This window comes from Buteo buteo, chromosome 3 (assembly GCF_964188355.1).
Source record: "Buteo buteo chromosome 3, bButBut1.hap1.1, whole genome shotgun sequence".
Classification (NCBI taxonomy): Eukaryota; Metazoa; Chordata; class Aves; order Accipitriformes; family Accipitridae; genus Buteo; species Buteo buteo.
The window spans coordinates 37,982,739-38,126,917 of record NC_134173.1 but is presented as its reverse complement, the minus strand read 5'-3'; the positions used below and the strand labels follow the sequence as shown (position 1 = coordinate 38,126,917).

At 40.2% G+C, this 144,179-nt stretch overlaps 1 protein-coding gene across 1 annotated transcript; it reads left to right on the top strand.

The window, feature by feature from the left end:
• Positions 1 to 29,286: 29,286 nt before the first annotated feature.
• CA8 (carbonic anhydrase 8) lies at positions 29,287 to 81,783 on the top strand. Its single transcript, XM_075023337.1, has 9 exons — positions 29,287 to 29,653; positions 30,068 to 30,259; positions 34,191 to 34,315; positions 53,689 to 53,784; positions 56,223 to 56,285; positions 57,656 to 57,704; positions 60,328 to 60,440; positions 66,879 to 67,051; positions 79,523 to 81,783. Exons 1-8 carry the CDS (start codon positions 29,575 to 29,577, stop codon positions 67,011 to 67,013), a joined length of 852 nt encoding a protein of 283 aa, XP_074879438.1. The 5' UTR covers positions 29,287 to 29,574; the 3' UTR covers positions 67,014 to 67,051; positions 79,523 to 81,783.
• The last annotated feature ends 62,396 nt before the right edge of the window (positions 81,784 to 144,179 follow it).

The window sequence follows — 144,179 nt, the reverse complement described above, 5'->3', positions numbered from 1 at the left end:
TGCACTTTTGGTTAGACTCATTTATGGGTCTCCATCCCAAGCACTCTGCGAGAATAAACACTGATAAGATGCACTTTGGAGAATTTTTGTAGGCACTGAGAGTGATGATATTGCTTTCTGCAGAAACATCTTGATGAGGCCTCTGTCAGAGAGTAGATGAAATACACTGGGGCTAAGTTCCAGCATGACAAATCCAGTGCTCTAAGCTTGCATCCTTTTTACTGTCAGTAGGTAGTTTTTTCTGTTTATAATAGCACTGTTTGTCATATAGGTTCTGAGGGTATGTAGCAAAGATGGAGCAGTTCAAGTTAAGAGGACAAAGACTTGTTCCTTTACTTCTATTCAGGCAAAACCTGGATGAGCCAGAGGGATTTTGCTTGCATGGATACTATTGGAAAAGTACTTTTTTGCATTAAGCTGTAGTTATAAAAACAACAAACAGCAATAGAGTACAAATAAATAATGCAAGTAAAAAATATTAAGGTTATAATATCTCTTCCTTTAGAGTTAGCATGTTTCTTAGCCTGGTGAGGAATAAAAGTAGCAGAGAACCCCAATTATTCAGATGACCTGGACAATCTAACCAAACACCACCCCTAAAGGAACATTTGGCCTGAAGAAATAAGCATTTTTTGCTTACTCAGCACTCAGAGCACTGTACCTCAGTGCCCATCTGTGGAAGAATTGAAATTGCAGCTATACCTATCCAAATTCTGGGATTGGAGGAAAATGATTTTTCATGTGCCCACCTCAACTTTAGAAATGGCTCCTGATCTTAATCCTGGATTATATTCTCCCTCAGGGCATGCTGGAAAGCCTCTCTTCTCCTTTACTCCTTTTCAGGAGTTGAAGGAAGGGATGGAAAGCAGGAACGAATGAGTTGGTCTTTGTGTGATGATTACTGGGCATGGGATGAAGAGAATATTGAAGAATATATTGCTTTGGATATCCAAAGTGATTGACTGGGTTTGTATTAATTTCTATAAACCAGAATAAAAGATATACACTGAAATAAATATTTGAAAGGAAATTATACTGCTCTGAGGGTATTTCCTTGACTAACATGTCAGTCAAGTTATGGCAAATGCTACTGCCTCACCCTGAATTGCAGTGTGGAAATGTTTGCAGTGTGGAAATGTTTTCAGTGTAGAAACTGAACAGGAAAAGGAATCTCTTTTCCCAGATCTTTCTGACATTACACAGAAACCATACACTTTTCTCTGCTTTAGCAAAATAGAGCTTGTCCATTATGTTGTGTGAACCTTTGATATATGTTAGCCAGAGAAAGTACAGGAACTCAAATATGAGTTATGGCAGCCTGTGGTAACAAAGTCATGTTACCTCTGGGTGATGTGGAAGAGAAGTGGTGCAATTGGCACTCAGGGGCTTTGGCTTACTATTCACTACGTCTTAGTTGGCATGCAAAGGCAGTAGGTCATAAAGCAAACTACCACACTGATAGAAAGAGAATTAAGTTCTAATGTTATAAATAGAATTACTTGTCTGTCCAGGTTTGCAAAAAACCAAGCATTCTGTAGTACTAGCTAAATATGTATTTTGGGTATGTTCTATTCCTCTTCATAATAGCATTACTGTCATGCCTCTCAGTATGACTTAAGAAATAAGTGTGCTCGTGATGTACAATTCCCCAGTGTGATGGTCTAGTAAACAGTCCCAGAAAACATTCCTGTAAATATTCCTATTCATTTAGTGAAGACATAAATGAACCATATGAACAGCCAAGAAAAAAAGCATATGTCAAGAATTGTATTAGAAGTTATATCTCCTTTTGAAAGTTCAATGTAAAGAATTGCAATAAATCTAGGACCACCTTCAGACAGCTTAACGTCCAGTTAAATTTTTGAATAGTAGTGCTCTCTATTAACAAGGTGACTCTGAAGGCCTAGGGTTGGCCAGTAGGAGACAACAGGCCCAGGGATTTAGGTAAAATTTAGGTCAAATGAATATATATACAAAGCACATTTTAGAAAACTTTCTAAAAAGTAAACCCAATTGTAGCACAAGCTACAGCTTAGCAGATTACACACCCTATACTTCACCATAAGAAACCCATTTGAAGAGCAAATGTTTTTGTTCAGAGGAGAAACTAAATGAATGGGAAATAGATATATTATGAGGCTTTTGGGAAGCCCATTTTGGAGCCTTCCAAAGTTTTTGGTTTATTTTTTTAAAGATCAAAATGCTGGTTTAAGATTTCGGCTAAGAATTTTTGATGAACTTATTAAATAAATAAATAAATAGTAATTAAAATTGGTGGTTAGAAACATGATGTCAAATGTTTTTTTAAAAAGCTATCATAACAAAATATCCAATGCTTTCAAAATAAGGATTTTCATTAAAAAGGAAAATATGAAATGAAAATATTATGACCTTTTCATTCTCCCCAGTCAGTCCCTGGTTCTCACTGAATTTATTAGCTGATTTTATTAAGTTCCCTAGTTCCAGTCCCCCCCAGAATTGATTTACTTTACACAAAATCTTGCCCAGCTCTGATGCCAGCCTTACATCTCATCTCTTTTGTAACTACTCCTTGGAAACAGACCAAATTTCTAAAGCTTGCAAGATTCAGAGAAGGTAGTTTGGTAGAAGTCTGTACTCTCAAGACCTGTATTTTTATTTTTTTCAGAGAAAAAATTTTAATTCTGTGATGCCTAGTCAGTGGTGTACAGATGGTGATGGTGCGTACAGTTAATATGTTGTAATAACATAGTACTTCATATCCTGACCTTTGAAAATTGATGTCATATATATCCTGCACACAGTAAATGTGACTGTTTCACTAAGGTTGGAGGAGTTTCTGAAACATTTTGTTCAGTATCAATGTGTGTTTTGCACCAGAAAAACAAAGAGAGAGATTTTATGGAAAAGGATGAGGTTTTCTGGAGAGACTAATTATTTTTTAGCTTTAGTAGTCAAGATAAACATATGAAATGATAACCTACTTTTTTTTCTTTTCAATTTCAGAAAGCGAGAAGCATGTTTCTTCAAAGTGTTTTCAACTTGAGACTCAAAAAAACAAGCCAGATTTTACAAGATTTTATAGACCATAATAAGCCTAGATACATTTCTCCTACAATGTTACAGAATTTTGGTTTGATTTAATCAAATGCACAACATTTATGATTATTATACTGGTCAACCCCTTATTTGTATGGCATCAAGCACGCACATTGTGCTTTACGTATGCAACAAGGACACTGCCTGTTACCTACAACCCCCTCTGGAGTGGTGCGGTACAGAAAGCAGAGAGAGGTCTGCTCCCGTGTTAGGGAGGGCTTGGCTCAGTTTCCCTGTACACCTGGGCACTTCCATGCAGCTGATACATGTAAGTGAAAGCAGGTGATCTTACTGCCATTCTTCTGTCATCGGGATTCCTGAAAAGAGAGAGGAGGCAAAACAAAACAGTGCTATAGAAAGAAGTTTTCAGGGATGTGTTCAACCAGTGCATCCCTAAGACGCCTTTGAGTCTCCCCCTCCTCTCTGCTTTCAATCAACGTGGCTGGATTACACGAGCTGTTTTGGCTGTATGTGCAGGAAAACAGAGTGTATTACATTTGATTATTAAAAAAAGTCTTCTACCATCTTTTTCAGACTGATAAAAATAATGTTTGATTCTAAACTAACTGAAAGTGAGTTAGTGGCAGAGGTACTACGCTGAAATGTCACTGCAGTAATCCTCACAGAAGAGAAGTAACAATTAAATGCCTTTCAAACACGACGATTCAAATTCCAGAGCTACATCATTTAAAAACTGTACCTCCTGAAGCCCACTATGAAGTACTTATAACATAGAGACTGAATGGTAGTCGGGCTAAGCACTGACAGTCTAAAGTAAATGAAAATAATTGAAGGAAGCAGTATAGTGGACAGTACAATTTATAGAAAGACAGGGTGAAAATAGGTGAGGATTCAATGTATACACTAAATTACATACATTGGTGACTATTTAACATCTTTTGTCTGTCATGTATTCGTTTTATTTGCTGTGAAAGCTAGAAAGGAAAATGATCATAAAATATTTAAGAGTCAGTGTAAATGGAAAAAATGTTTTCCCAAGATAATGGAGTCCTCCAGCTATTAGTGAATAAAGCAAAGTAGAAACATTTATTTTCCAAGCAGAAGGCATTGCTTCTGAGATAAATCTCTATGATAACAAACATAAAGCAGGCATACAATATAATTAATTGAAAGGTATCTGCTTTTATGCAGTGAGCATCGAATGAGCAGTGATGGTTGTTCCTGGTGGCTTGATTCCCCACAGCCTGGCTGTTGCACTCCAGCCCTGTTTCTCACGCAGGGCCTGCCGGGGCTCAGTGTGCTCCACAGAGGTAGCCATCTCCAGCAGTGTATTTACTCCCAGAGAGCGATTCTGGCTGAAAATGTACATTTCCTTTCTAACAGGAGTGATGTTTGTTGCATGGGGGGCAGGAGGCAGGCTTTGATGGACTGGTTTTTACTGCACAAATGTCCTTTATTTGTTTCCTATGAATGAAAGCTTTTGCAACGGAAGAAACTTCTAACCTTCTTTTCCAATGATTTTTATAGGTGACATTGCTTTTCCCCAGTTATTTTTTAGGTAACAGCTGCCCACCTGCCCGCTTGCCTCAGAGCGACGCTTCCTCCAAACCTTCCAAGCACAACCACAGGCAGGTTTTTGAGTCCCCTCCTCATGCACCTCTTGTGCTTTACTCTGGGCACAATTAGCACTTTGTTTTCCTGCTGAGTTCTCACAGCTTGGGTCTCAACATCTTATACTCTCAGATTTAATGTATTTTTGATGCTGCAGACAATTTGAAAATCTCCCCGACTTCCTTACTTTTCTCGGTGCTTCCTCTTTCTTTGTATTTGTTCAGTATTTTTAACATTTTTTTTTTTTACGAAGTATCATATTTAAATGTCATTTCTGGATAGTTTTGTGTTTTGTTTTTTTTTTTAAAGTCTGAACATGTATTTCTTTATCAGTTTCAGAAATATTTGCTTTTGCCTTCGTAGTAATTCCCTTCCATTCTTTCAGGAAAACAGTCACTAACCTAAAAATGTAACTTCATAAATGCATTTTTAATTACTGTCTAAAACACGTCATTGGGATATTATCACTAGAAAGTATTTGAAGTCAAATAAATAAGTAAATACTTGTAAAAATATGCAGGATAAACTTAGGGAACTCAGAATTTAATACAAGTCTCTGTCACCCCGGGCACTAGCTCCTTTGCTTGGGCAGATCAGGCTGAACTTGTCAGAACTTCCCCTTGTGATTTGAAGTACATGTACTTGATGTTTGGACTATTTGATCTTAAAATGTCACTGAGGCTATTTGTGCCGGGTCATATCACTTCAAACAAAGTATTTTAAACTCTTCTCCCTCCTTTCTTCTTATTTGATAGGTGGATAGCTCTGCTCTTGCTTGCTGTAAAACCAGCAAACACCACTTTTTATTTTATCTTAAATCACTGCTTTCCTAAATTGATACTATTGTCTACTTTAAAAAATGGATATTCTCTATATGTATAAAATAATAGTAGTAATAAACACTGCTAGACTGCCCAAAAGTGCCTTTAACACTTAACATTTTCATTACCGTTGCTCTGTCTTATGGCCACAGTTAGTAAATACAGAAACAGCTGCGGACTCTCACTATGTCTCTGTTCCACTTCCATGTTTCATAGCTATCATTCAAGTTATGTTAAAACATTTCATGACAATAATAGGACTCTGGCATTAGCTTATGCAACTTCAGGAGTCAGCTTTTCAGTATTTTGTAGCCAGATTTGTTTATCTGATTCTATCTTACTGGCAATGTGAAGATTTATAGGAGTATTCATATGGCAGATGCAGGTGCCCGATCTGGCTCTGCTTGCCCTAGGGCCAAAGCTGGAAGTATTGGGTGGCAGTGCTGTAGAAAGAGCTGGGGTAGCTGCATGCAAGCCAGGTCAAGACTGGAAGAAGTGTGCGGTAATTCTAGTGAGGCTGGTCTATACCATTTACAGGTACTGGATGAGAAATCAGTACAACACTGCTATTCATAGCATGGGTTTACCACCTTAGGCCTCAGTGAAGTTGGGGAGACAGTGCTGTTAGGTGAATTGCATTTGGTGCCGGCATTGAAACTTTCAGGGGCATAAAACCAAGACAAAAATATTCCCGTCTAGCCTAAGGCAATAAAAACTGTTTGGGAAAAGACAAACATTCTGGGAAACTAATAGAGTCTGATATAAAGCATGTTGCAATGGTAAAGTGCATGCTATGCTTTCCTTATTTATATGCTATTGTCCACTTTGGACTTTTTATTTAAATTTGAACCTGTGTTTTGAGTACTTTCCCATCATGTAAGACTTACCCCTTTTAAACACAGTAATGTGTCTCAGCCCTAGGTGAAACCAACTTCCTCAAGTCTGGCTGAAAATCAGAGGTGTAAGAAAACGAATATTTGGTTAGATTATGATTACTATCTGTACAACTGAGAACTCAGTGAATGGAAGATCATTACATAAGTAAGGTGGAAGAAAAGGTCTCCATATGCATTTTATCTTCATTTATGAAAATGAAATCTAAACTACACTCGAGGCCACTGGAGGTGAACCTTGGGAATCTGAATTAGCTTAAAGGAAGCTCAGAAAAACAACTGTGGACTGCTGTAGTCATCCTTACATGTTGTTTCAAATTTTCCACCTATTTAGACAGAAAAAAAAGGAAAAATTTCACATCAGTTCAGCTCTTGCAGACATATATTTTAATGGCACTCACTGAGTATATTTCAAAAGCTGTGCAGGCTTGTAATATCTATGCAAGGGAGACCAAAAGTTTAAAACAGTCATTATAGTGCCAGGCTGGAGCTTCCTTTCCTGAAGGGCACACAGGATGTCCAGCAAAGGCCCCCTCAGGTAACTGAAGAAACATTGCTCTGCAGTTCCTCGTGATTACATGCCTTTTGTTTTGTGGTTATGATTATGATTTCTACAGTGCCCATGAGGCCTAAGCAAAGATGAAAATCCTATTCTGTACTTACAAACAGATATTTGGAAAGACAACTCCAGTTCCAGAGAACTTGTTGAAAAGAGATTGTGTTTGAAAGATGAGCAAGGTTCTTTTCAATACTGGCGGGTGAGCATACTCAAATATGCCCTCACAAATACACAGGTGTTTTCCAGGCAAATAAAGAAACATGTATATTCACATCAATATAGAGAGCCATGGTTTATCTCTTGCTTCTTAAAATTTGGCTCTGTGTACATGGAAGTGGAAAACAACAGCTGTGAAGGAGGGAATTTGGAGCACAAATGAACACCAGACCCAGCTGCAGATTTGCATTCTTTGACATCTGGTGCTGAGTAGACACTGGGGAATTCTGTGATAACATGAGATTTTATGCATCTGTCAGCTAAATCTAGCATTTCTCTTTGGGACATTTGCATGTATGAGGTTGATCTGAGAGAGCTGTTTTAAGCCAGAACAAAATAAAGGAAGAGGATTGTATCTGATCCGAACTCTCAATTTGTATGCAGAGCTGGCAGGTTGATTGGGATCACACATCTGTTCTGCAAGAATTTGCAAGATAGCTTCCACAAAACACCAACATGTTTGATTTCAGAAGTGCTGTGGCTTGGGGCTCCACTAAACCTGTTTGGTGCATAATGAAAAAGGTTAAGAGCTTGTGTGCATGTGTGTGTGTGAGCGCATATGTGGGGAATTAAACAAAAGGAGAGAGACCAACACAGTTTAAAAAAGGGATTTCAACACTTCTCTGCAGATTATTGGAATATCATAATAAACCCAGGTACTAAAGGAAAAGAAGGGTTGTGACCATATGACACGGTCCCTTGAACTAAAGCAATTCTGCCCTTACCTTTGTAATTTTACCTCATTCCAGTACAGCTGATTTGTTCTGAGTTGAGAGAAAGTCTTGCGCCTTATGCCAAGCCAGTTTGTATCACCATGGTTTACATGCAAAGGAACAAGAGTCTGAGCACCAAAGACGTTACACATTGTTGTACATTTTAAATCCTCATGTGCTCTCTTTAGGATTATTGCTACATATTGTTGGACACTACACATTGTAAAACATCATTGCAAAATGAAATCAGATCACTAATTAATGGATTTTTATTTTAATCTGTACTGCACAGCAAAAATGTCATTTGTAAGAAGGGAGCTACTTAATTTGATTTTGACTGGATTCTTCTTTATATGCCACCAGGATAAACACAGCTTTACACCAACACATTTAAGCTGTCTTCCTCATAACCCTGGATAATCAAGGGTGGGTGTAGACTGAAGCCCAATAGAGATGCTGTGAAGTCTGTGGCTGTGACCTTTCCACCTCAGACATCTGAGACCATTGTGCAGCATACAGTGGTAACGAAGACTGCCCTTTCCTGATGAACTCATGCTTCACCGTCCCTGCTATGGTATATTGCGTAATCTGGGATGATGTAAAAATGATTGGCAGTGCAGAAGATGAAATAAGCCTTCCTCCTTCCTTCCTCATCTTCCTCTCAGATAGGCTGCTTGAATTGCTTTTGTTTTGGGATGACCCTTGTGCCAAGTGATTCCTGCACCAAAAGGAATGCAAAGAGCTTTTTACAGCTGCTGGTCATGGACCAGGTATGTGGACTCCTCAGATACCCATCAACAGGACCATTTTTATGCTGTTGCCTAGTCCCCATTATCTGCACACGCTAATCAAATTTTAGCCATTTTCAGATACAGTGATTTAGCAAGGTCTTGTGTTAGATTTTTTTTTTAATTTTTTTTAAAAGTGAAAAGTGCTATCAGGCCTTTGCCATGAATATGTGAAGAAATATCCTGAACTGCCTTGGCTGCCAGTTGTCTCTTTGCAAAGTAATCTTTGTACTACACATGTGGTAGCAAATATTTCTGTAATACAGCCCCTGACTCCCTTAGTTATGGCTTATTACCTACCCCATGAAGGATAACAAGGAACTAAAGCTCTTAAAAATACCCTATTAATGACAGCTATAAAGGTACATATTACTTTAGTAGTGCTGTAATGGAGTCTGGTATGCTGAATAAAGATCCACAGTTTTCTCAAGATACACTCCTGTAACTTTGAAAGAGACACAGGTGGAAGTTTACCAGGAGAAAATAATCTTGGTTGACAACTTGCAGCTGACAAATGGTAAAAACCAATTTCTGAGAAATTCTCTGTTGGTTATAAATCAGGCATGAGAGAAACCTTGCTCCCTCGAGATGACTGCCAAGTTTTTTCCCTGGATACAGATGCAGCTTCCTAAAGACAGAATGTATTTACAGTCTATAAGATACCTGCTGTTTTTAATAATGCCTCTCAATAAGCAAATAATAGAAATTTTAGTTTATATTAGAAAGTGTTGGCAAGTCTGTGCATTGTGTGTGTGTGTGTCCATGCATGTGAATGTAGCCCTTGCACATAATGCGCAACCTGTGTGTGGCCATGATAGGTGGTATTCTAGTCATGTAATTAATTAAGTCCAGGCTCACCCTAACACACAAGCCCCATCAACCTTTCTAAAACTGGAGCACTAGATTACAACACTGACACGCCTAAGCAAGGGACTGACATTAACCTCATGCTAGATTTAAATCATTCCAGGCAGTCTGTTTTGAATTTCCAAATGTGCCGTACTGTTCTGATGAGTTAATTCATTTGGTATCCATTTCCTCCTGTCAGCTGCTTTTGGAAAATAAATCGTGCATTGTTATCTTAGCCTTGTCCATCCTATTAATGGTTTAGGAAATGCAGCTGAAGATGATCGCAGAGGTTGACCTGCGGCAATGGGACAACAATCAATCATATCTTAAAGGAGTCACAAACTGCAAAATGCTTATTCATTTTACTTTCTATTTGCAGCATAGTATTTAAAAAAATCTTTTCACCATTCATGCAGAGGGGTAAAACCAAATGTGTAATCTCAAGAATTTTATAAAAAAAGTCCATTTCAGTGAGTAAAAGTCATCCACCCAACGAAGGTGCATATACCAATATTCTACAAATTCCACGTTTACCAGCAGCACATTGGAAGTCTTCTCTATTCCCTTCTTGTTCAGTTGTAGTAATTAAGTTGACAATACCATGACAATTTGCATGTGCTTTCGTAATGCTGGCGTTAGGCTAGGTGTGGAGTGGGGATGGATGTAGTACTACCACCCCACAGCATCTGCCACACTGGACTCATAAAAGAGCATTGTCCAGAAGCAGCCTGGGGTTATCCCAAACGCTGCTCTTGCTCGGCTCCACAGTGCGGCCTTCTCTTGCAATTTGTCAAGACCTGTCCCCTGCTTCCCAATATGATGTTAAAGATGGCAGTGCCTGTATCCTCTAATTCACTCTGGTGAGAGGCACTACTGTTAACTGGCCCTGCCTGAGTTTAGAAAACAAAGCTAGCTGGGGTGCCTCTGACTCCTGCTCAAGAGCTGGAAAAACTCCCACAAGAGACAGCTCCTATTAATCTATTAACTGACGGCAGTAGCTGCCCCTGCTCTTTCCAATCTCCCCACCACTTCCAGAAACTCCCATTTTTTCTTTACACATCTTCCTCAGTTTCCTAGCAAGCATTTCAAATCTGGTATCCTATGATTATTCCAGCAACTAATTTTCAGAAATGCCTAGACATCTTTGATGTCTGGTGTTCTGGCTGTGTTGCCCATGTCAGTTTTTTGCACTGTGCTGTGTGCTAACCCCACTGCAGCACATAGGATAGTGTTACTCATGCCCATACTCTCCCTTCTCTCCAACCACAATTAGATCATCTCAAAATATCTGTACTGCTCAGAGGCGCTAGATCTGTCGTGAAGGTTCATAGATTAATTTAGCACAACTAGTTTACCTTGGGATTTAAACAAGCTACTAATTTAACAGCCCTGAATCTTTCTGGCTGTCCCTGTGCTGAAGTCCTATGCTTCCCATAGGATATGCAGGAATAAAGAGTATATAAAAAGAAAAAGAAGCATGAAATTCTTAGCCTTTCAGCCCTTCATTTCCCTGTGACTTTCAGACAGTTCTGACTTGCACGCTGGAGAGACTCAGAGGTATCTTTTTATGAGAAACAGATTGAATGTGCAGGTTTTCATTGATCTCAGTGCAAGTGAAGTTCACCTCTCTGAAGAAATCCCCAAAGAATCTAAAGCATGGTGCCTAGCATAGTCAGGACCCTGTATTCTAGTCTGTTCTCTCCTGCGCTTCCATTCTCCTCAGCAGGTGGTGGAAATAACTCTTTATTTTCCCTTATTATGTTTTTAAGGGTTGCAAATGATTTTGACCATTCAAGCCCTACTTCAACTTAAGCCACCGAAGTGGAGCCCTAGGATGCCCTTTAATCCTGAACTGAGAGCTGAGTGGGAGCAGAAGCTGCTTACATGATAGTGGGGAAATCCGTTCGCTGAGGAGGAATTCTCTACAGCTGCATGTGACATTGCCTGAACAAAATCCTCGCCAGCACTGCAGTAATGCACAAATCTGAGCTGGGCCAAACAAGTTGCACCCTGTGCACATCTGAATTTCTATTTTCCTAGAGTGTTTCACAGTGAGTGTAAAAAACCCCTCCCTTGGAGATGCCAGTGTCTCTTGAATGGCCCCATGTGCCTTGGGTGGGCTGCATGTGCCTGACTTTTTGCTGGTGTCCATGGGTAGCTCATATTTTCCTTGGTATTGAAGAGCTGCAGCTGCACACCTGCAAGATAATCCAGGGAGGAAAAGACCACAGTTTAATTTTTGTAAATAGCCTCTCAAATCCAAGATTTGTGAAAGAAAATGCTGTCAATGCTTTTACTTAAATTCTATCCTTATTTTTACAACTTGGTTCAATCTTAACAACAACAACAAAATGTCCTGTATACTCTGTAACATACATTAGTGCAGTCCCACTGAAGTCTGTGCAATTGCATCAAATATGCTGGGAGAGAATTTGGCCCATGAAGGGAAAAGAAGTCTCGATAATGCTATGCTCTCAACATGAACATTCATTTTCCTTATTGCCTGTACCAAGAGATCATTTTCTCTAGTCAGAACTCCAACTGCAATTTTTACTATCAGTCAAGAATATTGCTTTTAAATAGAAAAATAAAAAGTAAACTATGATAATTTTCAATAACTATACTACTATAGCCTTAATTTTCAAGGAAAAACATTACCAAACTCAATTTCAGATAACGTTCTATTATGTGCAAACCACTGTTGATATAATAACTTCTATTTTAGGTTGCTGGCAAAGAGAAGAACAATGTGACCCATTTAAAAACTGGCTCACAGAAAAATATTAGCAAGCCATTCATCATTTCTATTTAATTTTGGTGATAAGTACCATTTGATAGAAACATTTCTTAGTTACAAAACTAACGGTAGCATAGGACATATTTGACCATAACACATGCACTTTGCAATGGTACTGAGAAATGGACTTTCTATTTGTTGCCAATGGTTTGGAAAAGAAATAAAAAAAGAAAAATGCTCACCTTGGAATTCTTCAGTAGATGGAGCCTGCATTTTTGGAAATCTCTGATTAATGGGCAAATCACACTTACACAACCAGAGTGCTGCAGTGGCTGGATACAAGCTCTCTGGGAAGGACAGGATGGGATGGTGAGGAGGGACAGTTGCCCTGTATTGGAGGCAGAAGTAGGGGTGCATGGATCTCTGCCATGAGCCAGCTGAGAGCTTATGGGTCTGGGCTGGCTGGCAGACCAATGTGGGTGACATTGGTGTGGGTCTGCTACAGAGTGCTTGATCAGGTAGAAGAAGATCAGGCCTTCTTCAGATAACCAGAAGAAATCTCATGTTCAATAGCCCAGGTCCTCGCAGAAGCCATTAACAACCCTGGTATCTGTTGGAGGACCAACACAGCAGGGCAAAAGCAATCCAGGAGGTTTCTGGAGTGCATTGATGACAACTTCCTGATACAGGTGACTGAGGAGATGAAGACAGAAGATGCTCTGCAAGACCTGATTTTTACAAACAAAGAAGAACTGGTTGGGAATGCGAAGGTCAGGAGCAGCCCTGGCCACCATGACCATGGGGTGGTGCAGCTCAGGATCCTGAGAGAAGACAAACAGTGGGTTAACAACCCTGGATGTCAGGAGAGCAAACATTGGCCTGTTCAGGGACCTGCTTGGAAGAATCCCATGTGGGACCATCTTGAAGAAGAGAGGAGGAGTCCAGGAGAGCTGGCTGATTTTCAAGGATCACCTCTTCCAGACTCAAGAGTGGTCCATCCCCATGTGCAGGAAGTGAAACAAAGGTGGGAGGAGGCCTGCATGGATGAACAAGAAGCTCCTGAAAAAACTCAAAGATAAAAAAGAAACATTCAAGAGGTGGAAGTAGGGTTAGGTGATATGGGAGGAATACAGAGACACTGCCCAAGCATGCAGGGATAGGGTTAGGAAAGTCAAAGCCTGACTGGAGTTGAATCTAGTGAGGGATGTGAAGGGCAACAAGAGAGGTTTCTACAGGTACATCAGCAGCAAAAAGAAGACTAGGGAAAATGTGGGCCCACTGCTGAATGGGACAGGGGACCTGGTGACAGAAGACACAGAAAAGGCCAGTACTCAGTGCTCTTTTCTCATTGGTCTTCCCAGGTCCCTGAGATGCATGGAAACATCTAGAAGAAGGAAAATTACCATGGTTGGAGGAAGACCAGGTTAGGGAACACTTAAACAACTTGGATGCGCACAAGTCCATGGGACCTGATGGGATGCAACCACAAGTGCTGAGGCAGCTAGCCAAAGTCACTGCAAGGCCACTCTTGATAATCTTTGAAAGGTCGTGGCAATCAGAGGAAGTTCCTGAGGACCAGAAGAAAGAAAATGTCACTCCTTTCTTCAAGAAGGAACTACAGATTGGTCAGCCTCACCTCATTCCCTGGGGAAAGGATAGAACAAATTATCCTGGATACCATTTGCAAACACATAAAGTACAAGAGGTGATTAGGACTAGTCAGCATAGGCCTAGGAAAGGAAAATCATTCTTGACCAACCTGGTAGCCTTCTATGACAAAGTGACTAGTGTGGTGCATGAGGGGAGAGCAGTGGATGTTGTTTGTCTTGAATTTAGCAAGATTTTTAACACTGCCATAACATCCTCACTGGCAAATTGACTAAGTACAGACTAGGTAAGAGGACAGTGAGTTGGATGGAAAATTGGCTGAACTGCTGGGCTGAAAGGACTGTGATCAGCAACACAAAGTCCATCTGGAGGCCACTCACCAGAAGTGTACACTGGGGATTGACACTGGGGCCAACATGGTTTACCATCTTCATAAGTTACCTGGGCAGTGGGACAGAGCGCACCCTCAGCAGGTTTGCAGATGATATAAAACTGGGAGGAGTGGCTGCTTCACTAAATATTTGTGGCTGGAGCAACAGGCTGACAGGAACCTCAAGAAGTTAAAAAAAGGGATATGTCAAGTCCTGCCCCTGGAAAGGAACAAGTCCAGGTACCAGTAGAAGCTGTGGGGTCAACCAGCTGGAAAGCAGCTTGAATAAAAAGGACTTGAGGGTTGTTCACCGAGTTGAACGTGGGCCAGAAATGCACTCATGCAACAAAGAAGGCCAACAGCCTCCTGGACTGCACTAGGAGGAGTGTTGCCAGCAGGTCGAGGGAGGTGATCCTGCCCTTCTACTCAGCGCTGGTGAGTCCACACCTGGAGTGCTCTGTCCTGTTCTGGGCTGTCCAGTAAAAGAGAGATATAGAGCTACTGGACAGAGTCCTGCACAGGGCCATGAAGATGGTTAAGGGACTGGAGCAACTGTTTTATGAGGAAAGGCTGAGACAGCTGGGACTATTCAGCCAAGAGAAGAGAAGGCTCAGGGGGATCTCATCAATGTGAATAAATACCTGATGGAGGTAGGTAAAGAGGATGGAGCCAGGCTCTTCTCAGTGGTCCCCAGTGACAGGACAAGAGGCAATGGGGCAAATGAAATACAGGAAATTCCACTTAAACATAAGAAAATTTTTTTTTTTTACTCTGGGGGTGGTTAGACACTGGCACAGGTTCCCCAGAGAGGTGGTGGAGTCTCCATCCTTAAAGATATTCAAAACCCAATGGGACATGGCCTTGAGCAATCTGCTTTAGCTGACCCTGCTTTGAGCAGGGAGTTTGGACTAGATGATCTCTAGAGGTGCCTTCCAACCTCAGCCATTCTGTGAAATCATTGCTTATGTAATAAAACAAAAAGTGCTGTCTCTGTAGGAAGCCCCATGTTATAGTCATGGATACAACCATGCTTTTCTACTGTTAGTAAGTTCTGTTAGAAAGAACTCATGTATAAACCTGTGGGGTGTAGGTGCACGCAGGATCCTGACACCCAGAAAGACAGCAGGGACCTTTTGGCACCTGATTCTGGGGTAGATGGGAGATGCTTTGCCGCTCCTCACCAGCTGCAGTCCTTAGAGGCTGGGCTGTCCCATCCCTAGGTAAGGAGCACAGTGAGCATCATGACCTTGGGCCGTCCAGTATGCTGGAGAGGAGGAGCGAGCTGCTGGTGGGCAACAGCTGGCTGTGTTGGCACTGCGGCAGCTGGGGAGCCCTTCTCTCAAGGAGAACCCGCAGCTGATTTTTCCAGCCTACTTTCTAGACCTTTTGTGCTGATCCCACAAAGCACAAAGGGAATAGAGCAGGGCTGGGAATACGTGTGAAAAAATATCTCCCCCGGCCTTTTAGGTACTGAACAGAAGGAATATGTAACAGCATGACTTTTGCACCAATTCCACAGAGATAAAACCGCTTCTGAAAGCAGTTTTTGGTTGTTCAGGAAAACTAATTTTCTTTCCAGGTTTGAATTAGACAAGGTCATTTTATTTTTTATTCAGCTTCCTATTATTGTTATGATTATTATCATCGATGAATTATTTTGAACATCAAGCTTATGGAGCAAATTATACTTTTTTTTATATCATCCTTTTAACAGTAAGTTTTGGCCTGCATTTTTAATAAATGAGGAACCACCACTTACTCTGTTTAGGATTAATGCATTCATGAGTCTTATTTTCAGTGGCTATGAGTGAAAGACAACATTTAAAAGCAAATCGAGGTAGTTGATATCTTCCCTAATGCATTTTTAATGTATGAGCCATGGTAAGGACCAGAAAAGCATTCTGTGCTCTCCAATACAATTTGACAAGAAAAGAATTTAAAACCAAAGAAAGATAAAAAGAAGCTAACAGAAGGTATGGAAGATGGAAAGATACAGCCATGCTATTAGTATCCAGTTAAACAATTTTATTGTGATTTCCACCATATGATGAATGAACATGATAACTGGTGGAGGGATGAGGATGTTGAGATATTAATAAGAATGTAATTCCATATGAAACTTTCCTGTGATTTATAGCTAATAATATTACTGAAATGAGGCTAATGAAGGCAATCAATCCTATATAATCTTTTTTTGTAAATCTGATTCTCAAAGCATTTCTGATAGAAAAAGGACAGATTTGTCTTCTCCTCCCAGCAATCCCTGCTGACATGGTAAGTCCCACTGAAATCAATTGACAAGCAGTCTGGGGAGTAAATAAAACTGTGGATGCACTTCTGTTCTGCCTTGCTTCTGTAGTTCCTCTCTCATGACAATGTCCTTAAACCCCCATTTTCTTTGAGTAAGAAAACTGCTACAGTGCATCTGGAGCACAGTTACAGATCTTACTGGTGTACTAATAAACTCTAGCTGCCATGAAAGTTACCTTTGATCTTGCTGGCTTGGGTACTGATCACAAAGGCTTTTGCTGTGCTATACCAGTCTTTCCAGACCCTTGGGTGTTTATGCAATTAGCTGGTCTGCACTGCACCCCACACTGCTTGGTTTCACTGGTATTAGTGCTGGAGTAAACTAAAGTAAGGCAAGCTTCATTGTATTTACCCATTCTGTAGGAACACCGCAGGCTGCAGTGTATCTCCACTTCTTACTGTCATCTTTTCCCACTCCAGCCTGCTGCCTTCTGACTAATGAAAATCCAGCTTTGGTGAGATTTGGCAGATCCCTGAAAACCTACAGACAGACACTTTTTTCACCTCTTTGTGTTCCTTGCCTGTTTCATTACCCATTTTCCTGGGAAGGGACAATGTGATTTAGAATATGCATCTTTATGGCATTTGGAAGAGCACCTATTTCTTCAGAGAAATGTCATGGGATACATTTAAACCCACAGACATTTAGAAATACTGGAAGTACTTTTACTTTGCTTTGCTTCAAATACAGAAGTCATAGTTCTCCTTACACGGGAATGTCTACAATGAAATTACCAATCTTGTGAATAATTTTGTGGATACTAATGTGTGACCACCGTTCTTGGTAGACTGTGAAGAGAAGCTCCCCCACATATTTATCTGCTCAAGCCTAACACCTTCTTCTCTAGGATTCTGGAAATAGGCATTCTAGCAGAGGTTGCTGTCTCCATCACCATGCTCATTTAAGTCAATGGCAATAACATTTTGGATGTCAGTGAGGCAGGATAAGATCTTGTGTAAACAGCCAGCGCTCACATCTTTCCTCATCTCAAGAACCTTGCTGATATCTGATTTAACACCTTATATGTCGACCTCACCCAAATACATGAGTAGGCACAGATATGTGACAGCAAGGAGGTATGATTCTGGATCTCAGTTCCAAGCAGCTGCTGAGGCTAGCAGCATGAAGCACAGGAGGTTATGGGCAAAAATGTATTTGAAATATCAGATGCTCAGAATAGGTGAAGTCTTAACAGTCTGAGATATGACACGGACTGGAGAAACACCAGCAACACAGCAAACAAAGGAAAGGCTACTGGTTTCAAAAGAAAAATAGTTGATTATATTTTGTCAGAAACCAAGAGATTTTAGTGAGAGTCCTGACTGGTTATTTGTGTTTGAGGTTACTTATGAAAACCACTTACCACAGAGCAGATTAGATCCTAGCACTGTTGCGCTGCCATCACTGTAAATTCATTAATGTTTCACTGAACTGTTCTAATGCCATTAGACTGCCCTATGTCACATGTGTTGTGTCTATGAATGCTCTCTTTGTCTCCCTGCTTAGCATGGAAGGTGAAAGGCACTGGAATTGAACTGATTTTTCAAGCCAAGAATCTCTGCAATCATAAATAAACTAAGTCCCTTCAGCTTAACATTCATTGCCTCCTTTCTCATTTAGAAACAGATGTCAGCACAAGGAGAAAGCAGGTGCAGAGTGTCTCTTTCAGCTGCTTTTGGAGAAAAGCAGGAAGCGAGTAAATCTCAGGGAGGTGTGTTGTAAGTATCTTTAGAAAGGCGCTTATAACTTCTAGATACATTTCTGCTAATGAGGGTGTGAGACGCCAGCTCTTTGGAAGTGCATGCACTGTTGCACTCTCATCAACTCTGCTCCATGCGGTTTGTACGGGAATATAATTTAAACATGAGGATATGAGGAATGATTTATTAAATTACCAGAGAAAGTACTTAAGAGAAAAAGCCTAATGCTAGAAAAAATGTCTGCCTTAGTTAAATGCTATTAGAACTACAAAATTTCCTATAAACTGGAAACCCCAAATGGATGCTCTCCATACATTGCAGCAGATCTCCATACATTGCAGCAGTCTGAATCTGCATACAAATACCCTCAAGTAGTAGTTGTAAAATATTATCATTTATGACAAACAGTGTCAACTCCTGAACCTAATGAAGGCCACAATCTTACTATTGCCAATCATATTATTGCCGTTAAAGTGAACAGCAATGTAATCTGAGAGCATGTTATGTTTGGGCGTGTGGTGAGAATTTGAATACTGCCATTTTCCCCCTAGGGAATCCAGCTCTCACACAAAACATTGTCATTTTTTCAATAAGGGCAAGATTAGCCCCAATATGATCCACAGTGTCTATGAGATGCCAGACTCAGGTGAGTAGAAAGGAATAGAGAGTGCCATAGCCTCTCTTCCCTCTCTTTCCATCTGTCAGCAGAGCTGGTTTGACGTGGGTGGAAACACAGTTATTCTTTGTAAAGAGCTGGTACAATTTGCCCTCATTAGCGGAGCATGTCCACTTTTATTCACCACTCTTGCAGTACCTCATTTTAAACACCATGCTGCAGGGATTTTGTAGAGTCTCTGAGATTTTCACTATGAAAGGAGAAGTTTTTCTTGTAAACTCCTGCAGTTTCCTGGAGTTGATGCACTGCATTGTCTGTCATGGACTTAATTTTCCCTGTTACACTGAAAAAGCACTAGCCCTCCTGTCGCAGAATAACTTACTTCAATGCCCTATGTTAGCAAAGAAGCTCTGTGATAGCTTTTAATTTTGTATTTCCACACTTTTAGTTTGTAATTTGCAACTTGACAAAGCTGTGTGTCAATGACTGTGCCAAAAGCTCAGCCACAGACATTAAAAGAAGTGTGAGGGTAGGGGAGAAAGCGCTCACAGGAAGCTCACAGAAGAATCGTACTTTAGAAGCTTTGTGGACACTTTGATTTAGTGCCATCAGACTTATTGCTGCAGGCCTTCTACTTATTGCTAATGTAGACAGTCTAGGAAAAGTCCCAAGAAACTATAAATGATGCCTTTCAACCTGAAAAGCATCTTCTGCCTTCCTGAATTCCAAGGAGGGATCTGCCAAAGCCAAAAACGCGCGGGGACTCAAGACGAGCCTGTCCTTTCATATGATAAGGTCTCTCTGGAACAACTTGTTGTTTGATCAAAGTATGTAGGTAGCCAAATCTCATGGAGTGTCAGATTTTCAGCAAAAAGCCCTGCCGGATCCTTCCATATGACGCCAGCCCAAGCGTGTCAGGTAGAACTGCAGGAGATGGGCCATCTTCTGTGTGAAGGGAATACCCAACACTTGAATGTATGTTAACGTACCCAAGACAGAGCTTTTCAGTGCCAAAATGAGATTTTAAGTGCTAAGCAGGAATAATAATAGAATTTAGGAGAACTTGAGTTCACTATGAGGAATACTGACTCACAGCTGCGAGGCAAAAATAAGCTATTTCAGAGAAAGTGCTTACACACAGTTGAGCAGTTTAGGAAGCAGCACAGGAACATAAATAGCAGAGGACCTTTTCTGCTTACCTGACAGTCGTCTCGTTCCCTGAAACCTTCACAATAATCCTTAAGTACTACACTGTCTCCTGGTGCTCTTCCTCTGCCCCTTTTTGAGATGAAGAGAGGCTGAGCTTATCTGCTTTGCTGACACAACAAAGCACAGTATGCTACGAACTCCCTTCCTGTGGAACAAACATTAGGAAGCAGCTGAAGAGATATTTAAGACTCCCATGTTTCAGTGTAAACCAGAAAAATGCCTGTTTTGAGATTCTTAAGCAGGAGGGTGGAGACTGTGAAATACAAATTCTTACAGGAAAAAAAAAAAAGGCTTATATCAAACTCTTCTTTTTAGTGAAGAAGTCTTCTCTGATGCCTTTCCCCCCTCCCTGCCCTTTTATGTAAAACTGCTGTATATGGATGTATTGCAGGACATTGATAAAATATTAGAGCCACTGGGTAACTTACTGCATGGAAATCTGGGGTGTTTGGGGCAAAGGTTTCATATTCAGTTTATGAAAGGATTTTTATTTTTAATGGCAGCTGTTTGAAGTTGTTCAGTGGCTTGGAAAGTTAGCAGTCCCTTTGCACTTCTGAACACGAACATTTCTGTGTCCATGTAAGATCTCAGTTTTTTGAGGTTGGGGATACAAAGATAAATCCCTTTAGTGATTCTTTTTACAACACATCTAATCTAAGGCAGGTATTACTACAGTATTTCTGATGGTATTATCACCCTGGAAGACTACTAATTCAAGAAATTAGTGTTCAGTGTTCTTACCCCAAACATTTAAATTAGAACAAAATCAGTTGCTTCTTATTGAAACAAGATTAATGAATGGTAAAATCTAAATCTGAATGGAATCATCTCCTGTTCCTAGGTTCCCGTTGAACTGTTTTGAATTACAAAACTGAGGATGTGAGCTAAGAGTCTTTCTAGCAGCATTACAGTATTATCTCACACCATCCTCTATCATTTACTGCCTGGTCTCCCTTTAAATACTTGCTCGTTTATAATTATTATCTGCAGTTGACCAGTGGACTTTGAAACTGCAAACTGTTTTCCATATCTTTTGCTTCCTGCTGTATATACTTTGAAATCATATGGTTTGTTTCCTATTGCTAAGATTACAAGTGACATGAGTTGAGAGGAAAAAGGTAGGAAAATTTGAATGAAAATAGGAAGCTCTTTAATTGCTATAAAATGTGACAAAGTGTCACAACTGAAAAAAAAAAGAGGTGCTGTACTTAGAATCTGGTGCTGATTCAGAGCTGAACAGAAAAAATAATTAGAAATGAAAAGTGTAATAAGTGGGAAAAGGAGTAGACAAATATTGATATGAAGTAGAAGCTGTGGACTATAAGAATATTGATGAACACTCTAGGGAAAAATCCATAGCTAGAGTTCACACAAGTAACCATTTTCTAACTACTTTAGTAAGAAAAGAAATACAAAGTCAATTACTGGTTGAGACTGTGGGATTGTTAACGATGATAAAGAAATAAAACCCCCATGCATATTTTGGGGGTTCCATGTTTGGAGAGAAGGAGTCTAATCTTCTTATATCATGTGTGGGTAAAGAATTTTGCAGTTTATTAATAGCTAAGTGGTATTATATGATATCATAAAACTTAGAATTTTTAAATATGATTTAAATCTATGTACTCATACCCTAGGGTTCTACAAGAATTGGCTGAACAGATCTTCAATCTTTTCTGTAAATTTTTAACAATTTTTTTAACAAAACCCCAGGAAAATACTACAAGACTTAAAGAATTTTAACATTATGTAAATATTAAAGAAAAAAGAGAGACATGAGATAATCTATGTAATTACTGTTCGGCTAGCCTGACAACAGTTTCAGGAAAAATACAAAAAAATACTGATATGGGATTACAGTCATAAAAGCTTGATGGAGAGGAATATAATTAATGTTAGTGACAATAGTTTTACTGTAAGTATGTCTTGTCAAACAAACATATATAGTGAGATTACAGATTTTTATGAGGCATATGACTTAATAGTGTACAAGATTCTCGTTAAAAAAGAACACGAGGACTCATTCAAATAAATGGCATTTTAGGTCAACAAAATGTAAAATGATAATGCAAGCTGTGCCCACATTCTGTAGACTGGCTCCTGGATACCCTGACTCAGAAAGAGGATTTAATGTTTATACTAAACAGCAGGAGAACAAGAGCTGCAATGTCTGATTCAACAGCAAAAAAAGACTAATGTGTATCATCAATGTGCAGACAAAAAAGAACTGAATGAGAACACAGAGGTGAAAACAAGAGCTACACAGAATAATTCTGGTGTCTGTATTTTTAATGTGGAAAATGGGAATATGTGCAGAAAAAAGCTAAACCCAAGATATCCTGGTCTTAACCCTCTTGTAAGTGTTAATGAGCTCCTCTTGTTTAGACCACACAGAGGTGACCAGACTAAAGTGGGTGAGTACATTGGAAGGAAAACACAAAGCCATAAAGGCTCTTCTGTCTAGGCAAACAAACATAATGTGAACCAGTGGCTGGAAGTTAAAGCCAGATAAATTCACATTAGAATTGGGTACTCATTAGTTAACGCTGAAGGGGATTAACCATTGGAACAAACTGTCAAAGGAATGAATTCTTCATTTCTTGATGTCTTCAGGTCATGCATTTCTGGAAAATGTGCTGTGGCAAAACACAAGTTATTATTTAATAATGGGCAAATAATTAACTTAATACAAGATTAACTGCGTGAAATGTAATAGCTTGTGATATAGGAAGCCAGATCGCACTCTGAATGTATGATTTCATAGCTTTACTGGAACGGGGCATGTGAACACTTTGTCATCTATGGATGTTTACACATTGATAAGCAAAACTTAGTAGAATGAATGAAGAACTGACTCTCCTTTCGCCATCATTTTACAGACCCAAATATGTTGTTATTCCCTTTCCACTTGATCCTGATCAGTGCTTCCCATTTCTCACGAGCTTCCCAGATGAAAAGCCAACACCTTTAAGCCAACACCTGCTTGTGCTCCTCTAGTGAAAAACTGCTCAGGCTCATTATTTAGCTCATTCTCTCCTTTTATTTTAATCAGAAGATATTATGTCTTTCCCTGATTCAGTGCTTCTTTTTCAAATATTTAATTTGCAAGTAGTGGATTTAACATCTATCAGTTCCACTGACAAATAGCCACTTCATTTCAACAGGTATTAGACGAAACTTATAATCCTTCAGGAATCTCATCTAATGTTAAAGATCTGAAATTATTACAGTTAGGTAAATAAATACGTATCATCTCCTTATTGCAGATTTTTCCGCTGAGCTTCCCATCTTCTTCCTTGAATTTTGGTCTGGGTGTATCTTTAGTTCTGCTTCCTTCCTAAAGAAATAAAGAACTATATACATAGGAGTTTTGCCATGTCAGGGCTCTTGATTATCATTTGCATTCTGTGTTTCAGAGACAACCTATTTCATCCTTTATCTCTCTTTTCCTTTTAGACTACTAGGGGAAAAAAAAATCTCACTTCCCTTCTAATTTTCTATTGTCTGCAGGATTTCACTATACTTTTGTACTTATTTTACTTCATCAGCAATTCCTGTTGTCTTTGCTATTTTTTATAATTATTTACAGTTTTTTTCCATGGCTAGACCCTTTTAGGGAAAAGAAAAGCTCCAGGAGAGTACACTAGATTATTCTCTAATTTTTTAGTGTGCCCTTAATAACAGTGTATTTTTTATTATTTCTTCACTTCCCTTTTGACTGTGGCATTTTTAGTCCTTAGAAAGGGCTTCCTACTCCCTGGGTTTTCTTTAAAGAACTTGAAACTATCCTGTTGTAATTTTAGTGTCCTCTAGCTGTATGTGTGAATTCTCATGGGCAGCCATCATAGTCCTGTTTTACACATCTGAACCCTGGGAGAATACGTGCCAGTTATGCCCATTGGTTTAGAAATATTAGCCTGTTCCCATTTTCCCTTCATCTCTTGTGCATTCTTACAGATACAGTTTTGCATGTAAGAGTTTTATACCTGTACTGTAGAAAAAATTGTGTACACACTTTCAGATCAATGTGTTGATCTTTTAATTCCCCGCAAAAACATGTATATTGTAAAGTGAAACGTGTGAAGTGTGTGCAGGACCAGCCTGCTATCCTATTAGCTGGCAAAGCCAAGAAGCACAAATTTACACTTACAGACCATAAAACACACAAGGCCACTGAAACCACCCTTTGGTGTGGATGTAAGGGGAAATTGGGATCCAGAGGACATATTTTGCAATGTTTGCAAGACAGCATTTGCCAATGTAAACCTGACTTGCAAACATATGGAGTCTTCCACTGTAAATGGTTTCTCTTTGCTATAAATGGTCCCTTTATTGAAAATGGTCTCTCTTTACCTTTTCATCTTGGACTATTTATGCTACCTGACCATCCTTCTCCTTTTTGTAACACATTGCTTCATCTGCAGGAAAAAATGATAGACAAATAATATTATTCCAGGAATACTGGAATATTACTTCTTGTAATGAACTAGTTCCTTTTAAAATGTGCAGAGAGATTTTCAATTTTGTTATATATAAGATTGTGCTTTAATGGTCAAATGAAGAAACTTTCTGCTTACACTTCTAAATTTGGAAAAGAATCAAACTTACTTGAGAGAGTAACCTGGCAAGAAATAAAGATGAAAACAAGACCACATGAGAGATGATTGCTGGCCAACCTCAAAGCAGGAAGCAAAATAGGAAGCCCTATTCACTGAAAAAGCTAGATGCTCCTGATCCCTTCAGTTGCCTATGTTGCTGTATGGACATTGCCTTCTCTTTCAGGACACCTTGGCAAGAACTGAGATCTTGCTTAGAGAAGCATAAATGGATTCTAAATTGCCCCAAATGGAATACTCTAATATCCCACAGAACATTTCTCTCCTTATCATAATATTAAGTCAAGTCCTGCATGCCCACAGCTACTCTATGCTGGCAGCAAGGTAATAAAGAAGAAAGTGAATAGTAAAGGAAATATGATCATCTCACAGTCTGAATTTCTCATCCCTCAAATCAGAGAAGTAACTGTCACTTCTGTGGCCTGCAAAGAATCTGCAGGTAGAAATGTATAGTTTAAAACAACTTGTATGTAATTCTGCTTTTATTTTTCCCACAGATTTCTTAGTAACCTGTACAATTTTCTGCATTGGAGTCTCCCTTTTGGACTGGTGAAAGCAGTAAGTACAGTTGCTGAAATGTAACCTCCTAGAAAAAAGTTGCTAGTCATTAATGACAATGTATGCATACAAATTTCACAGTGTTTGGATGCAGAATTTTGGTTCAGGCCTGGTTTTCCTAGTATATACATTTTAAGGTGTTTAGGGAAGGTATATTGTCTTTTGAAAAAAATCAGTAACTGTATAACAAATAAGTATATCTAGATATAGGAAATGCAAGAATAGTTGTTTGCAATCTCACCAGGATTAAGTATCACACCAAACATGTTTCAAAATGCCATTTCTCATTTGACAAAAGGGAATGTCAGAGACTCTGCTACTTCTGAACTACTGTCCTCTGAGTTCAAAGAGGAACTGTTAAGCCCTGGATCTGTGCCTAAGCTTTTTTTTCCTGGTATCATCAAAAGGTGTGATCATCAATCCCAGTTAAACAAGAAGTCAGCACGTTCCACAGAATCAAAGGCTGAAATGGGCTTCAGGAGAGAAGTGCCCTGCTTCTGCTGGTGAGGTGCCATGTCACTTATGAAGGTCACATTGGCTGGGCTTCTCCTACTTTTCACCCATCAATTTGATACCAGGTTAAGGGCCATAACTATGCCTCCCTACATATTTTTCAGTATGCTGAGCCAATATAGCAAACACCACAAGCAATGCACTTTTACAGAATAAAGAGTGTATTTTTGTGCATTATAGTTATATATTAAACAACTTTTCATAGTAAAGGCAACTATTGGGAGCTTCTACACAAACTTAAACTTTAGATGTCTCATAACAATAAAGTTTCTGAAGACTGATATAAGGTCAGTTTAAGAGAGAGATGGAACACAGATGGCTGGCATAAACCATGTGATCCCTACAAAGAGCACACTTAATTGGAGAGGAAAGAACTGTGAAGTGGAAGTGGATGTCTTGGGACAGCTATATCAGGTAACACAATGCTACAACAGTGAGTGTTTCTCAATGATTGCACAGTACATCAATATGTGGCAAAGGGCAGTGCATAGGGCACCATCAGTATACTATACATAGGAACAAAATTGGACTGACAGAGCACAACACTTCTAAGAGTGCCTACATCATTAAAGGAGACCAAATCCCACTGATCTTGAACAAGGCTTAGATCATGCCACTATCTCCATATGATTGTCTCAATCCTTTTACTTGAAGCTGATACCAAATGAATGAGTTGATTTGTGCAGAGATTGGTCAGGTCAGTATCTGCATTTGTGGTTGGAGTTAAGCGTGAGGGCTCTGTCCCATGCTCCATTTCATTGTGGAGACATACCCTTGAACTCCTTTGTTACTTACACAGTTCACCATTAAAGAAGTTGTAGGAATCTTCAGTGGAATCTAATCTGCTGATTAGATCATGCTATGCTTGTCAGATACTATGGAAGAAATAGGATATTTGCACAGAAAACAACTCAGCAGACATATGGGAATAAAGAAATGCCAACTATTCAGTAAGGCTTTACCTGCTATGCCTAATTTTGCAGAGAGATATGGCGAGAATGGAAAGGTTAAAAGGAAGGGCAACAAATATAAGTAGCTTAGTTCTTAAGTTCAGTTATGAATGGAAGCCATGAAAACTATGGAAAGCCATGAAAAGTATTTATTGCAAAACAGGAACTCGCACATCTGATAATGTTGCCCCTCATAAGTGTGAAATTCTAGAACAGACATCCCACAGGAAAGCTACTGCAGGAAAGGACTTAATAGAGGGCATGAATGAAGTACTGTTCTTCAAGGAGCAAGGGAATGAACCCAGCCTCTCAGGACTGTTTTTTTTAATATGTGAGACTCTCTTTAAAGAGGAAAATTAATTTCCAGTCAGATGGACCAGAATCAGCAACGATTTAGGGAAACTTTTTTTTTTCCCCATGTTGTTGAGCAATGATTCAAAGGGACTGACTTTAATAGAAACAACTAGTGTGTGTTTAAGAAGTGATCAGGGGATAAAACTTAAACAATAAAGCCAATTTGGTATGGGACACAGGTATGCATATAAAACATGTTATCTCATGTCACTAAATTAATGTTAAAAAATCTGAGTTTTCTGTTTTTACTGATGTCAGGTGCGCATATATGAGGAAAAATGTCTGTTTGCTTTTTTGCCTCAATAAGCTGCACCACGGTTGTCGTTTGTTTGTGTAGTATCCATTCCTTTAAACCATCAATAGTGAAGATAGTAACTAATAATCCTGCAGAAGGAAACTTGTGTTTCTGTTCTGATCTTGAAAAAAACCCAGCCCAGTACATTCTACTTCTTGTGTCCTATTTTCTTTTCACCTTGCATGCAGCCCATGAACCAGCACTCTCTTGTTTCATTAATGAAGTTCCAGCTCAGTCTTTCTTCCATCTCACTTTCACACTGATGATAATTTCTGCTCCCATGTCAGCCCTGCACAGCAATCACAGGTACTACTGCTGAGTGGGGGAACACTGAAGCATGAGGTCCACACCTAGATCAAACCTTGTGGATCAACAGCACAGGATCAGGATGTTAACCTCTTGGCTGTTAGCCTCCCAGAATGCAGGGAGGTCTGGTCACTATCTTTAAGTGGCCAAGGATGGTAAGCAAAAGGCACTTCCACTTACCATTATAGCAACTCTATGTGACTGCCTCTGTTACCTTTCCTGGCGGCTGTCAGGGATTGCAGACCGTCACTGCTGGGTTCCCTTTCCCCTTGCTGTCACTGATGCAAGTGTTTGGGCCACTGCCTAGGGGAGATCTCTGTTACAGAGGTATCTTCTGTCCTTTTTTCCCTTGACAGAATGAACATTCTCTAGGTCCATACATGGCTGTTGGCAAAGGAGAACGAAGAGTCCTTTCATATTCTTAACCGAGGCATCCTTATGTTGGGGAAAGACTTTCCTCAAACCCTACATCCTGTATATTCTGCAGGACGAGTTGAATCCACACTCCTGGATGTGGCCTAAATGAAGGGGTCACTCTAAAGAGTATGGAGGCCTCAACTCTCCTTCAGAACAGAAGGAACAGAGCTGGACTCCCTTGCTTATTCAGCAACTCCCTTTTCCTCACTGAGGGCCTCCATTCCTCCATAAGAGGGGCACAGTGCTGTGTGGTGAGGAGGAACCACAGAATCACAGATATAGCTGAGCTTGGAAGGGACTCCTGGAGATCACCTTGTCCAAATCCCCTGCTCAAGCAGGGCCACCCAGAGCAAGTTCCCCAGAACTGCATTCAGATGAGTATCTCTGGGGATGGACACTCCACAACCTCCCTGGGCAACCTGTTCCAGGGCTTAGTCACTCTTAAGTAAAAAGTGTTTCCCGATGTTCAGAGGCAACCTCCCATGTTTCAGTTTGTGCCCACTGCCTCTGGTCCTGTCACTGGGCATCACAGAAAAGAGCCTGGCTCTGTCGTCTTCGCATCTTCCCTTCAGGTATTTGTACACATCAGTGAGATCCCCCCGAGCCTGCTCTTCTGCAGGCTGAACAGTCCCAGCTCTCTCAGCCTTTCCTCATAGGAGAGATGTTCCAGTCCCTTCATTGCCTTTGTGACCCTTTGCTGGACTCTCTCCAGCATGTCCACGTCTCTCTTGCACCGGGGAGCCCAGACCTGGACCCAGGATCCCACCTGTGGCCTCACCAGCGCTGAGCAGAAGGGAAGGATCGCCTCCCTCGACCTGCCGGCAATACTTTGCCTAATGCTGCCCAAGGTATCGTTCACCTTCTTTGTGTCAAGGGCACATCGCTGGCTCATGTCCAACCCGGTGCCCACCAGGGCCCACAGGTCCTTTTCCGCCAAGCCGCTTTCGAGCCTGGGGGCCCCCCAGCCCGTACCAGTGCCCGGGTTGTTCCTCCCCAGGGGCAGGGCTTTGCCCTTCCCCGTGTTGAAGTTGCTCTCCCCGGGTGTCCCCGGGCACACGGACCGCCTGTGCGCACCTCGTGGGGCAGCGGGAGCTGCGGGGACACCCACCCAGGCGAGGGGAGCAGCCTGCAGGGGAAGGCGAGGAAGACGTGAGGAGACCAGGGGAGCAGCCGCCCACGGGGGACGCCAGCCTGCGCTCCGGCTCCCGCGGCCGCCCGCTCCCCGCTCCGCGGCTGCCCCCTTACCCCTCGCCCGCCGCGCCGCGCCGCTGGGACAGCGACCGGCTCCCGGGCCCGCCCGGCGGCCGCGCCGCTCCCCCTGCCCCAGCCCCTGCCCCGCCACACGACGACGCCCGCCGGCGGGGGCGGGAGGGCGGAGGGAGGGCCGAGCACGGCGCGGAGCGCAGCCAGCCCGCCTCGCCCCCTCACACACACACACACACACACGCCTCCCCCTGCCACATACACCCCCCCACACACCCCGCCCGGCCGCCGGCCGCCGGGCCCGCTCGCAGGGCGCCCGCCCATGGCTGACAGGAGCCTGATCGAGGGCGCCGAGCCCTTCCCGCGCCGGGAGGAGGCTCCGGAGTGGGGCTACGAGGAAGGTGAGGCGCGGGCGGCGGCTCCGGCGGGGAGAAACTTTCGCCGCGGCCGGGGGAGGAGGTGGCGGTGGTGGGAGGACTTCAGTGGCGGAGCGGAGGGAAAATCGCCCCCCCCGGCCGCCCCGAGCCGCGGGGAGTGGGGAAGCGCCGGCCCGCGGCGGCCGGCAGGTCCGCCGCCGCCGGCGGGATTGCGGCGCGGGGCGGCGGCGGCCGCGGAGCCGCCCGGCAGCGGTCGCCGGGGCCGGCGGGCCGAGGTGCCGCGGAGCAGCCCCCCCCCCGTCCCCCGCCGCGCCTTCCCGCGCCGGTGGGCAGCAGCGAGGCGGTCGGTGAGGGCGGGGGGGGTCTGGCTGTCCCGGGAAGCCGCCGTGCAGCGCCGGGTGCCGGGTCTCCCCGTAACGGCTTTCTCTTGTGTCTCAGGAGTGGAGTGGGGGCTGATTTTTCCTGACGCTAACGGGGAGTACCAGTCGCCTATTAACTTGAACTCGAGAGAAGCTAAATATGACCCCTCGCTCCTGGAGGTGCGCTTGTCGCCGAACTACGTAGTGTGTCGTGACTGCGAAGTGATCAACGACGGGCATTCGATTCAGATTGCCCTGAAGTCAAAATCAGGTATGCTGAAACACGGCCTTTGCTTTCCCCGCTAAAGCTTGCCTTGCCTTAAGGCTCGCTGTACGTGTAGCCCCGAGCACAGGAGCAGCAACTGTTCCCAGCAGCGAGCAGTGCCCGTTCGGCATGCCCTGCGGCCGGTAAGAGTGTTCTTGCTGTTGACTTCAGCAGGAAAAGGAGTAAGCTGAGCAATGGGAACTGCAAGTTTCAATGCCAAACTGGATGGTAAGTCAGATTGCTTCAGAGCATGTCCAGAATTTCCTCCTGTGGCGGTGTCATCTAATGCACTGGCATTAACAGCTGTCTGTGTTCAGAAGCAGTCCAGACTATCACTAAGACAGCGTGATGCCAAATGGTTTTGTACAGCTGGCAAAATTTGTCCTTGGTCTGAAGACCGTGTAAGTTAAAAGAGCTTTTTCCATTAATTTGAGTGGGTTCTGAGTACTAACTACAGAATTCGGCAGCTTAAGATAGATACTCCAGTTATACATGCTTACAATGTTGATGAAGAGCAGGTAGTGAAGCGGTCCTCATTTCTTAAAGGTTTTTTTTTTTGTGTCATTCATCAAATAGGAATTAGAAGCAAATAATAAAAGAAACAATTCCAGCTTAAGTGAAATTGCAGTATCTCATTCAGATGTTTCATCTGGGTAAACTATTCTGTCTGAAGGAGACAACTGTAAAGAAAGTAGGGAGAAAAAAAGTCCATTGTGCTTTCCAGCATGGTGGTAGTTCTTACCATGTGTTTGGAAGAGTATCCAAGTTATTCTAACCAATCTTAGCTAGTAACAACCTTTGGGGGGCATTCAAACAGCCGAACATTGTCAAACCATGAGACATTCAAAGTTTTGTTTCCTTCTGAGATCCCAGTAGTCCTGGGAGCTACAGCTGTGCTGGGAGTGAAGGAGTCAGTTCAGTTTTACACTGAATTTTTTAAAAAGGAAGGGTTTGTTATTTTACTAATGATGCTTTCCTTTATAATTTCCTTTCCATGATAAATTCCATGTATTATTGCAACACAGAACATTTCTTTCTACAGAATTTTGCAGATTTGCAATAGAGTAGAAATTTTGTACTTCCAGTCAGTTGTACTGCCTGCATCAGAAGCAGAGCTTTTTCCCGAGGAGTCAAGGTCTTTCTGCAGGATCAGGAAAGTTCTTGAATTCTCCTGTGGAGGAAGTGAGAGCATCTGCAAATGATGTCATTGCTTGCATGCCAAAATGCAACTCCTTCAACTCTACCTTTCCCAGGGGCAGTTTGTAACTTAGTAGCAATAATTAATAAGATGGGACCAACACACCTAAATGCATATATGTGCAAAACCATTGGAGACTTAGGAGAAGGAAAGACTACTTTTTAAACTTGAATGCAGCATGATGCCAGACTGATGAGTCTTTAAATATAAGAAAATGTGAAATAGAATAAAAGTTTATGACTGAGGTATGGAATTACGATTTAGGAAATCTTGTTTTAGTTTCAGCTTTTCCTTAGTTTTCGTGTTACGTAATTTCCCATTCTCTATTTGTAAACTGGGGATAATTTTTCCATTTTTGGGAGGGGGAAGACAACATTTGTTATCCCTACCAAGAAGAGAAAAGAGTTAATAAGCTGTGTTTGACCTAGTATTCTGGCCAGTTTTCAGGGACTGCGGAAACTCCTGCAGCTTCTTTTCCTCACAGGGGATCTCTGATGACAAATCCATTTAGCCAGATTATTTTAATGGGAACTGTTGAGCACTAAGTGCTTTTGAAACTCTGTCCAATTAATGTGCAAGAGATCCTCATCTACTGTAATGTTAACAGTCAAAGAAAAACTTCTTTGTGGAAAAAAGTAAACTGATTAAGATACATATTAAAAATCAATTTGTCATTCTTGGTGATTGATTTTATCCTTTAATTCAGGACACGCAATCCATCTGGAATTCCCAAATCCTTCTCATTATTTGATTGCAAACATTTTCACAGGCTGCTTCCAGTTTGATCATCGTACATGTGTTATGCATTAGGTGGAAGAAGCATGACCAACTGTGTAATGGAATTGTATATTGAAAAATGCTTTAGAGGATATCCTACTAACAGAGACTTCTTTTAAGCTAGCAGTGGATTGCACAGTGGATGATGGTTTTAGGATCATTTTCTAATGAGGATCAAAAATTGCTGAAAGGCAAAGTGAAGTTAAACATGTTTCATGCATTGACAAGGATCACGGTTTGATGAAAGGCAAAGGAAAGATAAACATGCTTCAGGCACTGAAATACTTTTATCATGGGATCAGTGTTATAACTTAAGCCTCAGAAATAAACTCTTTGAAGCTCCTGGAGGTGCAGAACTACACCATATAGAGAACATTTGTTCTAGTTACACTTTCTCTGGAGGCAATATTTTAAAACAGAGAAAAAGCTCCATTTTCCTAAGAAATAGCACTAATTGAGTATCATGTTTCTTTTTGTTTGTCCACATTTCCGTAAATACTTCAATTGGTTGTTTCCCCCAATGTTCACCAGATCTGTAGATTTTCCCTATAGGATGTAGGTATAGATAGAATACAGATAAAGCAAGTTTAAGAAGCAAATCTGAATCTGTAACTACATTTAGGACATTTCATTTTAGAAACCCTACTAGCTGTTAGATTAGTTATGAAGAATTATTAAAGGGGGATTAATTGGAATATTTTACTTTTTTCTCTAGTGTAATTGCTTATGAAAACCATAACTGATAGTTTTCTTTCAGTTTTTTTATAGTTCTGTACTTTTGTTTTTGTGTTTGTACAGTTGCAATATGATTCAATTGCTAAATTATGTTTTAGTATTACACTATGTCTTGTGCTCCAAACTAAGGCTATTTAGTTTGTGTGTCAAAATAACTTTATATTATGGAACTTTAATTCTCTAAAGCTGTAGGTTATGCAATTAAATAATCCTTATCAATTATCAGAGATTGTGAAAGATCAATTCAAAGTCATTTAAATGCAAGCTAGAATTTAGTGGATTCTGGGGAAGACTGTGAATGCCCTTAAGTAAAATCCAGCCCTGCCTAGAAGCCAGTATTCAATGTTTTCAGTGGGAAGTTACCTACAGCTTGTGGAATAATATTTGATCTGAAGCAGATTCAGAAATCCCTGGGCAAAATGTTTCCATTGATTAATTCCAAAGTAGATTGGGCCTCACAAGTACAATTGCTTGCTTTTACTACTTATGGTGGAAGTCTCTATTAATGCAAAAGTATCAAGCTACTATATAAATTTTTTGTGTGTGTGTTGCAATTGAGGACAGATGCTTTTAAGAAATTCCAGATGTTTAAAAAACTGAAGTAAAAAAAGCCATGGCTGCCTAGAAGCTGTTTTTAAGTAAATGAGGTATGTTGTTGCTCCTGTGTGTACATTTGATTATATTTGGATATGGAGGCATTCTGTATCTCAGAAGCCTGACAGGTGGTATATGACTGAACACCTTTACCTAGCAAAATATTGACAATCAAAAGTTTTCTATCCGTTTCTGTGACTCATAACAAATATAAGTGGCAGAGATGAAGCATTCGGACAAGTTGGAGGTAGTTACCAGTTCAATTCAGAACCCCTGCCATCTGTTTCGAGCACAAAGCTACTGTCTTGATAAGAGCAATAAACATTCCCTCTTCTGACTGATAAAGGTACGATGTTTTTATTTCGTGTTATGACCAGCTGTTCTGCCTCATAAAACAAAGAGTGCAGCATGACAGCAATTTCACTGTTGTTCATAACTGCCTGAATTCGTGTTCTGTACCTGCCTGGTACTTCAAAAGTGAAGATGTCAAGTCTGTCAACTTTACTCTTCTCCTCTCTAGTACGGCTGATAATAAAGAAGCTTGCAACAATATCCCCATTGTATTTGGAGAATATATTCAGTGGCTTGTCTGCTTTGAAAGCCAAGTTCCTTACCATTTGTCTTCTTTCCCAGTGCTAATAGGGGGGCCATTACCTCGAGGACATGAGTTTGAACTACATGATGTTCGATTTCACTGGGGGAGAGAAAACCAGCGTGGTTCTGAACACACGGTTAATTTTAAGGCCTTTCCCATGGAGGTAAGAGTGACACTGCATTGCACAACACCTGCTAAATGCAAAAGATTTTATTTCATAGCCTGAGTTCTTCATAGTTCAAAAGAGTTTCTTTTAACTCAGCATTTTATTGCTTTGTATTTCAACCACAAAGCTGTCTTGCTGAGCTGTGCTTTAGTGCAGGTAGATTAGGATATGCATCTGGAATAGAATGCCTCCAGCACTCATCACATTGTATGACTAATTGGTCATAAAGTTAACTTGCAGAATTATTAACTTCTGTCTTAATAATATTAGTGTTCTAACAAGATCTGCTGTTCAACACTTCCTATGTCACCTTGAGTAATAGCTATAGATGGGGAGAACTAGGCACTGGAAATATTTCCATGGTGAATAATAACAACTTCGGTAAATTTGGAATAAGTGTAGAGCAATTTGTTAATGAAATAGCTTTACATACCTGAAAATTGAAGATTATGTGATATTCATGGCTATGTTCTGTAATATCTCAATGAACTGCAAAATCTTGAAACACAAGCAAAGTGATAATGCAGCCTGAAAAAGTTCAGCTGTTCATGGGGCGTCAGTTTGGGCTGCTAGGCAACCCAGACTGCTGGGACCTATTTCTCCTGCTCTCCAGCAGCCATTCATAATATTGCTTCACTTCCCACTGCCACATTGCTTACACTTGTCAAGGAGTGGCTTGGAGTATCCCTTAGACCCTGGGCTGCAAGACTGCTTTTAACAGATACCAACCCTGATGTTTGGTGACTTCAGCTTTGCATCTGTTATTTAATTTGTTGTGCAGTATTGGTTTTAAAGAAACTCAAGATTTTTTCAGAGTTCTTTGAATTATTTTTGCCTTATTTATCTATCATAGTCCCTCACAAGCCTGAAACTGTTTCCTTTTTCTCTGTGTTGTTCAGTGCTAGGAAATTTGTTATTGTAGCACTGTATTCATGAGCCCTAGGCCACTAGAAAATAGTAGCTAGGAATAGAACTGCTTTATGGAAAAGGATGTAAAAAGTATTAGAGCAGCTATTGCAGAGCTAAGTGTAAAAAGCTTGTGGACTTACACTATCAATCTAATTCTTAGGGTTGTTCAGGTACTTTCTTTAAGAGTTGTTGTCTCTGCTGTTTGCTATTTTGCACTGGTCCATCAAAACAGGGGCTTTGCAGGTTGAGTTGAGGCAGATCATAGAATCATAGAATCATTTAGATTGGAAAAGACCTTTGGGATCATCGAGTCCAACCATAAACCTAACACTGCCAAGTCCACCACTAAACCATGTCCCTAAGTGCCACATCTACATGTAGATCTTCTTTGCAACTTGATTTCAGGCGGATCCTAGCAATGCAGGAGGACTACTTGAGTGGGGAAGACTCATCAACAAAAGGGAAAGCACAGGAATCACCTCTGCATCCTGATTACCTGGCATAGTAGATACAAAATGATTTATATGGGCAGTAAGACCTTCAGGATACTGCAGTGTTCCCCTGAGGCAGGAAGTAGTTCATTATGAAACAGCTCTGCTTAGTGCTTTTCCTCAAGGCTGATCCAGCATGTGGTGATCAAGAAATATTGATGTGAACTATGTTGAGAACTGTACTTGGGATTCTGTCAGGGTCTCCTGTCTCCTTGTTTATTAAGGACCACTTTGCAAACAGTCTTGGTGGTATGTGGGAACAGTCTATTGATAATTTGCAGAAACCCCAGAATTCTCTACTCCAAATCAGTCCAGAGAAAAATATACTTGACCCAGAGATGCAAAACAACAAACTTAATCAGCCATGAAGGGATTTCATTCTTCACCTACTTTAAAAGTAGCACGGCAGCTGCACAAACAGAATTCTGGCACAGTTGAAGAACATCACCAGGAGATGAGCAAGCCGGTGTTATCCCGTCTCTTGGATCTAAGCAGCTTTCAGCTAGACTCTGATCTCCAAGAAATACTTACTGATGCAAAAGTTCTGTAGCAGGAAAAGAATTGACTCATAATACACTTTAAATACAGTGTGAATGCTTAATTTTGCAAACAGATCCTTATGCAGATTAATTCTTCTGGCAGAAAATGACAGCATAGCTTGTTGTATCCAAGGTCAGCTGTACACAGGTGTATTGGCTGAGCCAGTTCATCATCTTCTGCTTCATGTTGCAAGAATGTGGAGGCCAGTTTGTTTGACAGATGAGCTGCATTTCCTTCTGCTATAGGCACAAAGAGCGGCTATATTAAATCCATCTCAAATTGTCCAAATCAAGTATTATACTTGAGCAATAATAAAACAGGTGCTTGTGACCACTATAAACGTTTAGGAAGTAGTACACCTGAGACTCCAGAGTGGAAGATGTTCTGTTTCCATTCCAGGGATTGCCCCATCTAATTTTTTTTTTTTGTGGAGAGCAATCATTTTGATCAAGAGACCAGGAAATCTTATTTTCTTAACTTTTAACATTAGTATTGGTTTATACAGTTGTTGGAAATCACCATATTCTGAATGCATATTGGGCTTGATTTTCACTGGGTTTGTTAGTTACTGAACACAAACAGGAATGGGTGCTTATTTTGGCTATATACAAGCAGTCTGGTGTAGTTTATACTTTTGTCCTGTACTACATACAAAATAAGCTGGCAGTTGTTTGTGCACAAATGCATGCCTACAAATATGTTGAGCACCAAGTGCATAAGTTTGGATATTCTGCCAGTGGAGCAAATCTAGTAGGATGTTTTCCTAAGAAACTAGAAATGATTTACAAAGCAAATAAGGATTTTAAATTCTCTTCTGTTTGTGGGAGAGAGACAAGTGAAGGGGATAAGCAGTAGTATGAGAACATAAATGCTTGGTTTAAGTAGGTACATTAACAATACAACAAACTAGGCCCAGATTAATATACTCAACTATTACACTATTAGAAAACCTGAGCAGTTCTACAGAAACCAACTTTGAGTTTGAAGAGATCTATCTGAGATGACTAAGACTATTTATTGACTGCAGCAGCAGTCTGTTTTTTAGGACTGAAGACTGTAAGGCTTTATTTTATTACATTGGACCAAATAGTTGTGGAACAGCTTCAGATTATCAGTGTAATGATCTTTGTAAAGGATGACTTTAAAAAAGACTGTTACTTTTCAAAATTTGGAAGAACACTCTTCAGTTACTTTCTTAGTCTCTTCACCTTTGATACCATAACTGCTTTTATAGAAATTAGGCAATATCCTGTATTAGTTGGGTAATAAACCTTTGTCTCTTAGTGCAAAAATCTATTATTTCTTAGTAGACAGCTGGGGCCTTTGCACATGGTTAGGATATATAGGTTCATCGTGAAATGGGTTAGACTACTAAGCTTATGTAACCTCAGGAACAGCTTCTTGAAATAATTCATACTGTCGAAAAACATTGTTCATGTGGCTTGGAGGCTGAGTTTGTTGTTATTTTTATTATTATATGAAGTTCAGCAAAGCTGTGTTTTCCACCTTCCTTGACTGAAGAAACCAGAATGTTGACAGTAATAGACCAGTGTTATCATTTTCACTGAAACATCTGTGTTTGCAATCTGTCAGGAAAGCAGGACAAAACAATAAATAGTTGTCAAAGGTAAATAATGGAACATGTCTTTATTTAAACAAGGGAAAAGCAGAGGGCTGTAGATATTGGTACAACACTCCTCTCTCTGCTCTGTGAAAACAAGAGCATGAAAGCCATTCTTGCCTTTTGGCCAGAAATTCAAAGGAGACATTTTTGCACCTTTCTCCAGAAATCTTTCTCACCAAGTACTTCTACTGCACGTAAACAGTGTTACTTTGCCTTTTGGCCCAAGTTACTTTGGCCACTGCTTGTGCTAAATATTTAGTAATGGTCTTAACATTGAGAAGAATGTTTCTTGCCAGCAAATGGAACAAGGTACCAAAGATTAGATTGTGCTTTACAGTGCACTTTTCCACAGAGCAGTAAAATACACACTTACACATGTGATTTACCTGAACCTGATTTAGGTGTAAGAAAGAGAGGACTGATTGATTGATACCTTTATTCCTCTCCTTCATGCCAAGAGTATGGATTGGAGAAGGAGGAAGAACAAATGAAGATCTAATGAAACTCTGACTGTCTCCCTTACCTTTGGTGTGTAACAGGGAGCTGGAGGGGGACAGAAATAGCAAATTACTGCAATTTTTTTTTTTTTGTTAACAAAGTTAAAATAGTGGCAGCTAAAAATGGAGTCCCACTGTACCTAATCTCTGTATAAATACTGCATACTATAGTACCAGGCTGAATCAACTTACAGTTAAAAAAGACAGGAAAGACAGCAGGAGAAAGTGAACCATATGATGGCATCAGTGCTGTTTTATGGAGAAAAAAAAATGTTTTCACTGCTTCTGAAGTGAAGGGAAACAGGAAAAATTATGCCTTAAAGGTGTCTCGTCCTTGTAGTTACCCAGTGGTGGTGTGACCAAAGGCACAATCTGAGCATAAGGGAACAGTTATTTCCAGGCCACTGCTCTGAAATAAAACTGTATCTGAGAAAATAAAAAGGGTCCTTTCACCACTTGTAATATAACTGGGAGGATAATTCTCTGTAATCCATCCTCTTTAAAATGTAGGATTATATTAGCTGTGAACCATGTGAAAGCTCTCAGTAGAAGAGGATTGGCAGAAAATCATTTAAAAAATGTTTCCAAGATGTGCAGGAAGATTAAAAACTGTTTTATTGTCTGTCCTACAGTTTTTGAGTAGAACAGAAGAAAATCCAGTTGCCTGAAGGATGAGAATCAGTTCTGTACAGGAAAAAAAGATATTCCTTTCTGTCGTGTAATGAAGAGCAGACTAATTCATTCTGTAGACTCTTTCAGAGTTACTGAAATACCTGCTGGAATGAAGTTAAATATAATGCAAAAAACATATCCTACGCTTGATCTGATTTAAACCATTAAGTTTTCCTTTGTTAATGTGCAATGGTGCCTGCCTAAGGATCTCATCAAAGAGAGTGAACAGCTTTAGGGCTTCAGGTTAGGCTGTTAACATTGCATTTGTCTACTCAAGTCTTTACAGTCTTCAGTGTGGGGATTTCTCTGTGCCCGGCTCTGAACTCAGATACCTGCACACTGTGCATCCCCTTTCTGGCATTTCTTGAAGGGAGGTGTCATGCTTTCAACACAGAAATTTGTTCTTTGCCAACTTTTAATATTCTTTGCCAATGTTACTTAATCCTGCCATCTGTTTTAATCAGTTTCTTATTAGCTTTTTAGCAAAATATTTGGATTAAAAAATAGAGTATTTTTAATTGTAATAGAAGGCCTGAGGGATAGTGTGCATGCAAGCATGTCTCTCCCTTTTTATGCAGAGACTTACGAACTGCAATGGGACTGGATAGGCGTGAATGGCAAGCAGGATTTAATCCATAGCGACAGTGGTTTCTAATATGTGAGCTCAGTTCTGATATCTGTGGATTTTTGCCAGTAGCTTTAATGGGACTATGATCCCAGTCATAAACCCTAAAAGAAAAGGTTTCAAACCAAGGAGTAAATCCTGTTGCCTTTAGCTGATTGCATTAATTACCTGCTTGTGAAAAAAAAAAATAATTCATGCCACTCACTTTGGCAGTACAAGACCTATGAATGAAGAATATCTTGTTTAGCAGTCATGAATTTAACAGGAGGCAAGAAGAACTGATTCCAGAAGGGTTACGTAGCTTCGTGCTGCGGTCTGGAACTCTGCTCAGAAATTATCCATGTTTTCTGGTGGAGAATTAACTTGTTACTCAAAGGCTTGGACGATTTTCTAAATTTTGGAATCATTGCAGATGAATACTGTGAGCTGTGATTAAAACAGTGCATCTTAGAAGAAAGTGATGACATTCATGTAATAGCTATATTCTTGACAGGTTGTGAATAACAAATTAATAATAGTTTAAAGTAGATATGCCCATTGGACATTATCTAATTTTTGAGGACAGAATTGTGGAAAAACACAGGAAAATCAGGCCAATATCTAAGCAGATGTTTTCAGTTTTGTTTTCCAAATCTACAATGATTTATACAGAAACAATTTTTTGCACATTATGGAGATGCCATTTACAAACATAACAATAATACTTAGCTTTACACAGCACTCCATGGGCAAAATTGGTCCTAGCACCAATTCCAGGGCTGTCAGTGAATTGTATTACGTGGGACCCTAGCCCCATATGTGCAGGTGTTTAAGTATTTTTCTGCATTTTTCTGTGTACCGTACACCCCGCGGTCCCCTAATTGATGTGACTTCTGTTTGGGTTTTTTGTAGTGGTACAAAGCTGAGAAGCCTCTGTCCACTCCCAGTATACTGGGAAACAGAAAACCAGCAATAAGATAAAAACAAAATTGCCATCATTGTAAAAGCACACATGACCAGCTTATGACTCTTGAGATTGCTAGTTGCTAAGCTCTTTCAGCATTATATCTTTATTGTGGTTGAGGGTTAATTTGACCTAAATAGGCACATGCAGTCTCTGAAGTATACTTTGTTTCTAGGTAATTTGTCAATATGAGCTTGGATTGGCCCTTGTTTTGCTCAGTCCCATATAGTTTGAATTTTGCAGGGAATACATCTGTGTGCTTTGTATTGTGGATTCATGAAAAAAGCAGGTACAAAAATGGGCCGGTGTGCTAGCACAAACATGCTTTTAGCTTGGCTAGTGCCTGAGAAATGCTCAGTTAAGCTCTGTGGAAGAACCGTACACATCTTCAGAGGCAGCAAATGTGATTTCCCTTCTGTGCAAAATCTGCAATTTATTTATTGGATTGTGGAAGACACAAGCTGCCAGACACCAGGTCAAAGAGTAGCATTAACAGTCTATACTGAAGCCTATTTATCCTTTTGTCTCTCTTTTAAGAGTTATCTTACTTAGAGCCAGTTGTGTGTGGAGAACCTTCATGGGTCATATGCACCTAAAATTCTTTTCAGGTGGCAGTTGCAATAGTCTGTGATTTCTAACTTCTACCAGGATGGGGAATTTCAGTATTCTTCTAAGAAATAAATGGTCCAAAATACAAATGACTGGGATTTGTAGGAACAGGAAAATAGGAATAGGAAGAATAGGAATAGGAGAAACTCTTCTGAGGAGAAATGTCACAGGTGGAGAGAAGTTGGGTGAAGGAAATGAGAATGAGAAGGACTGACTCATGAGGGGAGCCCTTATCTGGGCTCGCTGTTCCATCTTATCTCAGCTTATTGGTTTAGTTCTGCCAGAAGTTGCAGACAGCCTTTGCGCTTCACCTGTAATAGACATTTTGCACCAAATTTTCTTGCAGTCATGCTGGGCTAAGATGCAATGTTTAGTCGCAGCCTGTAGTACCAGGTTTGGTGGCGCTGCATCCTCGTGGAGGCAGGCAAGTAACCTTGAACAATATAGCTCAGCAATCCCTGTCTGCGGTGGAAACAGTATAGCCTCTGATACTTTTTAAAAAGATGTGAATCCCTTCCACGCCTTGAGTAGAATTACAGCTTTGCCTTCTCCTTACTCTACTTGCTCACACAGTGTCTTGGTGACAGTGCTTGTACTCATGGATATAGAGGCTGCTGTTGTGATATTGCAAATCCCATTCCCCACTCTAACAAGATGGCTACTTACGTTTTCTCTCTGCTGTGGGAGAAGAGCTTGTGTAGTCACTTAGGAGATGGGACTTCTGAAGAGGATTTAAACCCAGGTTTGAGTGCAACAAGATGGCTGCTCAAGTCTCTTCCTTGCCATTTTTCTTGGCTGTGTGCCCTTGACGTGATTTGCTTCAGTTGTACATAATTTTCTAATTTCTGCCATGACCATTGCTGGCACTGTGCTTGCATCTTGTTTCAGTTTCCTGGTGCCTTGGTTTTCCTCTTTGGTTTTCCTTGGCACTTTGCCCTAACCACTAGGCCTATCTGTTGTTCTGTCTAAGAGACCTGTCACTTGTGGAAGAAGCTGGGAAAGGAGATTCCTTATTTTGTCGTTTTCCACACTGCATGCTTGAGTCAGGACCAGTTCCTAGACTGGCCCCAGTTCATGAGGGACTGATCTAAGAGAGAGATAATAGCTTTCTGATGCTAAACGCAAAATTTTGTGTTATTTGTGCTAATGGTGCATGCATGGCTCTTAAAAAGGATGAAACTTGCAGATAATCTAAGAGCTGAAAACCTTTTAAGGCTTCCACACGTATTTGCTGTCATGCCTGAGTGCTTCACAAGCACAAATAATGTAATCCTTAAAACATCAGTGTGAGGGAGACAAGTTCTGCTATTGCCAACAAACTGGTAGAAAACAAGTTCAAAGGGATTAAATTGTTTGGCCATGGTCATGCATGATGCCTTTTTCAGAACTGACAGAGAACAGACTCATGATTCCTAGACGCTTGAATTCTAGTAAGACTTTCAGACACTGTAGTACCGAAATACCTAACTTAGGTTGTAAATCCCAGTTCAGCAATTTAACCACAGGGCTATCTGATGCCCTAGTCCGTAGACCACAGTGTTGCCAATGAGATAGTCTCACTGGTATTCCTGCCTTCTTGCTGTGCCAGCATTAAGCCATGTAATGAACTGGACAGGGGAACAGTTGAAGTTTAACAAAATTTGCAGAGTTTATGGAACTATGGGAGAGGAGAAAAGTATAACACCATCATGCAATCTGCAAACTTGCAATTCAAGGGAAAGCTGTTGGAGATGCATAACGAAGTTTATTATTTCAACAGAAGCTTAGCCAACATTATAGAAAAAAACCTGAACGAGTTTGCTAGAGGAGTATAGTATGGAAGAGCAACTGCTCACTGGAGAACAGTCAAGATTATGGCTGAAGAAGGAAATATGTAGCTGCAGATTCTCATCTCTCTAGAGAGACCCTTAGCTTTGAAACACAGGGAACTGTGAGATTCAAATCAGTTATTAATAAAACTTAGTAAATTAGCAGGGAAGGAGTGGTTTTTATTCTGCCTTCATTAGAGAATCTATTGTTGAAAATTAAATCGCTATTTAAATCCTTCTATGTATGAACAGTCTGGTTTTAAATCCAAGACAACAGATTGCAGCCAATACTTTGTGCAATTGGACATGCTTATATTAAATGCTTAATCATATAAACAACACTTCCAGAATTAAATACTTAACCCATAGCACTTTGTGTTTTCTGTCTTCTTGATGGCATTGTTAGTTTGTAGTATCATCAACTATTCATCAAGGGCCAGTCCTTTTTCCAAGCTTTGCTCTTTCTAACTGTGGAGCTGTAAAAGCACGTGCAGACATACACATACACCCACTCAAGTTGGCAAGAATCCAGAGTAAAAGCAGGCTGGATAGTCCTGCATTAAAATGCTTGCTTTTTCCTTCCTGGCCTTCATAGTTCAAGGGAAGGAAAAAGAAAGCCTTGAATATATATTTGTTCCTGTTAGCACAGGTAAGGGCAGACCCAGGGCACCTCAGCCTACTTGTTCGCTGGGGCCAGACTTGGTATCAGGGAACAATAACCTGCTCTGTGGTGCTCCTTGCTTCACACACTGGGTAGAAACTTGGCACAGTGAAGAGCTTGACCTATGAATCTGGCAGTAATAACTTTGTAGCTTTTTGTTTTCTTACTGATTAGGTTGATACTGATAGTCAGCAATCTAGAAACAAGGGTATTTTGCCTTTTTCATTCCTTTTCTTAGCCTGTATACTTTTATTACCGTTCAAAAAGTGTTAATTTTTTATAAATTCCTGTTTTCTTTTCATCTCCTGTGCGTGCCAGTAGAAATAAGCAGGGCTTGTGCTTTCAAATGGGAAGAAAAAAATATATACACACAAATTACAAATTACAGCATCCTCAGTTTCTGCTATACCTTTCCATGTTTTGACAATGATTTTCCTAAGAAGCAGGCATGCTAATGTACATGTATGCAGCTTCTGTGGGCAAACAAGGAGATATTTTGATCTTTGGTTCAAGGCCTGAACAAAAGGGGTCTAGGTGGGGTTTGCAAAGCTTTCTGCAGATTGGTGTCCTTCACAGAAACTTAAGATAGGTAAAGAGATTGGTGTTGTGGTTGCATTAACCATAAAGATAGTTTATGCCTGTGTCTTGCCTTCCTGTGAGTGCTGAGAGAACTGCTCTGATGTTTGGCTTCGTGTCATCCTCCTTGTGTCCCCTTCCTGTTTCCTAACCTTGTATACGGTGGAACTGAAGCCTCTTTCTGAAGCGTTAGTCCATCTCTGGTTAGAAGAGGGACACAAGATTTGACCTGTTTTTCCTTTTTTTATTAAGTTTAAATTAATTTTCTCTTTTTTAACCTTTTGGCTTCTTTTGCCAGAACAGAAAGAAGACCACTCAGTTGGATTTTTTATGGTTCCCATTACTTTTCTTTTTAATTTACTCTTCATAGCTGTAGTCTTTTGAGTCTTTCCGTATACATCAGTACTTCCTGCTGTTAATTTCATTTTTGCCATGGACCAGTAGTTCTTTGCCTTACATGAAATGAGGCTACTGCGTGTGATTAGACTGTTCAAAGGGAACACAAATTCCTGTTTAATATTAGATGCTGCAATGTTTTTATTACTCTTTTTCAGTATGGCTTACCAATATAGATACTTCTTTAGCACAAGCAATTTGCCACAGCAACTGTGAGAGTGTTTCCTGAGATGCTGCAAATAATTCAGTAGTCCTACTATTCCTTACCTTTTCAGTGGCACACCTGAAGGTATGTCACACAATTGCCTAGGTTACTTTTGGTGTTGCTTGACTGGCTTTTTGGAAACAGAATAGATTTTGGAAGGTGTCTTTGTAACCCTTCCTTTTATGATCCAACTAAAATAATTTTATTTACAGCCACGTTACAGTTCTGCCCTCTTTCAAAGATGTTCATGGAGAGGAGAGCACCAGTCAGCAAGGGTTCTGGACTACCCCGATGTCCCAGTCAAGCATTTCTTCTGCACGTTCTAGCTGTGAATTTGGCTTTTGGCCTGAGACATAGTATCTCACACTGTGACTGCGAAGTTGTTTAAACAGTATCTCCAGGATACCTTGTACTCTGCTCCAGCTTGATTTGTTTGCACCTAATTTCTCTGATTTTAGATTACAGACTTCTTTGTTCAGGGAATGTCATCTTGTTCTGTACATACTTGGAGCCTGACGGTTAACCCACAGGCTAGACTTGCTGGATCTTTAACACTTTCAATAAATTGTAACAAGCAGAAGTTCAGCAGAAGCTGTGCTTTCCCTTCTCCCACATTATATTAATCAGGAGGTGTTTAATGCTAACAGTATTGTATCTGTGTTTCTTGGTGCTGCTTTCAGCTTGTTTGTCTTAGTACTGAAATTAGTGTTACTTTCAAAGATAGGCACAGAGTTCCCTTTATGTAATTTTTTCATGACAACGATCAATATATGAAATTTTAAAGATTTAATTTCTACTGAAATTCAGTGGCATTTTGGCACCTATCCACAATAGAAGCATTGAAAAATTCAAGCCTACAAGCATAAACCAAGTACACTGATTAATAACCTAACTCCCTTGGCTACTTCCTTGTCCTCTTCTTCTTGATTTTGCCCAGAGTTCATGATCTAGTAATTTACTTTTATTTGCGTTTGCATTTTCAAAGGAAGCATATTTACCTTGACTGAACTGTAATGTTTAACTATGCAGGCTTTGTTACTTCATGGGTTTTTGTTTCTTTTTTTGTGGCATGGAGTATGTACACGTACTCCTGCTTCTCCGAAGATATTTTCAAACAGCCTCTGTATCAATTCCATTAACTTCAATTTCCTAAACCTCTCCTTCAGGCTGTTAATAACTAACTTTCTGTTTTTTTAATCACTTTTCTCGAAGCTGTGTGCCCTGGTCATATCCTTGGTTTGGTCCCCTTGTGAGGATTTGGAACTTAATTACTGTATGTTATGGTCACTGCCAGCCCCTTAGTCAATTGCTTCCTGAAACAATTCAGTGCCAAGTCAAGTATCAACTCATAAATTCTTGTGCTCATGTATAATGGCAAGACACAATTTTTCCACATTTTGTCCTCCTGTGATGTTGTTTACGCAATATTTGCATTGTCGAAATTAACACATTGTTATTGTATGACTAGGCTGTGTTGCCTTCCATTATTACTAGCTGAAATCCTCAGCTTCATTTCATCCCTCTCAAACCAGGAGAAAGACTTTATGCTGGTCCTAGTTTGGTAGCCAGTGTTTCCCATTTGTACTGTTCCCTCCTCAGCTTTTATGGCATGTTGTGAATGAAACTGGAATATACCGATCTCTAACAAACTTGGGTGAGTCGAGGTGAACAGTTCTTAGCTCTACAATCTTTAGCAGAGCAGCTCCAAAGTGGCTTTAATTTACCTTAGGGATATAGATTTACATTTACATGGAATCAAAACAGAGTTTCAGCTCCACTCTCTCAGCAGTGACAGAAACATGACAAAAAGCAATATGCTCAAAATTTCCAGACTAACTTGTTTTAGATGCAACTCCGGTTAAGATGTGGTGATGCAGTATTCACCTAACTGTTAGTCTTCTGAGGTTCAGCGTATATGAATTGAAATAAGATTTGGGAAGATAATGAGAGCAATAACATATCTTTCATCCTTAGATGCCTTCTTGTCCTGTAATATTACTAGACTAAGCAGACTTTTCTGGAGCTTGTAATTGCTAGTTGTACAGCTAACAAGAAATAGCTGTATAACCTAGTTCTGACCAAGGAACAAAGCTTTCCAGAAGATTAATTTACACATGATGCAGCATGCATTGAAGAAAGAAGCTTTTGTAATAATAATTAGCTCCTTAGCAAACAGTAAGAGTGTAGAGAGTGGAAAAAGTACAATGGGCGATTGCAGCAGCAACATAGATTCAAGCAAGCCTAGTGATGATAGTGTCACAACCTGATGTTCTGATAGTTTAACATGCAGATCTGAAGAGGAATTATTTAAAAATTATGGTCTTCTACTGTGTGTAGAGCGCAAACAGGAGCCTGTTGAACAGAAGGATCCCCCACGTCACAACCTCTTGCAACATGGGCTGTGGTTGCCAATTAGGTTGAGGCAGGACCTACACCCAGGCTGGGCAGGTGTTTCATGTTGCCTCCTGCTGCTTCAGCTGCTGGTGGTTTTATAAAGCCTAAGTCCTCTGTAGGGCCTGGTTCTGGTGCCAGGGAGATCAGGAGGAGCTTTGCTGTTGGCACATTTCCCCTTGACTCCAGTGGGGTGTGGTCTTGGTGCTTTGTTCCAAACTGCCTGGCTTAGCCACTGCACATTGAACACTCTTTTATAGGGATCCCAACAACAAATTAGGATTTCAGTAGTTTAGCAATAAGTATTCATAAAGAAAGCAGTTACAGTATATGGACTCCTTTTTATGGTAGCAAGTCATTCCAGATTGTGCAGGTTTATAGCAAATTTGTAAGAATAAGATCATATAAGAGTGCAGAAATGTTGGAGCAGAGACCTTCTTCTCCCCTTACCATTAATCAGATATGTCATAACAAAAGATGAGCTGTGATTTATTTCAGAGTGTATTTTCCTCTAAGGAATGAGCCTGTCTCATGTTTGGTCTGGCACTTGGGTGACAGATGCACGCCAGCATGTCGCAGTAAGGGACAGAGCTAGTAGCAACTTTTCTGACATTGCAAGAGTCAGGCAAGCTTAGGTGAAAGTAAGCTTAGGTGAAACATGGTCATTCACATAAGTGGATGACTGAGAGGGTCTGAGAAAGAGACATCATTCACGAGTCCATCAAGAGGCGTCACTCTGGCAGTCATGGGCAATTCATGCCTGAGGTCCTGAACAGAGACTCCTGGGGAGTGTGAAAGGGCAAGAGGCAAGGGACACAGGTTGCAATAAGAGAGATTCTGGTTAGGTACAAGGAGAAAAAATTCTTCACTATGGGGGAGGTCAAACCCAGAACAGGTTACCCAGAGAGGTTGTGGGATCTCCTTTATTGGAGATATGCAAAACGTAGTTGGACAAGGCCCTGAGCAACCTGATCTGACTTTGGACTAGTAGCTAACTTTGAAGTTGGTGCTGCTGTGAATGGGGGAAGGAGGCGGTTGAACTTCAGAGGCCACTTCCAACGTAAATTATGCTGTCATTGTATATTTTAATGTGTGAGCTGGGAATAAAGTAAGGTCAGCAATGATGCTTAAGAGATCCTTTTTGTTCCCAGTGAGCTTAGGACCCTGCAGATTTCCACAAAGCAGCCAGTGCCCCAGACAGAAGAATAATGTACATGTTTTGGTAACTCTGTTTTTTACTGAGAGAAACTGGTTTCCAGAACTGATAAATGTGCTAGGTCATATACAGTGACTCTGATTCCTGCCAGAATTTGTCATCCTGGGGACTCTGATTCTGTGTAAAAATCTACCAACTCAGGCCTTTTCTTTTTGTATTGACATAAAAGATATTTCTGCGGTAGAGAAAGGAATGGATTAAGTGTAGGGTTTTCATTTGTTTATTGATTTTAAAGCCAGAATCTCAGGTCCTTAATCAATTTGAGAAAGTCTTGATTTGAGACAGGCCCCTTGTTAATGTCAGTGTCATCTTTTCCTAAGCAAGGACATTAGGACTGGGATCACTAGTCTTTTGGTTGAGTGGGGATTGGATGAAAATTAAGAAGATTCTCAGAATTTGTTCCATACAGAATAATCCTTCTGCAGGGTTTGCTCTGCTACCTGGAATAATTTCTTAATCTTTCCTGTGAAGGAGAGTCTTTCCAGCTGTTCACAGAACAAATCAAGTGTGTCAGCACTTTATTATCATTTGCCTTCATGAGTTTCGAGTTTATCTGATTTTAAGGAAGTCACTGCTACAATTCTTCGATTTACAACTGGAATGTTAAAAGGCTCCAAATTACTTTTTTATCCAAGAGAAAAATGTGGTTTTTGAGTGCTAAAGAGTTTCTCACAGCATTCTGTTTATTTTGTAAAAATACACTGTCTGGCATGCCAAGCCAGCCACCGATAGTCAGTAACAGCATAGCTGACTCACTTTGGTTGTATAGAACCATCATAACTACCGGTATCAAAACATTAGCTAACAAGTTGAGCAGAGCCTTTCCTGCCATACTGACATATGCAGCTTGTTTGTACTCCGAATGAAAACCACACAATGGTAAGCTGCCAATACACTGCAGCTGATTGTGTAAAAAAACCACATATGGCTTTGTTCATATCTGAGACTGGCACCCCTTGTGAGTACGTACTTTTTGTATAGCTGTCTCAAATCAACGTAAAACTGAAGGTTACCAAAATACAGAGTGTTAATCTAATAAGCCTCTCTGGATATTGCTACTTGTAAGATACAGATGCACGGGTATGAAGTTGTCAATGTGCATGGGCATTATATTGACAGTTTCAAGATTTGTAAAAGCACTAGGGTCTTTCCTCTGTGCACATCTGATTCCCATAAATATTAACAGGAGTTACAGGCCTTGTTGTTTGTGGACTGTATTCTCTAGAGTTCAAATTTTGCACTGTTTTTAGACTTCTTGCCATCTTTTTTTTTTAAACTGTTATCTGATGTTTTCATATGATGTCATATTACAAATAAAAAAAGACCAAACAAAAGGCAGAACAGCTCTAGAGAACCACACAAATACACAGGATAAACCATGATTTGAAAGCAGTGCTTTGCTTCAAACCTTCAGGCCTTATTACTTCCTTGCTAGCATCTCCATTTCTGAATCACTTTTTCAGGTACTTATCCAGTCCCCATGTAAGCTACATTTTTCCTGCTCTGTAGAAGAATTAATTTGATTTGACTTCCATTTATTTAAGGGCATGTTGACATCTGTTTATTTATTTCCGTGTGCATGCATGGGCTTACCAGTTAGAGCAAAAGATGTGAGGCCTGTTGGCCTGTTGTTAGGAAATATTATGGTATTATTATTTTCCATTAGGTTGCTTGTCTAATTTCAGTTTGTAAATCCCTAATGCCAGAACCTTTTCTGTGAAGAGCTATTCCAAATATCACCTTGATTCAGAACATGGGAATGTACTAAATACGCTGCTGGATCAGGCCAGTGGTCCATCCAGTAAGCTGTCTTTAGCAGTGTCAGTAAGGGATGCTGTATAGGGAAAGCACATGAGCCTGACCACTTTTTGTTGTACTCCCCAGTCATCTACTGTCGTAAGACTAGGAGTGCTAGAGGCGGCATCTCTGCCTGTTCTCTTTAGTGTCTGTTTTTGGACTTGTCCATAATTGGTCTCATCCATTCATGAACCTGCTGATACTATTTGGTACGGCAGTGTTTATGACAGCGAGTTTGCAACCTGCTGTGTAAAGAATACATCACTAATCCACTGTAATTATTGCCACCTCTAAAGAAGTGACACAGTAGCAGAAGTCCGTTCTACCTTGGGCTTTAGCAACCTGGTACAAAATGATGATTCTTATTCCAAGGAGCCTACTATGTATTTAAAGCATCCTTGAGCAGAACCTCAGTTACCTATGGACCAGAAAGTGCTGACTGCCTGTTTCAGTACCTTCAGTAATGTTGTAAACCCGAACCTAGTCCAGGGATGTCTACATTAGTGTTAAGTACATCCCTTTTTTGTCTTTGTGTTAATGTTTTTTTTTTTTTTTTTAGTAGACTGTCCCGACCCCTGTTGAGATGGTGGAAAGGAAGGAGGGCTGGAGAGGGTGCAGAGACCTAAAGTTACTCTTAAAATGCGTAGCTAATACTTAAGTTACTCTCCCCATGTCCCCTGGAGATGTGGGAAGAGTTGCTGGCCAGTAGGTATGTTCCTTGGAAAACAGTTCCAGGTGTAGGGCTTTTCACACTGTGGTCCCCCTTTCATGCAGCAGCTAAGTGTATTTTGCAGCATGTCTTCCTGTCAGGCTGTTTATGCTGCTGCACGGACTAATTCTAGACCTCTTCATGTTTTATAGTATTACACAGAGGTTTTGGCGTCATTTTTCTAGCTGATATATAGCCTTATTGTAGGAAAGTCTCTGCCCTGATGAGCCTACTGCCTAACACGGGACAGCAATCTGTTTCTGGATAAACTGGGCTCACGGCTGGTACGGTGTGAAGCACTTGCTCATTTTCCTCTCGCTGGGGCTCAGCATTTTCCTTTCAGATCTTCAGGAAAAAAACCCACTGTTGTCAGAATGCAGACAAGTATCAGATTAGACTTCACCGCTGAAGGAGCATAACACGCTGAACGCCACGGCGGCTTTAGCCGAGACCCGGCTGTTGACACAGTCGAAGTCCTGGTCTCTTTACAGGCGGCGGTCGCCCTCGGCACTATTGTTCGGCCACCGAAGGACAAGCTCGCTCTGGCATTTGCAGCCAACCGAGTCGCGGTGCCACGCAGCGCTGTTCTCGCCGCACCAAGGACATCGCCAACCCGACTGCAGTCACCCCAACCTCCTTCTGTCGCGTTTCCTCCTTAACGTCGGGAGTTTGCTGAGGATCGTGGGGCTCCGTGAGCCCCCTCTAGTGGATACTGATGCGAACGCCAGGCCCGTCTCGGAAAGCGCAGTGCTTTTGACTTGATCTGCTTGGGTGGTGGTAGTTCTGTCTCTGCTAAAGCAAGCGTAGGAGGCTGAAATCTCGTTATTTGATCCCGCGGTTTTGTTACTTTAAAAGCCAAAAGCAAATCAAGTGTGTAACAAAGCTTTTTGTAGGTGATAAAATACATGACACCAGGTAAATCCATGGGCAATAGATAGCTTAGTTCTAACAGGGAGCATTTGTATGTCTAGAAGTTTTGTAGCCGTGGTCAAGTACATTTGCATTAGTGTTCTCACGTGCAAATGAATTATTATATTTTTTAAGAAATGTGTTTCATGTTTTTAGCATAGCAGATGCCTTTGATCAGCATGAATAGAATTATTTGTATGAAAATTTGGAATTTAACTTGATTTACAAGATGTTAATTTAAAATTTTGTATTGACTTTTGAAATGATAGTCTTCAAGAGGAGTGACCAAAATTGTCATTGGAGATTAAATAAGGGGAGGGTGATTGCTTGAGGAACTGGTCTTCTGAAATGCTGAGATGCCCGAGTGAAATCCTGTTGTCTAAGGGGCAATAAGCATTTCACAGAGGCTGTTACTGTGCAGAAATAAAACATGAAATAAGAAGACACACTATCTGTTTTAAAAACTAATTTTGCTGAAGGTGGAAACAATGTTAGATAACAGGGTGACATTTTAACTTGCTAAGACACATGACTGAGCAAAACATTGATCACGATTTTACAATGGGAATTAAATCTAAGAGTTTGTATTTTTTTAGCTGTTTTATCTGTGTGGAATGTGCAAAAGTGGTTGCCAGATAAACTTCAAAGCAGCTGTGTTTAGGATGCTGAAGCTCTGCAATGTTATCAGACCCAGCCACAGAGATTACATTTTAGCATTAGTGCTAGAAAAACTCATGTTTGAAATGCATATTACCTCAGTAGATAGTGCTGTGCCTGCCTTCCTGCCTGCCTTCCTTCCTTCCTTCCACCTTTCCACCCTTCCGTCTACCCTTCCTTTCTTCTGTCCTTCCTTCCCTCCCTCCCCCCCTCTCTTTCTCTCTCTTTCTTTCCAACTGTCAGTCTGTTTTCCAGCACTTTTCTCTTTCCTCTCTTCCCCCATCTCCCTTCCCGCCCTCCTCCTTGCCCTCCCTCCCCTCCCTTCCTTCCTGCCTTTCCAGCCACCTGCTAGTCTGTCTTCCAGCACTTTTCTCAAACACCACTTCCCAAGTCATGCTGTGACACCTCACCAGAACAGACTTTGTGTTTACCATCCTGTGTCTGCTGCCTGACATGTATTCATGCATTAACTCCTACAGGCCCTGCGACCTTGTGGAATAAGGCAGTTGAGGGCTCATAGTTTACTCTTTAGTATCCCTTTCACTGCTGTCCCTAAGGTGGTCCTCCAGCCATTTTTCTCTGCTTAACTTTCATTATGTTTAACCTTTCCTGAAACCACTTCTCCTGCTCCTACTACTGACATTTGAGTGACTCATCTTGGGAGGTGATATGTTAGACAAGTGACATTAAGATAGTACAGTCAGCCAGTCAAACGTGTGTTTGGACAGCCTATGTCCATAATTATACTCCTGCCTTGGAAGAGGGCTGGCTGGCTGAGAGGCAACATTGGTGGGTTTCATTAGCTGACATTATTTCAGTATTCAAAGTGAGGGAGTTGGTAAATCATCATTAGCATCATTAGCATCATTAGCATAGTTATTCACACCTTTGTTGTAGATATTTGGTAACTGGCTATACATCATTTTCTCTGCAGCTGACCTTTTTTTCCTTGGGATTCCTGATGTTTATAATAGGAATCCACTTATATATACATGCACAGCTGTAGGCATGCACATATGTATATTCACGCATGGACACACACATGCTGAGGCTTTGTTAATTGATGTTAACTGCTGGTGGTTTTTTATTACAAAACATATTTCTCTATTGGTCTATTTGCACTGCTTTGTTTTAGCTTCATCTAATGCACTGGAACTCCACACTGTACAGCAGCATTGATGAGGCAGTAGGGAAGAAGCACGGCATAGCTATTATTGCTTTGTTTGTGCAGGTAAGTTTCCTGTGTTGCACTTGTTACCATGCTCTATCATTTGTCTGAGGAAAATGAGGTCCTTTCCATTTTCTTTCATTTTAATGATTTCATAAAATAAAACTATGTATGACTGCTGGTATTCTATTCAAAAGATACTTCTCAGTCACGTCTTCTGTGTATGTGCTAAATAAGTAATTCTTGTTTAAACAGGATATTGGAAGTATGTTAGTTAAAGAAGGGATAATACATAGTCGGCCATCTCTCTGTGACTCTGGAGATAAGCAGACATCCAATCTCCATTGCTCTGAGGGCAGAATGAGGGCTGTCAGGAGGTACAAGTAGTTCACTATCTCTGTACTGTGTTTTTCTCCATTCCTGGTCAGGCCTGCTGTTCAGGGATTGAGAAAATACACAGAGGAGAGGAGGAAAGAGGAAAAAAAAGCCTACTAACCCATTGGCACAGCTGAAAACTGGTAGTAAGATTGTGCTTTTCTGAACACAGGGACAAGTGTGTTTCTTGCGGTGCGGTCATATTACTTCTTCAGAGATGCCAGACTGAGAGTGTAACGAGTCTTGCCACAGACTCTCAGAAAAGCCTGCGACGAGAAGGCTTAAAGCTTCCTGGAGAGAAGTTGTAATGCAACCTGGGAGGTTAGCCCCATAATCTAATTGCTATTGCAGGTTTTTCAACGGCTGCACCCTATAAAGAAGATTTTCAGTTTTAGTCCTTGAACGCCAGATTCTCATCATCCTCATGAAAAATGGCAAACTGTTTTATTTAAATGGGTTTGGAGGAAGAGGTTTAGAGTTTGTGCTTAGATCAAATGGATTTTCTTTCACAGTGGTATTATTAATTTGTCATATTTCATAATGAATTTGTGAGCGCCTTTGAGCTTTACCTCTGTTTGAATTTAAAGGTACATTGGTTACAGCTCCAACGCTCAGATAGAACTGCTAAAAATGGAAGTTAGAAATGTCTTCACTTTTGTATCCTAGAGGGCTGTGTGATAATTGCTTATGTAAGTCACCTTCTAATTCCAGCAGAGGTAACCTTTGAGTTAGTTAGAAAGTTATATATAAGTTCTTAAATAAATCTGAAACTTCAATGATACATTTTCCATTTCTGGTCTCTCACCTTCATCAGAGCTATTAAGCATTCCAAAGGGCTTTTTCATTAGCCAAGAAAGGCATCATGTAATTACAATTCACCAAGGGAAAATAGTATTTATGCTGTTTATTAAAGTAACAGGGAGAGGAAATTCAGTGACTGTTTTTTTCCTGCTAAAGGCATGGAAATATAATAGTTTTGCACCACAGTTTTCAAACACATCATTTTAAGGTCAGTGAAAATATTTTCACTGATTTAAGTGACACCCCTTGATGATTATTAACTTAGAAACAGCATCTTTGAAGTGATTTCACTATCTTTTACACACTTGGAAGGTTTTAAATTGAAGTTCCATTCTGATGCAAAAGAAAATCCTCTTAAATTCCTAGAAATAACAAAGTACCTTTTGTTGACATTCAATTGTTTCCTTCCAGTGACTGCTGTGCCATTCTATTCCAAGAGAAACAAAAAGCAAACAAATTTTTCAGGATCTAGCTCTCCCATTCTCACTCATGCCGGCTTCGTTCCTCATCTCGTATGTGTACATGTTGGCAAAGAAATCAAGTGGAAGGCCATTTTGAGTCTTCCTATTTTAACAATGTTGTTCTGAAGGTAAAAGCGAGGGTCCTAGAATGGGTGATTTAGATCAGAAGCAGCTGAAATCAGTGTGCAGAGTGGACAGCATTCATGGAAAATAAGAATGTCTTATTTCAACAACAGGTTTCTTTTGAAAGCTCCATCTTCTGTGCCTTAAAGGCGTTTGGTAAAGGCAGTGCTGCAGGCTGCTGGGAGCCTGGCTTTCACCAGCAGGATCCCAGAGATGCCATGAGGGAGGGTATCTGCCGTTCTGCTCTCTGCAGGCAGGAAGAAACTCCCCAGAGCTTCAGAGATACCTTGGGCCAGATTTGCAGCTCTATGGGAACAAATTAAAAAAGTGTCTGTCGTGCTTGTTCGCTCTGTTCCTTTCTGTGTACTTTCCTGACAAAAACTGGTAAGGACAAACTGTATCCTTGGCATTTATATGCCATAATGCTGCATGATTTTGACTCCACATGCAGTGTATGCTGCAAAACAGGGTTAAACCAGACTTAACTGTGACTCTTTCTCTTGTTCTGTGAGTTTCTGTCTCTGCTTTAAAGTTATTTGCACCTTGTTTACTTTTGACTGGTGGCTTTGTAGTGATTTAATTGTTTGGAGTTGCCATGTATCAGTGTGTGTGGTTAACTCAAGGCTGTGTAGCTTAACTGAAAACAACTACAGAACTTACTGTTCTGATTGGCCTCTGTCTTGCCTCACAGTTTCTGAATTTGCAAAATACTGAAACTTATCTTTACTTGCTGTATTTCAGATAGGAAAAGAGCATGTAGGCCTAAAGGCTGTAACTGAAATTCTCCAGGACATCCAGTACAAGGTAAGGCATTGTCTGAAGAAACGCTTCCTTCACTGACCAGAGAGAGAGCAAGTGAGCAAACAGTCTATGTGAAGCCAAGAGAAGGGTTTCAGATGTGTCTGTGGTAAAACGACATGTGAAAGCCATCATTTGGTAGCCTGCATCAGAACCTCAGCATTTTACAGTATTCAGATAATATACAATCTTTGTAGTTACTTCCTTTTCTGGTGGCCAGAAAGTTTGATCTCCTGTACCAGTAACTGATTGCAAATACTACCTTTTCAGTGATTATCACAGCGTCAGTGTGAATACAAGCACTGCAACATGCTTAGTGGACACCAGCAGCAGTATCTCCAAACTTACCTGGTTTTAATTTGTAGAAGGAAAGAATAGATGAACTGAGCACCCATATTAACTTGCAGTGGGAAATCGGCAAAAACACAATGCTGTCTTGTCAGGTGGATTATGTGTGGGGATCCGGAAGGACAGATAATAAGCCTAGCAGGACTGAGGAGAAGAGTGCTCTCCAGAATGTCGATGCTATCTTAAATGACATTGGGCAAGTTACTTCCATCTTTCTGCTTCACAGTCTCTGTCTGTAACATAGAAATAATCATTCTTACTTTTGATTTTAAAGGATTTTGAGATGTATTAATGAGGTGTTCTGTATTGGTCTGGAGAGATTAGCCATTCCCTTAAGTGGATGGCTAAGTGTAGAAAAATTAGAAGCTGTTATTAGAAGGGAATTGAAAAATCTTCTTTTAGTCAAATAATATATGGTAAACTTCAGTCATGATGTTATTATTACAAACTCATTGTTTAGGAAGGTGTCAGAGAAAACAATAGTGTATGTAACTCTGTAGGTTCATTACTGAAAGGACAGCCAAGTAGAGGAAGGTCATGGAAGGCCTCGTCATTGTGAGTGTGTTATACTAACAACTTTCAGAGGGTCAGTGTCAAACATACTTTTGGCATACATAAAATTTTCTTGCATTAAATATGTGGAAGCAGCTTTATGTTATTACATGTTATCTACATCTGTCAAGGAAAAGCTCACTTTGGCTTGTTTTTTAAACTCATTTTGTATGGAACCCCTGAATTTCATGTAGAGAATTTCAAGGCTGGGACCTGGCAGGAGCCCAGGTACTAAAGGTAGAAAGTTAACAAATTGCTGAGATAACCTTAGAAATAAAATATAAAATAGAATAAAAAAAGTGTTTGTGTAGCTGCAAGCACAAATGCAATGATTAAATGGGGGCTATTAATGAGGTTGCTTTGCACAGGAATTCAAGGCTTAACGTTATAAGAACACACAGTGTGTTTTACCTCTCCATTCATCATCATTTTGATAAGAAACTAGAGATGAGATTGATTTGTATTCATTTTTTCAGGGAAAGTCCAAAACAATACCCTGTTTTAATCCCAACTCTTTACTGCCAGGTAAGGTGCCTTTGCTTACTTCTGTGTGTGTGGATTACTAGCTAACTGCAGAGGCTGAGACAATCTCGATCTAAAGCATAGCCTAATTGTAAGCCTGAGAGTGTGTCCCATAAGGTGAATAGGGATGAAGTCCCTTTGGAACTTCACGATAAATCTGCACCTTTATCATGTGAGTGGGATGTGATACTGTAGTCCAGGTACTGCTGGCAACACTGTGGCTAGATTTCTTGACGAGTTATCACCTCACCTAGAGGGGGAGCTGTATGTACTTCTTACTCTACTTCGGCATAAAATAGGAAGTGTAAGGTTACCCACTTATCAAGGTAGCTTTTTGGCAGCATCAGAAGACAATGCCGTAATGCAATGACAGTTGTATAGCATACAAGGAGTAGTGACAATGGAAGGCAAATTCGAATTCATATAGCTAAAAGTTAAGGAGAAACAGTAAGAAACAGGCACTTCTACCTTGTCTTAAAAAAAAAATGTGACTTTTTAAAAAAAGCATTTCTATAACACAAACGTTTCTGCAAGGAATCCTTCTGAGCTAAATTCCATGTCATAGTGGCAAGATCTTTAATTTTTCAAAGTAATCCATGTCTACATTAAACTATATTATTTATATCAAAAGGAAGTTGTTTAGGTTGCAAAGTCAAGTGCTCAGCAATTAGGAATTGCAGGAATTAAGGCTGCCTGTGCCCCTTCATGCATATGTGTTACAAAACAACTTCTAATTGCGTGACCATAAGTTAATTTTCACAGGACCCCTGCCTCACAGTTCCTGTTTGATGCTGATCAAGTCACATAAACCAAAATTTTCATAAATGATCTCTAACTATGTATTCCTCATTTTCTAGGTGCCCGACTTGAGATCATGGGGTCTGATTTGCAGAAGTGCTGAGTGCTTACACCTCCAGCTGAAGTCAATGGGAGCAGTGCTCTGACTGCATTAAGTGCTATAGAAAGTTAACTACTCTGAGAAATCAGGTTCTAAGCATCTCATATTGAACACCTCAAATGAATAGATCCATTTGACCTTAACTTCTCTTTGCCTCAGTTCCCCAGCTTTAAAGTGTGGGGGTAATCTGTCCTTCCTCACCACACTGGGGTGTTAGAAGGATAAATTAATTCATGTTTGTGAAGCACGCAGACACTGAAGAAATGAGTGCATTAGAAATATGAAAAATGAGAAAACGTGGTCTTTCTAACAAGCAGGATTTGAATAGCATGGGAAAAAGAAAACCAAGGACCACATATTGTACTGAGAAATCCAAATGTTATTGGATGCTTTTCACAAGAAGATCATCCATCTTTGCAAGTAAATGATGAAAGGTTCTCTAGAAAATACATACATGATCATGTAACAAAGATGGTGTCACAATGCATGTGCAGGATGGGCTGAATTAATTCTTGCAGTTCTTAACTTTTGAGTGTTTGATAATGCAACTTGCTTTCAATGGATTTGCTATGTAATTCCCTAACTGAGAAAGAAAATTACACCAACAAAACAAAATCCATGCACTGACAATCACAGGCTTCATTAGCAGGATTTAATTCTACTGATATTTTTCTGAGCTAGTAGTGAAGTGGCAGTGAAAGGTTAGGTCAACCAAGCAAGTTTATTCATTTCCAATCTCCCATTCTGTCCTTGTCAAGCTAGTTGCAAGCTTCCCCTTAACTCTCCATGCCACGATTAACCACCCTTTGTCTCCAGTTCCTCTCTAGGTTTATTTATTGTCCCCTCTTTTACAGTCAGGCAGTTTCCTCTCCATACTTCTTAAACTGTGTCAGGGAGTCATTTGTGAGTATGGCCTACAGCAGCAAAGGAGAGCCCTGTGTAGTCTCACTTACGAAGTGCAGTGTGACTAGAATCTTTGAGGAACTAAAATTAAAATAGTTAAAATCAAACACGTTGTATGTAGAGTTAAAACTCTGCTTGGACAAACCATTGTATGTTTTCTTGAGAGACAAATGTTTATTCTAACAGTTATTTATAAACCTATTGATAAGTTTATAAACTTATTAAAATAAGTTTATTCTTAAATAAACCTTGATTTTTTCCCCTGGGAAATTCAACTCACTTTTCCAAAACTAGGAGGCACCAGTGCATCTCAAAAAATATGTCACCAGAATTGCGAAGTGAAAAGTTTGGCTTGAGCTGTTTTCACTGAATTTTTATAAAAAAGAAATAAATTCATCCTTGAGACATATCCTAAATGTAGAAGTCAGTTAAAATTTGATCACCACAGCCCGTCTGCCTTCAAAATTGGATGTCTCTTGTAGCTTCTGACACTAACAGGAGTTCTTTCCCACCATATTATTTATTTGCTGTGTTAGTTTAAGGAGTTGTGCACATGTTGTTTTTCACATCTATAAAGTGGCATTTTCATCTTTAAAATACTCATCTACAGGGAGAAGTTACTGTAATATGATGACCACAAGCTTACGTACATTCACATGAGAAAGTAGTGGACATTGCTTGACAGGTTATAAATTCACACTTTAGCTTACTGCATACTAACTTCATCAAATGAGCAAAGCCCATGGCTATCATAAGCTGTCATAATTGAAAGACACAATTATCTTCCTTAATGTCATTAAAATTCCATATTTTTTTTAATTTCAGATCCTCTTCTGCGTGACTACTGGGTGTATGAGGGCTCTCTAACCATTCCACCCTGCAGTGAAGGTGTCACCTGGATATTATTTCGCTATCCTTTGACTGTGTCCCAAGTGCAGGTAACAGCTGTGCTTAAAGTGACCTTGGAATATGGTTATGAGCTAAAGGTTATAGCGTGCAAATATATATATCAGGACATTATATCTGTTCTCCTTGAAGATCCCATTAGATCAGTACATGGCTTTTCAAGTAAAGGTTAAGCCTTTTGAGTCACTGAAAGCAATGCAAAGGTCAGAGATGAAAAACCTTGTTATCATTTATCATCTGCATTTAAAATAATTCTTTATTTAAGTGAAAGAAAAAGAAAGAAGTCAATGGGCAAAAGAAATTCAATTCTTTGTAATTGTAAGCTTTCAAATATCACTGCTTTTTGATGTTAAAGGAACAAAAAAAGCACAGGGAGACACTATGTCCTGGAGAATGAAAAATGTTAACATACTACAGGCTAGCTATATTGCATTGAACTATATTTAACTTATCTTGCTCTTTTTTAATTCTGTTTTATAATAAATGTCAAATGGAAACTACCTATTTAAATTTGATTTCACGTGTATGTATTTTAAAGTAGTTTTTTTTAAAAAAATTATATCTAACAGTTATGTGAACCTTCCTATAGAAAACATTTAAAATCTGTCTACAAATAGTCCAGTAAAAACAATGAAAACTCCTGATGAATATTCTTCCACAGTCTGTGAATCCGAGCTGGAGGAATGTGGGTTAATTTAAGTGAAACTATGTAAAATCCCTGAAGCTGAATATGTTAATTTTCATTGCCTACTCTGAAGCATTGCAAACAGAAGGGAAAAAAGTATAAAAGGTGATAAATTATTTCAGCTTTAATAATCTAAAATTTTTCTAGTAATCCCAGTACAATATTTTAACAATTTTAACAACTTGAAATTGGCAATGTTTCTTTTCATATGAAAACTGAATTCTAGTTCTAATCATAGGATAAAAGCAATAGCTCCCAATAAGCTTATTTCTATGGTAGCTGCAACTTAAATGTATCCCATCATGAATCTGGTATTTATTGAAAGGATAAGTCTTATGGCTGCTTGCTACGAAGTAAATGGAAACAGAACTCTGTTGGCATTATTAGATTCAGAATAACTTTTAAAGACAGAGTGCATTTTGTAAGTTGGCAGCTAATTGTGCAGATATGAATTGGATAAATAAGAGGACTTAATCAGAAGTATAAAGGCCATAACTATTACACTGAGACATTGTATGATATTTTATTTCATGCTAGTTACAGATTTTGCGGTCTCTATTCCCTTTTCATCCAGTCGATGCATAGAGGAGGGCACAGTTCAAGCCATCCACGTGCAGTGGGAGATGGCAAGAGGGTGAATGAAAGAAGAATTAGGCAGAGAAATGCAACTTTAGTTAATATTATTATGTATTCATTTACCACAAGAAAACAAGATGTTGGCACATGCTGTGAAGGGGATAAGTCTCCAGAAGAGAATATTGTGCCTGGGGAAAAGAGTGACCCATAGTGCCTGTGGAAAAGAGTATGATTCATAACCATGGCCTTCTTTAGGTGAGAGGTAGCTGGTTTGTGTTGCTGCATTACTTTGGTGGGTATAAACCCAATCCAACAAGAACATTGCACTGATGAAGGGCACAGAAGTCATGGAGGGGCTTTTTTCTCTGCTACTGACACAGTATGCAGGTGAGACATGGCACTGGAGCAGAGTGAGAGATTGGAGTGGACTTAGGCCAGTATCATCCACAATACCTTGTACTTGTCATAGATCAGCATCAATTAGAAAAAAAAATCCTCACTGCTAGTTATGAATGCAGCAGCATTAAAGTCAAGGTTGTGCAGAACAGACTTACTAAGATCATGAAGGACTTTTGCCAAGGTGGGATAAAAATTTTACTTGCACCGGATACCGCTTTCAGATGTCAACTGAAATAAATATGGGGACAAGTAAGTGAGAGACAGTGATTCTGGGATTCTAAAGTCAAAAGGGACTGAGAGTTCTCCAGGATGCCCAAAATAAGATTTTGGGGGTGCCAGAATATTTTCCTATAGCTTAGACATCCAAGATTTTAACTTGCAATTAGCATTTTGGCTGCAATTAAGTATCTGGCCTCTTTTGTGCATGTGAGCATGACTGCCTATGAAAGATTCCATTTAAGGAGAGATTAGAAATGCAAGGGCTTTTATCTATGGAAAATAAGAGGATGTAGTATAGCATATACCATTCTGAATCAGCCATGGAAGGCTGGTGAAGGCATTTAATTTTATTAAGCCTGCTTGTAGTATTAAAGCACAGATTTCAGTGCAAATGCATTTCTAATGGATTTAAATACATTATTTTTACATGTATCATTAACTTGTAGAACTTTCTTCTGTGGTATACTAATGAACACAGCTTATGAAACTTCAAGTGATTTATGTAAATACTAGTAGCATCTGTGGTTATAGCCGGTAAGAGACAAATTCAAGGCTTTCTATTTTCATTTTTCAGGCCATAAAATAATCAACTTCTGAGTGTCAATAACAAGTAACAATAAAGAACAACACAGTCTGATAGGGAATAAGTTTTATTGCCTTCCTCTGATGAAGCTAGTTAATATACTGGAGACAAGATACTCATTCACATTCTCATTTTCTGTAATTAACATAGCAATATTGTTTAGCTTAACAAACTGTGGGTCATAAGGGGAAAAAATGAATAAAATTGCAATTCTAATTCATGGTCACATCTATATATTTTCATATTTGCTTATTTTGAAACAATGGAGAAGTAACCATTTTGGCATAGGCTTAATAGGCTGACCATTGCAAGGTAGAGAACCTTGTTCTATTTCTCCTGAAGACATTTATAGATAGTAAAGTTCAAAGAGTTGATTTGCTACTGATCTAAGTCAATGCTAAGTGAAAGGAGATTCATCTCCATATGCACCTCACTTCAGCAGCTGGGATCTGAGTGTGTTGGTTATACGAGTAGCATAGGAGCAAGCCAGGACTGCAGCCTCAGAATGTGCTTTCCTGGAGTCCAATGCTGTTTCCTCACTGCACGTCATTTTCTTTGACATGAGGCTTCACTTTGATCAGAGAGCTGTTTGCTTCACGGGTCTTTCTGTGAGTTCTGGATAACATGTGCAGGCGACTCTTCTTCCCCAGAGAATAAGTAAGGGCCTTGCAAATCTGGTTCTTGGAGTTTTATTACTGACCTCAGTGGAAAGGAGCTTGTCTGGAAAGCTGCACCTTGCAGTGCTCTTTTTGCATATTCCTGCCCTCATTTTGTGGTTTTTATCATCCTTGCTTGTCTTATGTTGGAATACACAACCCCAAAAGAACTGCGTTGAGCACTTTTGTGAGACACCTCGCCCATGCATGTATACTGCTGAAATGCAATGGGAGAAGATAGAAAACTCCCTCCTATTAGGCCAGTAAAGAGCAGGAAGTAATTGAAAAAGACCTGCTCATGCTTCTCTCCCGTATATTTTGTAAAAATTGGACATTTGTGAATAATGTGCTTTGTGGTTCACTGAAGCCCAGAACAAGTACATTGTCTAAGCCACTCAGAGTACGGATTTTAAACAATGATGCAGCAAGGACCTGTCATTCTGCTGTAGTCATTGTCAGAGTTAACTGGTTTTGTATTGAATGGCAAGGTCTCTAGTCTTTTTGTCTACCTCAATCAAAATCAAGACCTCCCAAAGGACAGAAATAGTAACTAGCATATGGAGCTGGAGTGGGAATTATGCAAAATATATGTAGCCTGTGAAATAAAGCACTCTGAGAGGTTCATGGTATTCTGTTCACTGGGAAGCAGGTCTGTATTCTTGGAAGGTGTCATGGAGGCGTGTGAAATATTCAAGCAGAAGGATGATGCTTCTATTCCTCATATAGAAGAAATGTTTGTGGAGAAAACATGCAAATTCTTTGTTTTGTGTGTTCTGTTCTTCAGCAAATATTTAAGTGAAACCGAAGAAAGCAGTGTTCAGGATCTGAATACAGGGAAGTGATAAAAACATTTTTTCAAAATTCTACAAAATATAAACTAAATGCTTTTACTCAGTAGAAATGTGACTGTTAACAATGCGGATTTACCCCTTCACTGGTTAGAATTTGATCCTGAATTTTAGTGTGAACAGGCCTAGGTCATCCTTAGTGTCTTCTGGGCATGAGAAAAACTTTTATAAATGGCTATTCCTGTTGAAAGTATGTGAATATCCAAGGGTGCTTAGCTGTATGCCTCTAAAATATCTATTTCCTCAGCAGTCCTACAGAGTGTACTTCGCAACATTGACTCATGAGGGGTTGGGAGGACACAGTAAGTTGTTCCATATGAAATGAAGCAGGATGAATGGGGCACACATATTGCCTTATCACATGGAAATTTAATAGGGAAAGTAGTGTCAGCACAGCTAGTGTCCTCTTCTGACAGAACCACTTCTCAAGAGTGAAGCAGAACACCACATGTATAGAAGGTCTCTGTCCCAGGGGTCTGAACCATCATATGAAGGACTAAACAAGGAGGCTGATGATCTCAGAAGCAGTTTCCCCCTTGGAGCAGGACTACAACTCTTGACTTCCCTGAAGACTAAAGAGCAGGCATGGGCATGAGGTCATTCCTACTTTCCTGACTGAAGAAACTGGAAGCTGCTTTGTGAGGACACTACCTCTTGGAGAAAGATTTCACTGTGGGGACTGGGGCAGAGCATTTGTAGTTGTAGTAGGAGACAACTCACAAATGCCAGCTTTGCAGAAAGTCTGCTTTTCCCTCTGCTTCATCTGTGTTTGGTTGAAGTCTCTCATTCTCAAAAGATCAGACAAAAGCCACGTTCTTGTAAAATGCTCCTTCCTAAACTACAATTATTTCAGACTTTCCAGAGTTGATTCAGATGGTGAAAGAGGCTACCTTTACAAAACCCATTCAGCTATTTACCAGCACTTGACTCCTGAAGACTTTTTCAGTTCCAATCCTGTAGTGGGTTTGTTTTCAGTTTGCTTTAAATAAGCAAACAAACAAAAAATCTTCCAAAAGAGGGTTTTGCTTCTAAAACCACTTTCAAAGAGTTTTATAGTTCGTCCTGCTTTTCATCTTTTGAGTCTAAGCTTTTGCCTTATATCTCAGCTGTAAGAAGCTGAGTGTTGATTTCTAAGCACACTGTTTTTTTTGAGGAAAATAAAGCAGAGGAGAGCTAACCTCTAAATCAAGTAAATAAGTCTGTATCAATTCTGCTGTAGAGTGGAAGGCAACAATGAAGGCAGTTGTCTTCCAGGTTGCAGTAAGACAGTGTTCTCTGCAGGCAGTATAAGAATAAAAATGCCATTGCCTGCTGTTTAGTACCTCATTTCTTTTAATTCTGGATTCACACTTGCATTCTCCCTGTAATCCTTCATAGGGTGTTTTTGATGAGGAAATTAACTCTCTATAATCTCTTAGATGATAAAATTATTAAATATTTCAAGCTCCATTTTCTTTCTGTGTAGCTTCGGTTTTAAGTTACAGCTGAGCTGGATAGTGAGGCATCATGGGATCAGTACGAATACAAAGGCTCAGGCTAGGGGAGTCAGCCTCCAAGTAGGTTTGCTGTATCCAGCTAAGATAGCTTGTCAATATGCCAAAGCAAAAACAAACACATTTTTTGTAGTAGTTGTAACTACTTATTTAAAATACCAGACTCAAAAACAGCACTGTGAACAATAAGGTATAATATTGCTGAGATATGCATTGATTTTGTTAGTTTCTATCACACAGAGCTTGATGCTGATACCAGGGATGGAGATGGAAGCTGCTCACATTTTTCCCTAAACCAGATTAGATTTAGAAAAATCTAAAAAGAGCCTATAAACCAGAAACATACTTGTTTTGGAGCAATTGAAATGTTTTATATTGATTTTTGACTGTATTTGATTTTCTAAGTACACTTAGCACCTACATCTACAGAACTTTTGAAGTGGTACTTTATTTTGATTGGGAAAACCGTGTTTTTCCATATAAGATGTCAGCAGCCTTCCTCTAAAGCTGACAGTCTGTTCAGAATTCTCCTGGTTTAGAAAATAATTTTTAGTTAAATGAAGTAACAATTTCAGGCAATAAATAAATCACTGGGAGAAATCCAAAACAGTTTATAATTGACCAAGTTTTTCCTCAAATGCAATTCTTTGAAGAAGACCAGAATATTAGTCTCATGTCACAACTGTGAGGTTGATTCATAGGATATAATCTACAATGGCTAAGAAGGTTATAGATCCCAAAAGAAGTTACAAAAAAGCAAAGGGTAAGTTTGCCAAACCATGTGCATAAAAGTTCTTATTTTTCTTTGTGTGTTAAATGTTTTGACAATGCTGTCAACTATTTTCAAATGTTATTAATAATGTATGTTGACCTTAGTATATGGTACCTGAACACTCCAAGTTTCAAAACTCCAGAAGTGGCTAGACAAGGCTGATTTTGATCATTGGTCCCATAGTCTTCATAGTGAAGAATGTATCTCAGCTTCTTCATGTCTGTTTTTCTGCCTTTCAGATAGAGGAATTTCGTAGGCTGAGGACACATGTTAAAGGTGCTGAACTTTTAGAGGGCTGTGATGGAATCCTAGGAGATAACTTCAGACCAACTCAGCCACTTAGCGATAGAGTCATCAGGGCTGCATTTCAGTAGCAGAAGAGAAGGAACAACAGAAATAAATCTTTATTCAGGTAAGTAAAAGCTTAGCAGAAAAATAAAAACATTGAAATAATTTTCATAGGGGAGATTGAGCTAAAGGAGAAAATGCACTGAGTTTATTTCAGCTAATGTTATGATATATTGTCACAATCATAAATTTTGACACTATAGTGTTTTATTTTATCCTGTGGTATAATAGTTTGGTTACTATTGGTTCTTTAATGGCTGGAATAGTTTGGTTACTATTAGGTTCTTTAGTGACTGGTATCTAGTATGCGATTTAGTGAATTGAAATATTTGTAATTAGGCAGAGGAACACACACAGTTACATCACAGTTACTTCTTGTAGCTTTAAATTTCTCCTACTGCAGTGAGCAACAGCACAGTATGTCTAGGTTATGTGGTAGATTTCCCCAGTTACTGAGGTTCACTGGTTGATTTCTTACTGTGTTTTTAGAAGACCAGTCATTGGTGAATCTTTCTAGTGTTATCTGTTAAAAACCAGGGTAGTAGTTCTAGAAGGAGGCCTTTAATTCTCAAAGGAGGACGGTTTTTTTTGGATCCCTTCTCCGTGCTTTACAATGCTGTTCTTTCCCAACAAGACTGAATCTTGGGCAAAACCAGTGCAGATACAAGAGGAAACTAATTAACTTCTGTCATGGCTAATTTTTCATATTTCATTCATCAAAGTAATTGCTGCTTCTTGTCCTCAGTGATGTTTTCAGCTTTCATTGGCTCGTAGAGCAAGAATTGAAGGATGACATTGTATTCAATGCATAAGAGCTAATACACATATGAACCTGCATTATCCCCACTTCAGTTATTAAAACCTCCCATGTCATGTTCCCCTAGCTTCTATCAGTTACAAGATAAATTCTATCAATGCTCAACAGTTACTCCTAAACCTCATTATACTTAGTTAATAAATGTTTTACTATAAAGAAAAACATAGTAATGAGATTCTTGAAGAGTTAAAAAAAATTTGCTATCAAGAAAACTAGTTACCTTGAAAGCAGTGAGTCAAGACACCAACATTTATGGCTGATTTTGTAATGAAGTGGCCCCACCTTGATACAAATAGTAAGACAGTGAGCTATCTGGGAAGTCTTCAAGAAAAGAATGAATCTGTTCACTTGCTTTCTTTAATAAGTCCTATTACTTTTTAATACAGTAACATTTTTCATCTACTATCCTACCATAAACTTCATTTAAATAATAAAAACATTGGGTTTTTATTACCATTACCTTATTTTATTGGTAGAATCCATTATATAAAAGCATCAGTTTTTCTGTCTGCACATTTCTTCAAAGCTTCTTCTAAGCTCACAAGAGAACTGATTCATCCAGAGTTTAACCTGGAAGCATGCTGCTGAAAGGTTTTTGATAAACACTTTTGGGTAAGGACATTTATTTGTACATTAAATTCTTGCCCTATCTAGGTCAATGATGGAACTCCTTAGTTCATGTCAGGCTCAGTTGTGGAGTTAAGCCTCTTCAGACCATGCTCTGGGTCCAGCCCCCAACTTTATATGAAGTTAACAAATGATCAGGCAGCAGATAACCCCTGAGGGAGATTGATAATTCAATGCTTCCAAAAATGGATCCATTAAAACCGAGTGGGAAGATTATCTTTCCTTCTGCATGTGGTAGAAATTATTAAATGGGACAGTGGCCAACAATTTCATGGTCTTTCCATATAGCGTAAGGATTCAGTATAGTGTATGCATCTAAACATTTCTGAAGTAAGGGTTTATTTGTATTTTATAACCCTACTTAATATCCGCATCCCAGAAGTTAAGCAAAGAACTTTTATTAATATTGTTTTCTTATTCCCATATTTAATTTTGGGCACATCCCTAAGCCTGGTTCTCAATTACATGGTTCTTTGCAGTCACCAAATGTCATCACTTTAATCTCAAAATGGATGTTTCAAATTCATCCTGGCTTCTGCATAAAAATTACTTGGGAAAACCACAGCAATATTAAAGTACAATTTTTCTCGGAAAGTGAATAATGCCCTCAGGCCAGTGCAGGTAATTCAAGTCTGTAACAGTGAAATTACTTGACACGCTGAGTTTGAATTTTAAGCCTGAAAGAGTTTCCTTTACAATGCTGGAATTGAAATGTAAAAATTTCCCTTTTGCTTTCATGTTTGAAATTTTATTACATTTGTCAATACTTATAAAGATTTGTTTTAAATAATAAGATTTATCTTGGCCATGCTTCACAAAATAATCTGTAGTTTTAATTGCCAAATGATGGAATTTTTAATGTAAAATGATAGTCCTCACTGTAGGGCTATGCTAATTATGGACTCTCAAGCACTGAGAAAGAACTGTGACTCCTGGCATTGTGTAGTCCACAGAAGAAATGGCACTGGGCTCTCTACACCTGGTTGAATTATTTATCAGAAATTCATTTGGCCAGGTCTTCTTTATAGTTTTTGATGCCTCAGTCCAAATAGCACTAAACCAATCAAGGGTTCACAATATATCCTTGCTATTAAGTTTGTCTCTGGGGAGCTGGAAAAATGAAGCGTAAAAAGAAATTGTGTGGCTTTGATCACCTTTCTTCTATGCAAAGAGGGAGAAAGGGAAGAAAACAATCCTACCTACTTTGTAGTGATTTCCTCACACAGTTCTCTCCAGGAGGAAGGTGTTGAGGAACAGTAGCTCCTCACACAGACCTCAGACATCCTCAGAAAAGACACCCTCCCTCACTCATAGGAATGGGTAATGGTCCTTAAGCTGCGACTGCTGACATCAGCTGAATGTTGCTATGAAGACCCAGCAGCAGATGGGGAGGTAACAGCTGGCAGGGTGGCATCTACATAGTGATCCAAGATGGAGCATTTCTTCCTTTCAAAGAGGAGATTACCTTTTATTTTAAAGCTCTGGTATGTCTTGAATATTACAAATACAAGCACACTGGTGGACTTCTTTTCTGACACAATGCCCCTCTGCCAAGGCTGCCAGAACTGTCAGTAAAGTTTTCAATGTTTTCTTTTGTTCCAAACCAGTGTGGTACAACATTTGAAGAACCTTGAGGAACATTAGTTTTTCATGACCTTGTCACTCTGTCAGGGAAAGGAGACAAATGTTTCCATAAATGTATACACAGGAGTAGAAAGAGGTTGCTTGAAAGCTCTAATTAGTTTTGACTGAATCAGAATGCACGCTCTATGCATGCCACGCTCTGTCATGACCTGGGCTGGACAGACCAGGGAGTCATGTGGAGTTCAGAATTCCCTTGGGCTAAATTAAGGTGAAACGACACCAAACAATCAGTTAAACATTTTATTCATGGCAGAAGCAACCTGAACTTGGGAGGCATAACAGTAGGTTGTGGGGTTTCTCACAACAGGAACGGGCCTGAAACTGCCTCAGTAAACCGTGTAACCCGTGGTAACCATATACATCAATTCAGGGAATAAGGAGAGCCCTCCTGTTGAGTCACGAGGTTCAGAGCAGACCCCCTTGCTTTCTAGACTCCTTCTCAGAGAAGAGCCTAGGGGCAGCTGGATCTACTCCTAGTCCCAGACTTGGTCAACAGTTTTATGTCTTAAAGAGATGAGGTGTAGGGATTATGAAAAGGAGAGAGAGGGAGAGAAAAGAGACACTTCACTGATCCTGGGTCCAGCGTTGGTCCAGTCAGCCGAGGGGTCCAGTTCTAGTGGGTGCGTGCACGTGGGGCTTCAGTTTGTGTCCTTTTATCATCTTTGCCCCCTCCTTCAGGTGGACACTACAACTCATTAGGCTAATTAAGTGTCACGCACGGTTTGTGCTTTCAGTATCTTCGGGAGATGAGTCGGTGGACTTGGGGATCGTTTGGGGAGTAACTTCCCCTCCCTGCAGACATGACCGTTGTTTGATCTTTGGCCATGCATGGTGAGCTGCCCTGCTCAGCATATCAGAACAGGGAGCTGTGCACCCTCCGGCACACCCTCCCCCTCCTGTTGCTGATCTGTGCTGATCTGTGCTGATCAGCTGCTTTTCACCTGTGGTTCCTTGCTAGGCAGTGCTTGTGGTGAGGCAGAACTTGCCCCACCACAATGTGTACGACGTTAACTCTTTCAGTCTCTCACATGCTCACAAATCTTCAGAACATCTGCTCTTCAGCCTTGATTTAAACCTTGACAGAACTGAACCCGTTGTGGCTTACGATCAAAGGGCATATGTTGATCTTTGATGTAATTTGTGCTAGTTTGTTGAATGGAAGGCAGAGTTGACACAAACATGATATGTCATGGTGTGTAATCTCAGGGAAAGAACTGTTGGTTTTTTTTTTTTTAAATGTTCCTCTATCATGGGAAAGTCCAGATCTCGAAATACCCCCTCCAGTTCTAGAACAAAGTTTGGCCAGGCTCTAAAGGGAGCCTTCAGGAGGACAAAACAGGTAGAAATTTGTAGCTTCACTGCTCTCTTTAACCAGATGGTCTTTAGAATAAGTTTGTTGCTATCTAGTTGGCCTCTTTTGGCTCTGCTTTTCTGCTAAAAATGTGTATCTCTCTAATAGCCTGGGGTTAACGAGTCTTTGGACTCTGTTGTGTGTATGGTTTTGAAATACGTCTCTTATATAACAGCCTTTACATCCTTTCTCTCCTGCAGTTGCCAAAGTTTTCACATATATTTCTCTCAAAAAAGCCTTTTTTTTCTTATTTCTAACCTCTTTAAATCATATCCAGTAGTGATAGAACCAGCCAGGTGTTAAGGAATTTGGAGGGAAGGCTAAGTACAGATTTGCTTTCAGACATGGAAGGTGAAAAAATTGAGTTCAGTTTTAGGCAGTGAAGAGCAATGGAATCACAGAAAGTTGCTGTTGGAAGGTGCCTCTGGAGATCTGCTAGTCCAATCCTCTGCTCAAAGCAGTGTTAACTACAGTGGGTTGCTCAGGGCCTTGTCCAGCTGGGTTTTGAGTATCGTAAGGATGAAGACTCCACGACTTCTTTGAGCAACCTGTACCTGTATTTGACCACCCTTGCAGGGAAAAAGATTTTTCTTAATTTTAAATGAAATTTCCTGTACTTCAATTTGTACCCATTGCCTTTTCTCCTTTCACTTGATACCATTGAAGAGTCTGGTGCCATCTTCTATACTTGTTCTCATAAAGTATTATACACATTGATAAGATCCCTCTTGAAACATCTCTTCCTGAGGCTAAACAGTCCCAGCTCTCTCAGCCTATTCTTCTATGACAGGTGCTCCAACCCCTTAATCATCTTTGTGGCCTGTTGCTGGTCTCACTCCAGTATGTCCATGTTTCTTTTGAACTGGGAAACCCAGAACTGGACCCAGTACTCCAGATGTTTCATCAGTGCTGAGTAGAAGTGAAGGTTCATCTCTCTCTACCTGCTGGCAATGCTCTTCCTAGTGCAGCCCAGGAGGCCGTTGGCCGCCTTTGTTGTGTGCGTGCATTACTGACTCATGTTCAACTTGTTGTTTACCAGGACTCCCAGGTCCTTTTCAGAAGGAAAAGAGAGAAAGGATAACATTGTGACTTCCTCAGTGTTACCAGGAGGTTTTTTGATACTTCATACCTGACTCAGAGCCCTTGCTATGGGCATCAGGCTATTTCGTGATAATCTCAGGTGATCTTGGAAAAAGATTTGTAATTCTTACTGGTTTACAGCAAAGCTTAGCAATGAGGACAACAAATGCTACCACTTCTAGAAATCCAATAAGAAAAACCTTAAATCTTCCATTTTATTAAAGGCTAGTTTTTTGACAATTTGAGTCCTGACTCACTATTTTTAAACATGCAAATTGTGATTATTCCAGCAGGCTATTTTATTTTGGGGCTTACCACCTTACCTAATGGATAAGTACTTTTTCAGTAGTGTATTCTTCACTGAAGACAGCATCATTTGAGGTTTCCAATGGATTTCTTACCCTTTCTTTAATCCTTGTTGTAACTGATTTGATAGACATGCCTTTCTCCTCTGTTAATCAGTGGAACAGTTTTATCTGTGAATGAATAAGATGTCCGATTTCAAACACTCAGATATCAACTTGAATTGATAATAATACTGAATTCAGTATGGCATGCCTACATGTCTTCATCCCTTTATAAATCAGGGTGTATAAGCGTGATTCCATGCGTAGGATAGTTAAATGGCATTGCTCCCATTTACTAAGAGAAGGTCAAATAAGTGCCTGGTACAGAAGTCATTGAAATAAATGAGGTTCTTTTAGAAGAAGGCAGTAAGAGCTAGTTCTAAAAAATAACTAGCTAAAATAATATTGAAAGAATATTTTCTTTTGAAAGTGATAAACTTTAATTTACTTTCCACTGAGCATAATTAATAAACTAAAGAATTTGATCTCCAATGTGCTGTCTCAAAAGTTCACATCGCAGACACAATTTATTTTGTATCCATAAATAAAGAATTGTCCTTCAAGTGTGATGATGGCTTATACCTACTCCATCTACCTATATACATTACTCCACTTCTCCTGAACATTTTTTTTTGTGACTGATTCAGAAACTCCTGAAAAAGTATCGATTTGTATATACACAAATGCATGTGCACTCTCATACATACACATACATCTCTGGTAGACCTCAGACTCTAAGTAGCTGCAAGTTTATCCAATGTCCTGTAAATTATGATAGCAGAAATTAATTTGGATTAAAAACCATTCTTAATATAATTACTGTTTTCCTAGTTGTGCATTCAAGATTAGAGGAAAAAAATAAATTACATCATTAGAATACCAAGGTTGTGCTAGGCCTGAGGAACAGGAAAGAGTAATTTAGGGTGGGAGGAACAGAGATTGCATGCCTGGTACTGTAGAGACTGTCTGCATGATATTGAGAGGTCTGAGCAGACAAGCAGAAATTGGCACAGCATTAGTTTCACAGTGAGGAGAGGGGGCAATGTGGTGACTGTATCCGGTGCGTTTAGTGAGTGGATAGTGCAAATCACTTGCTTTTGAAGCTGCTTAGCTGCTCTTTCGGCACCAAAACTATGCAGCCCTTTCCATAGGACACTGAACAGGGGATCGGTGTTGCCAGTGGGAATGAGCTAGTACTAAACAGGTAGTGGTGCACACCCCTCTTTATGGCATTGCACACTGTAGGGTAATTAGATTATAGAATATGAAGGCACATTCAAATACAGAGTGAGCTATAAAGCTGTGCCTTGCCTTTGAGAAATGGAGGCAAGAGTGGCATGATGCTGTGGTACGTATTTCTTTGCCTAAGCAGTTTTCAGTGAACTTTGCATTTGAATGGAGGTTTACATTACTGATCAATATGCGTCTTTATTCTCAGTTTACTAGTAGCCTTTGTAGTTCCTGAAGTTCACAAACAAGTTGCTCTGCAGAAAGTTCCAACACTTGGGAATTTTATGCTTTCCTGTTGTGTAGATCCAGAGCTGGACTGAGCTTTCAGCAGCCATGCATCACTAGGCTACTATGACCATTCTTCTCTTTTTCCTGGTTAAAAAAAACCACAACCCAACACAAAGATAATCAAGACTAGTTCTTTAGAAATACAAACACCAATTTCCTAGATTTGATGAAATACGAGTATTTATGCTGCTTCTCAGCAAGGGATTTTTCACTGGTCATTTTTTATCTCCTTGAGTTTAGGTTTTATGCTTAAAAGGTGGTTGGTTTAATTGTTAAGTTTCGGTCTTTGAAAGAAACTCAACTTCATGTTATCAACAAAACTGACTATTGTTCTGTTTTTAAGAACTTATATATAGTGCCCAGCACTCTGCTGCCACTTCAGAGTACTTGAGAATGTGCTTACATTTCAGTGTATGACTGTAGGACAGAGGGCCAAACATCTTTGGCTTGTGAGCCACACGCCATAATTGGACACCTACTGGAAACATACCAAAAACTTTTGGAGCATTCAGGGAACTAAGAGTTTCAGGAATGGCTGAAACATGGCGCCTTTTCAATTTGCTTCCCACTACTTTGTTGTCATAGAAAGGAATGGAGTGTGCGCTGAGATTGTAAGTGAACCCTGTAATGTCAGCCTAACGTGTTTTCCCACTGCTGAGGATTCAAATTAGTGAGTAGCAAAACACTTTTGTTGCTTGTGTGACATACCTCTGACACAGGAGCCACAACTTAGGGATTTGGTAGCCACAGGCAGCCCAAGAGTCATAGACTGGTCACTGCTGTAGTAGAAATTTATGCTGTTTCTGGGCCAGAGCATCAGTGTAGGGAGTGATCAAGCCCTAAATGAGGAAGAAAACCATTCTGAATTGTAGCTGTTTCCAGAATTAGTACCATATTGGAATTGTCCTTGTTCATTCCTTTACTGAGCTCTTCTTAGAAATACACAAATATTGGTGGAGGAATGGAAAACAGTCAAAATTCTGTAGCACGTAAAGAAGCAGCAAAGAAGAAACAAAATGCTGTGCTTCCTTTTCAAAGCTAAAAAAAGCATAAGGTAGCCTAGGAATCAGACCCCTGCTTATGCTTCAAATAAGATACTTCATGCTGACAAGAGCTCCCAGATTTCATGACCTGTGACTCTCTATCAGCATCACACATTCTTTGCTATCCACAATGCACTGTTATCATCAGCTTTTTTATGCAAAGCATTTTGAGAGTGTAATTTCCAGCTGCTTACCATAAACCATGTATGGTCTGTACACTGCTGCTTTGAAAGTGATAATGTAGCAGGGAGTGCATGTCCTAAAAAACACCCTCACATCATGTTTATTGGCAATTTCAACCCAAAAGTTAGAGTCTGAACACACTGAAACTCTGCCATGTTATTTTCACTTATGGGGAAAATGCTGCAAATTAGTGGTGAGGCAAAATGGTAGGAAGCTTAGATCACCTTTGGTAAAACTACACCTGTTTTTTAAAATACAGAGACTTCAGATTAGTATGTGTGAAATATAGTAATGTAACAGCTCTCAAATGTCAAGGATATTAGAAGAACATACAGGTACATGTGTCTGACCACAGACAGAGAGGAAAGCCTACAATATGCATTCCTCCTTCAGCAATGTTACACATGTTGGACAGTGGGAGTGCACTCTGTTTTACCTAGATGAAATCACACAGGGAGTTTTAAGCAGACCATTATAACTCCATTGAAATTGAAGATCCAGGTAGTCACAGTTCCTTACTGTTATTGGAATTTGTATTTCTAATTATTTCATGTGGATGAAAACAATGCAATGAAAGTATGCAAACAAGCTCTTGCTAAGCAAACAACATTTTGAAAATAAATAGCAAATAAAACCAACCAAGTTATCTGAGTAACCAAAAATGTTTTTGCAACTGATAATTGTCACTCAAGGAAGAGAATACCAGCAGTGACTGTTCTTAGCAATGTTTTATGACTAACACCACAATTTATGACAGAGCAGTGCTACACAGCAAAACTTACTGTAATTTTTAAAAGATTTTTATGTATCCCCACAGCTCAAGAGAAACAAAGGTACACTTTAGTTAGCCTGATGTTAAATGCCCACAGAACTAGTTGTAGACTCAATAAATTGTGACCTTTTCATGGAAGGAATGCAAAGTGTTTCAGGAAAGATAAGGATTCATAAGGTAGTCAGTTCTCTTTTCTGAGACACTCTGAATCCATACTTTCAGGTGCTGTTTTTAGGAAGGTATAGGATAATGGTAATATGTAGTCAGTGTTAAACTGGTTTTGCCACCCAAGTCCTTTGATTTTTTTTAAACTCTTAAACTTTTTGGTTTCATCTAGTGTTAAGGAGGAGAAGGCAAGATGTTTCTATAAGGAAGAAAATAAAGACATTGTGTGAGACAATAATGATAGGGAATATGGTAAGACAAAAGAGGTGGAAAAGCTCTCCAGAAAGCAGATTGAGTATTTTTAAGTAGCAGAAGAAAGTTTTTGATCTTGTGTAGTGATCTTGACCTAAGGCTGCTGCAGTGGGGCATCTTATTTTCTCCCTATCAGTTGGAAAGGCATATTATTGCGGCCATCCTATTTCATTTCTCCATAGTCCATTTATTTGTACTTTCTCAACACTTTTGGAAGACTTTGAAAAATAATCCTTTTCACTGAAGTTTTCTTATATCTTCTCTTTTAAATGTGTTCTGTCTATTACTATGGGAACATTGGGACCTTTGGTTCTTAAAAATATACAAGCTTAGCCCTATCTTTGCTCCTGTCACCACTCCTTGTTTCTGCGATAAAGTTACAGTCTTGCATTTATCCCAGTTTTGTACAAGAGAATTTATTCTCTGTGAGGAGTCTTAAGGACATAAAATTATTATGTGAAAGAATTAGAAATAAATATTCTTGGAAACATAATGATTTTTTTACATTCTGAGGATGATTTCTGAATTTTGATTGACCTTGTTAATATTTCTTTTGTTTTAAACCATGGGCACTATGATAATAGCTCTCAGATTTCCTAGGTATTTACACTTTATGGCACTGATCCTGAAAGCTTTTCTTTGGGGATGGTTGTCTTATCTGGAAAGGACTCCACCAGAAGCAGTGGGACTCTAATGTATGTAGGACTCAACCCAAGCAAAGGAAATTTCAGAGGCAGAAATGTAATCTATAAACAAGCAAGGCATCTAGGCAATTTTATGATTATAATACACGTCGATTTGTACAATTGTAGCTCAAATACTACATTTGCAAAAACTTTTCAGAAGAACAAGAGGAGCAGGTATCTTCATATGTACATAAACCTTTAGCCTGAATACTGTGTTACTTGACCACATACATTATGGAACAGTGCTTTTAATTTAGCACAGTAGAAAAATTCCTCTTAAACAAGAATAAGGGGTAAACATGAATATCAACACTACCAATATATACAATCAGTCTTTTGTCGACAATACGTTAAGCATTTCTATAACAAACACAACTGAAATCTTCAGACTGGCTTGTAATTAGGCTCCTTTCCAAAAGTAATACATTAATACAATTGCTGCCCAAATCCCAGTTCAACTTAATTTCACTGACTTTGATTTTTGGACTAAAAGCATTAAGCTTGAACTAGTGAAAAATGTACAAAATGTGCATTCAATTAAGGAGTAATTAGATACTCGATCACCCTTACATCACACTAGGGATTATCCAAGAAAGAAGAGAGATACTACTCACTGCAGTGTATAAAACAGTTTTCTTAATTAGTTTAGCACTAATTGAGATTGAGAAAGTGTCAGTGTGTCATAGCGTTACTTTGCCTACACGGAACCTTAAGAACACAAAGTTTTTGGATTCTTTGAGCTTCCTTGCTCAGATTTTTCAGTCTAATTCCCTGATCTGGTATCTTCTGTCCACGCAAGAGGAACCTTTCTGTTCAGTTCAGGGAGGGGGTCGGTGCCTGCACCCATGTATCAGTAGCTGGCTGAAAAACATGCAGAGAGTTTTTCCAGAGATGGAGAATAACTTGTTATTATTTCATGGTTTTTTATGTTACACCTTTATACCAAACCCTAGGAAGAACTGGGAATCCTCTGTGTTTTTACATGGAGAGTAACTGTGGCTAAAACCAGCTGCTCTGTGAAGGGTTTACAGCCTCCCTTAGAAGGCAGCTGGTAGAAAGTTCTTCAAGTTGACCATCAAATGGTCCTGCTGCCAGTCACCATGACTTTTGGGGGTATTGGATGATAACCAGGGAGCACATGGAAATCATGGCACAGATTGTCTTGTGGGTAGACACTGACTGCTTAACAGCACTGCTGGTGACTGACAGCCTCTACACCCCCTTCCTCTTTAAGAAAAAGAGTGGGAACTCTCTAGAGATGTGTTGTCTCTTCCTGCAAGCAATTGTAGCTCCAGGTGACCATTTGCACCCAAGCACTTACAGATTTTTAGTGTGTATGTACTGAGTTCTAGTTAGCACTAAAATAACCTCAGGAAAAAAATGAGATTATTAGTACAACAGAATGAAATGGTTTGGCACTCTCATACCTGCCGCTTCTGAACTGAGAGCACTGGGGCAACCTGAGCAGCTGATTTCCTGAGGTTATGCTGAAGCACATGAATATGTATTTGCATGAAATCAAGTATCGATTTATCTCTGCTGCTAATGAATAAGAATATTACTGTTATTAGGAGGGACAAATTGAGTGATTGCTTTCTATCTCCTGAGCCCACCTGACTCCCATGAGAGCTGCGTACTCAGCACTTCACTTGATAGGGCCCCTAAAATAGTAAATGGTAAAAAATTCTGACTAGTATATTTTCCTTTCTAGTTTACTGCCATGCTCTCTGCATTAGAATCAATTACCTGATTGATTCAGAAAGCCAATTGTAAAGCTTTGTTTCAAGTTAATAATTTTACCACTCCATTTAACTTTGCATTTTCATTGCCATTTCCTCCATTGCTAGTAAATCTTCTAGCACTGGCTTTACCCTAAAAAAGAAGAATCAGGACCATTATGTCACTGAAGTATATACCCTGAAACTCCCCCCACCTGCTGTCATGAAATCCCAGCTTTTAGTTTTCCCTATCTCCCTGGCTGGACATAAACAGTCTTTCAGACCCACTGTGGAGGAATTTCAGTAACATAATTGTTCCATTCTCTTTTCAGAGGGGGGGAAGACAATGCTCCCACAGTGCCCTCGAATGAGAAATGGAAACTTTTGAGGCTGCTGCTTCAGTTGAACCACAAAGCCTGTATTGTTCATCTTCATCTAATTCAGCCTTGATAGACAGCTGTGACAGTTGGTCTGTCCGTATGGTCCAGTGAAATTCTGGGAATGGGGTTGTACATTAAAAGAAGAAAACACATTAAATCTTCCAATTCACGCTGTTAACTATTTTTAAATGGTAATTTTCATTGCTTATATAGTTTCTTTGCCATAGCATTCAATAGTCATCTGTGATCCAAATAGTACTAATTTTAAGCTTGGTATGAATGTTAATATGTAGAAATACTCATTATTGTTTTGAATGTTAGATTTAATTTTATTCCGTATCATCTCTTGTGCTGTCAGTAACCATCTTTTCTGTAGAAGGGAGGTGCGTTCTGTAAAGTTAATAAAAACATTGTTTGTTCACAGAGAGTATTATACAAATTCAGAATTAATTTTTGGGCAGAAAGGACCACTTCTATGCCAAAGCTATGCACTTAACGTGGTTTATCTGAATAAAGCTGAATGACAGTTGCATTACTAGGAATCTTGCTGAAATAAAGGACAATTTTGAAATAAGGAAAATTAACTGGTATAACAATAAACAGAATCATCTGGATTATTTTCTACTTGGCAAGTCATGGAACTTTGCAAAGAAATGTTCAATTCAGGCAGAAAATGATCAGCCTTTGTTCTCCTGTGAATTACGACAGTTCCGTTTGTTCTGTGCATTGCTGAGGATGGTGGCCTGGAGACCTGCTCTGCATGTCCTGGGCTCACTGCACACAGCATGGGGATCGCCACGCTGGGCCACACATGCCGCATCTGACAGAACAGAAAAGGGAACGGTAGTCTAAGCCCGCTAGTCAAGCTCATAGCTTCTGATTCCTGCAGAACACCAAGATCTGAAGGACAGAGTCAATACTGTGGTGGGCAATAGCCTTGATCATCATAGCTGTCAGTGAGGTCCACTTTACTAGCATGAGGAGGGCAGGTTTATGCAGAGACCTATGTGAGTGGAGGAACACTGGAGGCACAGATGGCAAGCTCCAGGCCAGGGCACAATGGACATGCAAACTGAGGGTCACAAAGGGGAGGTTGCTCCCCTGGAGCGGATCGGTGAGTCATCAATCACAAAGTCATCACCAGGCAGTGGTAAATGCAGTGTCAGAAGGCATACTTAATCCACCTCATCAACGGTTATGGGGAGAGCTGCTGCTGAATAATGAGTTACGAATTCTCCGAGTCATTTATGTGTATATTAGGGACAGCAGAAACAATGGGAGAAACCCACACACCACATGTGAGCTGGGTGAGGGGGAGTCGATACTGCTGACTACTTCATGCGTTCATAACTGTGTGTACTGCAGAAACACGTGCTTCCTTTGGAGAGACACACAGCTGCCCTTGACAGCATGCATTGCAATAAATGCACAGAAAACGTACAGCAAGCAGTCCACCATGAAGTCATCTGTTTATTTTGGGCTTAGGAGAGCAGCAATTGGCAAATTACTCCTTGGGCCTATAGAAACTTGTATTTCTTAGGGTTACGTTTAACCAAGTCCCTCTCCACCTTCCACCCAAATTTAATGAAGTATAACCCCGTTATCTAGTCAAGGGGTTCAAGATTTCAGTGCTGGTGAAAAACATGCTTTCCATCTGCAATGTCCCCAGCACTTCCATAATGTCCATGTAGCAGCTTCACTGGCTGCTGTCCCTCTTCCTTCAGCAATGACCCCCCAAGCAGCTGCAACCAGAACCCAACCCCAGCCTGGGCTCCCACCTGTCCACATCTTGCCGTAGGGCAGGGAGGAGTCTCTGCATGAAGTCTGCTGCAATGGCCTGCAATGGCTAGGCTGGACTGTCCGCGGTTTTTGACAGGAGCCTGATAAATCGTCCTAGTTGTCAGGTTTGGTACTAAAATCTTGAAAAAAACACCCCCAAACAAAGCCCTGTGAGGTGGAAGTCAAATGGATTCTGCCAGTTGAAGACCTATTCCTATCTCCTTGTACCCAGTGATGAAGGAACCCTCCAAAAGCGGAGTGAACCGTGTTCCGAACTTGGCAATTCCCAGGTTATATGCACAGCTTGTTTGGAAGATCATTTCCTTTTGCACACAACATGTTACTAGCTACTGAGTGTTAACTGACGGGAACTGTAGTATTAATACGGCAAATATTGACATTATGATGAAATCTGAACTAGATTTATTCTCTAAATAAACATGTTCCTTATCTTGGAGCTGGCTGATATTATTCTGGCTGTGAAATAGAGATACGCTGCAAAGCAAATGATGTAATGTCTCCACCAAAAAGTCCATTATTTCCCTTTCCTGTTCTCCCTTCCTGTGTTTGCTGTTCTTTCCTGCACAGCCTTGTGTAGTGAACTTCTAGTCATATAAATACTACTACTGAGGAACTGAGGTTAGTAAATTTGTCTTAACATTTGTCAGACTGTTTTTTTCTAGGCTTGGCTTTGAAAGGAAAAAAAAAGCCTACTGGTAAAAATACTTATAACTGTATTTTGTCTTTAGAACTAGATCTAATTATAACAACAAATTCATTCACAAAACATATCCATTCTAATTACAGATTGGTCAACCCACTTTTTGTGGTGTGTTGGGAAAAGTTAAATTAGTCTTTCTGGTTTCAGTAGGAATCTGCAGGGAGGAATTTGCAGGAAGGGTTCTCTGTGTATTACTTCAGTTGCACTGCAGCCATGAGAAGTTTTATTGAGTGTGACGAGGCTCTGCTGCTCTCCAATTAGAGTTCCACATGCCTGCCTTTGTATTAACATTTTTAAGAAATCATAAAAACTGGTAAAGGTGTTCTGAGGGTGGTGTAAGGCCCTAAATTAATAATTTCCTCTTCAAGCCTACAGCTGCTAGAATTCTTCTGAATCAGATCGTTAGTTGCACTGGAAGTATTTTTAAAGGTAAGTATTAATGTGCGTAATGCTCCACATCATTTTAAATATTTATTATTGTCGTGGTTTAACCCCAGCCAGCAACTAAGCCCCACACAGCCACTCACTCACTCCCCTCACAGTGGGATGGGGGAGAGAATCAGAAGAGTAAAAATGAGAAAACTTGTGGCTTGAGATTAAAACAGTTTAATAGGTAAAGCAAAAGCTGCACATAGAAGCAAAGCAAAACAAGGAATTCATTCACCACTTCTCATCAGCAGGCCTGTGTTCAGCCACCTACAGGAAAGCAGGGCCCCATCAGACGTAATGGTTGCTTGAGAAGACAAACTCCATCACTCCAAACTCCATGTACCCCCCCTTCCTTCTTCTTCCCCCAGGTTTATACACTGAGCATGACGTCCTATGGTCTGGAATACCCCTTGGGTCAGTGGGGGTCAGCTGTCCCAGCTGTGTCCCCTCCCAACCCCTTGTGCCCCCCCAGCCTCCTCGCTGGTGGGGTGGGGTAAGAGGCAGAAAAGGCCTTGGCGCTGTGTAAGCACTGCTCAGCAGGAACGAAAACATCCCTGAGTTATCAACACTGTTCCCAGCACAAATCCAAAACATAGCCCCATGCTAGCTACCATGAAGAAAATTAAGTCTATCCCAGCCAAACCCACTACAATTAGAAACGTGAATTATAAGTTTCCAAAAGGTGTTGACCAGTTACACACTTGTTGATCAAGAAATTGATGGGCTAAGGCCAATCATATGAAGTTCAACAAGGCCAAGTTCTGGGTCCTGCACTTGGGTCACAGCAACCCCATGCAGCGCTACAGGCTTGGGGAAGAGTGGCTGGAAAGCTGCCTGACAGAAAAGGACCTGGGGGTGCTGGTCAACAGCCTGCCAAATATGAGCCAGCAGTGTGCCCAGGTGGCCAAGAAGGCCAACGGCATCCTGGCCTGTATCAGAAATAGTGTGGCCAGCAGGAGCAGGGAGGTGATTGTTCCCCTGTACTGGGCACTGGTGAGGCTGCACCTTGAATACTGTGTTCAGTTTTGGGCCCCTTACCACAGGAAAGACATTGAGGTGCTGGAGGGTGTCCAGAGAAAGGCAACCAAGTTGGTGAGGGGCCTGGAGCACAAGTCTTGTGAGGAGTGGCTGAGGGAACTGGGGCTGTTTAGCCTGGAGAAAAGGAGGCTGAGGGGAGACCTTATCGCTCTCTTCAACTGCCTGAAAGGAGGTTGTAGCGAGGTGGGTGCTGGTCTCCTCTGTCAGGTGGCTGGAGATAGGACGAGAGGAAATGGCCTCAAGTTGTGGCAGGGGATGTTTAGGTTGGATATTAGGAAAAATTTCTTTACTGAGAGGGTTGTCAGACATTGGAACAGGCTGCCCAGGGAAGTGGTTGAGTCACCATCCCTGGAGGTATTTAAAAAGTGCGTAGACGGGGTACTTCAGGACATGGTTTGGTGGGCATGGTTGATAGTTGAACTTGATGATCTTGAAGGTCTTTTCCAACCTAAATGATTCTATGATTCTATGAGATTAATGACATAATATTTAAAAGCAGCTATGTGCCTCATGAGGCAAAAGCTGGATCTGCAGCCTTCTGGTAAACTTCAGGAAGGTATTGGGAATAGGAAGAAATCCAGCTCTTGGGAGAAGGCAGGTGAGTTGGGGCAGGATGTCTGCTGTTGATGATCTTCCCTCTGCAGGTGACATGTTCTTTGGGTTCCTGTGTAGTTTTCTGGAGTTCCCAGGAAAACTTAGAGGCTTTAAGGTCTTAGCTTGACTTTAGACTACGGTGTGATGTGCTTTGCACCCTGGGCTGTGATCCTGGGCTCCTGCTTGTTCAGATTGGAGGAGCCTCTTAGAGAGCACCATGCCTCCCTTTGGCTGCCTTCTGCCTTGGCTCCCACGTTTCCTTTGTGTGAAAATCATGGCATAGGTGGAGCAATAATGAATACTAGGCCTGTTCCCAAAATACACCTGAGAGGTGACCAGGCATAAATTGGTGTGGGTTAAAGGATAGTCTTGATCCCAGACATTACAGTGGCAAGCACGGTATGGTAGCTGTGTATAGAAACAGGCATGTATAGAAACTGAGTCTAACAGGAAGTAAGAGTGCTCCCTGGCCAGCATCCCTGTCTGTCTCCTAAAGGTCAATTCACTAGTGTTCCTGAATCCCAGAGGGTAATTAGGCTACCATTGCAGAAGAGTTAAAAGTGCTTAACAACAGGGCAATATAAAGAAAAAATTTTTACTGAGAAATTTCAGCTGAATTTTGCTGTGACTGCAGAAGCAACGAGGAGGGGGAGATCCATGCACAAAGAGCTTCACAAGAAGTTATACACATCCGCATTCTCCACAACCTGCCAGGGTGCAGCTGCCATAAACTCAGACTTGCCTTTATTGAGTTTGACTCGTGGGCACGGCACTGGTGCAGTAATGGTCTTGTGCAAATTAATCCTTTCATGCTTGTCACATCAACTGCAGTGAGAATGAAGAGAAGCTTCTTTCCTTGTAGAAATGGGGGAACCCCATGCTGAATGATGGTTGCAGAGGAAAAGAGGAAAACCCTCTCTTAGGTTTGAGGACTGTGGAAAGAGGACAAATTTTGGCCTGCCTTTTCCTCCTTGGCTGGATTTCACAGTGGCATCACGAGCCATGGAGTTAGCTGTGAGATGTGTTCTTCCTTTACACACCAGTGCTGCCTGTGAAATGTCAGGCAGCTGGAGAACTATCCACCACATGTCCTGAGGCTGGACCACGCAGGATGTGTTTGGAAGTGTTTATGTGCACATTTATTTATGAAACTGTAACTGTCATTGTAAGCACACATCTGTGTGTGTATTCATATCTTTAGAACATTATACATAGAAAAACTCTTGTTAAAACAAGGAGAATTTAAAATGAATTTTAGAACTTCTAATTAAAGTTAATAAATTCCAGTATGAAGACTGTGTGCCTAACATCAGTTCACCAGCACTGTACATATACTGTTGGTATTTGTATGATTGGATAATTATCCTTTTGCTTAATGAACATGTGTTGAAGTCCTGTTCCCTTCTCTTTTCCCCCATTATTCGTTATTCAGTCCCGGGTTCTTTACACTGAATGCTGTTTGAGACTTGCTCTGAAGACATAATATTTTTTTTTCTCATGGGCTTTCTTTCTTATAGTATGTGTTTGAATGCTTCAGATGTATTAATGAACTTATCTTTACACTCACTTTGCAAATGCATTCTCCCCTGTATCACGTGAGGATTCCTCTCTGATCATAGACTGGTATGTTGCCAGGCATAAGAAATAGACTCAGCAGTCTGCCATGTTAGAGAGACGCTCTCCATATTGACCTGCAACATGTGGTCCTTGTCCAAGACAACTTGTTATGACCTTATTTGCAAAGTTAAAAACCCAGCATTGACACAGTACTCAGGTCACCTCTTCAGTCTTCTCCCTGATAAATTTGCTGAGATGATGACTTCCATTGCAAGGATTGTTTTTCAGTGCTGGATCATTTCTTGTGGCCCTTGTGTCCAGTGTCTTCAAATCCTTCTCGCCACTGTTCTTACCATACTGTGTACAGAGGCAGTGGCAGCTCTTTATTTCTGCTTGGCCTTCCCCAGAGCCTGACCCCATCCTGATCCAAAGAGGCCCTTCTCCTCCCCAAATATCAGGCAAACAACTGAAGATGGGGTATAAGAAGGGGAAATTTTAGATAAACTTGAAAAGAACTTTCCCTATAAAGTACACAATGAGCTATTTAAGCCTTGAATAACAAAAAAGAAAGCATAAAGACAGCATAAAGCAAAAACAGCATAAAGAAACTTCCTTGTGTCCTCTTCTCTAGCAGGGATGTGGTTGGAAATATTCCTTCTCTATTTCTATTTCAACTTGCTTGTGTTGGAAGTGGGTTGGGTAAAATTGGCTGACTAAATCACAGCCAGCTCCCAAATCAGTGATTAGAAACCACATCTAGCAAGCCTTGTTCCCTGAGACTGCTGTTCTCCTGTCCATCTCCCACCAGTGCCAGGGAATTGGCTGCTCATCTTTGGGCACCAGTCCTTATCCCAGATCCTGCCTGTTCACCACATTCCCTGTGTTGGGTTACCTTCCCCCCACCCCAGCCACCAGAAAGCAATAAAGGAATAAGGTCATAACACAAACTCTGTTCTTTTAAAAAGTAAAGCACTTGAGAAGGCTGGAGCTTCAAGCGCATAAGCAACTCTTGTGCTTATTATTTAAGGTGATGTTTGTGTTTGAGATGGAGACAAAACCATCTTGATCTTACATAGACGTAAAATCTTTGCCTCCCTTAGGCTTTAATATAAATATACACTACAAACAGTGCTTTCTGAAGTTTCTCCCATGTAAACAGCTGATAGTGATGAGCACGAAACAGATGAAAGCTATGGTAAGTCAGTGAAACACATACAACTGCATATGATATGCCACGTCAGCAGTATTTTGAATAGCAGGTATAAAGCAGTTCTGGAAAATGTGTGTTTAACCTCATGTTGTGAAGATACCAGGGTTTTTTTGATGCACTATAGGTCAGTTGGAAGTGAATTTCATTATCTTGAATCATAATTAGAAAGATGCTTTGTCTCTTTAGTTGGATAATCGTATGTGTGGCTGAGCAAAAAGAAAAAAAATACAAACTAAAGGTAGCGGAAAGAATTATTCATGGCTTAGAAACATGTAGTAATTCACATAGATAAGGAGATGTTTACTCAAGAGACAAATAAAAAACAAACACAAAAGACCCTGGGAGCTGTGTGCTCTTGGCAGGGAAGCCAGTAATGATTACCAAGTGCATGAGTCTCAGTGTGAAATTATAGGCTGTGATTTAGCAGATGTGCTGCAGCATTTTGAACCTTTCTGATTTCTTGGCATTTTATGTTTTGACCACCCTAGTTCCACACAATTTAAAATGAAATCCTGGAAACACACGAGGCCAGAGCATCTCAAAATACCCATGACTAGGGCCATAATGAATGAAGAAAGGACTTGCAGAGCCAAAGAATCTGTTTTCAACAGGAGCCAAGGTATCTGGCCTTCAGATGATGTGACTGCGCAAAATTTTTACAGGTGTCCTGTAAAGATGTTTAATTGCACTATATTATCCAACCACTAGATGTCTGCATACTATAGAGCTTTAGGCAGGGTTTGTTCCCCAGCATAAAAGCCAAACAAAGAAAATTCGTATCTGCAGATGTCTCTCTGTATCATAATTTAGCATCTGTTTTTTCTGACCTATGCCCCTTGTTCGAGGAGAGGGTCTGTGGGCAAAGAGATACTCTGCAAGAAAAATTACACGTATGAAAATTGAGGCTGGTTTCTATTAAAAATGGAAAGAAAACTGTAGATTAAGCCACTTATCAGGATCACATCTACTCAGACAAAATTCACAAATAAATGCCAGAAATCAAATCCAAATTGCCACTACCTAAGTCATCACGAATTCCAATTAAGCAGGTCATGTGATGCCACGAAGCAGCATGCAACAAAGAGTGGCAAGTCAGGCAATGTCCCTGGGAGTAATACTTGCTTTCGCAGTGGCTACGGTCAGTCCTGCGGCCCCAGCGGGTGCTCGGCACACCCATGGCTCAGGGCACTTACTCTCCCGGCATCACCGCGGTTGCATCGGAGATCTCAGCGGCGTTGGGTCCGGTGGCAGCAGAGCCACCAGTGGCTTTGAGGAGCACCACGAGTCCCCGTCCTTGTTTGCCTCCAACTCTTCAGGGAGTTCTACTGTTTTTTGCTGCTTCTTACTTGCGAAATGGAGCTCATCTGTTTGATTTTAATGCAACCAGTGCTGTTAGGAAACGCAAAGCTGAAAGCTGCGAGCATTGTGAGCCCAGGTATAGTCCCCAAGGGCTTCCTTCATAATAGTAAAGATAAGGTAATATTTATTATGTTAAAGCAATGTACACATCTTTCCTGAACAATAGGACAACTCAGCCTAATTGTGCACTGCATGGGCAGATGTTTACATACCTGTTTGGCATAAACACTTTTCTCACAGGATTTGCCCAAGGCACAATGATCGGCAGCCCTTCCTAGGTCCTCGCTGTGCTGAAATGCCAGGTATGGGATGGGGAAAAAAAAATCCTACACTTTCAGGCCCTTTGCCACTGCCTGGAAAGCAAGTATTGCTTGAGTTTAGCCACGCAGCTTCAGAGGTCCCTGTTATCTGTGTTCACAGTCTGGGAATAAGTGAAGTTTGTGAAGTTTTGTGAAAATTACTGACTGACTTACACAAGGCAGTACATGCAGTGCCTCAAAGGAGTACCACTATAGAGGCAGATTAACTGTATCCTGTAACCCTTATATTCCTCCTCCCTCCAAGGCCTTTTGACACCTGTATCACGTTGCTTTTGTTTCCTTGCTCCAAGATAGAGCCTTCTCTTGCTTCTCCTGATCGGATGCCTTCCCTTGCTGGTGTGCATTCTTTCCCAAATGCATTTACTAGTGGGTGGCTGCAAAGCACAGCTACTTTTTGTGTGCTACTGGATATTATAGTATTTACCCTTTCCCAAAAGGATTTGAGTGGTGTATTATGTTCAGGCTTTCCCTGCTTCTTTACATCTCTTGGTTAGTTAATCAAGTAACAGTTCTTAAACCCAGTTTCTCATTAACAAAATTGAATCTAATATTGAGGATTCATTCTCATTTTAGAGTTGATTATCATAATTGTGGTTAGTGTTCCATCACAATTAACTTTGTTTTTAATCACTAAAAGGCTGACAAGCTCATTTCACACCCTTTTCATTTGGTAAATGCAGAGAAGGAAGATCCAATTGGTGTCTTGCAGTTATGAGCTGCAGAAACTTTCTTTCGCTGTCCGTAACAGTGAGTGTCAAATTCATGAAGCTGAGGGACAGAGTGACAAGGACATTTTTCTGTTTTTAAGAAGTGGAGCTGTAACCAACAGTTTGCCATTGCCACTTTTTTTGAATTAGAGCAGAATTCTATTGCCCTTTATGTGAATGCTAAACTGTGTCATTCATTGCATTTCTGCACAGTAACACCTCTTTTTTTTAATTCACAAAACCCCTGAAATTATTTTTGGCAGATGATTTGTCTTGAGAGAGGAGCCTGCAGTGTGTATAATCTTGGGATCTCAAAAGTAAGGAGCCAGTGAAGCCCTTGGAAGATGGGTCTCTCTTTGACCTCCAAGGAAAGTGCCCTTTTTGACATTTCTAGTATTTTTCTGAACCAGAATGAAATTTTAATTATGTCAGAATATCCCAAATTATTGAGATTTCAAATTTCAACCAGTTTTAGTCATGCTCTATAGGACTTCTGTTATATCAGCTAAATTTCTCTTTTCATTTAGCCTCCAGCTCCCTTCTGGACCAACCTGCATTCTACTTTTGTTTTGTTAAGTAACTGTTCTTATTTCTCAGAGAGAGAGAGAAAAAAAAGGAATGTTTTTTGAGAAAGTATCTGGCAGTTGTCCTGTAAATGAAGAGTGATAATGTGTGGTTACAGTACTATGTCTAAGTAGGAGAGACTTTGTGATCTCAAATACACACCTCCTCTTGTTAATTAGCCAATTAGAAAAGTGCTATCTCGTATTACTTTGTTAATCTTTTCATATAGAAAGACATCTAGTTATGCATAGATGAGATTGCTTTTACAGTTTTTAAATAATGCTGCTTTCCCACCAATTTCTAAGAAGGAAGAACCCAAATAGTTTCAATTTTGGCAAGCTTATTAGGCAACAAGACACCAGGTGATGAGATTCCCCTCACCTTCCTTATGCCTGTCCCTTTCCCTAGCAGCCAGAGGAAGGAGAGAAAAAAATCCAAGCATGATCTCCTCCCCAACAATGAATTCCAGCTGCCATTTTAGCTGTGATGGACATCTATGTGCAGGGGTACAGCTGTTGTCACCCAAAATGAAGCATTTGCACCTGTAAGAGGAGGACATTTGGCTAGAGGAAGGAAAGGATTTAGAAATCTGTCAAGTCTAAATCTGCTCTCAAGAGTTTTTCAGTTACTAATTCAATGAGATCATGTGGTATTTTTTATCTCCTTAGTCTCTCAAATTGTCTTTCATTAGATTTTAATGAGATTTTCTTCATCTCCTCCAGATAGAGTCCTCCTATTTTATCGGTGCATTCTTCCTGTTTGTGTCCAGCTGTACAGCCTTACGTTCAGAGCTGTAGTAAAAATGTATTCAAGTCCATATGTGCAATCCAGACTGCTTCACCAAAGTGACTTGCAATTACTTACGATCAACCAACATTAAAGCGGAAAGGTTCACTCTATTTGGCCTGGTCTTCATAAAATAGGCCACAGATTTTCACCCAGTAATTCTGTTATCAAGTTGAGAAGCTTGCATTGACCTTCTGCCTAGTCTTGAATTACCTTTAATTCGTATTCTCAATGCTTTACATCTCGTACTATGTGTAACCATATCTGCATTACATGCAGTTTTGTGCATGGTTTTCACATCTTTTGTTTCATGTGCCTTTTTTTTTTTCTTTTTAAGTCAGATCTCATTCTTCTTTGCTCATCAGCTTTCCTCTAGCTTTTATACTTTCTACTTTCTTCCTAGATTCTTTCTGTCACATACCATTTCTGTCAACAGGGTGCACGCAGGCTGAGCTTCCACAGCATAAGATCTGTGTGCTCCTGGATCATCCTGTGGTACAAATCTGATCTGAATGAGGCATGGGCATATTTCTGATGAATTAGCCAGAGTACAGGGAATGGATATATGCCAGGCTTTATCCCAACTATGGGTAAACAGATGATGTGTATTCAGCATAAAATTAGAGTGGGCAGGATGAGCTAAAAACTGATCTGTCAAGACAGATTGAAGTTATACTAAGAATTCAAAATATTTGGAACAAATTTGAACTGACAGACTGAAGTTGTTTTAGTGTTTTGTGTCATATGGCCACAGGGTTTTTGATCTTGTAATAAGCATCTTAAAACAGGTTTACCATCTTGTCTAACTACAGCCTCAGTAACACCAATGTCAGCAAAGTAATAAACTTCCTGATATTAAGTCCAGAAAGAACCCTTTGGGTAAATTCACCTGATCCCTGAACGATCCGGACAGCAGAATTTCCTTCATTAATCCACATTGTGTTCAATAAGCTCCCATCTTTCTTTAATATCAAGGCCCCATGATAGAAAATATGTGAAGCATCTAGTAATACAGTGTTGTTTGCCCAATACAGTCAACACATCGTTTAGGCAGAATGTGTCTGGGATTTGTACCTTGAGTCACTCTTTCACTCTGAAACTTGACAAACCTCTTTGCTTAGAAAGAGCCATCCTCAACCTGAGCCTTGGCGCTCCCTGAGCCCCCCTCCTTTCAGAGGATATTTAGCCCAGCACCCTGATCCATAGTGTGCTGTAGGGAGAGGCTGGTGAGACAAACTTGCCCTAGAACGTTGCTCCCAGGTGCCTTTCAGTTGCTACTTGTAACTCACCCCTTGAGCATAGTACGAGAGGGCTCTGCTGCTCTTTCCCTTCTGGGAAACTGATTTCTAGGAGTCAGGCATAAGGGCACTCTCCTGTGGACTGAGGAGGAGAAGTTGCTCATTTGTACCTCACCAGGAGACAGTACTGTCTCTTCCCTTCTGCCAGCAGAGATGGGGCAGAGCACGAGTGTGCTGCTTGGCTCAGCTCAGCAGCCCTCTGCTCCCCTGACGCTGGCAATCAGATAGCCACCAGCAGAATAGAAAGAGGAGCTTAGGCAAGCACTGGTCTTATCAGAGGGAGGCAGGCATCAGCAGCTGCCCATGCTCAACCTGTCTCCGAGAGCGCTCCTCTGCCATTGCCGTGCTACAAGCCAAGTGGTGTGGCTGCCAGCATCAGCCTAGCTGGGAGATGGGGGCTGCCAGTGCTGCCTCCCACATCTGGCCGGTGTCTGTAGCTTAGGGTAAGGCACCAGCTGTGGATAAGAGACAGCTGTGGCTGATGGTTGCCACACCGGGTAACTCCATTGCTTGCTGCTTGCCAGCTGAGATCTGCATTTGGCCATTGGAGGCAGCCCACTCTTGCAAGGGGTTAGCAGGCTTAACATATCCAGGGCTCCTGCCTCAGCCAGACACAAGATGGAGATGCAGTCTAAGAGAGCACCACTGGCCCTGGACACTGCAAAAGAGAGCAACCTAAGGAAAAGCTTCCCCAGCCCTACCAGGGGAAAGCCAGAATGGATGCTGAACTCTGAACTTTATGAGAGAAACGTTGTCCCTGCTCATTTGTATACCTGCAGATTAGGTATACAATTAGGGGGGCAGCTGAGTGAGAAGATGAGAAGGAAAATAGACAGGACACAAATCAATCAAAACAAATCCAGAATCTTTCCTGTCACTGCAATCAGGTGATGGGTCTTAAGCGAAGAACTAAAAAAGGGTACTTGACCACTTCCAACAGGGACCCAGGAATCTCTTTGTGGGTGCACTGGGAGTGACAAAGATCGTTTTGCTTTTAAAAGTTTTTAATAAAATGATAAAATGGGTTATAGGATAATGACATGTAGAAGAATTCATGCACTTGGGAAAAATGTTTATCCTTTTCTACCCACTTCAGTGCATAAGACCCCTTGATCTGATGGTATAAGGATTGGATTTGGCCAAAGCGTAACACTTTTCCCTGAAAGTGACTGAGTCACCTTTGTAATCTAGTAAATAGTCTGCCTCTGCGCACATTCAGGCATCACCTGACAGAAATAAGTTTCCACTCTTTCTCACTCCTGTTAGTCCTTCAGCTCCCGCTGCAAGACGAATGGATCTGTTCTCTTTTTCTCACTCACAGATCTCCAGGTTACGTGTTTTTAAACAAGAAATGTCTCTTTATTTCCTGTTTTCCAGGTACTGGAGTATCGGTAGGGATGGTCCAAATGCTTCACTTCTTCAAAGCTCTGTTCAGGACCTCTCTCTTACATAGTACCTCAGGCAAATCATCTCTGAGCAGCAGGAGATGGCCTAGAAGCTATTTATTGTCTGCTTATCATGTTTGTTATAAACTTGCACACATTTTCCTCTTGCCAGAGCTGTAGTAAGACATCCTAGTATCCAGAGTATCTAACAGTTTGCCCTTCTAATAATGCAGTTTGAATAAATATTTGTACAAATACTTAAATGCTCAAATAAATAATTATATATTAGAGATGCAGACACTACTTATTGATTGTTCACAGCAAGTTACTACAAAATGGCATTGGTTCTGCCTAGCCATGTAGTCAGTTTCTTGAAAAAGGGATTGCTGGTATGGCTGGAAATGGATGAGCTCAAAGGTACTTGCAGTCAGATCACCTCTGTTTGGGAGAGAAAGGTAGAGCCACTCCAGTGGCCCTGACAGGCCTTTTGGAGGTCTGAAGTTTCACTGCTGGATCCAGGCACTCAGGTCTTGAACTGGAAGGACTTAATGAAAGCACATGATCCTTCCTGGGTCACTGAAGGAGGGTTGTAAAGGGGTAGCCAAAATAATGATTCATCCTCCTTCCTATGGGCCCTACTTGGATGAAGTCCTATGGGGCACCTTCAAGCAGGCTTGACAGGAGCATTTGCTCCCACAGGAGGTCTCCCCTTGCCATACATGAGCCTGTTGCTGCTGTAAAAACACAGGGATGTTGAGCTGCACTGTCTAGTCCTATCCCAGCACTGAGACAAGGGTGGCTGATGTCTATTTGTATAACTTTCTTTAGAGAGCTTCCCATGTGAGCCTTTCCTGTCTCCTTAGAAAGCTTTTCCTCTGGGCTAACCACACTCAGCTTCAGCGACCATGTCCCATCTACCTTGCCCCCTTCCTTCTTGTGTCCTTCAGGGTATGAACATGGTAGTGCAGCAGGGCACTATGAGAACTGGGGGCCCTCCAGGGTGGCAGGGCAGGGACTGTGTCCTGATTTTGGGAGGGATAGAGTTAATGTTCCTTCTAGTAGCTGGTATAGTGTTATGTTTTAGATTCAGTATGAGAAGAATGTTGATAACACAATAATGTTTTAAGTTGTTGCTAAGTAGTGTTTATGCTAAGTCCAGGATTTTTCAACTTCTCATGCCCAGCCAGCAAGAAGGCTGGAGGGGCACAAGAGATTAGGAGGGGACACAGCCAGGGCCGCTGACCCAAATTGGCCAAAGGGGTATTCCATACCATGTGATGTAATACCCAGTATATAAACTGGGAGAAGTTGGCCTGGGGAGGATCGTTGCTTGGGAACTAACTGGGCATTGGTCATCAAGTGGTAAGCAACTGCATTGTGCATCAATTGTTTTGTATATTCCAATCATTTTATTATTATTGTCATTATATTACTGTTGTTGTTATCATTATTAGTTTCTTCCTTTCTGTTCTATTAAACTGTTCTTATCTCAGCCGATGAGTTTTACCTTTTTCCTTCCAATTTTTTCCCCCGTCCCACTGGATGGGGGGGAAGTGAGTGAGTGTCTGCATGGTGCTTAGTTGCTGGCTGGGGTTAAGCCACGAAATCCTGGCAGCCCATCCTGCCCCACCACCTCAGCCAGGAGCAGCCAGGGGCATTGGGGCAGCCCCTGTCCTGGCATCAGGCACCTCCTTGGGGACGGGGACAGGGACAGGCCTGGCAGTGCCCTCAGGCAGAGACAGAGAAATTTGTCTTGTTCTTAACAGTCTGTCACCTACCTCAAGGCTGTGATCTCATCCGCCAACAGTCTTCTCCTTTGAAGAAAGCCTGGTGCCCACCTCTGCTATTTTCTGCACCAGGCACTTTTCTTCGTTTTGTTTAGTCTGTAATCTCTGTGGTACAGAGAAGCCACCATCCCACCTGAGGACTGCGGTGCAAGTGACAACCAGATGCTACCAATCCCACCTGGCACCACCTCCCGGTGGTTCCTGATGCCCCCCTTTCCTGTCCTCTCTGCCTCCCTTCGGGGGCTCATCCCGGAGGACAGAAATTCACCCTCAGCACAATCCACTCTCCCCGACTGAGAAACCTGCACAGTTTAATTTCATGGCCCTTGTCAACCTGTCTTGGGAAGAAAGCAGCTGATTAAGTAGTAACTAATCCCCTTTCACTGTTAGAGTGAAAAGTAGTACAGTAAAACATTTTGTATGTTGCCCATCTCCTGAAGTTAAAAGGGTAAAAAAGAAGAAAAGCAAATAACTGTTTTGGGTAAAACAGAAAACCTCATCAGAAAAGGAGTTATTTACACGTGCTCCTCAGATGATCATGTGCTAGCCAATTTTAAATTAGTATCATTTCACACCTATTTCATAGCTCGTTCGTTGTTCCTTGTGCACTTTATTAATCCGTAAGTGACATTGTCCTGCTCGCTGGTTTCCAGTGGTGAGGAGGAGCAGTGCCTGGGCTGCCTGGGAAGAAGAACCAGGGAGAGGTGAGGGAACTTCACGGTGCTGGTTCTCAACGGCCAGGCTGCCACCTTCTGCTCAGTCAGGCTTATCCTTCCTAGGGGAAAACTGCTTCAATAATCCTTACTTTGTCCTGTTTGCATCAAATACAGAGAGCTGGAAGTATGTTCTCATCTATATTACCTCCCTCCCTGGTGTGGGATTTTTGCCATCCATGCCTGCCATGAGTGCCAGTGCTTCAAAAGGGCTGCTGTGGTTTCCTTAGGTGTGAGGGGTACTCCAGGGAAAATGAACCACAACCAAGATCTACACAACTTCACTTCTGTTCCATAAAAATGTAGCAGTTGGAGGTGGCAGGATGGCATGGAGGGATGCAAAAGAAGAGCTCTGGTGTGATTGTGCCATCAGCCCTCTGAACTCATGTGGTGGACAGCCCTGTGGCTGGCAGCCCATCCTGGGGCAGCCCAGCATAGGATGGAAGTGGTCTTCTGCTCCCCAATGGCTCCTCCTGGGCACTCTGGCACACCAGGTCTCTTCTGCCTAAGCGGGGAAAAGGTGGCTCTAATACACGAAGACAGAAACTGGAGAGTTGGTTCTTTGCACACCCAGCTGATGTTTCCAAGTGTTGCCACCAGAGGATGTACGAAGCACATTTTTGCTGGATCAACACATAAACAGATTAAAATAGGCAGATTTACCAGCAGAGGTAGCATAACTTCTGTATAGACACAGGAAATTTCAGTGTAAACAACAGTTCATGAAAAAGAGAATACATAGAGAGAGGCAAGGAAGTTATGCACTGTATTTTCTGATACATTTATCCCACCAGCTCTTGAATCGTTAACATATTAAATGGTGCCTGCATTTCTGTTTTCTTTAATACATCGCTAATACTGGGAATATTTAAGCTAGGCCACTTCCAGCCTTTAATGCAGTTTCTTGCAAAGACAGCAGCCATTTTGATGGTTGAATATTTTTCATTGCAGTAATTCATCTTCTAGATCCGGGATAGTCAACAGTTTAGGCACTGGGCAGGATAAAGAGTGTTCAAAGAGACAATGGCTACTAGACTGAGGCACTGATTCAAAAGCTTTTTGAAAAATGGTTGGTACAAAAAGAAATGGTAGGAGCATCAACTGTAGATAATAAGACACCATTTAAAATTGGTGTTTTAGAGAAAGATCTGCAATCTTCTCAAAGAGAAATGTCAAAGGTTACTCAGTGGTTACATCCTGTATCAACAAGAAACTATACACTTTTAACTGAAAAAAATAATCAATCTTCTCCCAGCATTTTCCCCCCTTATTATAGGCACTGAATATTTCTAGGAAGCCACAGGCCTACTTCAAAATATACATTCTGAAAATGTATAATGTAGGAAAACATTCAGGAATACATATTCTGCATTAATTGCTTTCAGACTTCATTAATGGTCTGACTCTGACGACTCAGTGTCTGGTTCTGTGGCAAAACACCCCACTCAGTGCAACAGGATCAAGCCTTTAAAAAAATATTTTTAAATGAATTATTTGCCATCGCACCCTGAAATGAAAACGACTCTTTACAGGAGTTTTATCTTCCATGGATAAACTGAGTTACATGGTTGTGATTCCTTCCCAGAACTGACTATGACTAGCTAACTTGTTTATGTCTCTGTGTTTGTTTAGGCACACAGTCTCATCCAATAACTCAGGAGTTATTAACTTTCTAAAACAACCTGTTTACTCAGTACACGTCTTCTCTGTATTATGATAAACAAACATGAAATTAGATGGATTAAGGAAAGACTCGCTGGTCTATGTTGAAGTCTGCAGAGAACAGTTATTCTGGATATATGGTAAACTGCAGTTATCGTTTATTTGAATGGGCTTGTCAGTACAAAAATTAGCAGAATAATTTTCCTTCAGTTACAGTGCTCACAATATCTGCAGTTGCTGTAGTAGAAAGCAGTGGATGAACAGATTCATCTTCCATATTGCAAATACAATCAGGTTCTTTCAGCTGGCAGTGTACTAGGGTTCATTCAGTTATTGGTACTATCAGTAGCCACTTAATCCTGTCAATTTGAACCCAGCGTGCAAGTGGTAGGAAGCTTGAATGTGGCAGTGAATTTGCTTATTGAGCAGCCAATCATAAAAAGAGTATTTTTGTTACTTCCTAATGGCAAACAAGTAAATCCTGAGTACTTTTTCATGCTCTTCTCCTCTCATGGCCAGTGTTAAGTATCTGTCCATGACTGCTGGAGCCCCTGGCAGACCTGTAATACATCAGGTGCCTTGATCACTTCCTCTGAAAGTGGGAAGTCACTTTTCACCCCTTGTCTCTGGGAGAGCAGATAGAGAGGGAATTTGGAGCCCTTGGCAGCACAAGTCCCTGCCCACACTTCGGCCCATGCAGTTCACAAGCCGGCTTTGGAAGCTTCTCATGGTACTTTTTTGGAAAATCCTTAGCTCTAAGAAGTTAAGACATAACATCCCTACTCTTGACTGCCTTTGAATCTTCTCTGTTTCCTTTATTTGAATAATACAAAAGGAAAAAACACATCATAGCAGTCTTATACATATGTATACACAACTGAGCAAGCAAAACCCAGTCAACATCTAAGGCATAAAGGAAGAGCACAGTTCAAATATTAGAATTTTTTTGTTGTTAGAGCCTGACTGTATCTGTCCTCTCAGAAGCCCATTCACTGGGCTTCTGATCCCAGCCCACTGGTGTAGAGGGGAAGATATCCTCTGGATAGAGGACCTTCTGTGTCCAGCTGTACCCCAAGCAAGTCCATTACAGCCAGAAACACTGGGGAAGCAGACACCAGAGGCTCCACAGGGCAGTTTGGTGAAGAGATTGCTTCCGAGATCCCTGTTTATGAAGAGACTGGAAAGCCAAGCACACCTGATCTAGTTCAGCCATTTCTTGCGATGAAGTCATTGCTGTTTGCTGCTACTGTGGCCCCAGCTGCGCAGTCCCACACCTCCCGAGTCTCCACCTGTGCCTCAAAGCAGCACAACCTCCAGAGGAGCCTTCAAGCAGGACTCAGGAAACCTGCAGCCCCCTCCTTTCTCCTGCTGAACCATATCTACACCCAAACCAGGATCCAATGCATTGCTCTCAGGAGCACCCGGCACATGTCTCTTTAGCCCTTTCGTTATTAGCACAGTGTCCGCAACGAGGTATTGCCACTTGCACAACTGAAGAGTAGACAACCCCCCCAGGACACAATAGGTAGGACAATGCCTAAGAAACTCCATCACTCAGGTAAACGATGCCAGAAAGAGCTGGTTAGAACAGCCTTTCATCCTGGCAACACTTCTAGCTCTGGGGTTTATATACATGCCCCTAAAACTGAATTTCTCTTACAACTGTGATGTCAGAAACCTCCAAAGCATTTTCAGTTAGCTTGTGAGAGCTTTCAGTTGTACTTCACGTGGTCTTCTCCTCTGTAGTGGACATATCTGGAGCCAATTTCTGGTGTGTCACTTCATCCAAAACCTCGCTGTGATCACTAGCACTTCTGAGGCTTCTCAGATGGGTGGCTGGCAGGAAGCTGCCCGGTTACATGAGTTTTAACACATCTTTCAGCTGACTCTGAGACCCAAATGCAAAATCTGCTAGAACATACAAGGATGTCATGTGGATTTATGATATTTTCTTGAGGACCCTAAAGCCATAAACCCATGAATGGATTACAATGAGATAAATACAGAATTTTCTCTTGCCAAATGCAATTCTGTCCCGATACTTTTCATTGCATTATTTAATTGAAAACAGCTCCCATTTTGCTCAGCCTAGCAATTTGAAAGTTTAAAAGATAAGCCACATTTCTTTGTTTGAGTATACTGTCAAATGCATTTGAAAATAAAATGCTCAATCATGATAATGTTAAGTCTGCTCCTTATGTTTGTAGGTTTAAAATACTAAACCTAATAATACTCCTTTTTTGAAACTGGGCCAATCCTGCTTCACTTGAAGTCAGTGGGAATTTTGCCAATGACTTTAATGAAAGCAAGGTTGGGGCCTATATATTAGCTTCAGGCTTTAGGACTCCACAGGAGCCCAGAAATTCCACATTCTGGAAATTAAATATTTCCAACTGCACTGAGCTGTCTGATTGCAAATTGCTGCCACATCTCCAAAAAAGCATTAAAATAAACACTGACAAAGAGTGAACTATTTTTTTCATATCGCTGCCAGATTCTGAAGTTTTAAAGCAACAGTGATAAACTGGAAAAATACCTTTTTCTTCCTGGAACAGTTGCATTCCTTAAAGATACAAGACACAACGCCAATCCTGCAGGCAAATACACACGAGGAGAATTGCAAAACACAGGTACCGTCTGCTTGTCTTCAACAAGCCTATGCACAGCCTGGGAGCCCACCTACACAAAGTAACTGGGTAGCAGTAGCTGCTATAGCTACTTCAAAGATTTTTTGAAGAACAGTATCTTTTAACAGATTATTTAAAAATTACGGATACATTTTTGTAGTACTGATCTTTTTTATTTTAACAGAATGGTTCAAAAGGAAGGTAAGAAAGATTTAAACACGTTTGTTGCCAATTCTATTCAAATTAATTTAATAAACTCTTTTTCAGTTATTATGAAATCCTAATAAATTCAGTAGGCAGATGAAAGATGGACTAGATAAGTTTAACTTGATGTAGAGAATGAATAGTCCTTTCAGCACTCAGTTCTTTTGAATGAACAGTCAACATAGCTCATGGAAAATAGTTTCTGCATTTGGACCAGCACTCTATGAAACTCCAAGTTATTTCAACCAATGCTTTAATTATGGCCTGAGAATGCAAGCAAACATGAAGGAAGGCAAGAGAGAGACAGGACCAAACACACTACCTTACTTATTCATCAAATTTAAGATGTCAGTCTCCCTAGACACCAAATGAATCTCCTGGTTTTGGAGAGGCTTCCTCCCTCTCTTCATTTAGTGATCAGAGAGCTCAGAGACAGGCACTGCAGCTCAGGTACAAATCAGGTGCCTCAGTGACACAGTGTCACTATCCCTGTGTGCCTGGTTTCCTAGAACCAGAACACTTACAAGGCTCAAGCTGAGGGTTTATCTGCAAAGGAGTTCAGAAAAATTGTAAAGATACTTCAGAAATCATAGAATCACAGAAAGGTTTGGTTTGGAAGGACCTTTAAAGATCGTCTAGTGTCCCGTGTCCCCCCCCTCCCCCCGCCCTGTGGATTCTTAGATGTCATAAAAATATCATATTTTACTCATGTTTTCTTTTTTGTTCATTATTTCAGCACAGAGGAACAGTAGAAGTCATGTTCCGATTGCTGTGACATACCACAGGCTGTGGTCTGTCTCCCTCTGCCCCGCAATCTTGAGGAACTAGTCTATCCACCACTTGAAAAAAACCCCCAACATTTTACAAATAACTGAATAGCTCTGCACCCCTCGCAGGGAAACTTACAGAATTTATGCCCTCCTTTCCTTTGCTGACACCACAGTAAGTGGAGCCTGATTTAGAGACTCAGAATATCTACAGATCCAACAGACTCTGAGTACTTCTGAGGAGCAATACCTCCTGAAAACCAACATAAAACGTCTGTGTGGAGTTCTTTCTACAGCAGGATGTGCATTTGCAAGTTCAACTTGAAGCATATTAAAAGTGTGTTATTATGTCTTTCTATGAATTATATGTCTGTGATAACAATTCTGTCTTACTTTGGATGGATGATGGATTTGTTTTATTTCTCTGGGAAAGATGGAATTTGGGATACAATATAGTGGTTAAATAATCGCCAAGTCACCATAAAGACATTACTCTATCTAATGTGCACAATCGTACATTCAGTCAACTGATGATACAAGCCAAGCAGAACTAATCAAAACATTGAAGGTGGGTGCTTGCTGCCAGCATCTCTCCCGCATTTACCATAAGAGCTATTTACAAACCTAGAATGTGAGCTACTTAACTGTGAGTGAATTGAGTTTTAAAAATAAAATGTAGCTAAAATTAAATAAAAATGTTCACTAAGAAGAGTTAGAGAGTTGCAGGCTGGCTACAGATTGGATTTTTGGAAGGCATATCATTCACCAGCGATAATATCTTCACTTTTAGGCTGTTTACTGCCCTTCTGAAGCCCACATATCCATTGTTATAGAGAAATGGATGTTATCACTACAATTCCCAAAATCTTAGAAAACATGGCTGAAAATAACCTCCAGAGGTCATCTGCCCACCTCCTCAACATCATCAGCTGTACCTAAGCCATTCCTAAGGGAAGTTTACCCAGCCTGCTATCATTTGTCTAATGTTGTAGCCCGAGACCCTGTGAGCTAACGCGGATCTCTTCAGCCGATTTCTCCAAGCTGGCACTGGAGGTGAGCTCTTTAGGTGATCTTATTAGTTCGAGTGTGCAAGCATAAATGTGTTTTTTATGTGTGATATCATCAGGGAAAAAAAAGGTAAAGGAAATCTGTTAGTGAAATTCACCAAATTAGAAGGATGTCTATCAGGGTTAGTTATATCTATTGACCTGTTTTGCTTTTAGTGACAACCTGTTGTCCTTTCATTTTGGGCAGCAATCTACTGATCCCTGGGTTTGTGGCTCTCTGAGGAGGTGGCACATGTTTGTGTACAGTGATGGGGCATGTGGAGCTGATGGCACTTGTGCAATACTTCTTGTCACCCTTGGCAGATAGAGCACCTGCAGGTGTTCCCTGCAGGAGATGAGCCTAGGGCACCTAACGCATCTTAGCATCACAGTGCAGGCTGGGGTTTGATATTTTGCTCTCTGTCAAGTGAGAAATAAAGGCAAAAAGCAGGAATTGGGAATAACAGCCTGGTATTTTTGTCCTGATTCACTGCAGTAACTAAAAGCCTCATAGTTACTTATGCACCTGCCCTCATTGTAGTGAGATGCAAAGACGAGTATCATTGTCTGCATTTATCTGTGGAGCCTGGGTGCCAGGAGACCGATTGACTTCTGTGAGATCACAAATAACCAAGACTTCTTATAATTTTGGGTTACTGAAACATGTGGATGCCTGCTTGTACACACATGTGAGAGGAGAGTTCTGCTTCTTCATTAGAGGAAATAGTTTCCCTCGGGCTCTGAAAGCAGTGGGTGTTTACTGACCTCCTCAGAAGGGGTCTGATCCTTCAGATCCAATCTGAATGTAGGAGGTAGGTTTTTACTTACTGAATCTTATTTATGTCATTTGTAGAATCTTTACAGAAGATTTCAGATTTGTTACTTCCACCAAGATAATTTCTAGACAATGTGTCATTCTTTCAGAGTTGTCTATTTGTGCTCAGGTGTATAACCTGACCAGTTCTTTATATATTTATTCTCTTCTCACATATGTGACAGGTAGTGTGAAAAAGAAAATAAAGAGACACTTGTGGGTTTTCTTGATTTTTTTTGTTGGCAGAAAAGTTTCTTGCAAAAAGTAAATAGAAAAGTTTGATTAAAATTTCTTCCCAACAAATTAAAGCAAACTGTTCCTAAGCACAAACTAATTAATAATTCCCTTTAAGTGAATGGATTCCAAAATATATTTCCGATTTTGTCTTAATTACATTAACAGTACCTAACTGGTGTCACAACAGATAATTCATTTATTCATCAGGCTTATAAGTTTATACAATAAGTTTATACATTCTTCTTATGTGTTCTCTTTTTACTTGAATAGTAGTCTCCTAGTTTGGTTTATTGAGCAGTTGCAAACAGCTCATCAAGTTTTATTTCATAGTTACACTTAGTGGGATAGATACATCACTAATGCCACCTCGCATTTTTCTCTGAAGAATCCTGTCATTCTACTCATGCATAGAAGCAGAGCTAGTTTTTTTTTAAAATCCCCTTACTCTCAATTCATACCCATATTTCTCTAGAGTATAACAAAATTGGCTTCTCAGAGTGAGAGCTAATTAATGTTTTGCATATACCTGTGTGTTGACCTTGGCTGGCCATCAGATGCCAACCAAGCTGCTCAATCACTTCCTCCTCCTCCTCGGCAGTACAGGGGGAGAAAATAAAATGAAAAAGCTCATGGGCTGAGATAAGGACAGGGAGATAACTCCCCATTTACTGTCTTGGGGAAAACAATCTTGACTTGGGGAAATAATTTGATTTATTGCCAATTAATAACAGAGTAGGATAGTGAGAAATTAAAACAAAACTAAACCCACCTTCCACAGATGCCCCCCTCCCCTGCCCCCACCATCTTCTCAGGCTCAACTTCAATCCCAACTCATCAACCACTTCCCCTCTCCAAGTGGCACAGGAGGATGAGAATGGGGGTTGCAGTCATTTCATAACTCTTCTTGGCTGCTGCTCTGTCCTCCTCACCCTCTTCCCCTGCTCCAGTGTGGGGTCCCTCCCACGGGATACAGTCCTTCACCAACTGCTCCAATGTGGGTCCATCCCATGAGCTGCTGTCCTTCAAGAACTGCTCCAGCATGGGTCCTTTCTGCAGGGTACAGTCTTTCAGGAACAGACTGCTCCAGTGTGGGTCCCCCGTGGAGTCACATGTTGTGCCAGAAAACCTGCTCCTGTGCAGGCTCCTCTTCACAGGCCGCAGCTTCTGCCAGGAGCCTGCCCTGGCATGGGCTCTCCATGGGCTGCAGCTTCCCTTAGGGCACACCAACCTGCTCCGTTGTGGGGTTCTCCATGAGTGTCACCATGGTCTTCACCAAGGGCTGCAGGGGAACCTTTGCTCCTGGAGCACCTCCTTCCTCTCCCTCTTCACTAACCTTCGTGTCTGCATAGTTGTTTCTCTCAGATTTTCTCAATCCTCTCTTCCAGCTGCCATACAGTGGTTTTTACCCTTTCTTAAATATGTTATCACAGAGGCACCACGAGCATCTCTGACGAGCTCAGCCTTGAGCAGTAGTGGGCGCATCTTGGAGCTGGCTGGAACTGACTCTGGGGTAGCTCCTGGTGTCTTCTCACAGAAACCACCCCTGCAGCCCCCCTGCTACTGAAACTTTGCCACACACAATACCTAGTACTTCCAGTACAAGGGCAACTTGTCACCTTTTTACAGCTGCTGCGCATTGAATCAAGAAGTTAAATATCAATTAGCATTACATTCATCTTCTCTTTAATTTTTTTGTTTCACGAATGCTCATGCTTTCAGCATTCTTTCTGCATTGAATGACATTGTCTGAAATCTTTCACTTTCCGTTTTCTGTGCAGTTTAGCACAGGCATTGGTTTAGCTTTCTGCGTAATCAGTAACCTCCAGTCAGTGTTACTGTCCTTGTTTAGCTATAGGCTCTTCCAGAAATGCTCACTACTTCATCCTGAGCTACACAGTGACATTCTGCTAATGCTTTGCAGCCCTTTTGGAGTATGTATGCCATAGCTGAGATACCAGAGCAGCAGTTCCTCCGTGAATCCCTCATCCAGAACAACTACTCCATTACTTTTTTGTAACAAATGCTGTATAGAGTTGAAACAAGGATGGCTCTGACATTTTGCAATATGCTATATTACTAAATCCTGAGTCTTTACTACAAGCAAAGCTTAAGCGTGCATGCAGTTTACCTGTCTTAACTCTGTAGTTATTGTTTATACTCTTTTCAGCACAGGTATGGAGACACCAACATTTTCTTAAGAAACTTTGGCAACTATTACATCATTTGTTAGTCTCTTCAGTAATACTTACCTGGTAGACCCTATTACATTTTTTATGCTAAGTAAAAATCTTGGCCACACTAAAATAATTTTGCACCATTTTGCACCATGTACTTTATACCATTATAGCACTCATAGCACTTAAAGCTGCATGTAATAAAAATGGGGGATGAACAAAGTAGTGCAAGATATAACATGCTTACTAAAGGACTGTGATTCTGAAATATCAAAGTTGTAATATTGTTGTGGTTTAACCTGGCAGGCAGCTAAACACTACACAGCTGCTTGCTCACTCCCCCTACCCCCCAGTGGGATGGGGGAGACAATCGGAAAAAAAAGTAAAATTCATGGGTTGAGATAAAGACAGTTTAATAGGGAAAGCAAAAGCTGCACATACAAGCAAAGCAAAACAAGGAATTAATTCACCACTTCCCATGGGCAGGCAGGTGTTCAGCCATCTCCAGGAAAGCAGGGCCCCATCACGCCTAACGATGACTTAGGAAGACAAACGCCATCACTCCGAATGTCCCCCCCTTCCTTCTTCTTCCCCCAGATTTATATGCTGAGAATGACGTCATATGGTCTGGAATATGCCTTGGATCAGTTGGGGTCAGCTGCCCCAGCTGTGTCCCCTCCCAACCACTTGTGCCCCCCCAGCCTCCTCGCTGGTGGGGTGGGGTGGGAAGCAGACCTTGACGCTGTGTAAGCACTGCTTAGCAGGAACAAAAACATCCCTGTGTTATCAACACTGTTTCCAGTACAAATCCAAAACATAGCCCCATACTAGCCACTATGAAGAAAATTAACTCTACCCTAGTGTTGTGGTTTAACCCCAGCCAGCAATTAAGCAGCACGCAGACGCTCACTCACTTCGCCCCCACCCAGTGGGAAGGGGGACAGAATCAGAAAAAAAAAAAGTAAAACTCATGGGTTGAGATAAGAACAGTTTAATAGAACAGAAAGGAAGAAACTAATAATGATAATAACAACAATAATAAAATGACAATAATAATAAAAGGATTGGAATATACAAAACAATTGATGCACAATGCAGTTGCTCACCACTTGCTGACCAATGCCAGTTAGTTCCCAAGCAGCAATCCACCCCAGGCCAACTCCCCCCAGTTTATATACTGGTCATGACATCACATGGTATGGAATATGCCTTTGGCCACTTTGGGTCAGCTGCCTTGGCTGTGTCCCCTCCCAACTTCTTTTGCCCTTCTTGCTGGCTGGGCATGAGAAGCTGAAAAATCCTTGACTTAGTCGAAGCACTACTTAGCAACAACTGAAAACATCAGTGTGTTATCAACATTCTTCTCATACTGAATCCAAAACACAGCACTATACCAGCTACTAGGAAGACAATTAACTCTATCCCAGCTGAAACCAGGACACCCAGCCAAAACCAGCACAAAGGTTTATAAAAATATGGTTGTTCCCTACAGCAGACTCATCCGGAACCTTCAAATTTGGTTGGATAGCAGAACAGATATTTTGCTTTGTGTGTGTACATCATGCACCTTAAAAACAATGTTTTTAAGTTTAAGATTATGTACTTAAGCGATTAATTGTAATTAGTGGATTTAGGACCACTACCTACGTCGCAGTCTTCATTTCAGAATTTTCTAATTTCTGGGTGCTTAAATATGGAATTTAGTGTTTCATTGTCATATTTTTATCCAGAAATTTCTCTCTCTAGTAACAGCCAATATTTAAGTATGCCTTTGGTGCTAAGTTAGAAAAAAGGGTTTTACCTATGAAAAAAATGTCAAGGTTATAGACGGTGGATGGAAATACAGCAATATTCCAATATCACCATGTATATAGGCTTCATAGAGCTGCTAACAATTTGTGTATAAAGCTTGACATTTGGTTTCATTATTTGTTTGTTGTTTATTTATATTCCTCAGTAGGCTTATGGATGTTCTCTAGTGTGTATTTTCATCAGCTATCTTTCTTCTTAACCTGTAAAAGCTCATTTTGATTCTCCTAGACAAAGCATCTTCATCTGGTATCAGCCTTCGCATATCAGTAATTCTATTTCCTTCTGTGAAAGGTCTGATGATCTGACTGCCTGGTAGCTACCACAATTATCTGACACATGCTGTATCTATACTACTTCTTCATTGCTTTCCACCATTAAACCGGATGGGAAAGTGATGTTAGGAGACAAGAGGATGAGAGAATTATTTTGCATTAATAAAGCCTTCAGTCATGACTGACAAGGAACTAAGTGGTTATCACAGAAGTATAGTTTCACTCTCTGGATGGATGGAAGAATGAAGGTATGTCTAAAAGTCATTGCAGCAACTGCAGTTGGTCTTAATCAGGCATATCAGTACATGATAAGTGAGTGGTTTAGTGAAATGCTGAGTGATGAATCAAAATGGTCAACATGTGTCTTGTGCATTTCATTGCTTGGTTACATGCAATTGGGAAAGACTGGCATTGAAGACCCTGTCGATCTGTTCAGTTAGGATGTTCCTATCTCCTTAACCAGGGACTATGCTAAAAATAAAAAGAAAAACTTTTTTTAACAGAAATGAATAAACCAAACATTGGTAACATGAGAGAAAGAAGTGCAAGATTCCACAGTTTTCTGATTAGCAAGAGGAGACTTCTTGGCTAACTGCTGCAAGGAGGGCCACACACCCTTTTTTTTTCTTTTTCTCACATCAGCTATAGCCAGATTAACTTTACATGAGAACAGGAAGCTGCCTGATGATAAAATAATAAAGGGGGTGGGGTTTGGGTTTTTTTTTGGTTGTTTTTTTTTTTTTTTTTCATATTACAACTAGAAATGTGCTCCATAAAATAGGAATCTTGACCACACTGGCTATGCCTTGTGATCATGACTGGGGGTTCGATATTCACATGGTGTGTGCCTAAGCTGGGGAAACCAGGACTGTTTGCAGGCTTGTGGACAAGTGTGTGAATGTAGGTTGTGTCTAAATTCAGCTAAGTCAGCAAAGATGGAGACAAGGGCACATGGACTGCCAACAACCAATGCTCTGGTTAGGTCCCCAAGCTAGAAGGCTGAGACTCACCCACGTGTGTGTCAGAAGGACACATATCTGCCAGATACAGCCACTGATGTGAATCCATAAATACTTATTTTTTTATTCAGATTTAAAAGTTAAGTAATTTTGGCTGTATGAGTGAGCCAAAAATTTCTTATGCTAGTATGACAGCTTTCTGTAATTTTAATTTGTAACAAGAATTTAAAGGAATGCCCACAATACTTTCCGATCTATTCCCCTGCAGACTTATGTTTATATTTACCATCCACTCCATTAATTTCTGTTTCTTTAGAGCTAGCAATAAATACTGCATTACTTATAGGGTGACCTGTAATGAATATTGAACTGGTGATTTAGGCAGTCTCTGTTGAGAGTCTTGGTGAGAGCAGACAAATTCTCACCAGGAAAGGAAAAGTCATGAATAAGTATTTACCTAAGAATAATAACTAGCATGTAGAAGTTTTTAGGTGAGAAAAACAAAGAAGGAATCCAAAATATGTTGTCACAATAGATCTATTCTTCTCATCTGCTCCTGGTTTAGCATTTTCATTTGACAGATTAACAGAGATGTGTAGCATATGTATTGTTCTGCTATGAATTATTGCATGTGGTATTCAGGCCTGAAGTACATAACTCTTCTAAAATGATCTACAATGGAAAATTGTTAATAAATTCTTCCCACTCAGATCAATTGTAGTATTAGTGACAGGAAAATCCATTAATCAGCTAAACTCAAAGTTTCTTGAAATTCATAAGTATATGGCTAATTTTATACATTTAATTCTGCTTTTGCATTTCCAGTGTTTCTGGTTACAGTGCACATCAAAACCAAAAAAAGTACCAAAGCTGCAGAACCCATCCCCCAGTCCTCCAAGAAAGGCTTTTCACATGCTGTTTATGGCTCAAACTGCAATGAAATGTATTTTCAATTAGACACAGATGCACACTGACAACACTATGATGACAGTTCAATTACCATAATACATTCAACACAGAGTGCACTTGTGAATTTGTGACAAGTTTTTTTTAAATGACCCTACTGAGAGGTTCCATAATTTTAAGCAATGTTTACCCAAGGTCCTGAATAGCTTTTACTAGTGGTTTTAGACACAGGCCTTGTGAAGTAAATGCAACTTTTACTATATAGATAGTGGGTCCAATAACTGCATATTCAACTTACCAGATGTCTGCTGGAAGTACAATACAGCAGAGAGGAAACGGTCCAGGAGGTTCCTGGAGTGTGTGGAAGATAACTTCCTGACACAGCTGGTGAGGGAGCCAACTAAGGAAGTCACCCCGCTGGACCTGTTGTTTGCAAACAGAGAAGGACTTGTGGGTGGTGTGATGGTTGGAGGCCATCTTGGGCATAGCAACCATGAAATTGATAGAGTTTATGATTCCTGGAGAACTGAGGAGGGGGGTCAGCAGAACTGCCACCTTAGACTTCTGGAGGACAGACTTTGGCCTGTTTTGGTGTCTGGTTGATAGAGTCCCTTGGGAGGCAGTCCTGAAGGGCAAAGGAGTCCAGGAAGGCTGGACATTCTTCAAGAAGGAAATCTTAATGGAGTAGGAGCAGGCCATCCCCATGTGCTGAAAGATGAGCCAGTGGGGAAGAAATCCTGCCTAGCTGAACAGAGAGCTTTGGCTGGAACTCAGGAAAAAAAGGACAGTTTATGACCTTTGCAAAAAGGGGCAGGCAACTCAGGAGGACTACAAGGATGTCATGAGGTCACACAGGGAGAAAATTAGAAGGGCCAAAGCCCAGCTAGAACTTAATCTGGCTACCGCTGTAAAAAATAATAAAAAATGTTTCTATAAATATATTAGCAACAAAAGGAGGGCTAAGGAGAAACTCCATCCTTTATTGGATGCAGCAGGAAACATAGTGACAAAGCATGATGAAAAGGCTGAAGTATTTAATGCCTTCTTTGCCCCGGTCTTTAATAGTAACACCAGTTGTTCTCTGGGTACCCAGCCTCCTGAGCTGGAAGACAGCGAAGGGGAGCAGAATGAAGCCCCCATAATCCAAGGGGAAATGATTAGCAACCTGCTACACCACTTAGACACACACAGGCCTATGGGGCTGGATGGGATCCACCCAAGGGTGCTGAGGGAGCTGGTAGAAGTGCTCATCAAGCCACTTTCCATCATTTATCAGCAGTCCTGGCTGACTGGGGAGGTCCCAGTTGACTGGAGGTTAGCAAATGTGAGAGGTTACCAAATGTGACACCCATCTACAAGAAGGGCCATAAGGAGTATCTGGGGAACTACAGGCCTGTCAGTCTGACCTTGGTGCCGGGGAAGGTTATGGAGCAGATCGTCTTGAGCGCCATCACACAGCATGTGCAGGACAACCAGGTGATCAGGCCCAGTCAGCATGGGTGTATGAAAGGCAGGTCCTGCTTGACTAACCTGGTCTCCTTCTATGGCAAGGTGACCAGCTTAGGGGATGAGGAAAAGGCAGTGAATGTTGTCTACCTGACTTTAGTAAAGCCTTTCACACTATTTCCCACAGCATTCTCCTGGAGAAACTAGCTGCTCACTGCTTGTGCCGGTATATACTTTGCTGGATAAAAAACTGGCTGGATGGCCGAGCCCAAAGAGTTGTGGTGAATGGAGTTAAATCCAGTTGATGGCTGGTCACAAGTGGTGTTCCCCAGGGCTCAGTACTGGGGCCAGTTTAATATCTTTATCAATGATCTGGATGACAGGATCGAGTGCATCCTCAGTAAGTTTTCAGATGACACCAAGTTGGGCAGGAGTGTTGATCTACTTAAGGGTAGAAAGGCTCTACAGAAGGATCTGGACAGGCTGTATCGATGGGCTGAGGCCAATTGTTCAACAAGACCAAGTGCTGGGTCCTGCACTTGGGTCACAACAACCCCATGCAACACTACAGGCTTGAGGAAGAGTGGCTGGAAAGCTGCTCAGAGGAGAAGGGCCTGGGGGTGTTGGTCGACAGCCAGCTGAATATGAGCTGGCAGTGTGCCCAGGTGGCCAAGGAGGCCAACGGCATCCTGGCTTGTATCAGAAATATTGTGGCCAGCAGGACTAGGGAAGCAATTGTCCCCCAGTACTTGGCACTGGTGAGGCTGCATCTCAAATACTGTGTTCAGTTTTGGACCCTCACTACAAGAAAGACATTGAGGTGCTGCAGCGTGTCCAGAGAAGGGCAACGAAGTTGGTGGCTGAGGGAACTGGGGCTGTTTAGCCTGGAGGAAAGGAGGCTGAGGGGACACTTTACCACTCTCCACAACTGCCTGAAAGGAGGTTGTAGTGAGGTGGGTGTCAGTCTCTTCTCCCAAGTAACATTTGACAGGACAAGAGGAAATGGTCTCAAGTTGCACCAGGGGAGGTTTAGATTGGATATTAGGAAAAATTTCTTCACCGAAAGGGTTGTCAAGCATTGGAACAGGCTGCCCAGGGAAGCAGTTGAGTCACTGTCCGTGGAGGTATTTAAAAGACATGTAGATGTGGTGCTTAGGGACATGGTTTAGTGGTGGACTTGGCAGTGTTAGGTTAACAGTTGGACTTCATAATCTTAAAGGTCTTTTCCAACTGAAATGGTTCAATGATTCTATATTCTGATTCTCCCTCCCCAGCAGACTCTAAAGAGAGATGCTAAGAGCTTATGGGACAATCAGGGAATGTTCCTGGCACAATCCAGAGAGTCCTTCACACACTTGATAATGGTATTTTAGTTCTTCATCTTAAGAATCTGATTACCAGGGCTGTGGTCTTATCATACTATCTTTAATGACTGCAAGAAAAGATTAGGTTAGGTCTTTATTTGAACTCTCAGGGGCATCTTGTCTTTCATCATTACCCTTTCATTTTACTAATTTCTGAACTTCATTTCACTATGTTTATTTTAAACTCCAAACTAATAAAAACTATTGAGTGGGTGGTCAGAGCTGTGTTACAAGAATTTTCCAAACAAAGCCTATATTTAAAATGAAGTATCTATAATTCAGTTGAAGGGAATGAATTTCACAGCTTTGGAAGAATCTGGTTTTGATATGACTTATGGCCATGATGGCAATTACAGTCATCAGATGTACTTGCAAGAGATATGGGTATATACCTAAAATCACTATCAGTTTAGTTTGCTGAATAAATGAAATTCATAATAATAATTAATAGCTGTGAAAAATATCAGCCTTCCCATGTACATCTGTGGGGTTTTACTGTTTTTAATGCAAATACATGAAAATGCTATTATGTTGATACAGACTACATTTTAAAACATGTTTAAATAGCAGGGCAGATCTAAGCGTATAAATATAGACCACATAATTTTTGACCTGACTAGTACAAATTGGCTGATTTTCAGACATAGAGTCTATAAAAACTCAGGCATGTAAGGTATCTGACTATTGAGAAGAATATGGTCAGTGAAAAAGTGAAGTACATAACAACTATTCCTGAGTGTCCAGGCCAGATGAAAGACAACACAAGGATGCATACATAGATTTTTGGTTGAATACGGGTTGAAAATGCATGTAGAATGCTTTTGCACAGACTTAGATACATTAATATCTCTATCCAAGTTAAGGCGAGTCTGTTATGTGAGTGAGAATTGTTTAAATACTAAAATATTTGTATGGTTAAGTTCACATGCTAACAATTCTGGTATTTTATTCATTCGGTACTTTCTCATAAACATTTAAGTTTAACACCAGTCTCTTAAGCATAATATCTTTTTGAAAAAATGCATTTTGGAGTATACAACAACAACAACAAAGTAGCTCAAGTCAACACTAGTTGTTTGAAGTGCTGCTTGAAGTGGAATATCACATGCCAATATTATGTTTAGCTGTTGCATCTGAAGTCTGTTACAAACTTTGGAAATCACATCACCTCAACCATACAAAGCATTTACTTTTTCTTCCCCCAGAACAAATAACTCTGCTCAAGTGGCTTCTTTTAGTCACGTATTTTTTCCTTAAGGAAGTGAAATTTGGTATTTTTCTTACCAGTGCTGATACTTGCCATCTATGAAAACAATTTTGCCAGGCTTTTTACAAATTCTTTTCACAGGCCTCATTGCTCTTCTATGGATAGACATATTGCCCATTTCTGACATCAACAGATGCAGTGCTTTCAGACTCTACAGAAAGTAATGGTGCCTGACATTTCTAGGGTGAAAGCCTCTCTTTGGTTTTAGTGCTAATGGAAACAGACTTTTTGTCTTCTTGAAAACCCAAAGCCAGAATGTAAATGGCTATGTAGTAAACAGAACAGATTCTTTTTTAATCCCAGAAAATAAAGAAAAAAGTAAAAAAAACCCAACCCCTCTTATTGCAAAGTTATAGCAGAGCTTTGGAGAAAATCACTTTCTCTCCAGAGCTTGCTTTCTTTAGTATCTTTTAGATATCCATTCATACTGAACAACTACCAATATTTATACTTTATACGTAAGGGAATTTGACAACAGCTTGCATTACATCAGTGGCAAAGTATTTACGAATGAAAACAAACCTTAGACAGATTGGTTATAGTGATTCACAGAACCATTTTATGCTAGGATGGTGTGTTCAGATGGCTTATACTAAATGAAAATCTCAGTTACTTTGAATTAGTCCTACAGCAGTTCTGAAGACTAGATTCTCTACTTAGTGAAGGAGACCTGATAAATAACATTTTATTTCTGTTCATAGGAGCTAAGGGTCCAGTGCAAAGAATTCTCTATGGTCCAAAACAGGAAAAGAAAATACGAGGTATTTTAGATGATAGTTTGAAGGGCAGGGAGATTTCATAGCAGGAGGTTTCCTAACAATGGTAAATGCCTGTGCAGGCTTAGCATCTGGAAAGTGATATTTCTTGAAAAATAAGTACTGAACAATGATCCTTGGAGATCATCTAATTCCTATAATAATGTATTTTCAGTGTATAGGATAGCTTCTTTTGAATTCTTGCTTTAGGCCTGAAAATCTATGAAATTCTCAGTGTTTGATTGCCATCATATTTACATTAGACTGAAAGAGGTTGCTAAAAGAGTGCTATTACTCAAGGCGCTAAAGCCTTAATATCCCAACATACATATCCATTCTGCTGCATCTGTATAATACATATGCAAATGAATGTAATAGTATGCATGCACACTTGATGATAACTGCATACATCACTCTTTGTCAGACAGTGGCCTAAGTCCATAAACGTCATCAATGGTCAAAATTTCAAGCTGACCAGAAAGTCTCAAGTTTTGTAGAGATACTAGATTTTGCATGATGCACTCAGCATTATGTCACTGAGATATTGCCCATCTTTGTCAGCTTTGTCATACTGTCTTATGGAAAAAATAGTTCTGCAGAGACCAGTCCTTAGAAACAAGAGGGCTTCAACTTTACAAAGAAATCCTGCCAATTTTAAGAAATTTTTCAAAGGATATGTTTTAGGTTCCTCAGTTCAATGAAATATTTCAATCTGGGTAAAGCAATCTGAAACAATTATCAATGGGATTGGAAGGCATAAAATCTAATTGGAATATCCCCATGGAACATATTAATTTACAAAAACTTCATGTTCCATCAGAGAATTGTTCTAATGGAAAAAAATTGTCTAGGTCTGTTTATAACTTTACTTTAGGTAATATGCAGGATATTTCCTTCCAGGTTTTGACCTCCTAAGAAACCATGTATTGACATCTTAAATCAGAATGCCACTAATGTCAGGGGGATAGTTTGGCAACTGTTCACAGATATGATTTTATAGACATAAAAGAAGCAGGCTCTGAACAATTAATTTCTTGTTGGTTTTGCTCTCCTGGAAGTTCCAAAACCACACGAGATCATTAGGTATCCTTCTTTTGAAAGCTAGGAGTCAAACACCTTATTTTAATTTTTCACTTAATTTTTCTCTCTGCTTGTTTCCTCTAGCCTGTTTCCTCCTGGCCTCCATGGTGACAAGTCTCCTATGATGAATTCAAAACACTGAGTCCCTGATCATCTAAGTCTCCTTGGTCTGTGAAATGACTCTTTTAAATTCTGTATATCTCAGATGTTAATGCCATGCCTGATACTATGTGGAGGCATTTTTAGAAGATCATAGTCCAGCTGTCTAGATATTGAAAGAATTGCCCTATTAGATCAGCTGCTTAGCCTCTATCTTGCCTTTACCTCCCCCATTCACTTGGCTGTAGGAACCAATTTTTCTGGTAACCTTGATTGTGCCAACAAAACAAGGAGCTAAGCTCAGCTAAGTAACTTCTTATATGGTTGTCCACACACACAAAGCATGCAGTAGAACAAAAACAGGAAAGTTACACACATAGAAAGACATCAAACTCCCTAACACAGTTATTAATGCAGAATTTTGTCACTCTCAAAAGTCTTGGTTTTGATCTGAGTTATATCAATCATTTCAGCTCTCAGTCTTTTCAGCCTGATCAACTTGCATGTTGCAGTTTATTGGTCTCCACTGACTTGGAAAGTTTGCATTTGAGAGTTTTGCATTGTATTTTTGTTTGGGTTTTTTGTTGTTGTTGTTTTTAATGCTCTGATGAAATTCCACCAAGGAATTTCATAACTCAGTTTTCTGTTATCATCTGAGTACAGACCTCTTCAAAGTCAGCAACCATCAGCTAAGCATAGTCACTTCAGAGCTCACCAGGAACAGTGACTCCAGAAGTTGTCACGTTCTGGCTATAAAATGAAGACTCAAGGCTGAATGAAAGGTTTCAACTAGAAAAGAACTCACAACATGAAAGTAGGATAAATGGGATATATACACTGACACATATGTATTCCCCAAATGGTCACACCACCTTTGTGCAACGTGGATCGGATCAATGGAAGTTGTAACATCAATGCAAACATGTTTTATGTGAAAAGATCATCTTCTCCAGCACTTGACAAGATTTGATTTTGTATGAAATGACATTCAGTGGTCCCAGAGTGATGTGAGTACTAAACACTCAAGCATTTCAGTACTTTCAGGGGAACAGAAAGACAATCAGAGTCTTTACTCTGGCAAAGCACTGCAAAATAAAATGGCTAGGCGTTAAAACAGGTAAAGTGAAATTAGAAACAGGGCAATCATTTTTAACAGTGAGATAATTAATTTCTGATACAGATTACCAATAGAAATATGAAGATTTTAAAGGAAGATTATGTTTCCTTCCAATCAAGATTTAGTATCTACCTCTGGAAACACCCTCACTCAAACATAGGAATGTGGAAAGAATCCTGTCCTTAATTCAGGAGCCAAACCAGGAGTGTCTAATGTCATCTGAGATGCTTTAGAAGATGGGATCTGGTCTCCAGTTACTGTGCAAATACAGGTATCTCTTCACAGTGGTGTCACAACTGCCTGTCCTGGGTGTGTGTCTCATACCCCAGGGCATCCAAACTGGCACTAGATGCTTATGTCTGAGCACCTCGTACAACAGGAAATGAAGCTGATCTGTTAATAGTTGGTCTTCCTGTATTAATTCTGACCGTTTCCAGAAGAAAATGAAAAACAGATTGCCGTTTAATTTTTCTGTTCTGTAATATCAAACTAGCAAAACCATGGAGAGAAGCCAGTAATCTTATTCTTGGAAATTTGCAGAAAAGCATATGAATTTGTTTGCTTTGAAACATTTTTAATAGGTCTATTTTGTGCTGCCTCATAACAAAGGTAGGTCCATGTCAACAGCAAGCAATCACTTAAAGCTTTGCAGAATCAATACTCATAAATTGAAAATGGACATGCATAGGAAACTGTTTGAATCTAGCCTTCTTTTTTGTCTTCCAGGCCAGATCAAAAATCCTTAACTAACTAGCTATCTAATATAATAACTAACTGACTAAAAATCAAGCAATGGACACATTATTTTCCTGTTGCAATTCCTATCTGGATTTTTTATTCATTTCTGAGTAGTGCTATTCATTCAGGAGACGTAAGTGTGAGTACTACTTATTGTGAGCCAGGAACAAAGAGAGAAGCAGTGGATGCAAGGCTTTTTGGCTATAATGTGCCACTTTCTAGATAATGGGCTCTCGGCGTTATAACGAAAAGCAAACATGTCATTAAGAAAGAGCTCCATAAAAACTGCCTGTCATATATCTTAAGCTTCATTAGTTTAGATTAATGACTTACTTGATATACATGACAATAGGTGAAGCAAATCTTTGTTTATTTATTGACAATTCAATGTAACTGTGACATGCATAAACAGGCTTCCTCCTGATTAGTTCCATGTTTTAAAGTAACTTTGTGTTATAAAACTTGTTAACTACAGTATCATTTTATTGAACTCTGCTCTGTGAATGATGTGATCTACATTGAAAGGCGTCAATATTGCAGCCATTCCTGGCAGGCATTGGAGCATTATGTACACAGATTGGAGTAGATATCTCATTGTACAAATCCACGGACCCAGAAAATGTCCAGTTATTGAGACTGCACAGAGAGGACAATGTTCTATTCATAGGATCTGCAGTGCAAGGTCAGAGAATGAAACCTGAACTAAGTGTAAGGTTCAGATTAGTTTCACGGTTTTGCAGAGGACCTCCCTGAAAGTTAGGACTCTGAAAGCACCAATCCTTTCCCAGAGATCCCTGGCAAGGGGTTGTAGCACGCAGTATATATGAATAAGTAGTTGGGGAGCGATTTCCAGTGTGAAGCTCCTATAAAGCTCAGCAAAAGGGAGATAGAAAGAGTGGTAGAAAGGAAGTTATATGAGCCTTTTCTAACAGAACAACTTGTTCAGAAAATGCTTGTGGAGTGATAGTACAAGGATGTTGACTTTTGACGTGTTTTTTGCTTGAACGAAATGATTTATATTTAGATTAAATTACCGTTTGGAAGCTGTAACCTCATAACACCATTGACATCCTCTGGTTTCCCCTTATTAATGCTTCTGAAAACACATAGCTAGAAATGGGTTTCTTTAACAGTAGCAATTTTAGGCAGAACTGGTGGTGTTGTCTCTTATTATGCCGGTTTCATGCTTTCCATTATAAAGATCTGTTTTCAGTGACTTCTAAATTTTCTGGCTTGTGTGGGCTGATATTTTACATATTAGATGTTGACTTCAGGTTGCGATTCTTGGAAAAAGCCAACTGAAATAGTTGAAATGAGCTGACGTAAGTATCAAAGGTGAAGGTCAAAGAAGGGGTCAAAGAAGGGAGGAATGGGAAAAAGAGTCTTTGCCCAATATGCACACCGCTGGGTGAACACAAGTGTTCTGAGTCTCACTATTGTTCTGCTGCTGGTAAAAATGACAATGTAACGGCAGACTGTTACCTCAGGGCTCCATAGCTGACCTGCAAGAACTGCGTTGCTGCTATCTGCTCTCTGCTAAAATCTCCAAAGTTATTCTCTAGCTCTGTCATTTGTTGCCACAAGACAGAATTTCTTCCAGTTTCTTCTTTTAAAAAACCCCAAGAGGTCATACATAAAAACACACAGGAGGAAAGCTAATAAGATAACAAAATTAAAACAATTTTTTTCTCCTAAAATGGGAAGAAAAAGCCTTCAAGAAAATATGTGAGTCCAATAGTCGATCAAGTTGTAAAAGGAGCATTCACTAAGGTGATGATATTGGAGAAAAAAAAATATCTCAGAATTAATTCTTTGTGTCAACACTTATTCCAGAAGAAGCCAGAAAGATTCCTACTCCAGACCTATTCTTTTTCAGAGGATAAGCCCACAGGATTGTTTCCCTCAGGAATCCTTAAACAACGGCAATAAGCAACTGCTGACCTATTAAATGTCAATAATAATCTGTCATTTAAATGAGTTGTGTTCCCTGAAGAATGGAAAGTGGCAAACATGACACCAATATTTTATAAGATTTTCTAGATTAACTCAGGCAATTACAAACCAATAAATTATATTTGTATAACAGCAAATTTGTAGAAAGATTCCATTCTGTAAGAACAGACTGAGTAATAAAATAGAAAAATGTGATATACTAGGGAAAAGCCAATGTAGCCTTTGCATAGAGAAGTCATGACTCATATAACAGTCAGACATCTTTAGAGGAGCCACTGAGCGTGTGGTTCAGGTGATGTAATGTACATGAGTTTTAAGAAAACTTTTGAGGAGGTCTCATTGCAAAATCTCTGAAAGACACTAAGCTGTCATGGGATGAGAGAGAATGTCCCAAGGTGGATTAACAATTGGTTAAAGTATAAGAAACAGAGGATAGGAGTGGATAGTTGGTTTTCAGAAAGAAGGGAGTTCAAACATATTCTACATGTAAAAAAATATGACATTCAACATAGTCATAAAAGGATATCACTTGAATGATAAGAAGAGAAAATCTGAAAATGATACAGAATTATTTGGGATAATCAAAAGCCGTTTGTGAGAAGTTGTCAAGGAACTCAAACTTAAAAGTAGATGATAAAAAGGTAGATGAAATTAAATGTTAGTAAGTGGAATATAAAGCCTAGGAAAAGAAATAACCTACAAGTATTAATATATGATGGCAGTCAGTTTAGTTACCACTGTTCAGGAAAGATCTTCATGCTGCTGCAAACTGTTCCTCAAAACAACATCTTAGAGTTCAGCAGTGTCTATAAATGTAGCTAGAATTTGAAGAATAATTAGGAAAATAATTAGGAGCCTAACAGAATGCATAATCATATCCCAGTGTATATAAATCATCTATTAATATTTCAAGATGTCATTACTCTATATTTAAGAAATGAAGCTCTCGTCCTGGGCATGCCATAGCAAAAGAAAAAAAGTATAATAGAATTACCAAGGATGCAGACAAAGACAACAAAAGTAAACAGAGACGTGGATTGTCTTTCATACAGTTACAGAACAAATTAAAAAAAAATCTGAATCTAGAAAAAAAGGTGACAACACAAGAGAGATTTGTAGAATGGAGAAGATCAATAGCAAACAACTCTTCTCATGGTGCAAGTAATGCCACCAAATGAAATTGTCAGAGTAGACTTTGAAAGACACAAAAGATACTTTTCATGCACAAAAGGTATACTTTTCTAAATGAGTTTAGAAGGGGATCAGAGAAATTCATGCAGGCTAGATCCACTGTTGGCTAATACAAGACGAGCTGTAACCTCTAGAATAAGAAGTAAGTCAGCTGTTGCTGGAGGTTGGCTCACTCTCTACACACACAGCCCAATGGAGACATGGGGCTAGGTCACCTTCGGTGTTACCTCTTCTGGTAATATTTATATTCAACATTCAGAAATGAAGAAACAGGAAAATTAAGGTTCTCTGTGCAACTTTAATTAAAAATTCTTTTTTGAATAAGTATTGTGACATCTATTACATACTGTTTTGCCCTTTTCATCTCTGCAGTGCCCTCCCATTCTCAGTACAAGTCCAGAAACAGTTTGGGAATGGAGCAATGCTGTGTACAGAGGTGGCTCTGGCAGAACTTTTCACCAGTTGCAGTTGTCTGGTGACCGACACAAGGAACTGCAAGGAAATACTGAATCAATAAGGCCAAAGTTCCTTGAATACAGCCTGGAGAACCCTTTCCTACAGTTCCTTGGCTTGTGTGTTCATGCTCCAGGCAGGCAGATACCTACAGACCTCCTCCTGCCTTTGAACTGCATAGCATCAGCAGCATAATTGCAGCCAACCTACGGTTGTTTGACAGCAGCATGGTTTCCATACCCTCCCTGCTTGTGGGCTCAAACCCCTTTCTTAAAGAGGGACTGAAATCCAGACCATTTGGACAAATTTAGGCTCCCAACCAAGAGGACATGTAGCCATAAAATGGCAGGAAGTCACATCAGATTAGAGTTTTCACAGCTCATTACTAATTTTTACTGCAGTACCAGGGAATCTGATTTAGAAAAGTACTAGGAACTCGCAACTTCAGCTAATGTCAATTAGCTTATGTAAGCTGCTATATGATGTTAAGTGCTCTGAGGAGTCTGATCTTCCTGTGTCTCAAATTCTGCCTGCTAATCAGTGGAAATATTTGCTTTTACATATGTGTTCAGGCTCTCTGGCTATAAAATAATATTCATGCCACTCTTCAGCTCACAAAGATGTTGTGAAAATAAATTAATTAATATTTATGTGTCACTCAGTTGTGGAAGTGATGAGTGTCACTGAAAAGAAAAATTCATTTTTCCATTTTTAAGTCTTCATTTTAGCAACAAATATGGCCTGAGGTTGCCGACTGAAAAGGGAAAAGCAGAACATTGATTAGATTATTCTTAAGACCATTTTGCATGCTGAATGAGGTAGGTGGTGTGTGAGGAATTATTTTATAATTGTATAATTAAAGACAATAAGAGAAAAAAATGTGTACACAACCTTACAGTGGCAACCTTAATTCTGACATTTCCTAACTGCTGAGGGCTTGCTTTGGAAGCCTGCTTTTTGAGTGCATGATTTGTGTGGGTGTAATATAAACCATGAGGCTTATATCAGCACTGATTGTTAGAAATTTTATATCTATATATCTATATCTCCATCCCACATTTTTACTGTAACATTTTTATATAAATTGAAAATAAACATATTCTAAGGCAATTTTAGAAACTTTCACATTTTATGATGTAGCCAGTCCAGAGTAGTGCTAGATTTCTGCATAATAATGTCATCACATTCTAAGGAAATAGGGAGTTCGATGGTGGATGGGCGATTGCAGATCAGTGAAAACAGAAAGATTGGTTTTCCCCTTCATATAAGGTCTATATTTAGTAGAGTGTGACCATGCCATCACACCATACAGAAAAAATGATAAAAGCAAGGCTCTACATCCAGGCTACTTGTCTTAAAAATAATTTACTTTCTATTATACCAAAGTGGTGAGAATAATGTTGTCCAGGCGTTTTTAATAGACTATACTTCCATTTCCAGTCTCTTGGGCAGCAAGAGCACATACTCTGTTTCTTCTCTTTCTTTCTTTCTTTCTTTCTTTCTTTCTTTCTTTCTTTCTTTCTTTCTTTCTTTCTTTCTCTTTCTCTGTTTCTTTGACATATTCTCTGTTTCAAACAGGTAGAGTCTGAATAATACTATTTGTAATTTTTTTTTGAAATAAAAGTGCTAAAACAATCACAATAGCCCAGAGCAGAAACCACAAAATCTACTTAAAATTTGCCATTCTACACAAGAAATTGGCTTCCTTCTATGACATCCTAGAAGACTCTGCCCCAAAGTTTCAAGAAGAGATTAGGACAGAAAGACTAAAAAAATTTCTTCAGCTCCAAGATGAAACAAGAAGAGTGGTCACCTGCTACCTTTACAGCTTTCATGTCATGTTGATCTGAAGGAACTTGATTTCTTAACACTTCTGAAGTTTCTCAGGCAGCATAGAAAAAAAAAAAGTATCCATATTCTTCTGTCCTTCAGACGACAGTCCTGGAGGAAATTGGCTTATCCCTGTAAGAGGTTGTTAATGAACTTGATGGAGGGGCAATGAACATGAATTTTTATGTATTGTGTGTAAGGGTTTTTTTTTCTTAAATTAATAACTGCAATTTATCCTTTCTTTCACTAGCCACCTTTTATGTGCTCACTAGCTATTTTGTATCACAAGCAACTGGAAAATAAATGTTCAGAGCATGAAATAATACCTTCATCCCCTACCCATGCTGCAGATCATACATCCAGGTTAACGTTAACAAAATAATCTGTAGGTAGACTCAGGGAAGCAATCAGAAGGAACTACTTTCAGGTCAGCAACTGATATGTGCAATTTTCCTTGAAATTTTTGTACAGTGAAGTGCTGCAGCTGTGTAAGATGGGCACAGAGGTTTGGTCCCAGGATTCTTGGCTCTTCTGAGTCACACCAATTACTGCCCCAATCTGATGTGATGCTCTCTTTGCCATATAGCTGTCCTTCGTTGAGGCAAAAATCTAAACCAAGTCCCTCCATTGAGCTGCTGGAATTGTCTTCAGCAGATACCAGCACCAGCAGGAAGGCACAGAGCTCCACACAAGGCAGCCGCATAGTGTCTCTGTCCAGAGGAACACAACTCTTTCTAGCTCCAGCAGCTAGAAATTTGCTGATCTCGGAAGCGGTAAGGTTTATATCCCTTTCTAACTTAAAACAAATCCTGTTTAACTGAATTTAAAGCACACTTACTGCCAGTATAAATGCATGATCCTTTTCAAATCCTACTAAATCACTGGTCTCAGTGAGTTCTCTGGCATGGGAAGTCAAGGGAAGCTCAGTGCAGATTAAGATGTGGATCCCTGACTGTGAAGGAATGATCTCAGGGACCAGGCAACTGAGACAGGAGTGTGTTAAAAGGTCCAGCTCCACTCCCTACCTGGTTTGCGAATGTTCCTGTTCCAGGGTGGCACAGGGGAAGAGATTTAGCTATAGCTGGATGTCTAAGACTTATCTGTTGAGATGTCTATATACAGATATTTTGCCAGTTCCAGACAAGTAAACCAATTTTCCTTCAATTCGGTAACCCCATATGACAGGATATCCATAAATACCCTTTACTCTAAAAGGGAAGTGAGAGTTGGAAGGGTCAGCCACATGGAGGTGTAGGTGAACAGTGAAACTTTGTAAGGCCAGCTCTTCACTTGTTTAAATCAGCATGGCATCAACACCTTCAAGAAAACAATGTCAATTTACATTAGCTGAGGATACATTATCTAGTGATATATTGAAACGAAGGGAAGATTTTCCCATCACTCAGGTGCCTGAATCAGCTACCAAACTGGAAGGAAGGAAAGTCTTCCTCTTAAAGGGTGAGTCTGAATCTGAACCTGACCTTGCTGTGCCAAACGCTGCCTAAAGGAGCCTGTTTCCATCCCTTCATCAGATCTCAGGGAATCCAGTCAACTGTGTGGGACACAGTAGGTACCTAAAGCTGAGGGGGTTGATTTAACCCATAAGAAATGTTTTTAATGGAAATTATGTTAGACCATCTCCTTGGTCAAAGAGGATGAAAATATACATCAGCCAAAGAGAGACCCAATCTTAAAACCTCTAATCATATGAATAATCATGCTGAAACCTAGAGATTCCTGCAAAATGGCCTACGGGATAAAGACCATCATGTTTAATAAATCTGATATACATTTTTTGTTCCCATTGAGAAAGAACAATAGAACACATCTAATTCATTTCAGTTTTGAAATGAAAGAATGACTTAGAAGCCACAGACTGATTAGCAAACAGGAAATGGAGAAAGACCTCTGAGTTGTAATTTTGAGACAATATTCTACAGTTAATATCTTTGAAAAATAATGGAACCAGACTTTAATATTAACCTGTCATTGCACTGCAAAAGGATCTAGAGAGAACAGTAAGCAGTACCAATGAAATTAATCTAATGACATTTTATTGTTGCCACAGACTAGAAATCCAGAAATTCAGCAGACAAAAGGAAAATATTCTAGATTTTCTTACTAAATTATGAAGTTGCAGCACTTTTATAGATTCTAGTGTAAGGTAAAAATTGTGTCATTTCAAATTTAAAAGCCCAATTTTCATAAAAGCCTTGTTTAGCTTGGTTGTGTGATCCTTCCTTGCTGCCAGAATAAATTTCAGCAGTGCTCTTGTCAAACAGGATGCTCAATACTTTTAACTATGCTGTTAAAAGTCCCTGTCACTAGAACACAGACATGTAAGAAGTGTGAGACCGTTAGAACTTAATCCAAAGCTTTTTAACCCCCTCTTATATTAGCTTGAGTTTATCTTTATTAAAAACATAACATTTCTTTTATAAAACAGCAATTAGTGGTCTAATATAATTTAAGTTACTGCCTCCAAATAGGATGCTAAAAGAAATATACATCATTCCATTGAGATTGTGAATAAAAACAAATCTCAAAATAAGAACAAATGGAGGTATTATCCCATGAGAAAGAGTCTTCTGAATCGATCTATTATTTCGCAGCTTGAAATGTGCCACTATTGTACTTCCACTTGATTATGAGTCTTGTTATCACTTCCTCCAGTTGATCCAAATTGAGTGCTTCTGACATTTGCAAAGTTACTCACATATTCCGCTGCGCAGCAGGGAAAACCTTGTTAATGAAGAAATAACAAGCAGAAGAAGTGAATAAATGTTTAGTTGATTGTAAAGAGGTACAGTTGCTGGTATTTAAATGCTGAAAATAAAAAAAACACCCACAAGTCACAGTAACACGCTTGCTCATGTCCTCTAAAAGGGATGCTAGTGGTGTTTCTCTCCATGCCACAGGGCACTTTCATTTCCTGATTCTATTATATACTAAGTGGCCACCTGAACCTGCCAATGAACTTGTTCTATTGTGTTTTTCTATTTTTAATCTGAAAGGAGTAAACACATTTCTCATCAGATGTGTCACACACTGCTCTACATTGGTGAGATTTATGAAGGTGTCACTGAGTTATTACAGAGTCATTCATTTATAAATAGGTGTCCATTCTTCAGGAAATCATAAATGATAGGAGTATTTCCACCATTTCACAAAATCTGTATTCTAAGAAGGATGCCCATTTGTGTTTCTTTTTGACTGCACTACACTGGTGTAATTTGTTTTTTGTCCCTCCCCCATTTCTTCGAGGCTTTGTCTCTGCTTTATGATTATGTTCAGCCAGATTCACGCATTGGATGCTTAGCAGTAGTACAGCAAGGAACATAACAACTATTTCAATAGTCATTTATAGAAAAAAACCCCAAACCTCAAAAAATCTTCTTTTTAAGCAGCCAGGCTTGCAAATTCTGAGTCAGCTGTACTGCTCTGTATATTTTTTTTCATGGTGTTTAGAAGTTGATGTAGGGGTCCTCTGAGTAGATATTCTTCATTAAACACCTACCAAGTCTTCCCAAGAGTGGATATGAAAGCAGCTGTAGGTATTTGACAATGACATCTCTTATAATCTCCAGTCATATTTCTTACTTGGGAAGAATCTTTCTCTAATATATCATTAATGGCACTTCAAAGTAACTTGAGAAAAAAACTTTTCTTGCCAATCATGAGGAAAACTGTTCTGATAGGAGGATTGCTCCAGAGACATGAGAAGCAAAGGCAAATTGTAGAGAACAATATACTTGTTTTAAAGAGTTTAGGAAAAGCAAAAAAAGGAGAAAGAAAAACAATGTATCAGCATCCTCTAGGTTGACAGTTCTTCTAAATGTCATATATGATACTATGGCAATGTAATTAGGTTACATCAAGAAAGACTGGAGTATTACTTCCTGGCGTATTAATCTTTCTTTAATGTTCATTTGGCACATTATAAATCCTGTCACATTTTTGACTATTCAGATATTATTTTGACAATCACCAGCACCACAACCCAGAAGAAAAATGTTCGCTTAGCATGTTGGATGGCAGCAGGTGTTGGGTATGTCACCTAATCATCTAAGCAAAAATGAAGAGTCACTTTCCATACTGTGGGTTTTTTTTCTTTGGTTTGGTTGTTTTCTGTGCTTCTTTTTGTGTGAAAGGGTCAGGGAAAAACCCAGAAAAAAACCACTTACCTTTGTGGATGTCATCTAAGTTCCATTTAAAAATAGCTTAATGGGATGGTTTGAAGGCTTTCAACTCTCCAAATTTGATTTTCATTTGATATAAAGGAGTAACAACAGTACCTTTTAGCAGCTGATGTCTGTCATCCTCGACTATGTCCTCAGCAAAGTTATGTTTTTATACTGACAACAGGAGCTTTGTTTCACTTTTGAAGTCCTCTTTCACGCATATAGAACATTGTGTTAGAAAAACAAATGCCTTCACCCTGGCACCAACTTTAACAGCCAAGAAATAACATGAAAAACCATGTACAGACTCCAAACAGCAAATGGGATTGATTGACATATGTTTAAAATAGATCCCTTTCTGCACTGCAGCTGATTTCCATGCCCAATCTTTGAAGTCTAAGAAGCACCCATGAGTGTAAAGTCTGTCTGGGCTCCAAGAGGAGGATTGTGTCTGCGTGTGCAGTGTGTTAGATGAGAACTTCCTACACACCTTTGCAATGGACTACCCTTAGATACAGAAGGAACCTTGCTCCTTATGCCGAGCTGCATTTACAAACCACTGCAAAAATATATGTTGGTAAATAGCTTCCAAAATCATAAAAAAGCTCTGTGGATTTTCTGTAAGCTTATGGGGGGACAGAGGTTCCTCAGACTATCTGATAGTACAAATAAGGGCACAAAAACCTTACTTAGCCAAATAGACTTAATAAAAGGCAGGAAGGGAAATTTTTTTCTGATTCATCTGTCATCCATCATGAAACCACCCTCCTCTTCATGTCTTCTCACTGGGTCCCGTTCATTGCGGAAAGTGTAGATCTCTTTTCTACTGCTGCAGAGCTGTGTCCCTGTGCCACCAGTTTCGCTGCTTCTCTGTCTCCATCTTCACATTTAACTCTACCTGCACGTTTTTATTCTTCCCCCTTTTCTGTATTTTTTTCATGCTGATCACTAATAAAGGGGTTCCTTCTCAGCCTTATGCATGAAAATATCTTTTCTATGCCCATGTACCTCTTAAAACACTTATCTCCTGCACTGTCTAGCAGAGCTGTCACTTGCCCATTAAAACAGATCAGACAGTTCCAATAGAAAAGTGCACTGGCACAACTCTCAGCTTCAGCTGTTGGTCAGCTTCAAAGAAAGAAATACCACTACACTCATCTCTCTTCTTCTGTGTCTTTCTTATTCTACTTTGAAGACAAGAAGGTAAAGCTCCGATAAGTATACCACCCCCCAAGGTTCCTAAGCATTGCTGTATTAAAAGAGTAAGCCAGCAGTACCTTTAGCTTGACTCCATCTCTTCTTAATTATTTCATGTTGTAGCGGGGAATAAGTTTTAATAAAATCTAGATCTACTACTTGCTTTTCTAGCAGAACACATACCAAACTCCTTGGAGCAAAGACAAGTTTCTTGTTCTGTATAGATCTGGTCAATAAGTAAATAATAAATGGTTCGACCCAGAGGCATTAATGGCAATCAATGCTACCCTACTTTTACTGCAATGATATGTTGTGATACTGAGTTAGATATGCACAAATGTCAGAGTCTTCTATTAATAATATCTGATAGATTAGACTTTGCTCAAAACACATCTGTTGAAAAGGAGACCTAATTTTTTTGTGTAGAGGGTATGGCATCTCTGAATCTTGGTCTGCCCTGCAGTTCAGTAACTGGCACCTGATGTACCGATCCCCCAAAGGCGGTTACTTTCATTCACTATTATTTCTTCTCTTCCCTGTACCTAGCAGTAGTTTGCATCTTGTAAGGATGTGATAAGGTGTTTTGCATTTGAATTTTCCCTCCTGACCTTTGAACTTAGAAATGCTTCCCTTTATTTTATGGAATAACACTTTTCTAACTGACACGAATTCCCTGAGGGAAGCAGAAGGAGCCGATAGCAACCCAGGCCAGTTTTCATCATGTGGTGCTGAGCCTTGAATATAGTATCTTTAGTTACTATAGCAGAATACAAAACCAATGACCTGAGTACAATAGCTACGATCCATAGATTGCAGTGGCAAGGAATTTTTCCAGGATACAGTGAAAACTGAGTAACTAGCAGTGTCTTATTTGCTGTGCCTGTGGGCACACATAAAACCTTGTGGGTGTGACTTAACAGAACTAGTCTATAGCTTGGCAAATTAATCCAGGTAATTAAGGAGCGTGGTGCTTTCTGCCATGTGACATTCTTCTGTGCAGAGGGAAAAATGATATTTTAAGGGATTACCTGTGAGAATGGATTCACATGCCAAAGTATTGCAGATAATTTAGGTAATGCCTAATCATCTTTGCAGTTTATGTCCACCAGGTTTAGGTAGCATGCCATGCATGATGTGTGGGGAATGATGGTCTTGTCATTTTTTTAATCATTGTCTGAAGAAGACACAGACCTGCAAAAAAGAAGCATGGACGTCAGTACTGATGATACCATGCTATGGTCCAATATCCCTGGCAGCAGATGATCTTCTTATATCTGCATAGTGATGGTGTTGCAGGAATCACGTAAGGAGGATTGCAGGCCATCTGACTGCTTGTCTTTTTAGTTTGCTTTTGCAGTCCTAGACATTTCCATTAAAACTGACATTCAAGTGAATGAATAGAGGACTTTAAATCTGATGTGTATTTGCCACATATATAAAGAACCTTGGTGTTATTTCTGCTTACAGACTTTTGCAACTGTGGAGAAGCAGAGGCAGAAAGGGAGGGTTTTCAAACCTGCTGCATGTTGTGGCCACTTGTCTAACAGTGGATGCCACATATTTTGTGTTGCAACGTGGCCCCAGAGGATACTGCAGCATCATCCCAGACACTGTGTGTGACTCACCCAGTGTTTATGGACATCTAAACTATGTACATTTTAATTTATTGAGGAAGTTAACCACACAGCCTATTGGAAAAGAAAAAAGTCCATTATAAGAAACTTGGACTTGAAGAGCATTGGAACTGAGTCTGAGCAGACAGCTGGCAAGATAATCAAGCATTTGGTTCCTTAGGTCATCCACAATTCAGGTGCACAGGGGTCTATAGAAAGTTATGTTCTGAAGAAGTAATATATACTGTAAATAAATCAAGCTAGAATAAATTATTTAGTCTCTTTCTGATATTTAGCAGCACATCAAATTTAGTGGAAGTGGCAATTGCTCAGTCTTGGAAAAAGCCTGACTTTTCTCTAGCACAGCTGTGAGACTAACTGTATCTGAATTTGTATATATAACACCACAAACACACAGTTTCCCCCCCCCCCCAAAAAAAAAAAAAAAGCCTTCACCATATGTAAGAAGTATCTTCAGTGGAAAGTCCTGAGTTTAGAAATTGCAGGCTAGGCCACGTAGCATCTCTTTTAAGATTTTTTTGCTTTAGGACGACAGAAGGACACAGGATGCTTTTTCCAAGCCTGGCCCTAGCAAGCTACACGCCCTGTGATTTGGGGGCAGCTTGAACCACTGCCCAGTGGCACCAGCCATGGGCCATTTGAACCCATTTTTTTAGCTCTGCGATTTAAGAGGTGGGTGGGAGAAAGGGGTTGATGATATAATACTGCCATCTGGTGACCAGTGCCAGAAAATTTAATCTCGAGGATTAGGAGCAACCCTAACAAAAGTAGGATTTAAGTTGTCAGTGGGTGAGGAAGGGGCGAGAAAGCCGGGGCAAGCAGCTGCCGGGGCAGGGGCACGGCCGGCAGCCGCCTCTGCCTCCCAGCCCTGTGCCTGGGCTGCCTCTCCTCATCCTTAGAGAGAGGTGCCGCACAGGGCTGGCTTTAAATTTAATTATCGGGAGAGCTCATTCATTCAGGCACTAAGAGAACCTGAATATGCAGAACATAGGGGGTTTTTTTTGTGTTTTTTTTTTTTTTTTTTAAGAGTGGCTTAAATACAGTTTCCATGGCAGTTAATCCAACTTTGACCCAAATTAAATTTCAACGTCTAAAAATTCATTCAGCCAGAGAGGGACAATGTTTAGCCCTCTCTGAACCAGATACAGAGCTGTGCGAGAACATTTCTCCTCCCTTGTTTTGCTCTTTGCAGCAGGAACATGCCTAATCGTGAAGCCAGTTGGTGCTGCTGAAACACTTGCCTGGGTGCAGGAGGCAGCCCAGTGACCTTCCCCGGGATCCTGCTGCTAAACAGGGCCTGCTCAGGGGCTGAGGATTTGGTGGCATATCACAGCCTCACAAGGCAAGGGTAGGAAAGGCAACCATTCAAAAATATCTTATTGCTGTAAGAGACTTCTGTATTCAAAATCAAGATGAATCCATTCTGTGTCCTTCCGAGAAAATAATATTCTCATTGATGTTCACTCTTATAAAACACTCTTTATTTTATGACACTATCAGTACAAACCAAGTAATTTAGATATTATAACAGTATTTTAGATGATACCTAGTATCAAAGACTCTCTCACCATAATGGTGGTGAAGCACAATAGAGGTTTTATAATATAAAAAGAACCTTCCCTACCTGTTATCATGCTGATGGGGACATAGTCCCTGTTTCAGTCCTGCCCAGAGTAGCAAATTACTTTTAACATACTATGTATTTCAATGATATCTAGTTAAGGTTTCATTATGACATCTCAGTATAAAATATAATGTACAATTTCTACCATGTTTTCCTAAAACATTACTGTGGGTGAGATTTTTCACATTAACCACAATTGCAGAAATGACTGATGTTTAAATCTGAAGACAATTTTAGTCATTATTAAACTTCATTATGAAATAAAGTACGTGGGTGGAATTGTGGTTTGATGCTTTTGTAATTTGCTCTACCTTTTCAATGTACTTTTCAGTTACATTAACTGAATCATTTCATCTTATAGATGCAAAGATGAAGGAGAAGAACAAAAACATGCCCATTAACTGAAGCAGTGCAAATGTGCATAGTTAATGGAAACCATTTTGACATTTTGTATTTGATTCCATGGTGTGTCTACTCAAACAATTTCAATGGCATATTAGAACAAAATGCTACATTGTACTTTTCACTAAGAATGCAAGTAATAGACTTCAAAAATTACCTTTCGACTGAAAGTATTATCTGTTGGAAATGAAGAAATGTTTTACATTATGAAAGGCTAATAGCAGTAAGGGGGAGCAATGGGCTGTAATGAGAATTCAGGCAGAGAGGGTTTTTTGACCCTGTGTTTCCCAAATGCATGTGTTTTTACAAGTTATGGCAGAATTGCTTAGATAGTGACATAAACTCTGTGTTTAATGGCAATTATTTTACTGTGTTACAATTAAAGGCTTCTTAATGCAAGAACATGTTAAATGTTGTGGCAATATTTTTTTCTGTCCCAGAACAGATAATTGATTGCTTTTCCAAACCAGCTAGGTTTTTTTTTTTTCCATGACTGAATCAATTCAAGGACCAGATGCAGTTCAAGATATATTTCCACTCTGATGCTAAAGCAAGGTTTACCTATTAAACAAATTCTGCATTTCACCACAGGATAATTTATCTGTTGGTAAGCATATCATAAATAATTTTTACATGCATTTAAGCCTGATTGATGAAAGTATTTCCATTTCTTGTCATTTTCAGGCCAGCTAAAAATTGCTGTATCTTAAATTTCACATTTGAAATTTCATAGAGGTACCATTCTTCTGATTGCCTCAAAAATATTACCTTATAACCACTTTTCTGTGGCAATACACCCAGTATACTTAAGAACAGCTGGACTACAACTCTGGAATGCAACTAGAAAAACAAAACCCTCTGCATATACATTTCAGCTAAGTGCTGGTTTTGGCATTTCAGTGAAATGTTTGGCTACAGAATTTTGCCTCCTTCACATACACGACTGAGTGTTTGGCTGATGGATAGACTGCAAGCCTCTACAAGCCAATTCAGTTTAACAAGAGCTTGGGCTATGCTTGCCTTCCTTCTGTCCTCCTGCCTGTTTTTCTGTGTCAGGTTTTCTTTCCAGGTGATGTCTGGAAATTCCACAACTGGCATCAAAAACTTGTTATAATTTCTAGTTGTTATCCTTGATTCACTCCAGGGAAGGTTGTCACTTTTTGGCTTCACTTGATTGCTCTACCATATATGTACCATTTCTGGTGACTATTGCAATCTTTCTCAAGAATGAGATATCAGGATTTCAGCACTCCTTATGCATTTCAAAAGAGAGCTAAACCTCATTCCCTTTAGCTTCCTAGTCTCTAGTTCACTGTTCCTCAATCTTTGCTTTGTAAGTCACTTGTGTCTGTCAGGCACTCGAAAAGTGAAAATATTGCAAATTAAAACAAACAAAAAAAATCCCACTTCTCTACACATTGGCTTCCATGCAACAAAGAAAATAAGCAAGTTGAATGAAGGAAAACAGAAGCAAGAGACAAACATTCAACATTTAGGCTCTTACTCTATCGGTGTCAGCTAAAACATAAAGGTAGGAGCCAGCCAGATTCCTATCAGTGCCTGCCTGCAGGCAGAGATGCCTTTCTTACTAATTAATTTTTTATCATAGTATACAAGTAATACTCCTAATGCTTGCATAATGGTAAGTATTTTTACTATAAAATATTTGTAAACGGAAGAGCGGAATGAATATCTTGAAAGGGGACTGTTACTTCTGCTTACAAAGCTAAGCATGTTATCTACCCTATTCTGTCTATCTACCTGTTACCATCAGGATTGGGATGAAAGATAGTCTATTAATTTTTTCCTTAAATACTTAACCTATTCTTCAGCTGAAAATGGAGGAAAAATATCTGCTTTGCCTCTTACAGGTAATTCCCATTAATCGAAGATCTAGTTCTCCGATTTTACTGGTTGCTTACTTCTTTTATATAGTTTAAGACCCCACTAAACAAAACATCACATATTCAAAAGGTTAAGGTAGTGCATCAGTGCTACCAGTGCTTTATACCTTTTTTTCTCTCTCTGTGTGTGTGTGTGTAGGCTGTTGGAAATATTACAAATCTTGTGTCTTACAGTCTTAGGCAACCTGATTATAAAAAGATTTGAAAATAGAAGAACTGCTAGCTAATGTATCTGCACACAGGGGGTATAATCTCAGAGACTGATTCACCATGGTGTTATTCATGTTGTATGCTACCGAAATTCTATTGGCATAAAACTGGACTAACAAACAGGAAAATTAGGTCCTCAAACTCTTTTTATAGAAGCTGAGCTGCTTTGTTATGTTATCCTCCTATCCAGAGCATAAAATATGTATGAATAAGGCAGTTTCTGTTGAGTCATTGTGTTGAAAACATTCTGTTAACTCCAGCCAGCATAAAGATTTGCAATGTTTCCTAGACGAAGGTGGAACTCAGGGTCAAGACATAGGTGGGTCTGTGGGAAAAAGACGACAAGACAATGTTTGTGGGAGAGAGGGAAGATCTTGCATTTTTATTATTACTGAAATGAAAGGCAAAGCCAAATTCAAGTAAAATTATCAGAAAAATAATCATAATACAGAAAACAAGTTAATTTTACATTAACCTGCTAGGGATAACTCTTACCCAAGCCTCAGATGCAAAGTTGTGAAGAAGTCCCAGTACACCTGAAAATATGGAGTTCAATGCTTGGCAAACACATCTTCAGTGCAGAACCCTTCTTTCATCACCTAATTCTTAGTATGAAGCAGCTTTAATACAAAGATGCTTGCCATAGGAACTTGATTTGTCAACCAACCTCTGTACCTATTATTTCTAAATGTTACCCCTTTTTTTTAATGTTAACCCTAGCCTAAAATTGTGGCTAGTCTTAACTAGCAGAACTAAAATGTTCTTTGTGGCTTCTGCTCTTGCCAATGACTGGATTTTGTATTTTTTTTCCTTGAAATTTAAAAGCTTTAAAATTTCTATTTTTAAAATATTCTAACACTATTAACTAAAAACTCTCCAAAGGTCTGAGCTTTTTCCAGCTTTCTTTTTTTTGCTTTTCCTTGTTCCTCTTTGGTTCAGAATCAGCCTTTGGTTTTGGATCTGTCTTTGACTTTTTTTTTTTTTTTTTTTTTTTTAAGGCCGATAGCGTAAGGTAACCTGGATATATGATTTGGTCTTGTTGATGATAAAGGCAAGGTAGGGCAGGAGGCATAACTATCAGAGCTATAATGCCACTTGAGGTTATGGCCAAGTTCCTGGTAGACAATGAGCATATATATATAATTGAGCACAGCCCATTTTCCAGCCACCCATTCTGTTATTGAACTAGGTGGTAAATGCCCCTTTGGAAAGTAGCAAAGTACTTATGGACCTGTGACACATTAGTTTAATATTGGCAAGTTCATCTCTGCTGTAGTCATCTGAGAGATCTGTAATTTTACATTTTGGTTTGTCAGCCTTTGGGTTCTTCTTGTGTGCATTCTCTTCAGCAGAAGAGATGGGATCTGGATAGATTAACTATCCTCTCTCTTCTTAAAGCAGTGCTTACTATGTTTTATAGCATTAGTACTACACTTCCTAGATATTAAATCCTTACTATCTTCTTCATGCCCATAGCACTATCTTCTTCATACCCATAGCCAACACATGACTGGCCTTACTGGAATATGATTTTTGGCAAGACAATGAAGTTATCCTAGTTTTAGATCACCCTGTACTGTTTTCATATTTAAGTCTTTCATATTAACAGCAGTTTAATTCCAATAAGCTAATAATAGCACCTAAAAATCCTACAGATCAGCAGAAAGATTCCTCACAGTTGCAGCTATGAGGAAAAGCAAGAATTTAAGAGTTTATACCATGCAAGAATAAGTGATGAGGAAGCCCATTCTCAGTAACCCAAGGCTTTTCTCACCTGTAGGGCCATTTTAGCGTAAGCAGTACCATGGAATGGCTTTGGGCATGTTATGGCATTGTTTTTAGCTGGGGTATCACTCATGGTGTCTGAATACTCTGGACCTTTAATCTCGGGGGAACCCTACTGTGCTGGCTTTGGCTGGGATAGTTAATTTTCTTTATAGTAGCTGGTATGGGGCTATGTTGTGGATTTGTGTTGAAAACAGTGTTGATAACACAGGGGTGTTTTCGTTCCTGCTGAGCAGTGCTTACACAGCATCAAGGCCTTTTTCGCCTCTCACCCCACCCCACCAGCGAGGAGGCTGGGGGGGCACAAGGGGTTGGGAGGGGACACAGCTGGGACAGCTGACCCCCACTGACCCAAGGGGTATTCCAGACCATAGGACGTCATGCTCAGTGTATAAACCTGGGGGAAGAAGAAGGAAGGGGGGGTACATGGAGTTTGGAGTGATGGAGTTTGTCTTCTCAAGCAACCATTACGTCTGATGGGGCCCTGTTTTCCTGTAGATGGCTGAACACGGGCCTGCTGATGAGAAGTGGTGAATGAATTCCTTGTTTTGCTTTGCTTGTGTGTGTGGCTTTTGCTTTACCTATTAAACTGTCTTTATCTCAACCCACGAGTTTTCTCACTTTTACCCTTCTGATTCTCTCCCTCATCCACACGGGGAAGGGAGTGAGCGAGTGGCTGCGTGGGCCTTAGCTGCTGGCTGGGGTTAAATCATGACACCTGTTCTTGAAGAAGATGAATCTGTAGCATGTTACATTACAAATTTGCTGTAGTTTGAGCAGGGCTTTTCCTGTAAGGCCCTGCCTTAGAGGAAATGCTCTCTTCCGTACCTTGCAGTACGCACCTACATACAAAAACAAGTGTCTTTCCATAACCAGGACATCTGTTGGCATATTGGGCCATGGCAGGAGGGCACAATTTCACCCTGGGCAGGCTGGCAGGGTAGATATTTGTGTACTTAGAATGTGCTCCAAGGGGAGAATTCAGGTGTAAGTCATGCTAAGCAATGCTGAAAGACATGCTGAAATTTAGGTGGGTCATGTGCTATGGTTTTAGGCTTATCTGTCCTTCTCTGAAAATACCCGCTGGGTGAAGGCTTCCAAGAAACTTATAGAAATCCCCAGTTTCTAAAAGAAGACAATGCTAGATGCAGAGCTATTCAGCGTAAGACAGGTTTGATGGCACAGTCCTGCGGGAATTTAAATGGAAGAGAAAGATTAGGCACCACTGGTATAGGTGGTAGCTTACTGAGGTTTTTCAGATCATAATTTTGAGCTGAGGCATCCTTTTCTAGATACAGACCTACTTCAGTAGTCTTCAATGCAAACTTAACAGGTTCTGCAGCTAATTCTTAGGCTCCTTTAGGACTTACAACACATGAGATTTCCGAAACAGTAATATATATATATGTATAGCTATAAATATATAAAAAAATCCATATAAAGATTATCACATGCTATTAAGCTCCACTGGACTAGTCAGAGGACTGTAAATAATAGTATTTTATAGATACAAAGAAGAAGGCATAAAAAGTCTATCAGCTGTTGAGAATATTGTTCTGTTCCATAATACATTTGTCCTTCTTAACAAATAAAAAAAAAACCCTGAAATTATACTCTGTCATTGTATATATAAAGCCTGGGCTACTTGTGTTTTGTCCTTATACTTTCACCTGATGGACAACTGTAAGCTCCGGAGAAATCATTTGGGTAAATGTGGTCAGATATAACTTTGCACCTCCTAAGTTTAAGAGTTCCTTAATGAAATGAACTGAGACGAAAGATTTTAAGTCATCAGTTCTTCTTTCTGTGTTTATGGGAGAGAGTGCTTCAGCTTCGTTTCTGGGAATCAATTTTCCTGGTGTTATTACAAAACAATACTTATAAACCAAACACACATGCACAAAAGAAATTTGGGATTGTACGCTCAACTTGTTACTAGCTTGATCATTAATCAATACAATTTATGCTTAATACTATGCTGCAGTTAATTTTCAAGAAAAAAAGTAAAACATTACATATTTTTGAAAACTACTAAATTAAATACTTGCTTCCAAATTGCTTATAAAGACAAATGGAAATTATTTTAAAAAGAACTAATATTTTGGGAATCCTAAAATTTCTGTTTTCCTTTTTCATATATGTAAGAAGGCTTCATTTTTATGGTCACATCATTAGGCAATTTCTAACAAAGCAGTTCCACTAGGACAATCCAAATGGGCATTTGAAAATGTCTGGAGTGAGCTTCTCCACAGTACAAAATATTCAAGGACTACCCAAAAAATACTACCCCACCACCTTAGAGAGGAGATTAACTGTAAGGAGATCCAAATTTCAGAGCTTTCTGTGTAGATGTGGCACTCCTGTGCAATGTTTTATTAGAATAGTTTTGCTAGTCAGAGGTTTTATTAGCAAAAAAGGAGAGCAGACATGTTTCTTTCACTCTGCCTTTCAAGCTCTCTGTTTGTTGCTTTGCCTGTTAAAGACTCACTTAGTTTCAAGCTCCAACAGAGATTTCTCATTAGCCAGTGCATCAGAACACCACAATGGTGTAACTTCCATATCATTAAATTTTTGATGCATCTGTCAAGACTACCAACAACACCTGTCATAACTGTGAAGAAGATATTTGTCCGTGGGAAATTTGAATAGCACTGTGAATTTCTATCATGCAGGTCGTTTTACAACCATCACTTTTGGCTGCCATCAAAGATAGGTCAAATCGAGTGCTGGATGTGAAATCTCTTGGCCCGTTACATTTACTGGAAACTCTAATCCAGGTTAAACTATAGCCTGAACATCAAAATACCCAAGTCTATTTGTGCTTACTGCTGGCCTGTATCTGAGGGAAATGTCTCCTGATTTAAACTACAGAACCAGCAGTTGGGTGGCCTGGAATTATTCCATGTCCTGACATAGGTCTTCTACAGCAAGTTATTTGATTCTTTTCTATGTAACAATTTCACCATGAGTTCTGAGGTGCATAAACTAGATTACTTAATCAATATGTTTTGCATATTTGTAACACCCAAATTAGAAGCAAACATGCCTACCCCTTTTTTCACTGCTGAGTTTCCAAACTCATAGAATAGCAGCATTATATTTCCATTATTAAGTTGTGTGTCTTGATTTGATATTGGTTCTGAGATAGCATCAGAGCCAGCATAATAGAAGTGCAAATTACGAATTTCTTTAGCCCTAGACTATCAGACTGTTTTCAGAATATGAAAAATTAGAGAACATAGGAAAAACCTGTATTATCACTAAAATTTACAGGTTGTCCACCTTCATCTACTACTTACCTGACAAAATTCTGCAGTTGAAAAGGCCATATAAATTGCATACTGGACAATGGAACTAGAGCTGTGGAAACATATATTCTTCAATAAAGGAAGAAATCCACTAATTTCAGCATTTGCTAAAACACTGTTGGCCTTACTCTGCCATACCCTGTAGAAGAACATCAACCAAACCAAGATGCAACAACCTTTGAGAAAGGCAAGGTAATGCAAGAAGGGCAGTGCTGGGAAGTACTGGTATCTGTCTCGAAGTCTGAGCCCATGTTCTGCTAAAGGCCACCCAGGGCACAGTCCCAGGAACTCTACTGGACATGGAAGCAACTTCCACTTTACAGGCACAAGATTTTAATAAACGAGGGCTACATATTTACATGTACTGTATTCCATAGTTAGTGTGGAGTTGGATTTTGAAGACACTTAAACACCCCCATGATTATTTCAGTACCTTGCTTGCTCTTTACCCAGTGACTTATGTGCCCAGCTTTTTTCTAACATTGCAAACCACCAAATAAACAGCTGCCATTAAAACAATAAAACTACATGGACCCAAAAATGTTTCTTCATACTACAAAAGGGCATTTCCCACATCCTCCCCTGGGGCTGCATCTGCCTTCAGTGGCACACAATTGATTCTGATTCACAGAGAATTGATTCTGAACCAGCTGTGCCTTTTCTGTATGTCCCAAATTTCACAGCTTCAAGGCTGAGTCTGCTGCAGATTTAGGATCTATTTGTACAGCTTCCTAGAGTTACTGGACTAACACTACTACGTGTAGTCTCATACCTGGAGGAGATACAGGAGTGCAACGCTAAGGGTGCTGTTTTGATTGTGGTTCCTAATCTGCCTTGGAGTTCTTTTGGATGTCCTTGTATGACACTGCATTGTGCCAGGCAAACATTATCTCCATGATTAAGGGCTAAATTAATCAAGGTGCTTAGACGCCTAACTACCAGTAAGTATACACTTAGATCCCCAGAAGCCTTGAGGAGCTGTCTGAAGTCCATAGGCACCAATATTTCTGGTGATAACATCCACTACATTTCTGTCACTCAGAGCTATGCTTATCATGCTGATGACAGGAAAGGTGTCTTTACCTTTGAAGAACACACAGAAGGAGAAAATGTCCAATATACATCCCTCAGATCCCTCCTTTCACTGATTTGCTACTGGGAGTTGAACAAAGTTTCTATGTAAGTGTGTTAATAACTAGATTTTTTATTAGATGGCTCTTTCTTTCCTCTCCCTAATGAAGCAGCATGACTTTGTATAGAATAAATATTAATCATCAAAGCATTAAAATTAACATTAATATCATAGACAATTAAAAAGTCAGAAACTATCAATATTATAATGTTGAACACTCAGTTGCCTGTTGGAAGCAATGAACACATGATAAAGTGAAAATTACAATAAGCAATTTTTTTTTTTCTTTCAGTGTGGGAAAGATAGAAGAAGAAACTTTCTTTAAAAAAAATGTTGGTAGGAAGACTGGGAAGAGGTTTTATGAAAAGTTTATCATAATGTTACACTCTATTCAAACAGGAGAGAGCTCAGCTCCTGGGAAACAGCAGTGACTAACCTCACAGGAGTTTGATCCTTAGGATCAGTGATCAAAGTATTGCTCAGCTCAGCCTCTACTTTTCATATTGAGCTAAGTACCAGCAATTACCAGTGTACCCAAGTGTCTCCTCTTTTTTATTATATAAATGTTGCTATGGATTGCTTTATGGCCCTCAGAGTTGGACCTCATATCTATGAAGTCTGTGGCAGTTCTTCCATTGATTTATAAACATTTTGGATTGGACCTTTAGGAACCATACTGATAGGCAAAGTAGATATAGATTTAAATGAATCTACATACAAATCCTTTCTATGGCATACATTATCAATAGGATATGAACAATCTCCCTGCCCATCCTGCCCTGCTCTTCACATGTCCCTTTTGTTAAAAGCCATTAGTTTTTCCTTTCCCAATACCATTCAGCAGGAGGATGCTTTCACTCATCCATTCTGTGTGCTGCTCCAGCTGCCATGACAGATGCTCTGACTAATTACAGGCCCCAGCTATTTTTTTTCATACCTTTCAGATAATTTAACAGTGAAGGGGATCAATGAATTCTTTGATAAACCTCAACATTTGTTATAAATTTGCCCTTGTGAGTTTCTAGTTCTTTTCCAATAGTAGATAAATTATGACAGTGAGTATTTGGGTGTTGTAACAATGGCCACAATTTCTTAGCCTAGATGGGCAGAATTATCATCCTGCATCATGGTCCACCACCTCTAGCATCCTGTTCGTATGAAAGATCACAGCAAGTCACATGAGATGACATAGCTACAAGTGAAATCTCTCCATGTGCTTCTCTGGATTTTTAAAGGAATTGTAGCTGAAAGTGTATGAGGCTGTACTGAGCTAAGTGGATTTATAGCAATATTCTCTACAGGGTGGAGGTGGGACTGGAAGAAAGAGCTCATCTGTGAAAAGTTATGAAGGGTTACAGAGGTTGTGTGGGCAGGCTCAGCTGTTCTCAGACTCTTGAGGAAAATTTTCATCTCTTTCCTACCTCTCTGCAGTTGACAAAGGGCATAAAATTCAAGTTCTGTGTCAGGGTTTAATAGCTTTTTTTTTTTTTCCTTAACTCCTAGTTTTTAGTATAAAAATCATTGACACTGTGGAGTTAGTCCATTTCAATTTTCCGCTTACCTTGAATGTCTCCTCTCCATATAAGCTGCTCTGGAGGAAGGTGGAAAACCCTTTGCAAGTGATATCTAAACATCAGGTTTCCCAGAGAGGTTTGCCTGTAAGTGTAGCAAGTTCTTTTCTTTTGGCCTGAATAATTGGGTGACTGCCCAGAAAGAAAAAGAATGAACTCTCCAACTCTTACTTGATCTTCCTGAAAATGTTAGTTTCTGTACCAGACTGAAAGCAAAGGCTTTCCTTATAAAATCATTAATATATCTAAAATGTTACTACCAATATGGACTGCATATGTGCAAATCAAAGTGCTACTTCCCCCCTGCAAAAGGTCAAACCACGCTGATTGCACTTCTGTGCTTTCTCAAGAAATCAGGATTGTTTGATCTGTTAGCTTTAGAGAAACTGTAGGAGATGTTAGATGTAGATTCTTGTCCTGATTTTGGCTGGGATAGAGTTAATTTTCTTTCTAGTATCTGGTATAATGTTTTGGACTTACTATGAGAATAATGTAGGTAACACACTGATGTTTTCAGTTGTTGCTAAGTAGTGTTTCAACTAAGTCAAGGATTTTTCAGCTTCTCATGCCCAGCCAGCAAGGAGGCTGGAGGGGCACAAGAAGTTGGGAGGGGACACAACCAGGGCAGCTGACCCAAACTGGCCAAAGGGGTATTCCGTATCATGTGATATCATGCCCAGTATATAAACTGGGGGGACCTGGCTAGGGGGAGGCAGGGCAGATGACTGCTTGGGAACTAACAGGGCATCACTCAGTGAGTGGTGAGCAATTGGATTGTGCATCACTTGTTTGGTATATTCAAATTCTTTTATTATTATTATTATTGTATTGCTATTACTATTGCTATTGCTATTACTATTACTATTATTTTCTTCTTTTCTGTCCTATTAAACTGTTCCTATCTCAACCCATGAGTTTTATTTTTTTTTCTGGAGGGGGGGGTGGAAGTGAGCAAGTGGCTGCATGGCGCTTGGTTGCTGGCTGGGGTTAAAGCACAATTCTGTACCATGTGAATGAGCAGTAAATACATAGTTGAAAAGGATCCATAGGAATAGTTACAAACCATTTTTCAACCACCCTGTAACAACTTTAAGACTAAAACTTAAAACATAAAGCTGAAACTATTACTGTGCCTAGGTAGAAAGCAGAAGAGAATAAGAGCTATGTGCCCCCACAAGGACAGTTTTCTTTAGTAAAATTTTCCCAAGGAACCTAGGCACACCCTTTATAGAGGAAAGCAAAGATAACCCCGTGGTCACTTCCATCTGTATCTGTAGGAAAATTGCCTCCTCTTCTTAAGCTGGCAACTGGTTTAGCCATGCATGGGTGACAGTTGCTCCAGTGAGCATTCGCAAAACCTGACTAGATAGGTTTACAAGTGCCCTGCATCCTGTATTCCATCTCTGTCAGGGGCCCACTCCCAGTGATGCCGAGGAGGGCACAAACCCGACCAATGGAGTGGATTATACAACAAAAGGAGAAATATAAACTTTTTGGTTTTTTCAGGGCCATGTATAAAACTGTAATTCCTGGACTAAAAAAAAGTATATACACAAATGATGACTAATGCTCCTTTTAATCCCCATTACACATGGGCAAGGACCTACCATCTCCCATATACACCAGGCACTATGGCTTCACCCACACTACAGACTGCAGCTTTAATAAAAAGGTGTCTCTAAACAAGGGCTAAAGTGCCAGCACACATCTCAAGTGGGTTTATTTAACTCTAATACATGTTTCTTTTTTGCTTTTCTCAACCCTCTGAAAAATCTTATGCTTTCCTTTTCACACAAGTAGCTAGTAAGCTTTCTTATTTGTTTATTTTTTAAAAATTGGTCTACTTTTCCTGGTCAGTCCCTTGAACCATCGCTCGTTTTTGCTGAGAGCAAGGGAGAATTTTTCTCGTTTTCCTCAATGCAAGTGAAATGAAAGCTGGGGCAGAAGATCCTCTGGATATTCTGGAGGATTTCCTCTTTACATTGTGTGTGTCTCCCATACAATGACTGAGCACATTTTGGGACACTTCATGGTGACAGAGGCTCCTCAGACAGAGTGAGACGGATGGGCATGTTCTCCACAACCAAGACCCAAGAGGGAGGGAAACTCTCTGCAGGGGTCACATGCTGAGCCAGGCTGGCAGCTGGCAGCTCCATGACTGCTGCCGCTGTGGGGTCTTCCCAGAGGCAATGGGTGCAGATGACTGATACAAGGGGAAAAGCGTCGCTGGCTACAGAGCTTCAGAGCAGCCTGGTTGAACAGCCACAAATCTTGGCTTGATACTAAGTGATGGTGTTGAGGACAGGAACATTACAGGCTACACGGCAAGCATTTTTGATTGATAATAGATATTCATACATTTTCTGCTGCCTCTCTGGAGATATGCCTAGAAAGATGAGAGGACATGTCTCAAAGGAATAGTAGTTTGGACTTCTGCCTCATCATTCAGCCTACTTCATTAAAAATGTGATCACATTCAACACTAGTATATAAAGTACTTGAGATGCAATGAATAATTGGCTAAGCCAATGAAATTACAAAAATGGCTATAAGCATGGGTTTAGATCACTATTCTGAGGACAGAAAAACTATATTTTCAAAAGATTTTCTTCCTTGAGCATTCAGCTGATGTGATATTTGA

Coding starts and splice junctions, on each gene's coding strand:
- CA8 (XM_075023337.1), top strand. CDS start 29,575: ATGGCTGACAGGAGCCTGATCGAGGGCGCCGAGCCCTTCCCGCGCCGG. Junction 29,654..30,067: donor GGAGTGGGGCTACGAGGAAG/GTGAGGCGCGGG, acceptor CTTGTGTCTCAG/GAGTGGAGTGGGGGCTGATT. Junction 57,705..60,327: donor TCCCAACTCTTTACTGCCAG/GTAAGGTGCCTT, acceptor TTTTAATTTCAG/ATCCTCTTCTGCGTGACTAC.